Genomic DNA, 143,315 nt, shown 5'->3' with positions numbered 1-143,315 from the left:
TCTCTTCAAGCGTGTATCAAAACCACTTTGGTTTTAGTTATGACTGTTCCATGATGTTACTCTTCAGGAAGTGATGTGATATTTGTTGGACTGTACCTATCAGCTACAGTGTGCCCTCCAGCTTGCTGCTGGTGGAAGCACCTCACTTTCATGATGTGCCTCTCTGTCCCCTTATCCTTGTGCTGTGTTCATATTAGTGTGTGGGTCATCACCTCCAAACCCTAAACTTCTGTTCTGGAGGAAGAACTAAGAATCCTCATATTTCTTTACTGGTGCATTCTTCCCTGTATTTAAATTTTCAATAAAAATATTAAGACCAAGGTGTTTAACAGAGAATGATCCCAGGTGTTACACATTGGTTAAGAACAGCTGAAAAATCTTCTATATTTCCTATTATGCAACAAGATTCAAATGTAGACATTGTTTAGTAATTCCCAATGGGTTTCAGAATTACCTCTTCTGCACTTCCCTATAAGTAATTTATTTTGGGGATGAAGAAAGTTGCATGGGAGTCATAGAAAATGCATCTATCCACTAGACTTGCTTCGGTATATCAGTTTTTCTTGGTGTGGGGAATTGAAGGCACTACTTCAGAGGGGACCTCAAATGCCTAATAGAGGGAAAGAATCACTTCCCAGCTTGGGAAGTGATAGCAGGGGATAGCAGGGGGCTAGCAAGCAACGAGGGTCATGCTTATGCTCCCACATTCCAGGATGTACCTGGCTTTCCTTGCTTCAAGGGCACATTTGGCTCATGCTTAACTGGCTGTCAACCAGGACCTCTTCTGTGACATTGCTTCCCAGCCAGCTGCCCCCAGCCTGTTCTCTTGCATGGGACTGGCCTATTCCAGATGCAGGACCTTGCATTAGCTTTTGACATTTATCTCTTTTTGCATCAGCCTTGCTCTGCTCCCTATCCACTGCTACCTGCAATGTGGTAGTTGTGAACATGCTTAGGTTGTGCTACATCCCATTGTCCAGACCCTTCATAAAGATGTCTAAATATTTAGATCTAGATCTGGTGCCAAAATTAGCCTGTGAGGGATAACACTGGGGCTGGCTGCTAGTAGGAATTCATGCCACAGTCTGCAGCCCTTGGAGTCTGGCAAGCCAGTGATTTTTCCATCCACCTATCAAGAATATTTCAGCAATTTGGTTGTAAGGTTACTGTGTGAAACTAAAAAAATCTTCATAGGGTCAAGGTGAGAAAACAGCTACTGCTGTCCTCTAGTAACCAGAACCTATCCCTGCCTCACAGAAGGTCATCAGGTTGGTCAGATCAAACTTGTCTTTAGTTAAGGAAATTAGGATGTTCCAAATCACTTTCTTTTTCTTCTTGTATTTGTATATGACCTCCAGGAAGATTTCCTCCATAACTCTCCTGGTGACCAGAACCCCTCTGTAACTCCCTGCATCCTTACAAAAGGATAGAGTTCTTTTTCAGCTCATAAGGAATAAAGGAAACTTCAGCAGTTATTCACCCATTACACCAGCAACAAATGCATAGGGAATGGGGCTCTGAGCAGCCTGGTCTAGTAAAGGTTGCTCCCCATGGCAGGGCCATTGGAACTAGATGATCTTTAAGGTCCTGTGCTGCTAGAGAGCCTTCATTAGTTGCTCTAAATATGTGGGTGAATGCTTAATTTTTTCCCCTTGCTGCTGCCTTTTTCTCATTTTTTTCTTTAGCTGCTTTGTGATCAAACACCACGCCTTTCCCATCTGAAACTGCCCCCTTACACACACAGCAGGTCTCCCTGCCAGAGCCAGGGGGCCACATTCAGATGCATCAGAAGTGGTACCAAGTCCAACTTAAACCAGTCACCATCAGCTTCTGACCCTGAAGAACTTAAATTTGACCTTTCTTTTAAAATGTTGATTAATGAAGTAAATTACGGCTTGTCATAGTCACAGGGTGTAAAGTCATCTCTCACCAGATAATCCTCATCTTTTGGTAATAGTTTAGGGACCTGAAACTGTTAGACTTTTGAAACCAGGCTCATCCTTCTGCTCATGACATTGCATAAGTCTCGGATGCCTTCTATCCTCCTCATTGCAGTTCAGTGCAATTCAAGAGGGTAGGAGAAATAGGCATTCAAGAGAATTTGGAGAGGGAAATAGGGACTTTCAGTCATTTTTCAAAAAAAAAAAAAAAATGAAGATGTATTCAGCTCCAGACAGCTGAAGTTACAGGGGAAGGATTTGAAATTATTCTGAACACATTTTCCTTTTTCTTTCAGAAACAAGATCAAGAGAGATTATTGATTAAATCATTCTTTACTCATCCTTGAAGTAGTCTCAGGTCATCATGACAGAAACTCAACTGAGTTCAGAGAACAGAGAAAGAGGAGGAAAAACAAAAAGAGAGGAGAAAAACTTCTTAGGATTTCACCATGGTAATTTCTGCTGCTTTACAATTCATCTATTGTCCTCAAAATCACTTCCACGTATTCTGCAGTTCACACAGCAAGCAAGGCAAAAACTTATTAATCACAATTGAATGAATTGCTGGCTCCTAGATTAAAAGAAACAGAAACGACAGACTCTGAAAGACACTCAGGAAGGAGCTGATCTTCAGGAATAGAAGAGATGGTATTAAAGTAATATATTACATTTAATCAAGTAAGATCCAAATGTTCCAACCAAACTCAAGTCTTTTTTGTGTTAAGTGCTGAGCAAATGCAGACAAAGAGACAGGGCATAGTCTCAGTGGAGCACACAGAGACAGCTCTCGTTGTGGCTTTGATGCACCAGAGACTGTGTAAGAGCTAAGTAATGTACATGGAATTAGGAGCCTCAACAGTAAGCAAGAGAGCGTAAGTGCAGCAGGCAGTGTCATTGGAAGGAATCCATCCATGTTCTTGTGCTCTCTCTGATGGCATTTCTGGTCACACGAAACCTCATGCCATACCAGTGATCTCCAAAATCGGATGCTGCTGCCTACAGAGATTTACAGATATCATATTTTGCAGTTGCCACCTGGCATCAGGTTCTGACAATTTATATCTTCAGTTTAAGCTTCAATGACAGTATAATACACTTCTTTTCTTTCAAAAAGAAGATCTAATGCTTTTATTGTGTTACGGTTTGACTTTATGGAGTCTAAGATAATGCCAAATACAAGATTTCTGATGGAATGGAGAATTAGCAACACAAATATGAAACTAAAAAAGCTTTTCTTTATACCTCAGTTTATGTATCAGCAGGCACAGACAATATTTGCTCAAATATTTTTCTGATTGCTCAGGGCTGCAATTAAACCCATTTTAACTATCATTGGCTTAATAATGACTTTCTGCTCTCCAGCCCAAAACAGAACAGACATTAGTATCTCCCTAGAGTGGAGTAGAAGATGCATAGTATTGCAAGGCTTTTTATATGGCCTTAAATAAGGCATTTAAATACGTGTGCTTTGTCTTTTATTATTTTAGTTTTATTTAGATTTTGTTTTTAAGCAAATTCTGAATAGGTGCTAAAAATATTCGGGTACAAACTGTATGTTAGCACTGAAGAAATGCTAATGAATATTTACTCCTTAAGTAGTAAAATAAAGAAAGTCAGCTAGAAAAAAACTGTCTGTATGGAGACAAAACAACTGTTATATATCCATAAGATACTGTGGGACTACTGCCATCTTCTGGAACATGAAACAAAGCCAAGGGAAGACTAAATGAAATGTTTCTGTGAGCCAACAAGGTTTAGGGCTTGAGATACTGAGTAAACAAAAATTCTTCAGGGATGACTCACTTGCCTATTTTCTTTTTTACATATCATCTTCCAGTTCTTCAACATTTATATATTTGACTTCTAAAAAGAAGGTCAATGTCATTTTATAAGCAAAGGAATTTTATACTCCTTTAATTTAAGTGGTGAGGAAGAGAGATATAACTATTTGTTTTATTCCACTGTTGACAAGTTTCACAGAATAATCACAGGGGAACAGTGCAACTTTTTTAATTTATATCATACTGATTGACATGTCTTGTCATGGTTTATTATTAGGGCTTGCTGAAGTGCTGTGTTTTATACTAACCTATGCTAACAATTCAGAAGATCTATGATTGTGTGATGCATTTTGTGATAATCTTATTGCATGTTTCAGGCTTTTTCTTCTTTTTTGAAGGACAGGAAATGCTGAGAGAGTTGGATTCATCACATAGCATAAGACTTTCCAGAGACAGGTTTGACATTCGAATCACGAAAGATGAACAATTAATGGTAAATAAACAATAAATTAAAGTATAAATAAATAAATAAATAAATAAATAATACTTTATTCTCCTTGACTGGTATAACACTTCCTTTCCAGAAAACAGCAACTCCCACTCAACCTTAAAATCTTGAATAGCCACCTACTAGATGAAACTGTTGAATGCGTACACCTGATTTGAAGGAGTGCAACACTTCTCTCTAACCTCTGAATTATTAGACTGTAGTATAACTAATCTTAGGATGTTTTCATTTGTTTTGCCTGTTTCTCCTAATCTCTATCTTATTTTGTGTTGGATGTCTTCCAGCCCAGAATTACAATTGACCTCTGGCTGGTTTTCCACAGAAAAACACAAGCAAACAGACACAGAATATGTTATGTGTTTGGGACCTCTGCCCACTGGGAATGTTTGGCAGGAGCAAAACTGTCGGCCCATGGTCCAGCAGGACATAAAAGATCTCAGGTGGTCTTTGGGGCTGCAAAACTCCATCGTGTGAGTTCTGCAACCCTTGGCACCCTGCCTTGGGTTTATCTTGGCTCTTAGTATCAGCCATCAATGTTCTTCCTCCCAGGACTGGCTGCTCCAGAAAGAAACTCCTTTACCTCTGCCCACTCATTGCCTCTCTCACATAAAACACAATTTTATGCTCTTGGCATAACATTTCTGTTGGCTGTTGGCTCACCAGAAATAAGCTCATGCCAGGAAAAATGTCCTTCAGGCTCAGGTGAGACGGCGGAGGAAAGATGCTGCAGAGTCTTCAGGTAATCTGAATGTGAGGTCATGTTAAATGGCAAGTGAAATATGCCACTCTTAAATAACAATTAAAATAAAAATCTTGGACAAGACCTGTGCAACAAGACCTGTGCAACATTCAGCTGTTACTAAGATTCCATTCACAGATTTCATTCTGTGAAAATCCTGATAGGTTTCTTCATTTTATCATGCTAATCAAAATGAGATGCAACCAGGAAATTCCGAGTGAGCAAGTTTATTAGTTACCTAGTACTGTTTTTATAATTTGAAACTCATTTTTTTTATGTCCCGGGGTCACACTATTCTTGATGAGAAGAATGTAAACATTTGTTTACTTTGAAAATTCAGAAGAAAACTGCTCTGTCTTTTGGCACCTGATTGAGTATAAATTTGTATAATATTATAATACTGAATTTATATTACTTGCTCCATTTTTAACTGTGTTGAGTTGGAGTGTTTTAACATGAGAACCTTGGCAAAAGAGGAAAGAAATATTTTCATTCGTTTTTATCCTGAGTACTGATTTTGCTTGTAGTGAACAGTATTTTGCAGAGCATAGGTCGCATAAAGCTATGGAGACAATCTGTCATCTGCCAGTAAGTGTTATCAAAGTTATGTTGTGTCTCTAGAAAACACAAAATAAGAATTACTTAAATAAGCATGGCAGTATAAATTAGTTATTGACTTTTTACCCTTGGATCTTATGCAAAACTGTTCTCTACATTCTAGTATGAATGTTTTGAACAGCTACTACGATGTTGGCACCAATGCTACTTGCAAGGAGGTGGGGGATTTATTGCTTCAGGCTTCTCTTGCATTTGCAAAGCAAAGTTGTTTCTCACTGCGCCTCTGTTTTCAAATGAAATGTGTGCAGTCTATCAGATCATGTAGACACAACCTTTGAGCTGTTTGTAGGTGTAAAGTGCTCAGCATATGCATGCATAAAAATGTCAGGTCCTAGAAAGCCTTCTGTGTTCCAAAAAATGCTGAGATGCACATTTAGTGCACAAGTAGAGAAATGTGTGTGGTATTCCTTTTATTCACTTTTGTATAACTGGGAAAAATGTTGGAACTGGCAGGACAATTAAGTAAATCAATAAATTACTGAATAACTAGCAGTAGCCCAGAAGCAGCAAACCCTCGGTGTGCCACCCTTTGGTTGTCTGCTGCCCTACAAAAGCAGCTTCATGCAACAAGGATGATCCACGTGATGGAGCCTGGACTGCTCCTCCAGGACTGTTTCCCAGCAGAGACCCTCATTGTCACTACTGTTCGTCCAAGATGGGTCATGCTCAGGGAACACTTCAAAGCCTTCACCCAGAAATACTGAAGGCAGTGTTCTGTAAACAGCTCCTACACTTGCTCTACTTGGTTTAAAACCAAAACCAAAACCTTAACCAAAATCAAAACTAAACCCAAGAAAAGTGCCGTGGGGTGGGGAATGGATATAATGGTGTTTTTTCAGACTTGCGTATCTGTTAAGCTTCAACACGAGGTATTTATTTAGCAAATGCGGAATATTTTAGCTAAATATTTCCTAAACAGGTTTTTTTTAAATTTTGACAAATTCAAAACAAGCCTTAATTTAACTTCAATGTAGTACATTTTTAAGTGAAGGAAATTTTGACAACATCTAATTTGGTTCTTCTGGGGGAAAAACTTTAATGAGAGATCATATTCATAAGCCACTCTAAAAATTATCAAAATAAAAATGCACTGCCTATTAGATAAGGTGGTAAAAGCTCCAGTGCATATCCACAAAGGACCATGGAGAAACTATGACAGCAAGAGAAGATGTAATAACTTGCCCTTGCTGGTCCCAGGCCCATTGCAGAGGCCCTCTTGAAAACATTTTACATGATTTTTTTAGAGCACGGATTGATTACAAGACTGGTTGAACAAATTAAATTCAGTTTTGTGGCTTCCAAAAACTTGGAAGCCATGCTGCTCTTTCTTCAGCAGAGTTCTTGAGGGAGTACCAGGAAACCTCTCACCCCAAGAACACATTCTTTATTTTTAGCAGATCCTGGTTGCACTCCTGTTGAATCCTGTTAATTTCAGTGAAGTTACTGGTGACTGACTCAAGCAGGATTTACTGGGACACCTCCCATTCTTGACCGGTGCAACTGCATTCATTGTGTGACTTGCTTGATGACTTCCAGCATCCCTCCAGTTTTGTAGAGAAGAAATCCTTGTCTTTTACTTGCCAGCAGAGACCATAATAGAAAATGACATTCAATTTCTGTAGCTGCCAAAGTCTTACCTTTACTAAATGTGTAAATATGACTTACACATTTTGGAAAGTTTAAGTATAATCTGTTATCACTACAGTAGGGAAATGCAAATTGAGTCTTGTGACAGAAAAGTTTTTGACTTGCAGGGAAACTTATCCTGAGCATGAACTCATAATGTCCCTTCTGACATCTGCTGGGTTGAAAGAGCTCTATGGAATGTTTGGGGTATTAGATCCTGGGGGATTCTAGTGCTTGCCACTGTAAAACCAGAACATCTGACTAGCAAAAGCCTAGCCTAGAGGCTGAGGATACATTGACACTTGCCCAGGGTTGCAAATTTCCCATTTTAATATTGTCATAACTGTATGAAATAGTAATTATGGAGTGATCATCAAGAGAAATCTGACCACTGTTTATTGATGTTACATTTATTCATGTGTGACATAAAACAATAAATGACACCTATAGCTGCCTTCAAAATCGAGCTGAGTCACACTGAATTTAATACAATGCAACTAAAAGAGTAAGTCATGTTACTACTAAAGGATCAGACTCTTCCTGGTCTGATGCAGAAAAGTACTAAAATCTAATTCTAACTGAAAGTGGCCGCCTTGTTCTATTGCATACTCATAGATTGTAGTAAAAAGAAGTAAATGAGGCTTAAAAATTATCTTGGAATGAAGTCACTCAGCTGTATTTATGCTTTTGAATATGCAGCCACTTTTGCAAATAATAGAAAATTGCTCTGAAGACACGGAAGTTGTGTTACATCAATCTGCTAAATTTAAAATACCTTATTTAGGAGAATTATGCAGTATCTGATGCAAGAAAATCCTCCTGTGGCAATATGCAGAATTTTTCAATTTAAAATATGCAAATTCATACTAACCTTTATATCTGCATGCACCAGATCGTTGTTTTCATTTACGAAGTTTGACAATTTATGACAGGACAGAAAAGGAATTCATTATATTTAGCAACAGAAAACTCATTTCTCATTTTTTCTAGCATCAAGCAGCTGCTACAAAATTATTTAAACCACTATATCACAATTCTTCACCATTGAGATCCTTTAGGTCACCCTCAAGTGTCTTCATTTTTATTACGTTCAGAGTAGGCACCTGGTAATTTTCAGAAACAGGAAATAGAAGGAAGCAATATATTTTTATATATTTTTCTTCTGAGAATTATTTTTCTTTATTTAATAAGACAATCTATCAGTCATGTTGAAAATATTATAAACCAGAATCTTGACTAATAGCCACAGCAAGGTCAATGATGACTTTGTTTATCAAACTTTGGAATGAAAATGTTCTGCATGATAAAGAAACCTTGCCCAACCCTAAGAGACATTGTCCATGTAAAGGGAAATTTGAATTGTTTGTTCAATAGCCAAAGGAGTTGAAGAAAAAATTATGATGAGACACTCAGGATTATTGTTGCTTAAAATGTTCTTGCTGATGCCAACTTCCATGGGCTATGTTGGCTAAAATGAAAAAAAAAAAAATAGTTAATTGTCTCTCTATATAAAATGGTTATATGACTTGTACACCAGTATTAGTGCTATCATCTATCCTCTGCTGTTACCTTCCCAGAAAAATCAGATATTCAGAGGAATATTTGTACTAGGAAGGTGAGAGGATGCCACCTACAAGCATCATACAGCATAACAAGTGTAAGACTATGTAGGGCAGGACTGATCTCTCTCAAATTCAAAGCAGATTTAAAATTTTCATATTGTAATGGATTTACAAGTATAAACTATTCTTTAAAAAATTGATTCTGTGTTTAGATTTTGTTCTGGTACAAATGGGTGTGTTTCAGTCCTGAATCAGGAACGTGATTTCCTAAGATGATTTGAAGAGACTTTCTTAACCCTTCTGGGTATTCCCTGTGACTGTGAGAATCACTCATGTTGGTGTTTGCCTGCAACATACACACACACAGAGCTTAAACTCCACCAGTCACTAGTCTGTACAAAAGCAGCATAAAAAGCTGAATGTTATTAGCAGGGTTTTTTCAAAGTTGAAATCTGGAAGAAGAAATCCAATCTGCCAGGGGTTAATAGCATGAACTACAGAGATATTCTCCCACTGTAGTTACAATGCTGAATAACTGATTTTCATCTCTCTGAGATGAACAAACCATGTTTTCAGAAGAATTTCTAAATTAAATCTTTACAAAAGAGCTGGCAGTGTATTTCAGAGATGCTGCTATGCTGACCACTTGCGTAGTCCAATGGGAAAGCAAATATGTCAGACTCTTAATGGCCATTCTGCTAGAAATGTGTAAGTGGTCATTAATGTCAACAAAACACAGGCTGGGAGATGGCAAGGCTACAGATGAGAGGGGCAGCCATAATCACTACTTCCATGCAACATTTAATTTCAGGAGCCTTGATTTGAAAATTAAGCAGTTAAAAGGCTGCTGTTGTTTGGGGTGTCATCTCAGCAAAACCCCAAGATTTAGAGCAAAGCATACCTGCCCCCTTCTTCACTATTCTTCCGAAAATCCTGTTAGCTGGCTGACTCAGCAGCGCAAGGACACTGCTCATGCAAATACGTATCAGATCACTAGATGTCCTCCTCCCACAAAATTTCTTGTCATCCTCAGCTAGGGAACATTTTCCCTTGTAAAGGACCTACAGCCTACAAAGGCCTAAGACTGGAATCACCTGTATGCTAGCTATGTAAGTAATGAGATTTTTTTTTTTTTTACCGGAAAATGAGGAGCAGATCATAAACTTTAATGCAGAAAGTGAGGCTGTCACTTACTACACTTAACTACAGTCAGTCACCAAAAGCTTAATGTAAGTATCAAGATGCATCATTATACCAAGATTTAAAGTTTGCAAAGTCAAAATGTGGTGTAGCAGAGTCTGGTTTCTTTTCTATCCGGAGAAATTATGCAAAGTATTAAGCAGAGAGGAGGGTGTGTTTTGACATAACTGACTATATATTTCACTTTATTGACTTGCTAGAAGAAAAGCTATTTTGCTTACAGGTCTCCTTCTATGACTATCTATTTCAATGGTTTATTGCATCTATATCAAATATTGGCTCCCTACCTTGCCTAAAAATCTGAGCTTATGATTAACTTTTTTCTCCCTAGAAAGCATGCTTTCCTTATTTATACAACAGATCTTGACATACGTGAACAACAATATTTGAATAAATTTTTACTGCAGTCTTGCAAAGGCTTTTGATTCTTTGAAGAATCCAAAAATTTTTGCAAGGATATGGATTTTTCAGTGCAGGGGTTTTTTTTCAGATTTTTAGGCTTACAGAAATGCAAGATGTCAGATTTCTTTCACCCATGGCTGTCACCATTCCATTCTAAACATTAGCCAACAGCTAACACTTTGGCTTGAGGCCACTGGGAAGATCCTGTTTTGCAGTTTCTGCTATCACAAACCGCAATATCATTAATTTCCAAAGACTATCTGTTGGTCAAGGCCAGACAAGAGAAATGACTGGGAAGAAGGTAACTCCCATGGAGCAGTCAGAAAAATCAGGCTGAAGAAAGGAACTGAAAAACCCTATAAACTGTAATGATCATGTTTAATTAAACAGTCATTAAACATGACTGTTTGATATATTAATTATTATATATTATTATAATATATATTATTTGTAAAAATTATAAATTTGTGTATATGTATTATATTTATATAATTATAAAAATACTAAAATAATATTAACATATTATAATTATTATAATTGTATATGTATTATAATTATTAATTAATAGGAAGTAGACTTTCTATTAATGATTGTCATTTGGTAAAAATGCAATCCTGTCTTGTCTCCTTTTACTTGCAGGTATCTTACAGAGCAGGGCTGCTTTGATCAAATAGCTCCTTTTGCATCTGAACTTGCACAAGCAGGAGTCATTTCGCAGATAAACTGCATAATGTCTGCCTCATTTTCATTTCAGAATAGAGCAGTTCAGGATGTAATTGTCACCTCGTATAGTTTTCTCCCACATAAAAAGTGCCATTTGAGACAACAGGGCAGGAACTCAATGACACCAAGTCCATGTTTGCCTCCTTAGTGCACTTTTGTGAATATTGGTGTCCTGCTAGTAAATCTGACCTTGTGAGAAAAAATAGTGTTAGAAAAAGACAAAAATAATGTTACCATGTAGCATCTTTCCAAAACAGATTAAAGGAGTTAACCTGCGAGAGATAAAATAGCCTTGATTGGGTCATCTGCACAAATAGATTTTGAATGTTGTTGTCATTTTACACCTTTTGCACTAAACAAAGTTTAATGGAAACATTGCCCTTACAGCTTGCTACTTCTACACTCTTTTTTTTTTTTCCCCTAGTAGCTTCCCCTTCTAATTATAGTAGTTCATGTGCAAATCACAATTCAGCAATACTGTTTTTAAAGTAGTAATTCTGGGGACATTAATGCTTCAGACAAAAGCAATCGGCTCATGAAGCACCTCACAGGTTCGAGGTTTTTTTCTTATCCTAGGCACTAGGGGGCAAAAAGAAGTAGCAAGAGGGGGCTTTTTGTTCATTTCTAGATAACTCTGTGATAAAAATTCTTAGGTCCTGCTTTCTGGTCAGATAAAAACTGATATGGGCTGACGCTCCTGCTGCACTGCAGGTGAAGTAAAAGCCTTTTTTGGAGCTTGCAGCATCAGCAGTTTCAGGATGAGACATTTCCTGTTTCTGTTAAATGAAAGCCTGTGGTGCAAAAATAGACAGTGCTATATATTGAAACTTAAGCCTACTGAAGTTTTACAGATTTAGAAATTTTGCTAATCATTATCAATTAAAAAGACTGCTTCATTCTGCATAAATTAATCATAACGATGCACTTAACTGCAGGGCTTGCTGAAAAGACTTATTTGGAAAGAGTGGTACCAAATTTAATCCAGAAGTGGTGCTTATAGTAGCAGTCAAGGCTTTTAAACTGCTCCAATTACAGGGGTTTTTTTCTAAGTAGCTTATAACCCAGCAAAACAGTGCTACCAGTGTCTTTGCATCTGGTAAATATCAAGCAGGTTCTGAAAGGTAAGAACAGAAAAAAAGTACTTACTTTGAGAGTCTGGAGGACTAGAAGTATACAGTGCTCCCATTAGACTTTTTTACATTCAAGATTATGACTGAGAACAGAAGTATTTATTCCACATTACTGCAGGAGAGAGTAACACAGTTCTTACCCAGTATCCTGTTCCTGCAAATGCTTGGATATTAGAAGGACACCCTGGGTTAAATTCCTTCTAGGTCTATGCAATCTAGCAAGCCTTCTCTGTTATCAGCTTTATACATATTGTGGTCCTAACACCCAAAATATGTTCAGGAGGAGAAGCTTCATGCTTTAGCTCTGAACCAGCAACAGTGGTTTCACACAGAGCCCTAGAGAGGTGTGTGCAACACTCTCTTTAAACCTGCAGTGTCTGACTTTGTGGGCTCCCATAAATCATTACAGCAAAAGCTTCTTAAAGAGTGCTGGAGGCAGGAGGGTCGGTGTGCTCATCACAGTACACCATGCTAAAGCAGAGACAGTGCACAAAGACCAACAAGCTGGTCCAGAAAGTCAGAACTCATTAACTTTCACTGGATTTATGGCAAGCATCATTCGCTGAAAAAACAGCAACCAGCTGACAAATGGTCGAGAATGAGTACCCAGGCAACACAACATGAACAGATGGAATTGTTTTATTCAGTGCGAAATAATACAAACAAACTAAAATAGCTGAGATACTGTGAATACAGCATGGACTTACTGCTATGACAAAACTGATATTTTCATTTCATGAAAAGCATCTTTCCTAGTGATTGTGATGATGAAGCACATGTGGCAGATGTTAATCTCTAGCTCACTGTTAAAATAACCATTGTTAAAACACCATCTTTACTCATAAACATTTATTAAGTCATAAGTATGTTGTTCTCGGTATTCAAATTAGCTGGATAGAATTTCAAGTGAAAACATCTCAAATCTCTAAGGTCTTCAGCTTTTCATAACTCCAAGGTATTCCAAGGAGCAGACAATACTGATGACCTTCAACACATGGCAGTGACTAGACAGAATCTTATTTTAAAAATTCAATCCTGTTTCAATGCAGTTTTCTTGTAGGCAGTACAATAAAAAAATGTATTGAATACTTTCAGTTTATATATTTACACTGTGTCTAATATAAATATGTTGGTAAATAATGTAAAATTTCTTTTTCTCTCAAACTGGCTTTTCTCCAGATTCTCTCTAATGAACATAAAGGTTCTACCAAATCAAGCCCAGTCAAATTAAGAACTTCTTTTATGCCTTGACCTTAGCAAAATACACATGGAAGAAAAAACCACCTGCTTACTGACTGTGAGTCTGGAGCTAGGAAACTTCTGCCTCTATCAGAATGAGGATTTCTCTCTATCAGTCCCACAACATGTGCCATCACTTGCTTATGGTTTTTATAAAATCCAAAGGCAGATCCTACTATCCTTGCATTAGAAGCATTTCTTTGGTTTTCAGTTTAAGGTTTTGCTTGAAGATATATGTGACGAAATATCACGTTTCAATGTTTTTATATTCTGTCAAATGTTTTTATATTCTGTGGAGCTCATGGGTAGCTGATTTAACTGCTAAAATAGCTTTTCTTTTCAGTGAGGCTCAGAGAAAGAATATTATTCTCCCATATTTTTGAACTGTCTTCCTTGAAATCCACAGAATACACTGCATTTAATTTTTTGTCATCAACACCCTAAACCAACTAGCCTTAGCAATTGTGCCAAACTAGTAGTGAAGCTAAATATTTTATAACTTTCATCTGAACAGTATAGCACTCAAGCACTTGCATGGGATTTGAAAGTACTATTCCACACAGAAATGATATTGTGTTCTGCCCTCTTGAACTGTATGTTGTATTTTACCAAGAGGAACAAATCAGTACAGGAGAAGATAAGACCACAGCAATTCATTCTAGAGTTAGAACGACTTGTGCTTCTCTCAGAAAGAAATAGGGGTTACTGATTCCATGGTGTTTCATATCTGCAATGAGATTAATAATTACTGACAGCTGTACCCAACTGGAAGTTTGTTCAAAGCTAGTGGATTCTTTCACTTGAAATACTCCAGCCAGGGAGTTATGTCCTTTGATGGAGCCTAGATTAGAGCATCTCTGCATATTTGGGGACTCTTTCCCAATGATCCCACCACAGAACTGCTTTTCATTTCCAAATGGCCAGTCTGAGCTGAAGGGCTCCAGGTTTGTTAATGTACTGGGTCTGGCTGAGCTGGAGCTCATTTCTCCACAGCAGCCCTCCCAGAGCTCTGCTCTGCCCTGGAAGGTGTTGATAACTCACCTGTGCTTTGGGTCCTGCTGAGCAGAGCTGGCACAGCAGCAGCATTGCCTCTCAACATTCCCCACTCACCAGTGGGCTGGGGATGGGCAGGAGGACAGAGGGAGGGGACAGAGCCAGGAGATCTGACCCAAACTGGCCGAAAGGATATTCCATACCATATTAATATGGTTTGCAAATAAAACAAAGGGTGAGGGTAGGGAGAAGAGAGGGGCGTTTGTTATAACAACATTTGTTTTTCAGAGCAATCACTATGACTGGGTCCAAAGCCCTACTCCCTGGGAAGGAGGTAGAAATTACTTGCTGATGGGAAGTAGAGAATAAATCTCTTGTCTTCCTCTGCTTCTGTATGACCTTTACTTTATTAAATTGCCTTTATCATATCCCACAAGCTTCCTTCCCTCTTACTTTCTCCCCCCATCCCTTGTCCTGCTGAGAGCAGGAGTGATAGAGCAGTATGGTGGGTGCATGGCATCCAGCCAAAGTTACCCATCGCTATCAAAAATTGTATTCCTCAAACAGTCACTGGAAACCATCTGAAAAGTCTACCCAGCTACTCTGTGGAAATCCTTCTTCAGGGCACGCTGGTGTCTCAATCTTCTCTTACTCTCAATTCCAGAGACTTCAACTTTGAATCAACCCAGCTCAGCACACTGTGGATGCACAGTATCCACTAATGAACTAATAGTTATCTTTTAACATTATAAATATAAAATATGTCATTCTGAATATTATTTTTAAATCCAAATATTAAAAACACATAATTAATTTTATTCAGGTAAATAGAATTAATTAAACCAACTGACACTGAATTTATAAAAAATACATTGATTTTTAGGTTTTATGACTCTCTGGAAATTCACTAAAAGCATTGTACAATCTCTTGTATAACTGATTCATGCAGTCTTTCATTCAATACAATATATTAGGTAAATATTATTGACAGCTTCCAGCATAAAATAGTGCATAATGGTGTTTTCATTCAATATTGCAGACTACACACCCACTAAGTGCAAAAAGGGATGGTTTCTTCAGAGCAAAGTAAGTCAGAAACTGATTCACAGAAATAGTATAGAGTAGCAAATATTTATACTCTAGTATATTTATTTGAAAAGCTTATTTGTAAAATTGATAACAAGAAAGACACTCATTCAAAAAAAGACACTGGATCTGAAATACTGTGGGCTCATAACAGATAATTCATGTAATGAATATAAGAATCAAAGCTGGTGTTACCTTGTTTCTTTACCTTAATGCAGAAAATATTTTAGCACAATTATTTAGGGCAAGACTACTAAATTCTCCAACCACTAGTAAGATATTTATGAAAGCTTTTTACCACATTAACTGTGCCTTAGAACGATACTCACCTGTACCATAGCTGTGCCCTGAACATGTTTGGGGCAGCTCTTGAGTAGTCTCAAAGCTCACCATCCAATTCTTCCTTCTTTTACCATCCACTCTTTCAGAAGTTAATTAAAGCATCACTCATTACTATTAAAGAAGAAGGCTGTGCCTTTATTTCTGCAGTCTAATGATAAAGTAGCAAGCTAGCTTTAATTATAAGCCATATAGCAAATTATGACAAATACCAATAACCTGAAGTATTTATCACCAAATAACATCCCACAGAGGAATAAGACATTATCTAATTGCATTTGGCAGAACTCTCACCCCAAATAACTTGCAATCTCTCTGCTCCTTGGATCCACTGTCCCACTTCCTCTTTGCTTTTATTCAGCAGCCTGTTTCAAGTTCTTACATTTAATCTCTTTAGGACTATTAAAAAAACAAAACAAAACAAACAAACAAAAAAAGCCCCGACAACTTTAAAAAAAAAAAAAAAGTTTGGAGCTTATACCTAGTTTAATAGCAATAAGCATGAAATTTCTCTTTCTCTGTAACAACTTTTCTGAAGAATGCATTGTGGTTAAATAAACAAATAATTTTTGTTCACTAAAAGTGAAATATTAAAAGGGCCATTGATACCTGTGGATTCTCAACATTTTCATTTCTGATATAGTTTTTGATTGCCATATGTTTTCAATTTGAACTTATTTAAAACCTTGCCTCTACAGCAGAATGAGATTTGGCTTTGCCAATTGTCTCAATGTTATCAGTGCTGCCCAGATTTTTCTTTCCAAAACCCACACACTGCTCATGTTTTTTATTTGTCCTGTGCTCATACAAATAAACAAAATTAAACTAACAGGATCAGACTAACATTATTCCATGTTTTTTTGAAGTTGAATGGTATATTTATTGAAAATGACTCATTTGCTGGCAAGGCACAATACTGCTGAAGAGACAGGAACAACTTTACTGAATCCTCAAGGGGCTTAGAAGTCTTTAAAATATTGTCAAAATTAATTGGAGAAAAGATAAACATGCTTTTTCAAAAAATCTGTTTGTGGAAAAGTATTCTGGTAATTAGAAAAGGTAGACTGTGTGTCTTCTCATGATGATACATTTCTTATCTGATAAAAGAGAACCTGGTAATAGCCTTACTGAAAAGGGCTGGCTATGCAAAATGGCCTCATCTAACATTTTTACAGTCATCTCATACAGGTTCTCAAGGGCAATATCAGTCCCATTGTTACCATAAAGCTGATTGAACAATTCTTTAGGGATTAAAGATTTTTTTTTTCCCTAGAAAATTTTGGTGGGAGAGAACATAATGTAAAATACAACCTTTCATTCTTTTTTCCCTTGTCTGAGAAGAATGAATAAGAAAAATTCCCCAAATGTGACTTTCAGACATTTTGTGATGTATGTCTGCCCTTCAGAGATAGGCACTAAACCAGAGATATATGTGCATTCTCTGGTTTATTGACAGAAACCAAATATGTTTTCTCATTTCTGCCATTTTTTTATAATATATTAATGTTTACGCTCTGGACATCACTGCTGAGATTTGGACATCTTTTCTGCCTTCCAGTTACTCCTCCAGCTGCCATAAAAATGTACCTTTAATCTGAAGACAGCATCATTGTAATTTCAAGGCATATAGTCTGCATAACTGGTTTTGTAGTAGCTCATGGATAGATTCCTGAGTAAGTGTGAAAATGTTGTGATCGTTTTTATGATTGGGTTAGGAGATTTTATAATGTAATTCATGTCATCATTGCATGAAGAAGTGATTTTTTTCTCTCTCTTTAGGATATACAAGCAGTAACATTTTAAAAATCTGCACTGGGCTCTGGAAAATTTCTTTTCCAAGAAACATGCGCCAAGCAAGCCAAAATTGCTGCCTTGTCTATACAGATCCTCACCTCACACACACTAAGGTGAAGTAACATGAATCAGAGAAAATTGAAAAGAAGTAAAATATCTCCACTCTGCAGGTTGAAGGCGGAGAAAAATATAAGACCTTTATATCTTACATCTGTTTTGCCATACACATGGCTGTCATCTGGGAAGCTAATAGCTTGTAGAGACTTTCCTTTCACTGCCATCAGTGGCCTTTGGTAAAGTAAACTCAGAAACAAAATTTGGAAGTGCACTGTGCCCAGAGCCCATGTGGGATCAGGATTTCAAAGCACCTCTAGCTGACTAACACATAAATTTGTCGATGGTCTTGTGCAATGAAGATGACCTGATAAAGATCATATTATGACAGATTTTCTTTTGCATTGGCTGCTGAACAGATAGGAACTGTTTACTGTGGCAAACTCTTTTCTGCCAGCAATGCAAATAACAGCAGTTCCACAGGCAAATCAAAGCTACATTTTGTCTTTATTTCCATCTGAAATATGAGTTGGTCTGTTGTACACTAGTAGTCATTTACTACTCGTTTTCCTTTATTGATGTGTAAGAGTGGAAGCATAAAGTATAAAAGTGATATAGTACAAAGTGATCCTCAAACACAGTTAAAATGAGGCAACAGCTGCCATTGTGACCACAACTACAGCAGCACCACAAACACATAAATCAAGGTTTCATTCATCTTTGAGCCAGCATACAGTAGAAAATATCCTTAAAATGGAACTCTTGTTGTAGTTAAAGAAATGCATTGATTTGTCTGCATAGGACTAATGGGGACAAGAGCTGTCCTTAAGAGCAACAGAACAGTAAAGTCTTTCTTACTATTTTGCATTCAAGGGCTTTTCCCCACACCACGTCTTGGAAATAATTTGCAAAATGGTCCTTCCTGCATGCTTTTTAATATTTTTCTCACTAAATTATTACTAGCAAAATGAACATAACAAAGTGCTGTCATACACAGCAAGAGGAAAGCCAAGGCACTCGATTTATTTGTAAAATGGTAAAGGACAAATGATAGAGTGGATGAGTATTTTTTACATGCATTTATTAATTCATAAACTACAGTATATATCTTCTCAGCTTTCAACAACAGCTGATGTCTCCATTTTCCTCTGGAAACCCCTGCAGGTTCCATTATAAGAAACATAAATAATATGTTTTAATGAGATATGGATTGATTATGTTGGGAAAGTTGACACTTTCATCCATCATTCTAAATGTTGTTTAATGATGGATTACCAGCCTGCAACTCCCATCATGTGAGATTAAATAAAGCAGCAGGCTGTTTCAGCAGACTCGTCCAAGGAGATGACCATAAATCTGCTCAATTATCATATCAACAATCTGGTTTTCACTAATAATGATATTATTATTTCATTTAGACTTGTTCAGGCATCATAGATTATTTTATTTCAGTCAGTCAGTGGGAGCAAGTGCAGTATTTTATTCTCAGAGTTGCAAAGAACCAGTCTTTGAGACAGTACAGCACATGCAGCTCAGCAAGCTTCAAGCAGACAGAAGAAAGCAACCAACCCCCTTTCAAACCAAAAATACATTGTGAAAGAACATTTTGTTTTCAACCTAGTTAACTAATCTGAAAAGCCTCAACCAAAGGATACTGTCTGAGAAGCTGATCCACTGAAAATAGACTTACTGGATCCTCTGTAAATTGTGCTTCACCTGTGTTGTTCTGTTGTATATTTATAATTAAGATCATTCAGACTATCTTTTGGCCTGAAAAATTAGACTGCAAATAACTGCAACAAAAAGAATCCCTCTTTTTTCCTTGCTTCATGCTCATAAAGCAGAAAGCATGAAAAGTTTATTAACAGAAGCCTAACAGAGAGCTTTCTTTGTCAGCCACTCCTAAAAAACTCCCCCTCCTCGCAATCTAATAAAAAACATTACATTTCACTCAGTGTCCTTGATCTCCTCAGAATGTTTTGGAATGGCACATTAATACTCCAATATGGAACATGTCCAGTGCCCAGCAAAGCCACACAAGTATGGGGGAACTTTTAATAGCTGAGTACATTTCAATCTTCCGTCCCAGACTGCAGGCCATTGGAGCAGGTGGTCCGTGGAAAACACATCACACGTACACGAATGATCCCTGTTGTTTTACCAGTTACTTTTCTGCAAAATAGGGAAATATTTAAAAAAAGGTTCCTCCACTCTCTAAACACCAAGAAGGTGACAGCCTTGCAGTGGTTTGCTATAATCTGTTCCTTGCAGAAGGGAATCTTTCCAACTCTGCTCCGAAACCTACTTCCCAGGTTTTCATGGACCTGCTTATGGGCATCCCCAGATGTCAATAAAATAGGATTTTCCTCAAAAGCAAAAACGCAAGATCACTTATACTCCAGTTGTGAAAATTCTATACTGAAGTTGCAGGATTTAGATGAAGAGGTGTGTGGAGCATAGAATTTATTTCTTCCTTGGTATTACCACTAGGATCCAGTGAAGAAGTGGAAGCTGCTGAGATTAAATGGAAATTTACTCCAGTAAAAATTTTTCTCCCTGGTTCTTTCCTGGCTCCTGGCTCATCAGATAAGCTTTGATATGATAGAGCAAAACAAGTACAGTCCTTAATGGTGTCATCATGAAAGAATAATCACAAGCTTCTCTGCAGGGCTGGACTGATTTAGCTTTTTAAGGCAATATGAGGGTGATTCTCATCACTAGTCAAAAAGGCAAAGAGAAATGTCATCTCTTCAGTATACAACTGTTTTGCCTTGTCTTTTTACTTTCCCTCTGATTCCCATCTTACCATTTTTTTAACAGTAGGCTGTATGACTTTTCCTGAAGATAGTCAAATCTCCCTTGGTGCAAGCTCTGTAAAGAGAGAAAATTAATCTCTGAACTGTAACTCTGAAATTGTCTTTTGCAAATTGTAATTTTAATTTAAAATATCCTTCATGCTCTGTTGTTATGTCAATTTAAATTCCTCAGTTTCTGTGATTTCCATGTTTAGGCCACAGTTAGGGAGGCTGAACTCCGCTTATTTGATGTTAAAATAATTCTTCTAATAATAACACAGAAAAAGATCAATGAGAACGTTGTATATTCTTTGATGTTGACGGAGACTGGTTGGTTTTGAAAAGGAAGTGAATGTAGAGAGAGGAAGCCTGGCTATCTGCCCTTAGCAAGCCAGCCCCATTTCTCATGGCTTGCAGCCTTCCTGTCGGCACCCAGGGTTGATTTACAGAGCCAGTGGGGGAAGATGATTGTCCTCCAATGCTTTGCCTGCTTGTGAGTTCCTAATTTTACTGACTGGAAAAGCACCAGATATAGCTTCAGATTCTTCTGCAGGAAAAAATACTCACTTGGATACTCAAAGCTAGAGCTTTTTGAACCATCTGTGCAAGGATGAAAAGGGCTCCTTGGTGCAGTGCAGGCTGAGGGAGATAAGCCCAAGGAGGTACCTCCCACCATCCTAGTGGAAGTAGAGGAAAGGGTGAAAGCAGCAAATGCCCCACTGATTTCTCTACACAGCAGTAGCTGGTCCGGTGCCCTTGGCTTAGTCACAAGCAGACTTTGCTTCTCCGTTGAACAGACAGGATGCAGACAGCCCCAGGCAAACACAAAGGCATCAGAGCAAACAGCTCCCAACTGAGAACCCCAGCAGCTGCTCCTGCTGCCCATTCACTCACTGCCTGTGAACTCCAGAAATGCTACAAAAATGAGGAGCACACCAAGAAAGCAGATTACTGCTGAGGGCAGAGGCTAAGACAGCATTTTCCTGCTGAGCCAATTCTTGTCTTTCATAACACTGATGAGCTAATAGGTTTAACACTGATGAACTAATAGGCTGAGTGTGATGTAAGCTATCTTACCATGGAAGCTTTAAAACATGGGCCACTAGATCAGATCAATGGTGATTCTCCTCCAGCTCCTTTCCACAGTAGCTGCACTGGGGCAGACAAAAGCCCTGTGAAGCTGCCATCAACCAGGACAGGTAACTCACTGCCAGACATCCAGGGCTAGTTAGGAGACCTGGCAAGCCCCATCAACATCCAGTGGCCCTTCTACCACCCAGGCTTAGCATTACTGGGAGGTTTCTCCCATTGCAGGGGGCTGGTGCAGCCCTCTGGGCACCCTGAACCCTGCTCTCCCCTGCTTATGTGCCTTACTCACAAGCCAGCCATCTGCTCGGAAGTGTGGAACATGCACAGGTTTCGTTACCAAACCTTGGTGAGATAGTGTTCTGCTTTTTCAGAAACACCCTTTTCCCCCACCTTGCATCCTAAATGGAAAAAATTCTGACCTGTTTCAGTCCAAGGAAGTGTCTGCCAGCACTGAAAAGGATGATTACATTCACCTTCAGGGCATCTGAGACAGATTTCTTCCTGATTTTTCAATAATTGGGAGAATATTTGAAAGCCCCAAGAAAGTGAGCTCCCTTTCTTGGACATATTTGTCTAGCCTTGACAGCTGTACTTGCATGCAGTATATACTTCCAAGTTCAGATAAAGCTTCTGTCTTAACAAATAATCTCTGGATAGGTTTTCGTTAGCTCCTCTGTCTCACCAGTGACAGTATCAGGAAACATTATAGTGCAAAATGTTATAATGGCATGTTGCAATTCTTCCTTTTTATCTTTCATGTAAGTGTTATCACTGCAGAAACAGTACAACTTTCATTTCCATTGTTGTAATTAAGCAGTGTTTCAGCCCACTGTGCTTCCTGTTTGAGCCTCCTACTTTCTCAAATGTCAGTGCTGCACATAAGACTTCTCAGTCACTGGGAGTCTCTTAGCTGTTATTACACATCAAGCTTTGCCTCCAAGAAATAAAAAGATTAAATCTATGCATCTTCATTAATAAATATTCATTACACTCTTAGTGAACAAAACCCTGGGAAATTTACCTGCTATTTCCCCTCCTTTTTTTCTTCTTTTTAAATCTATCTAATTATTATTTAACTGCCTGTATGTTTAACAGTTCTTTATTTAATTCTAGGTATATCTCTTCTCTCTTAGTAGGTTCAAATTCTCGATGTAGGAATGTTATCTGATGAGCCAGATTCTCAGAAGAAATTGCTTCTCTTGATAACTTGACCAAAGAATTGATAAAATGCCTCCAATTGAACATGATTTCCACAAGTAGAAGGTTAATGCTGATTATTAATTTTTTAATCTCACATTTGCATTTGTATAAATCCTTTGGGCTGTATAGATCCCATAATATTATGCCATTTAATCAAGAAAATAAATCTAATTACAAATTGCAGGCCAAGAAATGTTTTGTTTGGTTTGACTTTGCTGTTTCCTAGCCCTTTAAGTTTTAGTTGTTGTATTCAGCAGATATTTTACCTTTTACATCACTGATTAAATTAAGAGTAAAATTAATCTAAAGGCTCTGAGTGCTCTTGATTGTCAGCAATTTGGATGCTTATTAAATGGTTTAAAGTACATTTAATTAAAGATGTATTGCTTCACATCCAGTCATCAGTGAAACATTTAGTGTTTATGTCTTCTTATAAAGTATTACCACTTCTGTAGTTCAAGAATGCTTTCAAAGGATGTATGCATAATTTCCTCACTCTAAAAGAATGACTAACCACTAATTGCACTGAGTCTTCCTCTTACCTACCATTTAGAATTATAAAAATTAATTGGCCCATACAAATGTTATGTCTTTGCTTGCCCTTACATCCCACCTCACTATCTATTTAAAAGATTAAGAAAGGCTGCTGATCAAAGGAGGAATCAGTCAATGCTAGAAATGGATCTGGAGTTTAGGCATCAAGATACATCACACACTACTCCAAATGCTTTTCTTTTCCTGCTTTTTCCCCCCCGATTTAAAAACCTATTCCAGAACAACAGGAGTCTTCCAAAATACTGGCTGTGGTGCAGCCACATAAACAAAAGCAGCCATAACAGAGAAGGTCACATAATCTGGTGTTTCTTGGTGATGAAACAAGAGTTTACTGTACTTTTCCCTTCTCAAACACTGTTAGAAAAGTTAAACTGCCTTCACCTTGGCCACAAATCCTTTGGCTGCAACTACCGGGGAGGGGGAGGAGGTGTAAACCCTGACAAGAAACCCCATGACATTTCCTTAAAGGCTTTTGGTAAGGAAAAAGATTGTCAGGGAGCAAGTCATAATGTGTGACCTGTGCCAGCCCCATTTTCAGCCCAGAAGGAAAATCCTGGCAGTTTTACCTATTTTTCACTTTCTTGTAGAACTATTTATTTGGGAATAGAAAGAAGAGGTTATGTGCTCAACGTGATCTTTTCCCCCTCTTTGTTTTTGCAGCTGAGTCAATGTAAAATATTGGGATACGTTGAAGGCAAAGATTGGACATCCTTCCCAGAACAGGCTGTTCTCTTTCACCTTTAATAAAAGGAATTTGCTGTTTAAAGAAGTGAAAGCAGAACACTATGCTTCTGCAGCTGCTAGCTGTAGAGAAGAATTAACATCCTGAGGTTTATTTGCTTATTCAGTAGGGTCACCTGGGCCTCCTGCTGAATGAAAGGAAAACCACACCTACCTCAGGCCTCCCTGTTCTTGCAACAAGAGGAAGAGCTGGTTACCTTACCCAGGAGAGGTTTAGACCTGACATCAAGATGGATATCTTTACCCAGAGTGGTCAAACACTTTGACTGGCTGTAAATTACTGTCTCAGAGGGTGATAATGGGTAAGGGAGAAGTGAATACCAGCAGTCATTTAGCCCAACCTCCTGGCTCAAGCACAGTCAGTCCACCACAGCACGTTAGTAAAGACTGTGTCCAGACAGCTTTTTAATATCCCCAGTGAAGGAAACTCCACCCTCTCTCCAGGGAGCCTGATCCAGAGCTCAGCCACCTGCACAGTAAAGTTCTTCTTCACGTTCCAGTTGAACTTCCTGGAAATTCCTTCCCTGCACGTGTTTCCAAAACAAACTAAGTTCCCCAAACCAAGTTTGTTTTGCCCATGAGAGTAATCGGGAAGTGCCTTTATCTCAACCCATGAGTTTTCTTGTTTCTTTTTTTTCTTTTCTGATTTCCTCCTCCCACCTCCTTGGCAAAGGGGACTGAGACAGTGGCTGGGTGTTAGACTGGCTACCAGGTGGAACCAAGCCACCACAGTAGTGCAGCAAAGTACAAGCTGTTTGTAAATTTAGGGTTCAAAGACAAACAACAACAACAAAAAGAAGAAAAAAAATTACGATGTCAACTCCATCCACTTCACATCACTGACAGGTTATCTGTCCTTCTTCTCCATGCCTGTGTACTGAACTTCACATCAGAAAGTTAGGAGGCTTTCCCTTTTAAATCAGCATTGCACATCTATAAATCAACAGCTTCCATGAGACTGATTACACAGTTCTTAGAGTAGGAAAGCCTGGTTGATCTTCTGTGAAGTCAGCAAGGTCTTAAGCTGCTCAGGCTTTGCCCAGCAGTTTATAAGAGCTTCTAGGAGCTCACTGAAACACAACACATCTTAATCTGCACCTCATATCCAGGCTAATGAACACAAAGTAAGGCGTACGCCATCCCAAGTGAACAACTTCCATGCATCTGCCTATATCCTTTTCTTGACAAATAGAAGGCATAGTGTTCCTAAATCTGTTCATTAGTAGTTCCGTTTCTGTTTAAGAAATCCTTATTTTGTGAGAATCTAGTAATTCTTTCCCCAGCTCCCTTACTGTCTTGCCAGAAGGGGTGTGGACATTCAACACAAACTTCAGAAGCTAACAGAAAACACAAAACACAAGGTTGAAAAGGATGATTGGAATGGTTATAAAATAAACAATGAAGGCACAGTAAAAGTAGTCTTAAAATACAAAAAAGCAGCCTTTATTATGAGATCATAGTACATGCCAAAATAAAAGTCTTTCACACTGAGTATGTTTATGAATTGTAATTACAGGCTTTTCCTGCCATTTTAAAACTAGAATTTGTTTTGTTATGTTTTGTGGATATTTTTTAAAACAAATATTATAAAACATGATTCAAGAAAACAGGAATACAAAAGGAAAAGGAAAACCTGGCTTGAAATTAAGCCATTCCTGCAGAAGCCAACAAAGAATGAATTAGCGCTGAAAACTTAACTAAGCCCTATCTTAAACTGAGGGTAAAATTTTGTAAAAACAAGAATAAATAACCTAAAAACTAATGATGCAAGTCCTTTTTTTTATAATACAACATCAAAATTACACAGAATGCCCCAGTGATCACTAGGAAATCTGCCACATTCTAGTTTTTCCAAACCAATTAAGTCCATGCTTCGTGGAATGAAATGCCCCCCTTCCAATGCAGGCCGAAAGTAAACACGGTCAAACCTCATCTTGCACTTGTAGGCTGCATTCAGGTTGGTGTTGGACTGGGTGTCCCAAGTGTAGCGGCAGTGCTGAGGTTTACCCAAAAACTCCCAGACATCCTTAATGCTGTCAGGTAGATTACCAAGTTTAGTAACCTGAAGGCAGAAGGAGGAAAAAAAATCCAAAAGATGGTGAATTCATAAATGCTACCTTCAAAAAACAGAACGGAGTTGTCAGAGCATTGTATTTTTTCCTGCAAAACATAAGTTGTTAAAAATCAAAGATCTTGGAGATGTTTCTGAACTATGGTATTTCTCCAGATACTCTAAAGCATCACCATTTCCTGTAGCACTTTGTAAATCCAAAGCATGTTCCAAAATAAATGTTCAGCTCTGAAATGTTGAGGTACATGGGCCAACACCATGTTTCCTAAATCAATGTTGTTCTAGTTCACTGCAATGGAATTTCATGATAGGGAGAGGCAAAACTCTGAGCTTCTAGTAATAATGCAAAAATTTCCCTTTTATTATCAGAAGCCAAAAACTACTTCTAATTTTGAATGTCTTGATTACTGGGGATTAATATCTATTTCTCCAGAGCACCCTCTTCCTTCATGAATTCTACAAAGTCTGAGAATTGGAGTGTTGAACAAGTAAAGACCAGGTTCTCAAACTGAGAAGATGTTTTCAAGTAAAAACTTCCATCAAATCTGCCTGCTTCTCCTCAGTTAAATAAAATACTGTTTTATATATATATATACATTTAGTTATTGGGAAGGGGTCTCCATATAAATCAACTCAGCCATAACAATGCTTACTTCTACTTAGTCAGTCTCACACTTTAAGAATAAGTGCTGAATATCTCTGTTCTGCCTAAGCAGGTTATGTCTCATAAAGACAACAGAAAAGCCTGAAAAAGTTTTGTCAAAATACCTTCTCTAAATAACAAAGTTGCTTATTTCTATTTACCTCGCTGTCTCTGAGGTTTGTATCCCCTCCAAATATAACAGTGGTTGTCTCAGACTCCTTCTGCATTTCGTTTAACACTATCTGCAGCTGCTTTATACGTTCCTTGGAGTGATTTTTAGTGCTCTCCAGATGAGAGGTCATAAGGCAAAGTTCAATACCAGTTATGCTCACCTACGTGTGAAACAAAGAGGCAGTGTTACTATCCACATCATGATGATAAGCTCAAAGACAACATTTCATCACAAAGCAAATGACTGAATAACAGAGCTCTGGTTAATATTAGTGTTACATTGAAGAAAAGGGGCTTACAGAAAGGTAACATTGTTTTCAGAGGTTATGAGGCCTGAAAACAAAGGATGGCAAGTAACATGCATAGAAGATTTGCCAGCTTCAAAATGCAATTGGGTTTATACGCTTGGAGGAGAAGTTTTTCTGCCCTTTGAGACTGTCATAGGGAAAAAGCCAGTTCAGCCTTTCCTGGGATTTTGTTGTTTGGAAGGCAGAAGTACAGCTGCTTAGTACACACTGACTCACTCACATGCACAACCAAAAGGTTCCTCTTCATGGCAGTTGTTGGAAAAGGTATTACCTCATGTTTCAGTAGCTTCACTCTTGATTTCTTTAACATTACAGCAGTGAAATATTCATCTGTGTTACCTAGACAGGATCAAGCAAAGAAATGTTTGAGGACATCTTCTGCTGTGCCACATCAGAACTACCATAAACAGTTAAGGTTCTGAAAGAGGCCTTTAATCACCACAACCTGTGAGAATATGTTGATTTTTAAGTAGTGAAAAGTTGCATTATAATGGTCTGAATTTTTCAACTTTTTAAATGCAAATACTTAAAAAATTACTTATCTGTGGTACTTTTTGACTACTCTTGCTACCAATTTTTCAAAATGCAGAAAAAAATTACAAAGGAAAAACACAAGGAAAGCAAGATTTTCACATGCTTAACTTGCATCAAGATATACGCTGATACCAAAACACAGAAACATTGAGTGCTTCCTTCTTTACTTTACTCTTTATATTCTTTAAAATGGTTGGAGGTCTTGGCAAGAGAGACAGAATAAATCCAAACTTTATTTTCTGGTTTTTGTCTTTAGCACCTGACCGTTTTTTCTTACCTGGAATAATAGTGTAATTGCCTGCTTTCATCTGGAGAAGAGGGAGATATGGTGGGATGACTTCCTGTAAAAACACAACATCTGGACTGTATCTGAAATCAGCAAGGCAAGAAAAGTTTCAATTAGTTACTGAGAAGTAGTACTGCAACTCTGAGGCCAAATGGAAGTCAGGGATTTAATGAGCACCTTGCCCTCATTTTCCTAGGTTTTGTAAGAATCAGTTCTTTAAAAAAGAAAAAGCTATCTGCATTGTATTAAGCAGCACGTAGACACCACCATTATTTAAAGGGAGGAAACAACCGTTATTATGAACATAAAATAATAAAATGCATTACTTCCTTATGCCATGACCTTGCAGGTTCTATATACTACATACATGAGGAATTCAACTCAAGAAGCTGCAAAGTAGCTTTGGGACATGTTCTCCAGAAGATTCTCATGTACAGGATGCAATTATGAACTACGCTCATGATGCACAATTTCAACTTGAACAACATTGCTCACTGTCAGACTTTTAAAGTAGCCTTCTCAAAATATTTAATCTCTGGGATGCTACATAGGCTCACACCTCTTACTCGTCAGTATAACCACTCTCAGCTACTTAGGAATTATAAGGTGATTCATCTGTTGCATCTAACATTAAGGTAACTGGGACATGAAGATTGGTATATACTTAAATCAAGAAGCACTTTTTTTTCTGTTGAATCCAGGTACATGACAATACAAAGAAGAGGCTGTACTTACAATGTCAGGTATGTACAGACTCCTCTAGCTCGATCTTTCAGATTTCCTAGGTCCAGCCCATCAATGTTCCAGGTGATCAGCGAGAAGTTGCTGTCATCTTCTTTTTGTGGCGAGTTTTCACTATTGACACCAGCATTACTTGTAGTTGCATCTGCAGTGAGGTCAATGCTGAAGAGAGAGTGTATTTGTTTGTTACCATGCACAATACTAATCTATCTATGACTGCCTCACTTATCTTCTAAAGCATGTATTGATCTCAACATCGTTTAGAAGGCTGTAATTAAAACATACAGGCCCCAGTCATACTGAGCTGTGGTGCACAGGTGAACACGTAAGTGGTTTTTCCTCCTCCTTATAGAGGCAAGGTAACATTTACCATTCTGATGTAAGTTAATCAGACGGTAGCCAATGTAATCCAAAGCACTTGAGCAGTTCAACTCTTCCCTCATGATCTCATTCTTTCCCTGTGTACTTCAGGAACAGGCTGCTTCCAAGTGGATTCCACATGGGGTCACAAGTCCTGCCAGCAAACCTGTTCCAACACGGGCTTCTCTGTCTATGTGCCCATAGGTCCTGCCAGGAGCCTGCTCCAGCATGGGCTTCCCATGGAATCAGCCTTCTTCAGGCACGGATCTGCTGCAGTGTAGAGTCCTCCCTGGGCTGCAGGTGGATCTTTGTTCCATTGTGGTCCTCCACAGGCTTGCAGGGGCACAGCTGCCCCTCCAAGGTCTGTACATGGGCTGCAGGGGAATCTCTGCTCCAGCATCTAGAGCATCTCCTGCCCCTCCTTCTTCACTGACCCTTGTTGCCTTCAGAGCTGTTTTCAGCTCTCTCTTCTGCTGCAGATGCTCTTGTGCAGCAACTTTTTAACCTTAAGTACATTATCCCAGAGGCACTACCCATCGCTGATGGGCACAGCACTGCTCCACAGTGCATCTACCTTGAAGCCAGCTGACCTTGGCTCTGCTGGACACAGAGGAAGCTTCTGACAGCTTCTCACAGGAGCCAGGCCTGTAGCCCTTCAGTACCAAAATCTTGCCAAGCAAAACCTGGTCAGAATAATGTTGATAACACACTGATGTTTTTGTTGCTGCTAGCTAGTGCTTACCTCAAGACAAGGACTTTTCAGCTTCCCGTGCTCTGCCAGGTGCATAAGAAGCTGGGAAGAAACATGAGCAGGCGAGCTGACCTGAACTGGCAAAAGGGATATTCCATACCATAGATCATCGTGTTCAGTGAATGAACTTGGAGGGAACTGGCTAGGAGGAGCCAACTGCTGCTTAGAGATGGGTTGGGCATCAGTCAGTGAGTGGTGAGCAATTGTACTGTGCATCATTTATCTTTCTTTGCTTCCACTGCTCTCTTTTTGTTATCTCCATTTTCATTACAACTAATTTCATATTATTATTGTTCATTTTATTTCCACTGTAAAACTGCTTTTACCTCAACTCAGAGGTTTTATCTTTTTTTTCCAATTCTCTTTCCCACCCCACTGAGAGGGTGACAGCATGTGAGGGTGCTCTCACATGACTGAATGGGTGCATGCTACTTAGTTGGTACCTGGGGTTAAACCACAGCAGGCAGGGGTCTGGAAAAGTTCAATTCCACATCCAGATCAATATACTCAGTACATTCTCCAGGTGTGCTGTGAAATGGTGTATGTAAGACACAGATCTTACATCTTAACTTTCACAGGTACATTCAACAAGGTGTGCGTGTGTGTGTACATGCCAATGTTATTTGTAGAAATAAAAATACGCATGCATATGGTATAATACAAATATACATAACTTACACATACACAAATGTATGTACGGTAAAATCTGCATACGTATTTGCTGTACAACATGAGGCAATGAGAGGAAAACGCGCCTGTGCCTTCTCCAAAAGGCTCACCATCTCCCAGTCCAGAGGATCCACAGAGGCAAAATGCAGCCCAAAAGCCTGACGGCCTCTCCAAGGAAGAGAACCAGCGGGAAAGGGTGCAGAGAAGGAAGAGGATCCACCTGCCTCGCCACACGCACATCAGCCGAGGTGCGATGCCCGGCGGGAGGGGAGCGCTGCTCCTCAAGTCACCCCTCGGCCCGGCCATGGCTCTCCCCGGGGGCCGGGGCCCCAGCGCCTTCCCGCCGAGGGGAACCCGCCCTCAGCCCGGGGAGGCTCCACTGCCCGGCCCCCGTCCCCCTCCTCCTGCCACGTCCCCCCGGCCCCGTCACCTACCAGCCGCCGCTGTCCGCGCAGGCCGGGGCCGCCCCGCCCGCCGCTGCCTCCGAGTCCCGCGGCGGGTCGAAATAGGCGTTCAGCGCCCTCTGAAACACAGGGGCGGCTGGCAGGGAGGGGCCGCCGCCGGGCAGCCCCGCGGTCCCGCCGGCCCCGGCCGTACCTCCATGTGCCAGTCGCTGCTGGCCAAGAAGCGGCGCGCCACGGCCGCGTCGCTGTTGGTGATGGCGGCGAACTCGGAGCACAGCGCCTTCCTCCGCTTGGCGACGTGTAGCGCCTCCTCATCCTCCTGCTCCCGCCTGCGCTGCGCCGGCCGCGGGCTCGGCGCCGCCTCGGCCGCCTCCTCCATGGCCGCGGCGGAAGGAAGCGGGAGGCACCGCCCGCCCGGGTTGCCTTTCCGGGGCGCGGCGGTCAGCGGTCAGCGGGGCGGCAGCATGGGGCTCACGGTGGAGAGCCTGAAGGAGGCCATGAAGTACATGCTGGAGTCGCAGGGCTTCGACCGGGTGCTCCGCAAGGTACGGGCACTTGGAGGGCAGGGCTCCGGGAGCGCGGCCCCGCCGGTCTGCAGGGCCTTGTGTGCCCTCCTGGAATCACGGGCTGTACCGGGACCGGGGGTCAGCCCGCGGGGGCTGCGGGCACGGCCCGAGCCCGGCGGTGAAGCTGTTTCCCCGCGTTCCGGGCCTCGGCACCGTGGCTTGTGGCCGTGCTGCTAACACGGGCTAGAAAACACGATTCTTATAATTAGAATAATAACTGAACTTGAGTAACTCTCGTTAAATACTCCAGCAGCTCCCGGAAGGTGCCTGTACTGAATAACCTTCAGGAGTCATTCAGCGGGTCGCATTCTTTCCTTCGCACTACGTGCGAAGCCACTAACTTCCAGGACCGTGAAATAAACTCTTCCCTGTTTAAAATTAGACAGATACTTCGTTATGACATCTCACACCTGAGCCTGAAGTCAGACTGAAAGCACAACGCACACCCCAGTGCTCTCTGAATTTCTACTCAAGGCCTTGCGCTGTGCCTCCCCTGCACCTTCTGGTGTAAAGAAATTTAATTGACTGCTACTGCTGCAGTGCCATGCTACATTTTGCTCAAAAAAAGTTGAAGCCACTGTTCATTCACGCTTTAAATTGTGTAGTATATGGTAGCATAGCTGCTGTGTAGGAAGGTTCTTGTAAAGCAGTTTCAGTATTCTCATCAAGTTTTCCCTTTAATTTTTGTTTGATTGTGTAACTGTGACGTGGAATGATGGAGTAAATATATCTAAGAAAATTAACCATGTATAAACTCATGTGTGTTGTGGAGAAGCAATGTTATAATGAAAGCTTATGTTGACAGCTCCATGATCTGATACATTTAATAGAAATCAACTGTTCACAAAATAATTCTTACAGTCATGTTTTTCCAAGACGTGTTGGTGAGTATAAAGTTTTTTTAAAAATGTATAAAGCTTTAAGAAGATAGTTTATATATTTATAGAGTCCATTTAGTTCTTAGTCACCACTTCATTGTGCTAACTGTACACTCCTTTTAAATCCTGACAAGCGGTGAGCAAATACTAGCATTTCAGCTTGTAAAGGTAGCTGGCTGGAAGTGAGCCTGTGGAGACAGGCTTCCAGTCTTGCTCTGGAATACTTTCAGATTTTTTCCTTCAACCTTCTAGAATTAGGATGCTAGGAATCTGATTACAACAATAAAAGTACAGTTGTGTTTGAATTAAAAGTAACTGCTGCTTTCTAGGAGATACCTGAAATCTGTCTTACCCTAACTAGATGACTCCAGGTTTTTCTTATTCAGAGAAGATATATTTTAGTCTGAAACCTTTCACCTCCAGCATCAGATGTCATTTCTGGTTTAACTGCATTGTGGTATCTACCCAGGGTTTAATGACTGTGCGTTTGAAGCCTAGGAGCTGAAGCAGTGTGCTGTTCTCTGAGGCAGACATGTGGGAGGACAAGCACAGCAGGGTTGGGAGAAGCACAGACCAGCAGCTCTAGCTGAGTAGATCCTGGAAGTGTTCAAGTACTGAACTATTTTCATCAAGGGGAGCAGGCATGTAATGCCACATCAGAGCAATGACAAATGGGACCACATGCTTTCCTCACTGTGCTGGTGGGTTGGAGCACCAGTCCCTGACAGGAGTGAAAGCCATCTGCTCCCAGTGTTGAGCATCAGTAAAGGCCTCCTTGGAAATTCTGACAGAAGCTTAGGCCTCCAGTGCAGTGCAGCATGCCTGATTTAGGACTTGGGGGTTTCATTGATACAGATGCCATTTCTATATTAGGATGTTACCTCAGTAATTTCCTCTCTGTTTAATACCTTTTTTTTCCATTAGAAGACTGTACTACATCATCATTGACCTTAGTATCATTTGTGTGCAAAACTTGGATAAACTTTGGTTTATCAAAAAGGGTGAAAATCAGGTCTTACACTGCATTATAAATAAGGAACAAGGAAACTGGAAATATTTCAGCCTTAATACCTTTTAAGATAAAAAAAAAAAAAAGAATTAAATCAACTCAGCTGGTAACAGAATGGAAACATTCAAGTTCAGAAAAGCCTTTGTAAAGAACCTGAAATTTAGTGGGAATAAATATAATAAATATGTCCACATTTCACTTTTAATAGTCTAAAGGCACTTCAAAGTCCTGGTTATACATGTAAATATATGCGGAACTTACCCCAGTTTTGCATCTGCTTTCAGATTTTTGAATATAGTGCTACTAGCTGAAGAAATTTAAATAGAGATTTAAAAATACTGAATTGCAGTAACTTCTTGGTCTCAAAATTCCAGTTTCTTGTGTTGGTTATAGGGGGAAGCATGGTATCATAGGTGAGCTGTAATTCTGGATTTACCACCTGTGGGGTGGAATAAAACTGTATATGCAAATAATGATGCTGTAACAGTGTGATACAGCCTTGGACACTTCTACTCATGAATATGAATTTATAATCAGGGAGGCCAATCTGATAAGTATTTCCAATGCTCATTTCAAAATACTGTTTTTTTTGTTGAGGTTGCTCTAATATAATGATTAATGAATTACTGGTGGTGTCATTTCCATTTTGTGAGCTAAATATGCCTTCACAACTATGGTACACACAGATACTTAAAGCAGTTTTGTGCTCCCTGTAATCTGGTCTTTCACTCACAGATTAAAGCAAAAGGAAAACTGAAGAGTTTCCTCCTAAGGAATTCCTGACAGCATAGCACTTACTGAAGTTCTGTTAAGCTGTCAGTTTAAATATTTGTCTGCATTAGAAGGACAGATTTTTCTTAGGCAACAGTCTTCTGCTCAAAATTTATGGAGATATCTAATGGGACAGTTGAATTACTGTGTTTTCCATCTTTTAATTTGTCTCATGAGTCCAGAGTCAGAAAAAATTTACTTTCAATGTGATTGAGGGCAATATTAACTGTCGGTACTACTGTCACTTAGGTTTTTATTCATTTTTTGTTTATACAGATGAAACTTCAATCTGCAGCTCCTGGAAAAGTTGTTTGTGAAATGAAAGTAGAGGAGGAGCATACAAACAGAGGTGGCACATTACACGGAGGTTTGACAGCCACCCTTGTGGATGTGGTGTCAACAGCAGCATTGCTGTACACAGAAAGAGCAATGCCTGGGGTCAGTGTGGACATGAACATCACGTAGGTATCATCCACTGTGGTTACCAGAATGTAACTTTTCTTCCCCTTTTGACTCCATTGTACATCTTTTCTGTGCTGTGGCACTCACTAAGAATGGGTGATTTCTTTGGTTTCAGAGGTCCTGTTTTGATAAATTAAAGGTGTTGCGTGTGTGTTTTTGGAGGCTGCCATTTGGTTTCATATTTTGAGTTGGACCTTCTTAGGATTTTCTTACATGTGTTTACAAGACAGTGCCCGTTCCTTCATAGAATATAAAGGGATGTTGATACATGGTTAATTTTACGCTTAAGAAATTGGTTTGGTTTCAGTTTTTGCTTGTGTGGGTATGTTACTGTCTCCTCAAAACCCAAGCTCTAGGGTAAGCAGCTTTCCATACGCCCTTTTTTAGTATTAGTCTATAAACCAGAGAAAAACATTAAAGCAGAAAAGAGTTTGCCTCTGTTGTGTGCTCATAGAGAGGGTGAATTACAAATTGAATCAGAATTTCTCAGTGGAAGAAGAATCCTTCGCTCTAGGTCATTTAAGGTATTTTTACACTGAGAATAGTTCTTCCTGTAATGAAAATTCAAAGCAAGGTGTCATAAAAAACTAGTTGTTCTGAAACTTTTTCTGATCATGCTATTGTAGCTTGTCAGCTTTGCTTCGTTACTTTTAATGAAGAGATTATGACCAATTGGAATTAAAATAATCCTATTTGGAATAACTAACACAGAGCATTAAAAATCTTAGAAAAGTAACCCCGAATCAAAACAGCCTTAAAAAAAACCAAAAACAAACAAACAAAAAACAAAAACAAAAACAAAACAAAACAAAAACATAAAAAAAAAGCTTTAAAAGTGTGTGGGGAGTGGTCTGTATCTTTACCTCTTTACCAGGTTCCCTCCTTTCTCTCCCAGCACCTTCTGATTTCTCCACTGGGCAGATGGGATTAAGGATCTATTTAAGCTTCATACTATGACTCTGATGACTAGGATCTTACTGGAAATTAAAACCTAAAATTCTCCTGTCATTATGGGCTTTTTCCTGAAGTAGTATAGCAAGAGGCCAACATCTGAATTATTGACACTATCAGTTATGTCCACCCAATTACATAAGGGCTGAACTCTGAAGAAAGTGCTGTCTCTGGAGGTGATCCAAAATTACCTTTAGCAATGCTACATGAAGCAATATTAATAGCTTTTTTTAACTTGGACTACTGCTTTCATTGAACAAGTGAGATTGGATGTCAAATACTGTTACAAGAACTTTCTTCCTTTTTGGGAAGTAGCTTTTTAAAGTTGTCATGAGGAAGCTATTTCAGTAATGGAAAGAACAGAGAGAAACAGAGAATTTTTTTGGTAACCACAAGAGGATCAGCAGCAGCTTCTGGAAATGAGACAAGGCTGAAATCCTGCCCTTGTCAAGCAATGGAGCTGGTGCTACATGAGCATTAGGCATGACTGACATTCTTGTGACATGGTGTCGTGTATAAAAATTGACTGGTTGATGAAATTTATCTCAACAAGATTAACATCCAGCAAATCTTCATTCTCCTCTGCAGCTCTAACATTTGAATAGTGTTCCCTTACCTCAGATCATTGCTGAATCATGTTTCTCCTAATTCTTTCCAGGGGAATTCTTTGTGCAGAAACTTCTTCCTATTCCCCAAAGAGCGTGTTTTAAAAGCACACCCTCCTGCTCATGTAAATAAAAACAAAGTTGTCTAATGAATGGAAGCAACATTTGAGGGCTGCCCAGATTTCCATTACTTTCCTCTAACCAGGGTATGGGAACAGTTAACCTATGCTCACAGTTCCATACAGAAATGACCTTCTGGAGCCTTTGTAGCAGTGACATTTTGCAGCTGAAGCAGCCAGACTGGTTTAGTAAGGCTGTAGGAAGCCAGCAGTGGTTGGAATAGAACTTGGAGCTGAACTTTTAACTGAAGGCTTGGATACCTCATGGTATCTGTTCCAAAATGGACTTTTCCTCAAAACCAAGCCAATGGGTTTCTTTCTAGCCTCCATTTTCTCAGAGAACTCTTACACTTACCACTACCAGTAGGTAGAGGAGCTCAAATCCATTAAGTGGGGGTTTGCTAGTAGCCAGACAGGCAGAGATGTGTCTTTATTACCCACTTCTGCTAATTCCTTCATAATAATATAAAATGCAAGAATATGCTTGGATTTATCCTCTGTACGGTCTCTTACCTGTTCCTTTTTTTCTTCCTTGAAGATACACTTCTGCTGCTAAGATTGGAGAAGAGATACTGATTACAGCTCAGATTTTGAAGCAAGGAAAAAATCTCGCATTTGCCACTGTGGATTTAACAAATAAGGCTACAGGAAGGTTAATTGCACAAGGTAGACATACAAAGTTCATAGGCAGTTAATATGGAAAAGTGCTTTAAATATTAATACTGGTCTTCAGAACCCTGTATAGAATTATTTTCTCACGCAGTATCATCTGCACAACGTTGTGATAGTCTCTATCACGTGAATTTTTCTCACTTCTATAATAAACAAACAGATTTCTCAGTTACCACTAGAATTGCTACAAGCCTGGGTTTGGGATGAACAACAAGAGTGAGACAATATAGGGAGGCACCTATCTTTTTTTGGTCAAGATAGAAGGGAAGTGCCTTTGGACCAGCCATATGGTTAACCAGCATGATAGCATTTTAAGAGATCTGCTTTCTGTACCTGTGGTGTCATGTGACAAAGCAATCCTGTCTTCAGGCCTGTCACAGTCACACTCAAACACCATTAGAAGTGCCAACAAACTGTACCTGTTCCCTGAGATGGCAGTACAGAGTTCCTGCAACATCAGCCACAAGTGCTTTGAAAGTGTAAAGCAGGCTAATGCAAAATGTAATTTACTGATACTGAAACAAATCAATAAGTATTCAATAAAGCTTTCTGAAACTACCTTTTTAAAGATTGTTTCATAATTTTGTAGCCTCTTTGCACTATGTAAAATCTTGTCAGCATGGAGTGGTTGAGAGAGGGTGTGGTGAAACCCTTGTACACAAATTCACCTGAGATTGTTGTCATCTCCCTTTAATCCCTGGATGTGAAAATACAGTTATATCATGTGGGCTTTTCATCTCTCCCTACCTGAGGTTGTGGTTATATTTGTTCTAAATCCATCAGATACATGTTACAGATATAAAAAAAAGTAATTTTGGTGAACTTTCATTCAGGCTAAGGCTGTAGACCATATCACCATGTGACCAGGATTGAAAGTGGTAGAGTTAAGTTGCTGTTCATCAGCTGAAGCCTGTTCTCCTGTTGCACTGTTGTGGACAGGCTGCTGTCTTCAAACTGTTGACAAACGATCCATGGCAAGGCTATAAAGCTGTAATAAGATCAGCAATGCTAGATATGCAGTGCGTGTTTTTCTACTCTAGCAAAAAGCTAATCTACACTAGTAAAGGGCATGTGTAAGTCCTTTTTGTTGTGGAAGCTGAGTCGTCTTCAGTCATTTGATTTTTTTGATGAGCAGTTAAGGTTTCCTTCTGTGCATTCCTAAACCTAAAGAAGTAATTTTCAATGAGTTAGGTGACCTGTTCATGCAGACTGGATTTTAATACTAAGTTGTACAAGTTTACTAATGTGTCGTTAATCTTTCCAAAATTACTTTTAAACAACTAATATTAGCAGATAACTAATCCTTCAGTGGAAGTTCTCTAAAAAAATATCTACAGTGGGCTCAGGCTACCAGCATGAATTTTTGCTGCAAGTTTAGAACAGTTTTTCATGGTATATATGTTCTCAGAAAAGCGTTTTCTCTGGGGCTGCCTCAGAAGCATACACGGCTTACATTGTGGCTAGCTGAACTATTAATAGTAGCGTGCTCTCTTTAGCAGTACACTCATGATTGGTTTTCCCCCAGTACTTGCACTCATACTCAGAAATCATCCCTGAATCCCATTTAAAGAAATACAAGGCTTTGCTGAAACAGTTCTGCAAAGGTGCTTACTACAGCAGTAACCTTTTTTGTTTTAAATCTTAGCTTGTCAAAGCTAGATGCTGCACTCTGAAATTCTCATGTTACAGCTCCCTCAGCCTGGAGCACTGTTAGAAGTCTTAAGCATCTCCAGTTCCTCTGCAATCGCTTGGATGAGCAGAGAGGATCCATCAAAGCAACTGGATGCACTTACTGACTTTGGCAATTACTGCTCTGGTTATCTTCCTGTGAACATGTTCTGGCCTCTCCAGTTATCTTTTTTATCATTCTTATGTTTACCGGTTTTCTTACATGGGTTACTCATTTAGCTGAGTACAAGAAAACAGTTAAAACTGCTCCTCTCCAATTGCTATAAACCCATTCCCCTCACTGGAACACAAGAGGGATTTTGACTATTACCTGAAATAAAAGGCAGAGGGTGAGAATGAAGGAGGTGCCAAATTCAGTATGTGCCAAAATATTGAGAACACTCTCAGCTCTATGTGCTGGGGCCGCTCTGTCCTTGTGTAACTGTCCCACTGCAACTTAACAAGACTTCCCTCAATCAGCTCTGGCTGCCTCAGGAACCTAGCAGTTAAGTGGTCTCATTCTATCACTTAGCATTCATCATATCTACATAATTACAACTGAAAAGTGTCCAGGCCAATTGAGAGTGGCAAACCTCAACATGGAAACAACAGTATCTTCCTGCTCCCATTCAAGCCTGGCAAGGACTGTTTCAGGCTGTGAGGGAAACAGAAATAAACCTTCCTGAATAACAAGTGAATTCTCCTCTCCTTTACAACAGACTATTCAACACAGTATTTTAGTACTGCCTAATTAATAAGAGGGACTTCATTAATATGCAGGCCAGTTATTTCAGAAGTAGTTAATTAAATTGATTATTTTAAGACAACCTTGTCTGTTACCCTTCACCAGCAGCAGTATGTTGACCTCATAATTTATTTCACAACTGAATTCAGGCAGAGATGATCTTAGAAGGAATTGACACCATTGAGTTTGCCTAGCTTTGAGAGTAAACTGTCAAGCATCACACTTAATACTTGGAAGTGTTCTTTACTGATTTACTCTAACCTACATGTTGAAAAATCTGTATCTCAAAAGTAATGGAAACAAAATACTATAGTAAGGACAAGTGGTACATGGCTCCCCCTGGCATCAGGACAAACTGACCTCCTGTGGGGTTGACCTGGTTCCATCCCTGCAGATTCAGGCATAATTCCCTTACAAGCCAACAAAGTGATTTCACGAGCTCATCTTGCGAGTCTTAGTAGTATACAAGAGTACAATATCCAGTAACTGCAACTTCCATACCTTAACAGCTAAAAATGAGACCAGCCCTCCCATATTGACGTTTGTTGTGTTCTGGGGTTTTTCTTTTAAATATTCCAAACACCCAAATTATACTTACATTCTAGATGTCTGTTCTTATGGAGGCCATGTAGTGGTATGAAATGTTGAGGAACAGTGTGTCTCTTTCAGTGAAAGCTTCCCACTTCATGCAGTACCCTGTCCAGCCAAGTGTTTCATGCTGGTTTCACAACACTGCTATTGCACAAACGCATTCAGACTGACACCCACGGGCTTGCAACATGTACAGCTGTGCTTTACAGATGCCTTGAGAAAATAAGGAATCAGAACAGACTTGTTCCCACTGGCATTTGAAACCAGGGGTCCAGATGCTAATCTGGGCAGATACAGATCACAGATTAAGATGCAGTGAGAAAGGGTTTAGTCATTAAGGATTCCAGCTCTTGGGAAGATGTCAGTGATAAACTAGGGAGAAGGTAAGGAAGGGCGTCACTGCTGAAACAAGTGTTGAACTATCAGAACTACTTTTAAGTCTTTTAGGTCGAGCTACTCATCACAGGCATCTTGTGGCTGAGCTGCTGGTTTAGTTCTCAAATTCACAAACCACAAACCTAACAGAGATGGGACAGGGAGGGCAGGGATGTGAGAGGAATTAGGCTGTTAAGTAACTTCTGAACAGCAGTTCAAATATCTTCAGCTTCAGTGACTGGCTCTGAGCCACTGCCACGGCATACGGAAGAATTTCCAACTGCATTATATCATTCACAATTTTAGAATTTCCATCTGCAAAAAGAAACATTTAGCCAGAACCCCCCAAGCCTCTTCCGTACCTCATGGTCCATGGTAAGGAAAAAAAGAACCACTTAGATGCTTATTTTGCTGGTTGAGTTCAGGGCCAACATGATGGCAGTTATCACCTTCTTGGGTCTGCAATGCATTCACTGAACCACTGCTACTACCAGACCAGGATCCCAAGCTGCCATGGTTGTGGGATGCAGCAGCATATACAGTTCTTGCTTAAAACAGAATAAATTACCTGCTAGCTTTTATCACATTTGCTGTCCTTCAGAAAAAAAAAAAAAACAAACCAAAGCAAAAATAACCAAACAGACCCCTATTTTTGTTTACTAAAGACAGTACCTGGGGCTTGTAACACTGTAGTAAAATTCTGGATCTTTGATTTCTTTTGTTTAAAAGCAGTAGCTGCTTGAATAGATTCCAGGAGTCCAGAGAGCAATTTATTTAGTGGGTGCTTTGGCATACAGTAATTGTGCTTAAATTAAGGGACCTTTCCATATGTAAATCCTTTCCAAGCAGAAGTAGGCCACAGATATCTTCAGCCCTAAAAAGCATTTGTCATCCAAGCAGAAGAGAAATTACACTTAGCTTCAGTTAACCGGTAGAGTTGACAGAACCCTCTCCCCACAGCATGTGCACTACCCAGTGAGCCTCCTGAGCTCCCTCCCAGCTGTGGTGCACTGCTGCAGACCTAAAGGGTTCTAATGATGTTTTCTCTCATGCTTCACTCCAGAAAGTGGTTCCAGAATCTGTAGGCTTACACAGTTTGTGAATTTACTGCTGCAATAAATGCAAAATGAAAAATCTGAGATGATTTTCCAGGCTAATAGCAAACAGCAAAAGTAAAAAGCAATTTTGCTAAAAGTAAATAGCAATTAAGTAAACTTACATGGCATGTCTATCTGCTTAGTGAATGTAAATGTAGTCTCATTCTGGACTTCAATATCACGCTCAATGGCAGTAATGTTAATGCAATATTAAATGAAACCTCTAACAGTCCATTAGACTAATCTCACTATTAAGAGGCAGAAAATCCTTCAGTGACTCTTCTCACTGTTCAACACCCCAAAACCTGATTCAACATAGGCTGGTGTTCAGTAACTGCAAGTAGCCTAAATGACTCAGCACACACGCACAAGAAAAAGCAGTGTTCTCCTGGCAGCAGAATGGGTGGGAAGGAAAGGATGCCTGCAGAACTCACAAGCTGCAAGTATGTACAAGGCCTGGGTGTTTATGGCATTTGTATGACGTTTTGGAGTAATTTCAACACTAATACATTGCACCTTATGTGTCAAGGAAAAGATGCAGTCATTCCTAAGGACCACAGCCACTTACTGTAGTGCAGGCTGATACTCAGGTTTGTATTTTCAAAGTACAATCAAGTATATCTTTTGGAAATGTAAATTTTTTAAAAGTCTAGGTCATTTGACAAGTTCCAATTTTCATCTTTCCACCTGCTGTTTTTCTAACAGAATTAACATTTTTGCAATGGAAAAAATGAAGTTGCAGCAAGACATCAGTACCTTTGATCTAAAATTTTTGATGCTTAAGGGATTAGTAACCAATTTTTTCCTTTTTTTTAAGAGAAGCACTGACTAATCGCAGTGTGTTTCTACTACCTGATATAACACTTAACATAAATTTCCATGTTTATAAAATAACACTAAAGCTATAAAATAGGTTTTGAGAGGAAACTTATACTTTGAGACAGACATGACAAAGGGTGTCAACTCCCACCTAACTACAGGCCTGTTGCATTTGGCAGTACTTGTACAGCAGTTGTGTCCATCTCACCATATTTTGGTAACTCCTGTACAGCAGAAGAACCTTGAGAAGTGAAGAGAAGCTTCACAGTCATGTACAGACTATAACATTTAAGAAGCTTATCATCCAGAAAGCACTTGATACAAGCTTCCCTTCATCAGACAATTCACTGAGATGCCTTTAACATTTAATGGCCTTCTGTCTGCTTAATTTATCCCTGCTCCCTTGGCACTTATCAAGGTCTCATGACAAATCCTTAAGCAACAGCCCAGTTAAACTCCCATATTCAGGTGCAATATTGAGTGCATTTCAATTCTTGGCATTAGTATGTCCAAGTGAGCCACAAAAGCAGTTTGACAGCAGGTAGTAACTAAAATTCTTATGAGAGAGCCTTTCTCTATTTACAAAGAGCTCCAGAAGTGAGGTGCACACTATCACAAACTGTGCTTTGGAAAATTAAGTTTTGTGAGATAAAACCTACATTTTGAAAAAAAGACTACCAAAAAAAACTTTAAGCTGACAGAAAGAGGGCCTGAAACCAAAAGCTATATATTATGAACTACTTCCATTCATTTCCAGAGGGCATTTTGCTAAAGTGATTTAATGGAAGAATATTTTGAGGTTAAACTGCAAGTTCCACTGAGAAAGAATGGAACAAGAACTGAATCTCTCCCCTCAAAAGCCATCCTGTTTAAGGGGAGAGAAACTCTTCAAAGATGCCAAATGATACAAGAACAAACACACATATTCCCCAAAATTCTCATGCTCTGAAACCTGTTGGTCCCATTTATCTTTTTTCCCCCCACTACTTAAGACAATGCAGATGGTTCTCAACTCACAAAGCAAAGCAAAAGCATAAGGTTTGCTAGCTGGGGAGTATAGACCACATCTAACAAAATCAGATTTCCAATTTTTTGTTTCCTCTAATCCTGCATTCTCCCGAGGAAGCATGGTATGTTTTGTCAAGAGGAACATATGAGCAGCTTGTCTTACGCACCCTGTACAAAACTAAAAAGGGATTTAAACTGAACAAGTTGTTACAAAGAATTAAAGTTTAAATCCATATGATTACTGACACTTGGAAAGCACTGTATACAGCCACTCAGGCCAGTAGGTTCTTTTAAGAGGGTTCTTTTAAGAGAAACCAGATTGAAGAAAATCAAAATTCCTAATGCAAGAACTATCACTTGTTTGCTAATCAAAGTAACTATGGCCCTCTTCTCACTGTGGTGACATGATGTCCAAAATGACAAATTAAGAACAAAGGATGGCACTTAGGAAGCAAATTCTAAACTCCTGAAACTTGAATGTTCCAGACTTTTGGAAACTTAGCTCAAGCTTCATGTGGACATTTTGTATTATGTCTTACAGATCATTCAAAGAAGAAACACTTAAAAGTTGAGAAATTTTCAGTACTGTTAGTAGGTATGGTGGTTACTAAATATTTTAGAAAATTTTAGCACTCTGAAGAGCAGCATTTTCAAGATATTTCTTTGTAACTTAATGCCACTATGAAAGAGAAGTTGGAGCTTTCAGGTGGTGTTTTTCTAGGGTGTTTCATATTAACCTGTAGGAACTTAAAACCAAGGAAGTAAAAATACTTCAGTACCAATACAGTAAGACACTAGTAATGCCATTACTTCTGACCAGTACTTTTCAAAACATGGCCCACGTTTGCAAGAACACCTTCACCACTTATCTTTGCTGATCTTACCATTTTACAGTCTGTACATTTTCAGTGTTTGTAGTGGGTGACCCTCTTAAGATGCAAAATGCTACTAAGATTCAATTAATAGGATCTCCATAAATAAAACCAGCCATCTTTCACCTAATTTATTTAATTTCCAATTTTTTCCAATTCCAAACAAAAGCTAAATACAAGTTTTAAACAGGTAAGCACTAGGTTTATCCAAAGGGAGTAGGCTTATGCAGTTTTACTCCAGTAAAGTACTCAACCCTTAAGCAGAGCCTTCTTTGTCAACAAAACTATACAGTAGTCTTCCTTTTATCATTGCACAATCTTAAAATGTTCTGTCAGAACCAACTTTTGACACTCCAAACACTATTTTACATTGGTTTATGTCTATTCCAAAAGAAAAAAAAAACAAACCTCGATGGGTTTTCCATAAGAAATGTTTTAGAAACCAGTATTTCCTGCACAGTTCACCTGCAAGTTTACAAGTCTCAACTCTCAAGAAAAAATAATCCTCTACCAACATTGTTTCTGCAGCTATTATTTTACCTTATTTTGAGCTGCTTTAGCAACTTCAGACTCCAGGTCTGCCTCAACTGTATAAATGCATCCAACTCAAAAGAATATCTTCATACAGTTATACAGCAACTTGGGGAAAGAGATCCAAAACAGAAGTGCCAGTAAACTTAAGACATGGCCCAGCAAAATAAAAAAAGGCAAAAAAATGCCTATACTTTAAATGAGATGCCTTTTTTTAAAAGAAAGATTTCTTTCCCACACTTCCTAGTGTAATAGCCACTTCTTCGTTCATTAGAATGAATGATAGTGCTCTTCAATACAATCATTAACAGCAAAGCTATAAGGCTTTTTTTATACCCATTACATTCACTTCTCACCCTCAAAATACTGATGGTTAACATTAGAGATGTTAGGGGGCATGACCAGCACAAATGGGAACACCACCACAAACAATCACCTTGTGCTTTCGGATACATTTGTTTCAATGTACAGTCCCTTCATTTCACATTTTAGTAAGATGCTGATGCAGTGCAGAAGTGTGCAGAGCATCCTCTCTTTCACAAGGTCCATGCAGAAAACAGCTTAAAAAAAAAAAAACAAACTGCAAAGTTCTGAGATACAAATGATTAAAAAAATCCAGGATGATCAAGTTTCACAATGTATAGTGTTCTGAACATGAGTCCATTTTCTTCTAAATTCTGAAAGAATAAAGTGGTGAGGAAAGTGAAAATCCACTGCTGCATTCTGTGATCTTCCCCATTTTGCTGGCCAGTACCTTACTCTGGCATGTAAGGACAGAGGTGATCCTCTATGGTACCAACTGTCCAGTGAGTGAGCTGCTCCTGTGGCAGGTACAGGCAGATGCTGCATAACTTGAAGATTGTAGCTTTGTTTTTTGGAGTCTAGAGGCAAAGGAAACACAAATAAAAGGTATTAAGCCTAGAAGCTAACTCAGTGCTAACAGACAGACCCCCCCACATATTTAAACTTCACTATTTCATACATATAAACAGCCTGATCTTAAAATTAGTCTGCAAACTCTAATGCACTAAATGTTTTCACTATTTTGTTCATTCTTCACTTGAATTATTTCCGTATTGTCACCCAAACCAAACCAATACTTTATTTTTTCTTAAATGCTGTTAGGCCTATTTTAGAACTTATTTAATTTTTAATACAAGAACATTAATTCTATGCAAACATGTATGTGGCCCATAGTTAAGTTTTTGCATGTATGAGTCTTATTTATAGCATTTCCCCTGAAACTGCCAAAATGCAATCATGAATGCATGATCAGTTTTTCTACTTGAGCAACTCGCAGAAAAATCACTGATGTTTCCGACAAGAAAAACCTTTTTGTGATTAAATTACACCTGTTAAGATAAGGACAAAAGAAACTTACCTGCAAGTGCTGTCTGTCAATGAAGAGAAACACTGACTGGTTAGGGTTGTTGACAACAATTCCAGTCTTGTCCTTTCGGCTCAGAACATGCAGAAACTGTTTTTCATAGTCACCATGATGAAATTCAAACTTGGCCTGCATGGTGTGAGGGACGGAAATAAAATCTTTTCCAAGATAAAGCTTACGTGTAACCCATTAATTTCCTTCAGTCTGGAGCTTTACAACCACTTTTGTTTTTTTCCTTTTCTGATCTACTCTGAAAAACAGAAACTGGGGACCATGGCAGTGTCTTGACACAATTTAAAGAATCCCCACACTTTATTCTGCCAACACTGACATCATCCATTGCAATGACATATTAACGACTCAGAGATACAACTTTACCTACATAAAACCCAATTTACCTTCCTGTGGCAAAAGATCCCTGTGCAACAATTTCTAGGCAAAATTATAATTATAATAAACATAATAAATGTAATAATAATAATAATAGCAATATAAAATAATTATAATCCATCTCACTCTTCCTTCCAATCAAACACCACAATTTGGAATACTGATAGAACCTTAACAACACCATCACATTTGACAAAGATTTAACTGTACTAAGAGATACATCTAATCCACTCTTACATGTACAAACACACTGTATGCACTTACACATACATGTCATTTGCAAAGGCCCTTTGGAAACATACATTTTGGAAGGGCTAATACAACCGTGCATAAAGATAGGAGGCAGAATTTGGCATTCAGAACATTGACTGCTTTATAAATAAAACCAGACAGCATTTCTTTTTAACATCCATAGAACTGGCACATCTCATCAACTTAATGGTTAAAGAGAACACTCCCTCCAGGAATAAGTTAGTTGCTGAAGTCAAAACCCAAAACCAAATACCTGAACAGGCCTAAAGGGTTCATCAGATCCCTTCCACCGAGAGAACAGGAGACAGACTATCTTCTCAATATCATTACGAGGCCACAGAATGAAGTCCATCTCCTGGGTACAGCCGATCACATCCTGTGAGCAGTAAAGTTCTGTACTTACATTCCCTCCAGTGGTCAAAGACACAGATAAGCAACTCATCTATACAGGCACACACTTCAGAGGTGACACTCAACATTTGTTTGATTTTCCATTTGTATTACTTGTACCACAACTGAAGTCTTCCTTGCTTTCCACTGAATTTTAGTATCAGTACTGACTTAATAAACTACAACTTTAAGAAAACATTAGCAAAGACTGTCTGTCTTCCAATATTCATAAAGCAAAAATCACTTAGTTGTACAGCAGTTGTTGGTGCAAAAATTATTAACACAAGCCTCCTAAAGGACAAAGATGGGAAGAAGATACAATTCCTAAGGTACATCTCTGAGTGAGACAAGTGTAAAGTAAATCTTAGGAACTACATATTTAAACAGTTTTAGAACTGTTATTACTCCATTGCTACCCTTCAAACTAGACCCCACGAACACAGGCCCGCAGAGCCCTCAGGCAACAAATGAGAAAACGAAGAGGCAGGATTAGCCTTAAGATTCACGAGGAAAATCATAAATGTTGAAAAAGTATAATTCAGCAAGTACAAGAAGGAGCCTTACCCTGCGCATGGACTGGTAGCGGGGTGCATGGAGCTGTACTACATCCTTCTGCAGAAGCTCTAAGGAACTTTCCAAAGAATAGCTGGAATCCCGCACACCTTTCAGGATATTTTCTTCATAGTTATTGGTCATGACTGGTATCACTTCAGACACTTCAAAAAGCGCTGACTTTTTCTTCTAAAAAAAAAAAAGCACAGATTACATTAATATTGTAATCCTTTCTTGGAAAATATATCTAACAGTTTATTTTGGGATTTGTGATTTTCTATATAAATATATCAAGTACACACCACACAGGGTAGGACTTCGAGACAAACCATGCTACAATTTACATGCAAAAGTTTATAAATTAAACAGAATCAGACTGACTTTTATAAAAGTTGAACAGGTTTTCATAGTCTCTAAAAATGCAGATTTACACACCAATCTTGCAAACACTAAAATTCCATCTAAACATTAACAGAACTGCTCTTTACTCAAGTAGAGTACTCTGGGATGACCAAGAAACCCTGCAAGCTTCTCTCTGCAAATATCTATCACGTAACACCTTTTTTCTCCTTTTCAATTTTTTACAGTTGGCCTTTTATGGAAAGTGAAATGTTTCAATGCCACATTTGGTGACAGCAGGTGACTGAGATCCCATCTGGTTAGCTATAATCTTCTCAAAGGAGGACTATTTTCATTTGCTAAAAAAATTTTATATTCACTACAAATATTTCAGCATCTCTCAAGCAAGGCCAAAATATTATGAGAATGTAAAATCACTAAAGTCATATGTCTAACAGATAACAGCTCATTAGAAGTCTTGATCTATTTCAGAGACAAAATACATTTTACCAAATAATTCTCCCTGTCCCCCCCCCCATCAGAACACTGACAACAGGCAACTATTTGCTGACCAAGCTAACTTGAGCTAAACTCCTACTTCAGGCAAATTGTATGGGATGGACATCTTCAGTTCACTATGATATAAGCAAATATAACAGGATTTTAAACAGGCATTTGCAATGAATTTCTACAAAGCAACCAAAAAGTAGTAACCATGTCCAACTAAGAGAGTTAAAGTTGTGTCATCTAAGAAAATCTAACTTTTGCCACTGCTTAAACATTCATTTCTCTATTACTATGACACAGTACTCAGAAATTATACCCAAATATATCCATCTCTGCTTGCACAAGAACTGACACCCAAAAGCAAACTGAACTCAGGAAGTTTAAAGAAGCTTTTAAAGGAAAAATCTTCATTCAAAACACCTAATTATTAGAGCAAATGCAAAATCTATACATGTGAGGAGATTAAACGATTTCAGAGCTCATCTACATACATTTTGTGCATTATGCACTCTGTTGCCATTTGCTTCTATCTTCACTTCCTCATCATTTTTTCAGCACATTCACCTCCTCTAAGTACCTGCTTTCCTTAACATTCTGTGGATAAAAACTCTCCCAAAACTGCGGGTCTATAGCTGGCTTTAGAAAGCCCCAGCTCCCCACCCAGGTGTGCAGCATCCAGCAGCAAAGGAGGCAGCCAAGCAAATGAAGGTTTCCTCTTTGCCCTCCCCACTCCCTTTCAAAATGACAGCATGAGTTCCACATGTGCCTGCGCACTTGGGCCATTTCCACATCGCATCTTGCGACTCCTCCCTTCAACTGCCAGGTCCTCTCTTCTGCTTTCACCAGATAAACACACTCGGCAATCGCCCCAGCCAGATTCCCTTCGGAGCCAACTGTTCACAGCCAACAATTGCGCAGGTCAGACCCCAATTAGGCTTAACGAGTTACAGTGTTAACTTTGAGAAATATCCACCCAATGCAGAAGTTACCAAGTAACCATTTAATGAGGCACTGGAACCCTCTGCGTTACAAAACCTCAAAATACAAAGAGCCAAATACAAATGACAAACACGAACTAAGTGAGGATTATAGCAATTAGTAATTAAAAAAAATTAAAAGTCAATGCAATCTGTTAAGGACAAAACAAACCTTTGATGCAATTAAGCACAAGACTTTGCACAGAACATCTGAAATGCAACAAACACAGAGACACACTTTAAAACCAAGTTACCTTGTCTTTGAACACAAAGGCAATGTACATCTTGAAGTCAAACTGGTCAGCTAAAGATTCTTTTTTCTTTCTAAGCTGAGCACGAAGTCTGTTAAGAGCTTGTTTCTTCCGGGAGTTTGGGTCCCCCATTTTGTAACACAGGTGGTACTAAAGCCTTTGGAAACTGTCGCTAAACTATGGGCACCTTTTCGTAAGACTTAAGTACAACGGAAACAAGTCGTTTGATTCCTGCTAATACAACTGAATAGATCAAACGCTAATATAACCCAAACCCGCACCTCAGGCAATATTTTACGAGAATGTCGGATTGGAGGGGTCAAGAAACAAAGAAAGTAGATGTCCAGCCATGGCTGCACAAGAGGTTTTACAATAAATCAAGAAAAAAAGCCCCAAAGAATTTCGAAGAGAAAAATTTGAACAATTTAGTCGCAGGAATAAGTGGGTAAGAATGAAGGGATAAAAAAACAAACAAACAAACCAAAAAAAAAAAAAACCCCAAGCAAACCTTATCACAATTTATGTGTACAATAAAAAGCAACTGGCACAAGCCCAATCCATGGGGGGGTACTTTTGCTCTGCTTACAAAAAAAAAAAAAAAAAACCCGAAGCTGAAATTACAAATTGCGTTTTACCCCAGCCAGATTCATAACTCTACTGATTATTATTCTCAGCCTTCCACTATTGCTATGTTGCCCGTCTTTTTCTTTAGAATTATTACACTTGGTGGAGAGCAGAGAAAAGGGTGCAAAGGAGGAGTGCACAACCCGGGAAGTATGACATTTCTCTGCCGCCAACAACAACAAAATCAGCTACAGACAACACAGCGCTGGTTTGCAGGGGAGCAAAGAGAAAAGACAGCGGAGTCGTTTCTAACTTCATCCTGCTCATCCTTGACCTGAGGCTACTGCTGCCGAAGAGGAGAGGGATCATGATGGCCATTGACAAGGGGCGGATAGGGGTTCTAAGGACAGTATTATCTCACCGAGAGAATGAAACCTGAACCAGCGCCCCAAACCCGGGCTCCCTACCACTGGGAGAGCGCTACATCCCCCGACACCTCATGCACTCCCTGGGCTGCTGATCCCCCGGGGATCCTTCCCTCTCTCCCTGCTGCTGCGACCACGGTCAGCCGAGGCTGTGCATGGCCGGCGCTCTTGGCTTTCCCTTCGTCTTCTCTCTGCACGCAGGGCGGCCGCGCCCGGGGCAGCGGGACACCCACAGCAGCACCGCCTCTCTCCCCTCTCACTTCATGGCCACGACTCGGAAAACATGGAGTGCGTTTTGCTCCTGCTTTTCGGTGACAGAATTTTTTGCGAGGTTTTTTGGATTTTTTTTTTTTTATTGCAATCTAGGTTGCAATTTTAAACCTCTAAGTCACCCTCTCCCGAAAAAAAAAAAAAATCCCCAATTATCAGGTTATTTTCTTCCTCTCTCCAGACATTTTTTCCCCTCCCCAGGTGTTTGATTAGTCGGGGTTAAAAAGTTTTTAGGTTAGCAAATTCGTCGGACCAGGTTAAGAAGAGGAGGGGGGGAAAGTATTTCTCCCCCTTCTCTTTCTGGAGAGAAAGAAACAAAAAAACAAAGGAAAACAAAACAAAAAAAAAGTAACCCCTCCCAAAGCTTCCCCCCCAGTTAAGCAAGAGACTGAGAGGCTCCGACGAGAGCCCGGGACCGTGGCCCGCTCGCTACCCGCAGCCGGCGGGCGCAGGAGGAGCAGTGGAGGAGGAGGCGGCGGCGGTGCTGGCAGCACAGAGAGGAGCCATGTCAAGATAAAGCCACGAAGCCGCGGAGCCCCCCCATCCCTGCCGCAGGGGACACGGTGACCGGGCCGCCCGCTCTGCCGCTGCTCGGCCCCGACCTGGTCCCCATAGTCTAGCTCAGCGCCCCGGGGCCGGGGAGTGGGGAAATGGTGGCGGAGAGAGAAGGAGGAGGAAGAGGCGACGGCAGCGGCGGAAGGAGAAGGAGGAGGACGCTGTCCCTGCGCTAGCGGCTCCTACGGAGGAAGGCGACGGGCATAGAGAGATCCCGGAGCGGCGTCAAAGGAGGACCGGGACGGCCGGGAAGAATGATGAAAGGGCTGAGGAGAGCCTCTTTTCGCCCAGGCGGTCCCGGGACGTCTTCGAGGATGGCGGCAGGAGGGAGCCGGAGCGCCTGTGCCTCGGCACGGAGCAAGCGCGGAGTGAAGCTGCGCAGCCACCACAGACCCCTCAAAATGGCAGCCCCTGAGTCACACAGGCGCCGCCCTACCGCACCGCCGGCCCGTACCAAGCGCTCGTGCCTCCAGGGGGGTGAGGCACTGCTGCGGTCGAGCCAGTAAAACTGAACCTCGATAACCACCGTGGACACGCCTTGTCGGGAATGGCAGGAAGCAAAGTACAACAACGACTGGAGCGTCTCCGAGTTCTCATAGCGCCAAGAATCCGCACTGCCCTGCGCTTTCTTCCCCTCCACCCCCCGCGGTCATGCCTCGTGTAACCGCCCGTTCACCCCGCGTGGTGCCCCCGGGACAAGGACCCGGATGGGGCTGCTCAACGCCGTTTCGGGGGGGGGGCGGACGGGGGCGACGGGCAGGTGCGAGGCAAAGGGGAGGGAACATCGCCCCCGCCCCCCCCAACGCCCGAGGTGGTATCTGCCCGGGGCAGCTCGTCTCCCTCCCACCCGACGAAAGCCTAATCTCCAAGTTCCGTCACCTTAACGGGAATAATTCTTCCAGCCTTGAGCGTGGTCACTTTATAGGTAAACAAGTCTTGTAGTGGCATATTTTGTGTAATTTGGTCCATCGGGTTTTGTGTTCAGCCCGTCCCACGTATGCGAAGTACAACCGTAATTAAACAACAATTGAAGTCCAACGTGTTCGAAGCTGACATGGTGAGGGGCTTGTCTGTAGCACTGATCTGGCCACAGCAGCCAGTGTAACACTCCGTGTTCCTCCGTGGAGGTCGCAGCGCTTCCTGAGGAGGCTGGCTAAGTTTTATAAATAAGTGGTTGCTGTTCCAGAGACACAAACCTAATCCTTGGAGAGAAGTAAGCGGTTTTACTTCTGCACTACCCGCACAGCCTAATGCTCGCTCACCTTCCCTTCTCTGGAGGGAAGGAGGAATGGCAATGGAAGCAAAGAGAGGACGCAGCCTACTGCTGAGCGTTTTCCCTGTGGGAAGGCCCAGGGCGAGTAGGAGGAATCGCCATCGCAGCACAGGGCTCGTTTGCTGGGCCTGAAGTCTCCCTGTGCTGCCGGGGAAACCTCGCTGTCCAACATGCTGGGACTGGGGGTGCTCCCGAAGCGCCCGGCAGCGCAGGATCGTGCTGTGGAGACAAGGGCTGGTGGCCGGCTGGCTTGTGCCACAGCAGGGCTGCCAGGGTGGGTGAACGCATCTCTCCCACCTTTCCCTGGGAGCTCCAGCTTGTGACTCACCGAAACGCCAGCGATATTACACGGCAATGGCACTCTCCAAAAACTCCACATTTGTTCACTCATTCTCTTACTTGTCCCTTGTTCTCTCCTGACCCTCAAATTGGTTATTTTCCTTTCCCCTACATACTTTCCCTCGGACATCTCTCTCCTGCCTGTCCTGTAGGCAGGAGCAGTGTTCAGCTCCAGGACATCATCATCTTCTCCGGGTGTTAGTCGGACCCTCCGATGGGAGCAGTCCTCTGGCCTTCCCTGGCACGGGCATCGCCCAGAACATTCCTCTGCTGTTTGAACAAGAGCGGAGCAGAAACAGGTATTTTTTACCTACTTAGAGATTGCTGTTCAGTCCTAATGGGCAATGCAGATCGAAAATACCCCTTTATTTGGTGGTAAAAAAGCAGGGCTGGTAAATAGGAGGATAACATTAGCTCTGCACTTCTATGGCTATTTCAGACTGACAGAGTTTTTAAACTATAACATCAGACTGTCCTTAAGGAGACGGTCTCTCTTCCAGCCAGTCGGGTCCAGTTTTGTTTTCCAGGCTGCCCTGTGCGGTATTTTGTGCCGCAGTCCTGCTCCCGGTGCTATTTTAAGCCGTGACTCAGGCCTGGCCTGTGACCCCCTTTGTGCCGGCACAGCGAGAGCTCGGCCCCGCCTGGCCTGGGGATCGCCCCGGCTCTGAAGGCCCGCGGGGGGACTGGCGCCTTGCCCACTGCGGAGGGGAAAGGAAGGAGCTTCCCTCCAGCCTCCAGGGACTCCAGCTGCTCTCTCGAGTGTAGGGATGCAGTCACAACGGATCGGGCAGCTGCCCTGCCCCAGGCTGAGGAATGCATCCAAAAAAATTTTGTCAAATGTAGTGCTGGTGTAAGAGCACTTTTTCTTCTGGAGGGCTTTACAGTAGAGCTATGAGGAGAGGAATACATATACTTAGATGAAATATACACATAACACTTATAGGTATGTGTGTGTGTGTCTGTGCGTAAAGGAAAAGGGAGATCAAGTACAAAGTATTTATTATATGTTAAGCAGCCACCACCTGTCTTCTGCAAACGCAGGCTGCTCAAATCCTTTCAGAAAGGGATGGGGAGCTGGAATCACTCCAGGTTCCTTCTGTAAAGACTCCTGCTCCTCCTTATATAGATAACTTCCTTTCTTTAGCAAGCTCAGAGAGGATTTTTTTTTCCCTTTTGGCTCATTATCTAATAAAGGTACCCAGACAACATTTAGACAAATGAGTGAATTAATCAACCCAAGTATGTTTATTATACCTTTACATGCAGAAATATTTGCACTATTAAATTAATGAGTAATGGCTGAGTCTTGTCCTAATTTTATATAGTTGTGCTTCTTTTTCTCCATCATGCACGATGATGAAGTTCGTAGGGAAGAAAAATATCACCGTCTTAGTTGAAACATATTTTTTTAAAGCAGCATCACTTAATGAAGGGGGAGTTAAGACTTAGCAAAATAAATATTTGTATACTATTGATCCATAATTGGTTATTATTGTTATGCTTCATACTGGTTATGCAATGTTGCATCATTTATAAGAGAAGCTTGTGGCCCTGGAAGCTGGGTGTGTACTTTGCAATTATAACACTCAATCCAATGACAGACTGCTTCTCTTCAAATCTAATTTAAAATAAGGGAAGGTTTATCACTGAGAAGAGAGGAACGTGCATGTTATACAAAACAAACCTGACCAGTAGGTTGTGGCATTATATGCAGTAAGAGTTCTCTTTTTTTAGGCTTAAATCCCATTAACACAGCAAAAATAGTGTTTCTTGTGCACGTTAAATCCTGGCTGAGCAAAATAGCCAACAGAGTGGGTCAGCTGCTGCTTGGTTAGCACAGCACAGACAAATCAGCTGGAGTCCTTGAGGCTTTCCCCCAGAGTGAGGAGGACTGTGTAAAACACCACGTTGCTCCTCCTGTACCCTTGGAGGAGTCAGGTGCTCACAGACCCCTCTGAGGACTGGGCTTGCAGCACCAGGGCTGCCATCCTGCAGAAATACAGAATCTGGCAGCGTGGGCAATGGCCTGTGTAAAGGTAATATATATTATACCATCCTTGGGAGGGAAAGTGAGCCATGACATTTTGAGAAGCACTGAAAGTTTAGAATATCTGGTTGATGACTATTTTTCTCTGACGAACTGGTATTTTCAAGTCACCATGTTATATCCACACTGTTTTCAGTGAAATCAAAGACTTGTTTGCATAATAACTTGTGCTTTTTCTGTAAATTAAAAACAATTGATAACTTTATAGATATACCTTGTGGTTTCAGGTTTCTTTTTTTCTTAAAATTTCTGTAATTTCAGAGTCTAATTCCTGTTTTCAGAATTGCGTGTTTACTCATAAGCATGTGGGCAAGATTGTACTCTAATGCCTCTGCTCTTAATTTCCAGCTTAATGATTAGTTACTTAAAAATTAATAATTTCATGTTAATAATTAGGTTTTAGTAGATTGTTGCAAATTGTAAGTATGCTATACACATATTTAGGAAGAGATTAGATGGATTCTGTTATCTTTCTTCTATATGTTCCACAGTACATACAGTACATACTGTACTGTACTTTTTTAGAAGTAGAATCAGCCCTGAAGCTACTTGCTTCAAAAACAGAACTATGATTAATTCAGTGCCAAATATTTATGCATCAGACAAAAATAAATTTGTATTCTTTGTAAATTCAAACAAGACAAATTAGGTGGTAATTAAAACTCTTTCATATACTTCAGAACACACTGATTCACTCTTTTCTGCCTTCAGAGAAAACATTTGTTTCTAAGGTATAACAGGAATGCTTTTGTGCAAAAAAATGTCGGCGTACAACATTCCTTATATCATGTTCTGGTTCCAGTTAGAATCACAGAATCATAGAAAGGCTTGGGTTGCCCACCACTGTCCACCTCGTGTTGTGATGGACAGCAGCGGACAGAAGAAAATTAACTCTACCCCTGTCAAAACCAGCACGCTACTGCACAGTTGTTGCTACAATATTAAGCTTCATTTGGCACTTCCTTATGTCCCACCTTATAGTTTCAGGGGGCTGTGGTCATTATATGGGACATAAGTTCTTGTGCATGTGAGGTATTGGTCTTAAATAATGTAGGGTTTGTGTTTGATCCACAGATGCTTGCAAGAATAAGGGTAAAATTAAAAAACACCCTTGTTTTATTTGTTCAGTCTGTAAGTAATATTCGAAATACTTGCATTCAAGAGTAGCTTTAGCTTATTATTAATTTTTTTGTTGCCTATATAGAGCATGTTTAATTTTTAAATCTTAAAGCACTTTCATAGACGATTTTTGAAGCTGTGGGTTAGGATCTGACAGTGCCTTAAGGGATGTCTTAGTGGCTCACACAGTACTTAACTAGGAAAAAAATAACCAGGTGAGGTACAGATTTTTTCTTTTTAACTTTTCACTCAGGATCATGGTTCACAGGACAATCTTTTGTTCTAATACATGAAATTTATGTACTTTCTGGAGAGATCTAATTATTAACAGTGACCATTATCGAAACCCAGTTGGCCTTATGAATTATACCTGGATTGTGCCGTGTACATAATCCACGAGTTTCATTAGCATGCAGCCTTCCATGTCGATTAACCCAGGGAAAAGAAAACAAACCGTGAATTTCTTGTCGGTGACACAGGACGCACGATGGAAAAACAAGAGGCAGAGAGAGGGAGGGGAAGCGTGATGCCACGCTGCCACCTACTGTCACCCGGCGGACTGCGGGAGCCCTTTCATCCCTGAAAGAAATATTGGACAGGAGGGCCAAGAGAACATCAGCGAGGGACCGGGAGAGCCATAGGTTTTAACTGATTCAGGGATTCCAAACAACCTCTCCCAGGGTGTTCCTCTGCATCCCAAACACTTACAGTTATTGCTTACAGTAAATACTAACAAACAGGAGCTAATTTATGAGATTTATGTAGTAACATAATACACAAAATTAAAAAAAAATCACAATATGGTTTACCTGTACTTAATGGGGCAGGTAGAAATTAAGAGTCCTTAAGCAGCCCAGAGCTAGATCATTATCTGCAGAGTACAAAAAGGGCCTTGACAAAAGGCACAGTGTGACTGTCGAGAGCAAATAGGTATTTGCCAGCACTGGATTCAGATAGCCAAGTCCAGACTCCCTCTCTGCAGTGCTTGGGAAGTTTCCACACACTGGCATGTAAGCAATACAGGACCCCCAAGTTGCTGGAGACCCACCTATTCCCACGTTCCCAGGCACATGAAGTCTTCCAAGGAGCTTTCTTTTCAGTTGTCATTTGCTGTAAAAACTGATAATGTTTATCAACAGCAATGGAGTACAAAAGCTCTAAAAAGTACACATTCTCTGCTGCCATGAATGATCTTAAAAATTGGCTGAGCTCTGTGGGAAACCTCAGCATGTTTGCTTAGGCTCACTTGAAGTGCAAATAGTCATAAGTATTAATGACAGAGGGTTTTATTTTTTATGAAACAAACAAGCTGAAATGCATTATATTGCACTCAGTCTGAAGAAAAATGTATTCTTCTAGCATTGGGTTGACAGATTTTTTGCGTGTAAAAATGCCCTAATCCCTATTTAAATTAAAACTTTGGCTACAAAAAGGGGAAATATTACAGTAAAGTAACCTGGATACTATTTTTATATAGTTTTTTTTATATCCATATACTGGTTTTCCATAATTAAGGCTATGAATAAGCTTCTAATAATAAACTCTCAGTGTTCTTTCTGAGATGGGGTTCTTTAGAAACCTTTTAAACTGAAGAGACTGAACTCTGGGACACAGGTTCGTAAGAGGACACGTTCTTCAGCTGGATAAATTGAAGGAATGGCAGCTTTGTAATAAACCTCCAGAATGTATGCCTCCAGCAAGGAACAAATTAAAAGGAAAAACAAACAGGACTGTCACATCAGACCCATTCCTCATCACCCATTACCTCAGACCTTTCCAATTACCAACATCTCCAAAAGCAATTATTCTGCTTCTGAACTGTGAATCCACCTGAAAACTTTTTATGAATTAAACCTACATTTTTAAAAGGTGATGTCTGTGAAAGTTTTACTTGAAAACATAGTCTTTACAAGACGTACAGTTTATGTATTGCAGCCAAAAAATGCACACAGTGTCTCTTATGTATGGTTTATCACAGAAATCGATGCATGCCACTAATTTAAATGCTTAGTATAGTTTTTATTGGATTTTTTAATTTCTGTATAGGAAAACATTAAATAAACTAGGAATGTTTTTATATTATGCTTATATAGGCACTACCTGTATTGAGATTTTTCTGAAAGGACATTCAATGCTGGTGTATATATAGCCAGTTAAGCATATCTGCTGGTGTTTTGAAACTTGGAAATGTCAAATGTTCTTCCAGAATCAACAAGAATCAAACTAACCAAAGAGCATTGACTTTTTTTTTTTAATTTTTAGTACTGTAACAGAACAATGTTAATTTAGATGACATTTCTGCATCTGTTGTTTTCATTTTCTGTATAGAAGACAAAGCTTCCTGAGGCAACAGCTTGCTTGTGACACTATATTATTCAAGATAATAAGAAGAGACCTGACTGAAAAACTGCAGAAGGACATGATGGAATTGAGTGATGGACAAATACAGTAATGAAATTCAATGCAGATAAACATCAAAGAATATGCATATGAAAAAAAAATAAGCTTAATTTCACACATTGAATGACAAACTTTGAACTGAGCGTCATTCAAGAATAAGATCTCGGAGTTATGCTGGATTTTTCCACAGAAATGCCAGCCCAGTGTTCAGCAGTGGGCTGACATTTCTGTGGAAAATCAAATGCCATACAGTTTAGAAAAGGGCAGGAAGATGGGACAGCTTTCGTGTCAGGGATAGTTAAATAGGCCTGGGAGAGAGAACTGGAGAGCAGTCTGTGTAACACTGGCCAAGGACTGGGGACATCGAGTGGCAATATCAGAATCAGGTTCAGAGGGAAAAATACCAAAACAAACAAACAAGCAAAAAAAGGATGGTGTTTTTCAAAACAAAGGTTATTTGAGCTCCAGAGGTACTTGCCAAAGGATATTGTGGACAATGAAAATTTAAATGGGTCAATGAGAGACTGAACAAGTTTATGCAAGAGAGATCAGCTTTATTTCCCTATCCTTGTTTAAAGATTTCCTAATGCATCTTTTCTTTATGTTCTGCCTTTCTTGCTTTCATCGGACCATGTCATTCTGCTTGAAACATTGTCGTAAGTGCCATAGGATTTATTTTCAAACAGGAGACCGATAGAATGGCAGGCTAAATAAATACTTATCTCTGCAATTTCCTAATTTGTAATAGCTCCATTATATTTCCCGGGAGAAATGTTGATAGCTATTCTGGGAGACCTTGATTGCAAGGAATGTGTCCTTAACTCGGCAAAATGTTCATTCAAAAGTCGGCAGAAGATTCTGTTAGTATAAATAAAATACAAATGTGCAAATATTTGCAAGAATAAAATTGGCAAGCGGCTCCTAACAAATTTAACAGCATGCCTTAGGCATAATCAATAAGACCAGTACTCTGTATCACTCGTAAAAGTAGTGTTGTGTAGCAGTTATTGTGGCTTAACACTGCTAATTTCCTTCCCTGCTTTTGCGGGTTATACCGTGTTTAGATTGGAGCGATGAGAATAAGCGGAGACGTGATTAAACCTGATTTGGCGAGACTCCTTTATAAGGAAAACAAACAAAAAACCAAAAACCCACAACCCGGAATCAACCAAACCCCAAACGACACCGCCCAGCAGCGCGCGCCCCCTCAGCACCGGCCTCGGCGAGCGGGGCGGGGGGAGCGCGGCCAGCGATTGGCTGGGAGGGTGGCCCTCGGGTCACGTGACCGACTGCTCGCTCCTTATAGCCGCGCGCTGGGCGCGAGAGGGTGGCTTGGTTTTAGCGCGCGCCTTGGGGTCCGTGCGGAAGTGGCCGGCGGTGAGCGGGGCCAGGGAAGGAGGGAGGGAACGAACGAACGAGAGGAGGCCGCTCGCCATCCCGGGGTCGGGCCGCAGGGCTCCACGGCCGAGTTTGGGTGTTCGCGGGCTCCTGCCTCGCTATTCCCCATTGGCTGCGGCGGCGCGCGGGGAGGGAGGGGCCCGCGAGCTCGGCTGGCGGGAGCGGGCCCGGGGGGGACGGTGTGGGTGAGTGTCCGCCTCCCCTACAGCCATTTTGGGTGTCCATCCCCGCGGGGAGGCCGGCGCGGGACGCCCCCATCCCTCTGCTCCGTGTCTTGGGTGCAGCCTCTGGAGGAGCCCGCTGGCCGCGCCGTGCGTGGCTGGGGGCTTAGGGCTGCTGTGGAGGCTGATAATCCGGAATTGTAATGTTCTCTGGCTGGCGCTTCGCCAGTTTAAGGAGTAGACGGATGCCGTATTGATGCTACTGTTTCTCTGTTGCAGTTGATCTTATGAATTCCAAAATGAAACAGAAGCTGACCGCAGGGAAGTCCGCAGGATCTTTGCAGGTATAGACTTTAAAGCCTTGAGGCTAGTACCTCTGCCTTCCGCAAGCTTCTCTGTCCACTGAAGGAATATAAAGGGATCTGTTGCAATGTGCTTCCACCTGGCTTATGTCCATTTGGCTTGAGTAACCTCCTGGCAGACAGTGTGGCTTGGGAACATGCTGTCCTGCTTGGGCATATGTTCTTATGACTGCTTCTTTTTTTTTTTTTTTTTTTTGCCGTTTTTTCCCCCTATTGCTCAGCAGGTCCTTTTTACTTTCACACTGAGCTTACTGTCTCTCCGTTTAATTTTTCAGGGTTGGTTTGGTTTGTTTGTCCTGATTATGTGCCTTTGCTCACTGAATCTGTCTGGCTTATGCTTAGGGGTTGTAGAATAGGCTTTGTAGGCTGTCTTTATGGCTGGGAACTTTATGAAGAGTTAGATCTCTTTAGTGTTGAACGTGTTTTAACTGAAGTATTTAAGAAGGCACTTCACTTTCTAACGTCACCCTTATTAATCATAGTTGCCTTGGGATTGGTGGAATGCTTAAACAGTTTAGGTTTTTAAGAGTTAAGTGATTAGGTACAAGCCTTAGTAACTTCTCTAAGGCAAGCCCTTAATGTAGGCCCTGATCACAACGGTACAGATCTGCATATAACAGAGGCTAGTAGCTCTTGTATGATGAGGCATAGTGACTGGAGTGGAAACTTCAGGTATTAATGAAATCTGCCAGTTGATAAGTCACAAGATTTATGGCAGCCTTGTCCCATAGTGTGTCTAGGGTATAAATTGCGCGGAGTGGCTTTTTGCACTTCCACGGGTTGACTTGAACATTGGCTGATAATTTCTTGGCAGAGTATACTTAACTCTAATCCTAAGTAGCAGCAACCAGTGTCTGTCACACGGTGTGATTCTTGTTCCCACAGCAGTTAACGTTTGTCCTTTGGTGGAACAGTAGGATAATTGGTGGCAGAAACTACCGTGGGAAAGGCGAGCTCTTGTCCCATAAAGCACGGTGTGAATCGGTAACTTTCTCACGCTGGTGTGGCATTGTATCCTGGCTGTTCTTGCTTGGTTGTCTGCCATTGTTTGCTGTCCCGTGGTGGCAGAGTAACCAGCCCAATCAGAAAGCTTTGATGCAGGAAAGAGGTATTTATGCGTGATGGGAAGGGTGGCAAACATACTGGTTAGACAAAAGAATAACCAGTCTGGATCGAAGCAAAGAAGCTTTTGATCCATTTTAATGGGTAATCAAAACAACACCTCTGTTTAAATGGGCGCTGCTTGATGATGTGTTCACAGGTTACAAAAGCAGCTACTGCCTGAAGTGATGTGTCTTTACCACCTAACCTTGCAACTGCAATCACTTTTGTCCCTGTCTCCAAGAGTCTGAGGCTGCTGCTCTCAAACTCAAGTTTGAGAGTTCCAGCTAAAGTCACTGGCCTTGAAATCTAATCAGTGTTTCTGCTCAAGTTCCTTTATGAAGGGTAAATCTTTCCTAAGAGGCAGGGATTGGTCACAGCTTCATGTGATAAAGATCTATCTCTACTACAAATAATTAATCTGCTTCCTTACAAAAGCCTTAATATAGGCTACAGTGTCGGATTTTTTGTCTTGAAAAGATGAATTGTGTTACCCTAATGGAACCATGAGGGATTCCTAATTTGCAGTTTATGTGAAGAAGAGTGGCTACTGTCTGAACTGATTTGTCTTTTCAGAAGTACCTCACAGATACCACATGCAGCGCTGCCCCAAGACAGACTCTGAAAATGATTCAGCCTTCAGCAGCAGGTAGCCTGGTTGGCAGATATAATGAGGTATGAACTAAAAGATAATCTGTAGATATGGAATTACTTCTGGTCACAGTGAAATGCTTTTCAGCTCTTAACTGGTAGCTAATATATTTTTTAAAATATCATGTGCTAACTAGTGTGACACAAGCTTACTGTTCTAGTGGTAAACAATATTAAAACCTAGCTATTTCTGAGTTCTTTGGGTATTATGGAAGATTTCTTTTTAAACTAGAGCTGTAATGTGAAGAAAGCAGGACTTGGAAACTGACTTGCAGTCATGAGTGTGCAGGCTGAGAAGTTTGTATTTTTGTGAAGGCTGAGATGTTGCTCTAAACTTAAGCCTGCCCATGTTTTATGCAGAAGAAGTCTTCAGTCAGAAGGAAACTCTGGAATAACAAGTTTGCCTCAAAGGCTTGTAAAGCTGAGGTGTCTGTGGACAAGGAGCAGGAGAATGAGAATGATGTCATTCAAGCTGAAGATCTCATGATGAAAGGTATGTGGTAATTCCTGAAATGTTTTCTTGCACTTTAAATGCTATGCTGATGTTGGAGTACTACTTGAAACATATTTCCTTTGTTACTTAGATAAAGGCTTTGTGGGTTTTTTGTAATGTCTAGCAGGAGCTGATGATACTTATCCTTTATATTAAGTAAAGTATAGATGTCAAGTACTTAAGAATGAGTTCACAATAACCAGAAGCTGAGAAGCATTGTGCACAGCAGTGTTAAGGAGTCTTGTAGCTTATTTGGCTGGGCTGTAAGTTTTCCAGTGACTAATTAAGTTGAAATAAAATCCTGTTCTGAATACTTGTATAGAAGTTAGATATCTTATGGTGCTCTGAAGAAGTTGGACTTACCACAGACTTACCGTAGTCTCTAACTTCAGGAAGTCCTCCATCTCAGTATTGGAAAGAAGTGGCTGAAGAAAGGAGGAAAGCTTTGTATGAAGTGCTTCAAGAAAATGAAAAGGTAGCTACTCAAAGATACCTAACTGTCTCATCACTGGCTATTGTCTTCTAACATTTTGTTATTTGAACTCAGTTGCACAAAGAAATCGAACAGAAGGATGGTGAAATTGCCCGCCTAAAAGAAGAAAATGAAGAGCTCATGTCCCTTGCTGAGCACGTGCATTATATGACCAGTGTGATTGAGGTACTTAAAGCAATTTTCAGTTAATGTTGTAGAACAAAAAAGTGAGAACCAGCCAAGGTATTTATAATGAATCACGACTTGTTATATGTGCTCACATGACTTGTCATTTTAAATTGCTCTGACCTGTTTCCTGCAGAATTGCTCTAATTCTAGAGTCATAAAGCTGCTTTTAGGGGCTGAATTTTTCCCATCTTAGAACCTCTAGGAGTAATGAGAGTACTAAGATGGATGTTTTCTGAAGGCAGGATTCAACTTACACTCTTAATAGAACAGGATCTGCATGTTGGAGGTTTTAATAAGGGAAGGAAGAGCTGGTTTTTCACTTTTTTGGATGACTTAAATTTATGTGCTTAATAGGTTGGTACTGGCTGTGTCGTTTGAGAAACTAAACTTGAAACAGTCACAAAGAGTGGGGAGAGGAAGCACTATGCTCTTTAAAGTCAAGGTTTTCTTGTCAAGGCACTGCCAGTTTCACAGCCCAAAACGGGCTCTTCACAAAGTCTCTAGGGTTCCTAAACCTGTAAATTTCTTAACAGCTCCCTCTGAGAATTCCTTGGGGCAAGTGGTTGTGTCACTAATTCTGTGGCTGCTTTAGCAGGAGTGGATTGTTTGCAAGAGCCTCTGAAGCTGTAATAAGTATACAGATAGATCAAGATTCCACAGCTGGCTTTCAGGTTGTTTTTGCAGGTATTAAGCTAGGATATGAATCTAAGTGCCTTGAAAATACTTTGATTCTGTGATGACTGGACTGGGAGGTGGAAACAAAATGAAATATTATTGCAAGTAACTTGTTTAATCAAGAATTAAACTTTATGAAGTTAACTTTCAGTTAGTGCCATTTAGATCAGCCTTGAAAGACTACTGTTTTGCTATGCTTGATTTTTTTTGGTATTCAGGGAGTAATCATTGTTAGTGATAAACCTGTGGACAGTAGTTATATTACTTGAGAATTTGAGCTAATGTAGTTGGAAACTTCTCTACAGTTTCTCAACAGTTACAGTCACTTAGTTGTAAGCTGCTCTCTTCTGAGGCTTAAATGAGCCTTAAGGGATACATTAAATAATCAGAAGCTTCAAAATCAGCCTCTTTACAGTCCTGCTTATCTTCCTTAGATCAGGTTAGGTGAGGAACTTCTAGGTTGATCAAGTGCTGGCGACTGTTGTGTCTTAAAGTTAATCTAGACTTAATGTAGCTTTATTATCTCTGAGAAGGGAGTAAATTGGTTGTACAGTAATTTTTCTAAAATTAAACCTACATAGTTCTGTAGTAAATGGCTAACTTGGGAAGCAATTTCCCATATTTTAGGTTGCCTGAGATAAAGCTTGTCCTACTGAGGAACCTAAGAAAAACTTAACTTGCAAACCACAAGTTTGTTGACTGTTAAGAGGTAGTAATTGGAGTTGAACTTGTGTCTTAAGATTTTTGTAACTGAGGAATGTTTTAATTATATCAACAATCTCCAAATGAAGGTAATTAGCTTGCTTAATTTAATATGCAGGGTCTTACTTCACTATTTCATAGTTAAGTACAAAAGAATTAAATTCAGTCTTCTGTTTCTTTGTAGAGGGTAACTGGACAAGCACCTGACAATCTTGAGCCACTGGCGAGTCTGGCTCTAGAGGAATCCAGACTGGAAAATGAAGAGCATAATGGTGGAGATGAGGCAGACAACCCTTCCGAAGAAGAGCCATCACAAGCATTGTCTAGCTTAAGGGAGAATAGGTCAGATGTTCCTTTAGAGGAAACAAGCAGTTTGCAACTGGAATGACAACCTTTAAGTAGGCTTATGTACATGGCTTTTAATTGCAGGATTCTTCTTGAAAGGATATATTAAACCTCAGGTATAGAAACTCTTATGGGAACATTACAGATGTTGGTGTTTTTAACTGGGATAATGTATTGGAATACTGCATGGAAAATTTACTACAGGCTGCATGTAGTTGCTTGTATGAAACACAAATACTGTGTATTTCAGTTGTTTTGTAAATATCTTCCTTATCAGTTGTCTGACATGATACATGAAAATGGATAAATAAATCTCTGCATTACCAAAACAGCCTCTATATTGACAGGGGAATGGCTAACCTTAGGTTTAAATCAGTTATGATTACTGGAGGATTGAAGCTTTCAAGTTTCTGGGGGGAATGCCTGGGCAATTTTTAACTCTTTTTAGATTTGCAGAATTCTGGAGATCAAAGTTGTGCTTTTTTTGGTGGATAGAGGTGGGGGGAAAAGCAAAAATTGATTTGCTGTGTGAGGTTTCAGAAAGTCAGAATCTGGTAATAAGAATCAAAATCTAAAGGTCAGTTAGATTTATGATTTTCAGGTATTTTGAAATTAATTTCTTTTGCCTTCTAAGAAAACGTTTTGCAAGCTATATAATGAGAGCTGAAGTAGGGAATATCAGACACTTCTTTTAGTAATACTTTCATTGGCTTATGAAGAGAATGTGGTGTGTTCTTGGTCCCAGTAGCAGCTGTGCTGAAAACTAGATGGAGACAAAGCAGTTTATACTCGGAGCTATTCTGAAAGCAAACTCAGTGTTTTCAAGGTACAGCTGTGGTGTTTATCAGGAGCTGAGATGCCCTTTTACCAAGATACTTAGGGTCTGAGAGGTTCACAGGACAAGAAAGTGGTCTTTAAAGCCTTGAGCACTTTATCTGGCATCTGCATGGGGTGTGATGGAGCAGGAGACTTAAGTGCTATACAGATTTTTCCAGTGAATTCAGGGCAGTTCTTCTGTAACAAGGTCTTTTAAGGAGAGGCTTTAACAACGGTGGCTGTTGCCATATCTTGGGAGGAGCTTAAAGTTGAGACTTTCAGGAGGCGGAAGTGATTAGAAGGATCCTGGTTTGTGCATCTATCTGGCCTTGCCAAAGATGGTTGCTTCAGGATATGTGTGAATGACTCCGGGGCTATCAGATTGGCACCTTTATATTCCTTCTGTTTTATTTCCTGTGGCTGATAAGTTCAGATGTTTAACAACTGATTTCAGTTGTGACATCCGGGAAATGTCAGAAGCCATTGTAGGAGGTAATACTCCTGGCTGCCATTTTACCTCAAGTATGTTAAGTAGAAAATAAGGCATTACAGTTTCTTGGGTACCTTGTAAACAAGATTATCTTCCAGAGGGTGCTTAGACTTGCTCTTTTCCATTACAGTACTAAAAAGGTGATAAAGTTGTGTCCTTTATCTTGCAGGATGCTGTCTTGAAGAAAAAACAAAATGGGGTGCTGGGCAAATGCTTTGTAGAGGAACCTTGGTTTTCTGTTAGGAAGTGGATAATGCTTGTCAAGTGACTTAGACCTCTTCTATCTCAGACTCTAAGCAACTTTCTTGACAGAGTTCAACATTAGTAAATAAGGAAACAAGTTTTATTTTGATTGTTTTTGCAGTTCAATTTAGTTTAAGTTATTAATGAATAACTATTTTTTTAGAGGTGGCTTTATTTTTAAACATCAGGCATATTGCATTTGCAGAGGCTGTAGAAGGGAAGAGGGGCCTGTAGCATCACTAGCACACCAAAATGAGACTGAAGTATGCAGCTTTTCCACTATTTTACTTCCTGCTCTGTAAATTGCTGTAGTTCAGGTGCTGTTGTTGGAACGGAACTGCCAGCAAGAGAAGAGTCCAGAATTTGTGTTCAGTATCTGTGCCTGTTTCTTCAGGTTGATCAAGAAGAGTGCTTCTTAGGTTTAAATAATGCTTTTTCTGCATTGATTTTATTTAAATAAAAGATGTGAGAGTCCCTTTATGCTGGATCCTTCTGTTGAAATAGACTATGTACAAATAAATCATGGAAGTTCTGTGAGTAGGTTGCTAATGGGTGTATTGCAGCATTTGGCGCACCTGTAATAAAATAAATTTTTACATCAAAAAGGCATTTGCAACTCAGTAATACACACTAATGTTTTAAACCAAGACTACTATGGTTTTACGAAGTGCAGTTTGTTAGCAGAGAGGATAGTTTGTTGTGTAAACTGAAAGAAATGCGTGTGATCTAGGAGAAGGCTGGGTGTGAGAGCCAAACTGTGCCACAGTAATAAAATCTATATACATGCTTTGTCACAGATGCATTGAACCTGGATCAAACACTGACTCTGCCTGCTGTATCAGACATTAATGTATGGAAATGTTCTCAGCAGTTTTAGGATGTTGCAATAATTGCTGTTTAAAAATGCTCTAAAAGGATTGAGTTTATTCTGAAAATTCCTGAGTTTTTTTTTTTTGAACATGCATGAAGTAGTACTGTGCTACATATTAAGTCTAGGAACTTTGTATTTTTGTGCTAACAGCTTGCCGAGGGTGTAGAAATTATACAGCGATTTGTTTGTGATTAGCTTTCTTACAACCGTTTGGCATTAAGTATACAGGGAAACTCATTTATCACTGAAACATAGCTATGTCGCAGCTGAAACTCAACATCACTAAAGACAGCCTTTATATCCAGCTAAATTAGAGAGATCATTCTATCCAGCACAATAAAATTGTTAGTTCTGGAACTTCACTGCAGAATGTGATTCAAGGAGTCAAATGTATTTGTGCTGCCAGCACGTTGACACCTTTTCACTGCAGGAGGTAGAGACACGATCTTGTGGAGCAGGCTCAGGCTGTGTGGAAGTGGGATGTATACAGTGTCGTAGCACTTCTCCCATAAAATGTGTGTGTCCGAGCAGGGCTGAATTTCAGCCATGCAAGAGTCAAGTGGGGGGAGGTGAATGAGACTGAGCAGCTGTGTGGGGACAAGCAAACCTTGGGGTGGCTGGCTTGTTTGCATGAGGAAGAACTCAGAACTGGTTTCCACTCAGAATTTTTATTTTTGCTAAATACTCATTGAACTTAAGACAATGTGAGGAAAAATTAATTAGATCATAATAGCTACTTGCTAGGGCAGCTGCAACTCACCTGGCTTTTGGCATTGGATTGCTTACAAGACCTGCAGCATTGTCCTGTGTTGCAGCTTATGGTGTAGCCTCTGCATAAGTAATGAAGCTAGTCATAGTTTGTTTTTTAATTGATTTTTTTTTTAAAGAATTTGTGATGCATATTCATTTACTTCTCAAGGGCTATCTCAGCTTGTTTTCAGAACTGGATTTGAGAATTTAATAAGATGTGCAAACTTTGCCAAGGCTGTGCTTTTTCTGCATTCCAATGTTCTTAAGACTGAATTGCATTGTCATCAATGTTTTTTGTGTTGCTCATTTATCTTTCCATTCTTGTAATAACACAAAGCCGTTCAGCAACTGATAATGGCATTATGAGGAGCCTTAATTTGCTGCTGTTTGTTGAACTGCTGGCAGCTGCCTGTAATGAAATGTGATTCAGTTGTGAGAACACATCTATCCTACCCTTGGGGCAGGAGACACTGCAGCCATTTGAAGCTGGGTGCTGTGGATCCTCTCCTCAGGACAATCCCACAGCAAAGCAGGAGATTACTTAAGGTATACTTAAGACAGAGTGCCTGGCAGTTGTATTGACTCCGAATTTTGAAGTCCACATCAATCTGTGTATCACAGGCTGCAGAATAGGGTGAAGCTAGAGGAAAACCTTTCTGAAGGTCTGATGGATACAGCAGCCTTGCCAGAAGCAGTGTGAAGCTGGGCAGCCAAACATGCTGCTGCTGTAGCTCCAGTAGTATAGGGGTGTTACAGGTTTCTGTTTATGGGGCCTAAGGCTGAGACAGTGACAGCCTGGCAGGGGTAGTAAAAACCATCACAGCATAAGGTAAGGATATCTTTACCACCAGATAAACCCCCTTCCCAAGTGCACTTCTAGTGAGCTGCCCATCTCCCATCTGCACTGCTGCTGAGCTGCTTTGGTATGGGAACTTTTTCTGAACATGCTTTCCTGGGGTGGCCTGACCTTTAAATTTGTCCAAGTAAGCCTGCTGCAGCCCTAAGAGCTTCTGTAATTGCTGCCTGCTGCTTCCTTCTTTACTAGCTGGGAAGCATGAGCCTTGTGATGCTCATCTCTGTGCACCTGGTTTTTGCTACTCCACAAAGGAGTATTCAACATGGCAGGAAAAGGCAGCCTTGTCAGCTCTGCAAGCATAAAAATGTACAAGCAATGAGACAAACAAATGGTTTGGTCATTATTTCCCTTCAGGTTTTGGAAGCTTTAAGGTCTGTTCACTTTGTCACGGCTATCATGAATCCTGTTAGAAGACGGTTATGTGTGCATTTTGTTTTCTAAAACCTATTAATGCTCCAGGTGAAACTTAGCCTCTATACATCTGTATCCCAGGTTCAAGCCTGTCAGTCTCAGATGCCACAGCAGGAACTAAGTTTGATCTAACTCTTCATATTAAAATTCCTGTGTATTTCCTCAATGACTATTCAGAGCACAATTTTTTCCTTCCTATCTGGTTCTTTTGAACTGAATACATGATTTTTAATGGTTGTAATGGTGCAACAGATCAGCTTTAGGCTAATAAACTTTTCAAAGGGTGGCTTTAAACTACACTGAGATACACCCTTCATTTGATTCAGTACCTCTATCTGAGCTGCCCCCTGTTCTCTGCAGCTTTGACTCCCTGATCCATAGGCAGGTCTACATTCCCCAAGGTATGTGCTATAAGCCTGAATGTTTGAAAAGGGAAAATTAATGGAAGGAATGTCTTCTGTCTGCAGATTGTCTGCCTTTACAGAAGGGAGGAGTAATCAGTGGAAGTTTGGTAACCATCCTGGAGCCTCTCCAGCAAGCACATTTTCTGGTAGTCCCTCTGGAGCCTTTCTTGGTAAATATCTTGAATGATACACAAAACTGGCTTGCTCTGAACATAAACTATGAGCCTGATGACGAAGAGGTTGCTGATGGAAAGAGTGACTATACATACGGAGTGATGTGCTTAGTAATTAAAAATAATCTTTATTATAACTTAAATGTGATAGGAAATATGGTGAGTACAAATGCCACAAAACTAAAAGAAGTAGATACAAAAGGACACCTTGAAAGAATTCAACTAATGGGACAGGTGTAGTATAAAATCCATAACATGGCTATTTCACCTGCAAAAAGAGTTTATATCCCTCAGTAAACAAGAAACATTTTGCACTGTACAAAATGTACTTCTTTAATTAAAGGGAGACTATATATATTTATAAATATACAGATATGTACATTCTTGTAACATTCACAGTAAAAAAAGAAAACAAAACAAATGACCACTGCCTGCCAAAGTGTTTGGCTCACAAGCTTTCCTTTTGATGTGAACTGTTTGCAGTATTTTCTATGTCATCTATGCAAATTTGGATACTTCAGTTGACATCTAAATAGCATTTCATGCATAATGAACACAGTACAGGAACACGCTTCTGTTAAATTCTATTCACCTCCTCTGTTAAGGCTTGTAATCAACAGTTTGAAGCACGCGCTGTCTTTCAACCTTGCAGTGCAGGGAGGGGAGGTGCACATTCACTTCTCCCTCTGTTTGTTACTGCCTCCGAGGTCCACTTAAGTTTGTTCTGTTCTTTATGTTGAAATCGCTCTATAGAAACTATGCTCCTCTAATTAGAATGTATGAAATCCAATCCTGCCTGCAACTTCCAGGACAAAATGGTTTTGGGGATTCACGCAATGAGCGGTATTCACTCTTTCTTCTCAGAATAAATAAACGCACTTTACCTTCTCATTTAGTTTTCAGAAACCTACATGATTGTTTGATCCCCCTCACAAATGGCTGGATTAATGATGGTTTGTTCCTGGAGGGCAAGAGAAGGGAATAAAAGACCAGTGGAGGCATTTAGAATGAGTCACCAAAGTGATGCCTCCTAGGGTTTACATCATGCTGTTTTTCTTGCTGTTTCTCAAGGCAAAACTTGTAGAACTTTCCCTGTATTTCATTACCAAGACACAGCTGAGAAAGCTGAGCAGCATTTCCTGCCACTGGAGTGTTGCTGGGGATACTGCATGGCAGCAGACACTTCATTTGGGATTCAAGGGAAAACTTCTTGGTGTACCAGCTCAGGTGGCCTCCTGATTATCCTTGTTAGATACGGTATCACACGTCTCAAGCTTTCACAACAAATTCAAGGAAGTAAATATAATAGGAAAATATATGGAGATGCCAAATTCTAAAAACCTCACAGAAGTCTGTTGAGGCTGAATAACTGCAATTACATTGTTTGTTTAGAACCAGTCAAGAAAGTACTGTTTCTCAGCATCCAACTGTTCCATCATGAGCTGCAATGAGGAGCCAATAGGAACCATTAAGCTGGATTTTAGATTTTGCTTTTCTTTGAGAAGTCTGTAAATTACCAGATTTTGGAGCATTCCCATAGAATTCTTTAAAGTCTTTATTCTGTTTCCCACACTGAAGTGCTTCTTTAATGCCTGTTAAATATTAGCAGGTTCTTTTCTGTCTAAAAAGCTGTGGCAGCTTCAGTTCCACGGCGGCCTCCAACTTTAAAAAATTCCCGGGGAAATTTGTCCAGCTGTTCATATGCCAGTCTCCCATCTTCACCTGAATGCAAAATTATAAAGCATAATAATGTATTATGTCATGGCCATAGAACATTTAATATACTGGATCCTCTGCTGTTAGAAAGTACTGATTGGCCAGTAACTTCTACCCTTCTTAAAATTTATCATGTTAGAAGCAATTTCAGAAATTATTTGGTAAAGTAAAACATGCTCTGAATGTTCAATTTTTTTTTTCAAATTATTTTCCCATGTAACTTGCTTGGTTATCTAAAGCCAAACAGAAGCAGATGTGGCTTGTATGAGTAGGTGACAGTATCTGCACACTTGTCTTACTGAATGACCTATTTGTGCTTGTCAAGGTCTCAGCTGCTGCTGCTGTGATGTACTTGAGGTAAATTATATTTATCTACATCAACCTTGGAAAATACAAAGTTTATCCAGCTCCCACTTCCTGGCACTTTGAAGAAGTGAATCTATCCACGTCGTTACTTCTATACTGCTGAAAAAGAGGAAGCAGTATGTTTGCTAAATATAATTGTGTCTTTCAAACCCTTTTTCCTTAGCTACTGCCATCTATATGCACTTTCCCAAAGACAGCATTGAGCCTAATGTGTTAAACTGGCCATTAGGAACCAAAAATGGTCTCTGTATATTGTCTACAAGAATGGCAGAACAATCAGAGTTTTCAAGTGTCCTTAGGCTAGTTGTTTTATAAACTGAGTAATAACATGTCCAACATCAGACTGAATTCCTGCTGAAGTGGTGAGTGGAAGAGCATATTTGAAGGGTTTGCGTAATTAAAGTCACACAAAGACACCTCCCCTATGGAGCAGAAATTTATGCCTAGCTGAAAGGCCAGAAAAACACAGTTTTTCTGTGTCACTGAAGTACTGGTGCCCAGAAACTGTGCAGATTAATTATAAATTATTTTTGTTTCTCAACTTCTCCTTTGCTATCCTTCCTTTTAGTACTTTTTCCTCCACACTCACACAATTCAATTTCTCTCTTTTTGGCTCATTTTCTAAATGCGTCATTTTTAATAATTTGTATTTTCTGAATTAAGTCACTCTGTAAAGTTTTGCTTCAATTTACAGTCTCACATTTACATAACTCATGTGTCTTACATGCTGCTCTGCTAAAAATTAAATACTGCTCTAAACCAGGCAACTCACCAAGGGAGAGCAGGGTTTCAGACGCCACTTTTCTGATCTCTTCATTGTCAGATTGGCAGAGAGTGACCAGCATTTTAATGCTCTCAGTAGCCTGGGAAGTGCAAAAAGAACTGCATTAGTACCACACAAGTACACTCTGGGGTTTTTCCACAACCTTGCATGGAAATAGTAACCATCCTCTGCACTGCCCTTCCCACTCCAAGCAGAGGGCTTTGGTGGAGACAGGAGGAATGGGGTTTCCCTGAGGGGAAGCACTTGGAGGAGGTGTATTTTCTGCTGCTGGTGTGGACCCTTTTTAATTTTCCTACCCTATGCACATAAATCTGGCAGACCAGCTATGTCTGCCACTTCTGACTGGATAGGTGATGGGCTGTGGACCAAGGCCATAAAATGTTAAGGTAAGGGTTCAGCAGGGAAGTGAACAGGAGACAGGGGTCCAGCAAATGGATTTCCTACAAAGCATGTCAATCCTGGGCTCACCAATATTTGCAGACTTCTGCCCTGGCTCTGCTATTTTTGGGAAGAAAGCAAGGAATAATCCTGTTCTATGACACAAAAATGTCAGGTCTTTGAGGGAAGCAGCTGTCATTGTATCTCTGGCTGGCTAATTAATACTATGAGATGGGTGATAGGAAGGGCAGGAACTGCCCCAGTGTGATCCCAGAAGAGGCACTGAGCCACAGTCAGTATTTGTGTGAGCCCTGTTGATCCAAGGGGCACAAGGTCTGGTCTACATGCTCAGAATGAGGGCTTTGCTGCCAGAGCCATTAAATCTCACCACCTTGTCTTCAGTGTGGTCACCTGTGTGTGACTCAGGGTAAGACTGCACTGGGTGCATTCTGGTGACTACAGCTTGAATGCTTGTGAGTGATGGGGCCACAGCAACACAGAATTCGCTGCAATCTGAAAAGCCCCTTAGAGATTCAGTGGGACCTTGTACAAGTGATGTGGATTAAACTGCTCTTGGGTTACACCATCCACAGCCACCTATCCATTTGTAGCATTTCTATCTCTGGAAGTAATAACTTCCAGTTTCAGCTTTTTCTTTGAAGGCCCCAAATGATGATACTTTCCCTCAGTGGCATTTTCCCCCAGCCATTCTCACTATTCAAGACTCACTGGAGCCACACTACTCAAGTTAAACTTGTCTAGCTCTAGTTCCCACCACTGGTTCCTAGTCTGAGTTTTCCTGAGCAAACAAAAACCCCACTGCACCCTGCATGCAGCAGAGATTTAATGTCCATCACCATTGCCTCCCAGGGATGCCTGCTAGCTTCTCATTAAAGAGAACAGTTTTTTTCATATTTAAACAATACTGTATTATGTATTGGATGGCATCAGTTGTGACTGGGATGAAGTTACAGTTTAGAGCTGCCTTCCAGGGGACAGATTAGAGGGAGAAATAGTCAGAAGTGCATCTGTCTCATGGAACACAGTTTTGCTCCAGTGTCCTGCACCAGCCAGGCTTTGGTGGCTGCCCTCTCCCATGAATCCATACAACCAAAACAAAAGTGCATTTTCCCATCTTGTCATAGGCTAGAATGCAAAGATGGTACCACATGCTAGCTGAAGCTGTAGAGCCCAGCTGTACTGGTTATTTGTCACAAAACAAGCTGTGATCTCTCTTTTCTGCTACTGCAGCCTACATGCATTAGAGCTAATTTTGTCCTGGGAAAGCATTTTTTTATCCTTCTCAGTCAGTACTTTACAGAAAAAAACCATTTTTTTTCTCTGTGAGTCTCCTGAAGCAAATATGAGAGGGAGGAAAAGATATGCAAAAGATAAAACTTTGTCAAGGTCACAGAGCCCAGGTGTTTGTGGTTTGGAAGGTTCTAAGCCTTTATCTGGAAAAGGATGGAGCACAGCACACAAAACAAAAACACTACTGCTGCTGTTATTGCAATTTCTATTGTCTTGTTTGTACCTATGAGATGTCCTTTCTACAAAGCAAAGCCAAGCACCACAGTGTATTCCTTGTTTCTTACCTTGAGGTATCGTAGAGCCAAGCAAGCTGCTTTCTGCAGCTGGAGGTTGGGCTGTGTTAGTGCTTCACAGTAATAAATCAAGGCCTGAAAACAGATAAAGAATAGCAATAAAAATGTCTGTGCCTCCATGGAGAAGGGTGGAGCATGGAGGTATTGCTACCTACTGTTAAATGGAGAGCAATTGCAGCCTACCTCCCTCACAGTGAGCATGTGGGAAGGTACAGGGTAGGATAATTCCCTGCAGCAGATCCAGGCTAGACCACTAGTCATAAATCAGCAGTCTCAGGCCAGCTTTTGGTGAGGAGAAGTTCATGTTAAAGTGAGATACAGAATCTGGCACCTTAGAAGGCCTTTCACCATACATCACCAAAGAGCTTTGAATGTCTCAAGAGGTGGCCCTTGAGATGGTCTCTTTAATGTAGGGTCAATAATGCACTAGTTGCTATAGACCCCAGGGAGACTTAAAAGTAACGATTACAATGTCAGCATGAACTGCTAGACCAGTTTACTGCTTGACCCTAGAAATTAGTAGCTACTACTGAGCAGCAAATCTCAGCAGCACAGTGAACTCATCTGAAGCATGAGGCTGCATAATACCCTTACAGAAGCCTCTCTGTGGTCCTTCCTGCAGGCAGTGGACCAGTATCAGCTATGCATGCCTGTTCCAGGAGAAGGTTATATTTTCCCTGAGATGCTGCCTCCAGGAAGCTGGGGATGGAAGAGAATGGTATGGAATACCAAGAGGCTGCAAAAATGGAAGATGAAGGGGGAGGGCAAGCAAATAAGGGATTGAATTGATAGACAAGAGAAGCAAAGACTGAGCTCCTTTTTCTCTTCCCTTTGCCTTCTTTCTGCCACTCTTCCTCTTCCAGCTGCCTTTTCTTTTGCTTTTTCCTGACAGAGAACAAGGAGGATAGTAGAGAAAGGTCTGCCATGAAAGGATAGGAGCCAACCCCTCATTTCTTCTTACTCTTCCTTCTCCACTCTATTTAATTTCTGTGTTTAACATGGCCCTGCTTGTTGCATTTGGTATCAGAGATAGACTCAAATCTTAGTTCTAACAGCTGAGCTGCATTTGCCCAAGGTAGCCCATCCCCTCCAGAAATGGTGAAAAGTCCCACAAACGGCAGACTCCTTTGGAAAAAAAAGAAAAAATCTGAGACCTACTTCTTTGAGCGTTGGTGATACTGTTACCTTGAAGCCTTGGACTGAAGCCAAGTCTGAGACAGGGCAGCAAAAATGCTGAAGTATGGAAAATAGCAGGACAGCACAGCACACAATAAGTATTTGCAGTTTTGGCTAGTACCTATTTAGAATAATAACAGGTAGAAGCAGACTGGCATAAAGACAGAAACAGACCTGCACAAGTGCAGAAAAATTAGACAGGATATCCCTCTGTACCAGTTTAAATAAAGCTTGGACCAGTTATTTTATATGCACAAACATTTGAGACATACAGGTAGAAAAAAGTCATGACGACACAGGTCTCTCATGTGACAGGTGATTTTTCTGCCACTTACCTTCTCCCTGAAGTTCCTGTTTTCTGCAGTTGCTGTCAGAAGTGATGCCACAGTCTCACTGACTTCATTTTTATTTTCATTGAGAAGTAAAGCTAAAGCTCTCAAAACTTCCTGCTGTGGTAGAAGGTTATTGGAGTTTATTTTGGACACATTTTGCTGCAGTTTTCCATCTTTCACTGACTGCAGCACCTGAACCACAGACGCTAGAAGTGCAAGAAAAAGGTCTGTGTTACTTATTTTATCCTCTCAGTATTTTGGATTGATCCTTTCTTCTCTAGCAATCCTTGATTTATACTACACACACTGAGGATATGAAAATATCCCCACCTCAGCAACTGCAGCATGGCAGCAGTGTGTCTGCATGGGGAATTGTCTGGCCTTTAAGCTGGGCCAGTTTCTCAGACCTTTTTTGAGTGAGGAGTTGAGTAAATGGGCTGTGGGATAGTGCAGCACTTAGGCCTACCCAGAGCTAAAGGCCTACCTGCCAAATCTCTGCTTTCTGCTGGAAGATGTAAAATCTCCCTCTAACAATTGAAACCAAATATCCTTGTCAATGTATTGACTTCTGGAGCAGCTTTGTGAGAACTTTTCCAGGATAGACTGATGTCTGTCAACAACAGCTAGGGCTAATATGTTTCAGAGGTGAGTTGAAATGCCATTTTGCTTCCAGGCTTTTGAGCAAAAGTTCCCTAGTGTGCTCAAATAAAAAGGAAATCTAGGCAAGGTTCTTCAAACTCCCTCTCAAATAGAGAAGAAGACTTGGCTTGCCATGGACTGTGGTCCAGCACACTTTGTGCAGCATCTGCTTCTCTCTTTAGTTCTTGCTGGCAGAGCCTGCAAAACTCTGAGGTGCTGTGATCCCTTGGTTCCTGTGAATTGCTCAGCACTTCAGAAGGTGTCTCTGTAACAGATGGTGAAAGACTAAGACATCATCCAAGCTATGGGCACAGAAAACTTCCCAGACCTTGGGCTTAGCCCAACAACATCAGCCATTTCCTGAAAAACAATGCTTTCAGAACTCTTTTTCTCCCATTTGAATATGGAAATAGAAATGACTGAGAGTCTATCTGCATCAGCTCCTTTCCCTTGACATGTACAACAGTTCAGGTGCATTCACTTAATAGCCAGGACACTTCTTTGTCTCTTTTCTCTCCTCCTTTTGTAAAACCAGCCTCAGGGCTGAACTGCTTTTTGTTGAGCTCAGAAGGACAAGGATGTACTCCCTAACTAGCCAGCAGAATTTATATACCCTACCTTCTTTGGCGAGCTGTAGCAAATAGCTTCCAAGGTCACTGACACTGTGGCTAGCAAAGTAGTTGTAGTACTGAAAGACAGTAATGGTCTCGGAGGACATACTGGAGTAGAGGACAGGCTCTGTCCGGTCCAGGATCTGAGACACCAGGATCCTGAAGACTACAGGCAGCCATGGACAAAGAGACAGGTTAGTGAGAGCAAAAGCTGCTGGCAACATTATGCAGACCACTTCAAAACCAAACAGAAAGAACCACATCTGCAAGGCCAGATATTTCCCAATGTTTCTAAACTCAGCTGTGGTTAGGTAAGAAACCGGACAGGCTTCTCCCTGTCTGGGTCTCATTACCAGAGAATATCTTTGTAAGGATGAACCTCTGCCTGAGCTTACAGATGACTAGTGCAGCTTCCTGTGCAATCAATGCAGCATTGTTTCTACCCAAACAATATCCCGAATTGTAAACCCCTCTCACATGCACTGCCTGTTACATCCCCACAGTGCCACTGAAGCAGGGGAGAAATGCACAGAGGCAGGATTTGGCTTTGCTATTTTTTATGTTCCTGCACTAGTGTGGCATGCAGAAAGCTAGTCTGTCTGTGAGAGGTGCAGCATGGAGCAAGAAGGAGAACAATGTGCAGGCATCCACACTTCAGGTGGCCACACCTGGGCAAATCAGCCTCCTTCCCCATTCCCTCCAAGGGAGAGCTAGTCAGTATAGCTAGAGTTTAAGGTGTGGTACATTCCACACAAGATAAGAACCTGTGCTCAGACAAACTCCCTTGAATGTGGATTAATTTCATCCTGGTGCACTGTAATGGGGTGTGGGCACTATAGAGATACACAAAATTAAGTGCAAGGATTCCTGATTCACTGAATCACTTACAAATCTGTATTTGGGAATAGACTTTCTTCCTGGTTAGCTCATAAACCTTAAAACAGTATTTTCTTTTCTGTTAACCTCACCCATTTTTTCAAATTATTATTATTATCTGAGGCCAAAACTGTTTCAAGAGTTGTAGCATTAGTTTTCAAATAAGATCTTGGAACTGTGGCCAAACAGATCTCCAAGGGGTTGGAAAACAAAGCTCAGTACAAAACTGTTCTCCATTCTGATGGCTGACACATTTTTTTGCAGCAGTTTGTACCTGTTTCTGCAAGTCCTGGACACTCCTCATTCACAGTGGTGGCAAAATTGATATCCAACTGCTTCATCATCTTATCTGCAGAGGTGTGATACACTCCTGAAGGGCCAGTACACTTCATCCAGAAAGCCAGCAGTGAGAGCTTCTTGTGGAACTCTGGAATTGCTGAGGAAGACAAAATGAATGATTAAACAAAGCCATGCTGGAAGCGTTGACTTTGACAACAGAAGGTAAGAATGGAAGAAATCTCACCTTATCCCACTGATAAACAATTACTGTTTGCTGGGTCTCCCTGAGCCATTACCTTCACAAAGCATAACCATGTACTCACCCCAAGTTTGTAACATGTTTTTTCTGTTTCCCACGGTAATGTGAGAAAATTTGCCTCTGATACAGTTCTTGGCATTGATGTCTCTTCCTTTTAAATAGAACAAAATACTAGGGGAAAACCACAAATGGTCTGTACGAGTTTGGTCCCTGTCCTAGCACTACTCTATGGCTTCAAATAAGTCGCTCAATTTTTGCCTCAATTTTCTGATACAGTAAATACACTTTGTAGTATTTACCTATCCTGCCAGAGTGTATATGAGGGTAACTATGTGTTTGTCAAATTATTCCAAGTATTAAAATAGATGCAAAAAGAAAAATAACCAAGAAGTTCTCCATAGAGATGACTAAACATGAAAATGTTCAAGAAGCTGTATTATGCCTCTTTCCTCAGGAAAGAAAGGTGGAAGAAGAATTTTGGTCTTCAGAGGTGGAAGTATCCCCGCCCCATAACACCAATTACATCTGTCCATCTTCTGCACATCACGCTGGATAAGAAATCCTTTCTCTTCTCCCTTGCATATTTCTGGATATCAGCACTGAAGACAGATGTAGGTGACATCTGCCTGGCTGTGGTGACTGCTGCACCTCCTGGTGACCCTGAGCCAGCCCTTACTACAGTGGCATCTCCTGCACTGCTGGTGAGCACTGCACAGTGATTATTTCAGCAGACACACACACCAAGGCAAATCCTTGTCAGAAGGAAAGCCTCTAAGCTGTTTCTTACCATCAGTAAGAGAGGTGATGTTTCCCAAGTTCTCAGTGCTGATCTCTGCAATATTCTCCATTACAAGGATCTGCCTGGACAGCTTATCCAAGAGGTCTCTTGTCACAAATGGTGTTTTACTGGAGAACACAATTTGCTGGTGAAACAAATGGGAAGAGACAAAAAGGAGTCATTGATTCAAAAAGAAACCTGGCCTCAGAAAAAGCAAAAAAACTCTGAAACACTTGAAGTGCAATGACAAATTCATTGCCTGAAACCACAGGATCCCTTTAACTTAAAAATTTTTTCACCTTTGGGATATTTTTTGGTCCTAGTTGATATGCATCATTGCTTGTACCTTCAATATCTACATCCAGATCCAGACACCTGAGTATCCAGGTAGCCATTTGCATAAGTAATTTCTGATTTACACACTCCACAAAGCTAAAGAAACCCATCAACACATGACTTAAAGCCAGGCAAGAATATTAGTTTAACTTTCATACCACAAGACTTAAAGCTTGGCAAGAATACTAGTCTGACTTTCATAACACATAGGCTGCAAACTTTCAGGACAACCTGCATGGAGGAAGACCACAGGTTGCTCTCTTTTTCCACTCCATTTCAGCTTTGATCAAGTACTTAGGTGACTCTATTAATTTTAATAATGAATCCTTGCTAATACTCCCTACTGCTGATATCTGCATCTTCTTCAGCAGTCTCCATAGTGTTCAGATCAAATCTGCTCCATATGTGGACGTGGTTCAAGCTCACCTCGCTTAGCTGCATATTTACTGTGAATTTTTATATTGAAACAAAAAAAAAAACAACCCTTTTTCTCATAGTTGTGAGTCAGCAGTTTCCAGCTCAGCACTAAGGGTGCTGGAATCAGGCTCATGCTCTGTTGTTACAATGAGCCTTTGGGGAAATAAAACTAATTATATCTAAGATGGAAGAGTAAAATAATTGTGAAGAGGAAGTTGCAGCATGTTTTGATTTGTCAGGAAAACCCTGATGACCTCACTTACTGGATGTTTAAATTTGCATTTGCTGTGCATAGGCTCTGAAAAAGAAACTACAGAAAAAAAACCCTCTAGTTGTGAGCGTGAACTGACAATTTTGATGTCCCAGGGAGGCTGCCTCATGCTGCCTTCACTGTGCCTGTTCCAGACAGAACCTCTCTGCCTCATGGGCAAAAATTCATCTCTGCTCTTGAATGCTGTAGGCTCACCTGAAGCTCGGGTAAACAGTGGAGACAGAGTTCCTGTTTTACCTCTGAAGACATGAGCTGCTTTAACTGGAACCGACTCCACTGAGGACCTCCCAGCAAAGCCAGCAGGAGTTTGTAACCCAGAGCAGGGGATGCCTCTGTCCCCTACTGCCCTGCTCCTCAGCCCTCCTGGGCAGCTCGTGCCAAGTGCCCCACAGTTCACATGTCAGGTCAGGCCAGGATGGATACGATGGAGGCACTTCTGGCTGGGGTGAGGGTGTCACCATCCTACCCCAGCAGTGTCTGTCCCAGCCCTGTGCTCCCACTGCCTCACAGGAGCAGCGCTGACCTGCCAGCCTGCTTGTGCCCGTGCTGCAGGTAGGAAAGACTTGAAAATAAATGCCCCAAGCAAGGCGGGCCTGGTACCTGAATGAGCTGGGTGCAATACTGCAAGTGCTTAACTACAGTTATATCGAGGCTGTCGTTGCCTGTGGTCAGGGGCAGAGGGCTGCCAGCCACGCTGGTGCCCACACCCGTGTCCTCGGTGAGAGCTTCACTCAGGTGGCCTCTGGCTTCTGGGTGCTCCGTCCTGTAACTGGGGAGGAGGGAGGGAGGAGGAGGTCAGTGCAAGGCCGGCAGCTGCCTCAGCAGACACACACCCACTCACACACAAGGTGACAGCAAAGAACACGGCAGAAGAGCTGAAAGCACACAGAAACCTGGTGATGAGCACATCATATCACAAAGGAGCAGGGCTGCCGTGGCTTGGGTACAGGAGGGACATACCCATCTAGGGGACAGACCTGTCCCCTGACTGGCTTGCCTTGAGTGATGTGATGCTCTCAACAGCAAGCTTTGTTAACCCGAGGTTACTGTCCCTTGGTGGTGACAGCCTTCTCCCATCTGTGATGAATCACCTGCCCAGTCGCTCTGGATTAAGCACCACGACAATTTGTACCTTCCCGTGCACTGAGCTGCTAAGAACAGCTCTGTGCTTTCAGAGACCTCCTGCTGCCAAATTTAAGGCTCATTGCAGAAGGAAAGGAAAACCACGGCTGAAGTAAGATACATGATGTTTTCATACGCAGTTTTAGACACAATGTGTACAGCTTACTTTGCCAATTGTTTCTGCAAGAGTGTACAGCAAGTCTTACTGTGTTTTAAATTATTATTTCCAACATTGTCTTGCTGTACAAATGATTCTCCCTGTGTTTAAATGCAAAGCCTGAGGTCAGTCCCCAGATGGCAAGTGTGTTTGGCTGCAAGTTCAGAAGTTTCAACACTTGCAATCTTTACACTGAGTCACACACATCTAAAAATGGAAGTGGGAATCTGCACTGTCTGGGGATGAGCCAGAGGGGAAAAAAAGAAATTTTAATTTCTATTTTAACTGGTTGAAGCTAGATCCTTAAATCAGCACGGACTGGACTGAGGTCAGAGTGCCAGTTTAGCAAGCAACATAATTTCCCAATTTTTTTTTTCTCACAAAGTCTTATTCTGGAATATGGTGGGAACTGCATGGTGGTTGCTTGTTGCACTCAAATTGCTTTAAGCAAGCTATGAGTAATACAGCTCCCTGGCTGGAAAGTACAGGCAGGGAGGGAACCGTGTTCCTTTCTTTTTTTCCAGCTCTAGTGCCGCTTACATGCCTGCTGGGCATCGTGTCAGCTCAAAGGATGCAAACATGCTTTTAAGATCTAATGATTGAAGCACAGCATCTTAAAGTCACACAACAACGGCAGGCCACGCACAACACCACAGCTTTTTTTTTTTCTTTCTTTTTTTTTTTTCCCCTCAGAAAGATCAAAAGTGATGAAAGAAGGGCAGGTAACACGCAGGGCCATGAATAGAGTACCAATCATCACTCTTACATTCCAAAGGCAACCTACATCATGCTGCTTAAATCTGGCCCTGTGTTATTGTTACTGACAAGCTTAATCCACTGCAAAGACTCATTCGGCTAGAGAGAAAAGACAAAGGGAGGGGGGAAAAACCACAGAGGAATTAGTAATTACATCCAAGGAAAGCCAGGTCCAAACCTATGTCAAGGAAGAGGCTCTGCCAGTATTGATGTCAGCTTAATTTAATTTACCCTTCTCCTTTGGAGGACAGATTGCATATATTTGAACAGGGGAAAAAAGGGTCCTGAAAACTAAAGATTTTGTATACAGCAACCACGGGGAGCCCTCTGACCCTATAACTCATCGAGGATTAGTCAGTCTTCCTTGAATAAATTGTGCACCAGGATCCCCTGTTAGCAACAAAGAGCCAGGGTGTCAGTTTGGCATAAGCATAGCTGGCAGGTACTACAAACTTACCTATTCTTCTCAATGTCAGTGTCTGAAAATACTGAGTCTGCACCTCCTCCACCATTACAAACCTCCACACCACCACCATCCTCATCATCAAAGTCAGAGGTGTTCAGGAAATCAAAGCTTTCTAAAGCACTTTCAACTGTTAGACTTAAACTGGAGGACCTGCTTCGGCTTACTGCTGGCTTGCACTGCAAAGGCAGAACGAACCAATGAAAACCCCAGATATTAGCTACTACAAGAAAGATAAGAAAAAAAATGATAAAGCTTAAAACTTCAAATTCTTCATTTTATTTTTAAAACTTCATTTTATTGGGTGTTTCATTTCAAGCCTTCATATTCATAGCATATACAATCAAAGCCTGAGAACTGGGAAAAGCCTTTCATTCCTCCTCCCCTCCTCATGCTACCCACTCTCTTCCCCAAAGGAAAACCCTCAAAGGCAAAATTCAGGGTGTTTTATAGAAATGAGAAGTACTTCTTGAATCCAAGTTTCACAGCTCTCGGCATTTTCCAAAAGGAATGACAGGAATTAATGCAATGGAAATTGAAAGGGGAAGGCAGATTCCTTAATTGCTGTTCTAGCTACAGAAGCCAATTTATACATATCCAATGGCACTACCTGATTTATTCCAGACATAACTTTAACAGACCTTAGCCAGGAATGAGTTTGGTCCCATAGCTGCACATTTATTAACAGAATGAGAGGAATTTTATGACTTTTGAAGCCAAATGGATTATCAAGGAAAAGCCAATAAGGTGTCAGATTCCTAGGTGATAGAGAAAGGCAGTATTGTAACTCAGAAATTAACAGTACTAGAGAGAGGGGGGAAACCATCCCACCTCACTGCAGGGGAGAAATGCAAAGGAAAACTTGCTGTTGCTGTAGGAAATATGAAAGAACCTGGCCCCATGTGGCGATTTATTCACATGTGCCCACAGAATTGCTTCCAGGGTCATCCTGAAGAATCAGATGTGACTTGAGGGATCATCTCCATTGTTTGGTGCAACAACTTCAACATCTTTCACACTATGTGTTTACTTGATCAGAAACAGACATGAGCCACTGGTGCCATTACATAAGCCACATCCTCCAGTCCCAAGCAGGAGCCATGACTTTGTCTCACCTCACAGAAAAATGCATTGGCCTCAGAGGAGTTCAGATTCAGCACCAGCTGCTCTAGAGCTGAAGGGTGTTGGAGTTCCATTTGCAATTCGTTTGCACACAATACTAATGGTCATACATTAGCACTTAGGATGTTTGAGTCCTTAAACTGACTGTGCAGTCATTAGCTGATCAAACACTCTTCCTGTGACAGAGTGCTGTATCCTGCTTCTTGTGCAGCAACTGTTTCAGCTTCCATTTCCTCAGGGCTTGGTAGTGCACCTTCTTCAAGCAAACACAAACAGCAACGTGTGGGCCATTTTCTCTGCTCATCTAATATGACCAAGAGAGGTTCCTTCAGCCACAGGTGGATTCCATCTCAACCCTTCTGCAAGAGGAGCCCGTGCAGCCCCTTTCTGCATGGTTGCTGGTGATGCTGAGTGTCAGTCTGCAAGGTGATCAACAGGCGACACCCAGACTTCACAGATTTGGAAGAGGCATCCACCTCGAGTGTGCAGGAATCCTGTCTGCACACGTCCATCCTCTCTGCCCTCATCCCATGTTTGTAACTTCTGATCAAAGCAGCCTAAATAAACTGTCTTCATTGTCTCTCTGCCCTTTGGATAGTTGACCTCTTAGTACCAAATTAGAAAATAATAGTAATGGTACCTTTGCCTGCTCAAGCCTTTCCAGGAATAAATAATGCAAGGAACAGGGGCTGCAGGCTGTCAAAAAAAGCACTTGGGAAAGTACCATGCAGCTGTAAACACCAATGGAAATAAGGAGGTTAACAAAGTTTTTTTGTAAAAAGATAATGCAGAAGAATGAATGACTCCCTGTTTCCTCCTTAGCTCCGTTTTTGAATGATGAGGTTTAAATGACTAGCAGACCAACTTGCATATGAATATGAAGCATTTGAAATGATTACTTCCCATATAATACTGTTTGCAGAGTAATGTGTCATGAGTTGTTATTCATGGGGGAGATATGAGTAACAGTGATCTGCAGTAAACATATTAACACTCATGCAAACCCCTTTTCTTCCAATTTTTAACATTATTCTCTGCATCTTGATGTAATGACAGGATGTCTCTCACTATGTAAGTGGATGAGGGAAAAAGGAAAAGGCCATGCCTAGGTGACATGGGGACAGCAACCTTCAATGATACTTGTGCTTCTAAATCCCTTTGGCAATTTAGAAAATTCAGCTTCTGTGGCTACAGAGCCTTATCCTCAGCTAGTGTAGTTTTGTACAGCTCCACAAAGTTCAGGGCTAGTATGCTAAAGTACACCCACTGAGGATGTGACTCATAGATTTCAAAGGTAGAAGTTTGGCTATATTTGATCTCCAGTATGGCACAAGCAATGGGTTCACAAGTGGTGATTCACAACGGTTCACAAAGCGGTCAGAGAAGGGTATAATTTAATTACCCTTCTGTCATAGCACCTTTTTCTCTTTCCCCCAGGTTTTGATAAAAGGTCTGTTGCTTGAGGACACGAGGCTATGATAAGCGCATTGCTTACGAAAGTTTAAAACCACATTGTGAAAGGATGCTCCAAGCAGAAGCAAATCTACTGCTACCAGGGAATTCCATTATTCTCCAGAAAGCCTACTTAGATGTTTGTGAAGCAGGATAGGAGATTCTACCTGCTCAAATTTTCTTTAGGGTAGTATTTTCTGAAAATGTACTCACTTTTAGGATGTCATCTAGATGCATCACTTCTTGATCCAGGTCCTGAAACTCTTTATATTGCTCTTTATGTGGCTCAAGAGCTAAAAGAAGCCCTTGCAAGGCTTCCTCAATGCTTCCATCGAGATAAGACTTATATCCTTCCGATTCCCCACTAATGGATCCCTCACATGGCAGCCTCTCTGGTGTCAGGGGTGTCTCTGCTGATGTAAGCCTTTTGACCAGTTGCTTTGTGATGTTGCCCTCATAGGTATCCAGCTCCACAGGCTTGAGTTCCGAACCTTCATCTGTGTCCTGCAGGAGAGACACCGGGACACTCGTTTCTACAAAGACACGATCGTTCCCAGCATCAGAGATTTTTTGGCAAACTTCAGGAGCTGCCCTTGGGATATTCTTGTTCTCAGCCACCGCTCCCTCTCCATGGGATGGCAGGTCCTTTGGCTCAGCAACAGAGTCTCTGTGGGAGTTGCTGCTGCTACAGTCCAGGCTTGAGCTCTGGGAGGACTCAAGGGCTCGGTGCTGGGCAGGGGTCACACTGATGTCAGGGCTGGAGCTGACATGAGCAGATGAGGACTCTGCTGAGTTGGCAGGGGGCACGGTGTCTTCGTAAGGCAGGTCACCAAAAGTGAAGGAGAGAGGCCGCTTCTCAGTGGCTGCCGTCCCATTCTCAAAGACATCATCTGGCAAATTTGACTGAAAAGATAATTGGGAGAAAATGTCTTTCATGCAGCACTGGAAAGAGGAAATAAAATAAATAAAGTATGTGCCCAGGTAAGAAAACGACAAGGAAAAAGATTAAAGAAGCATTCAAGACTTGAGAGATGGAAAAAATATTTCAAATCAAACTTCCACTTTCATCTGGCACAGCTCTTCAATTTCAGCATGAAAACTGCTGGAAAACCTGGGTTCAGTATATCTCTGCTAAATAGAGAGCTCTAGGAAATGATCTCCAGAAGAGAGACATGAATTCTGCTCACCCTACTATATTCTCTCAAACAGCATTTCCATTGCACTGCTCTAGTTCCTGTACCATGGCTTTTTTAAATGGGATTGTACATAAGCCAGCTTGTCTGCATTTTCCTACTCATTACAGATTTCTGTTCTATTTATTTTCTGACTTCTAAAGTAGCAATCCGTAAAATGTAACACAGTTTGCTCCAAAAGTTTCTCTAGTGCAATGGTGGTTAAATGATGATAGAACTGTGCTATTGCTTTTTATCTAATGTCCTGAGTGTGGCATGGATGTCTGTAGCAACTGTTGAACAAGAGTCATACAGGAGTCCAGTCCAACATGAGTTTCTGCTGAAATGAGTCAGCAAAACTGGTGGTGTATTTATTGTGCAGGACACTGATCATTTAAGAAGCAAAACCAGCCTATGCAGACTCTCGACTTATCATGGCAGATATGTATGTATGTTCATCTCTGACTGATGTATGGGGAAAAAGTCACTACAGGAGTCACAACCTGCCTATCTGACCTACAACCTTGCTCTGTCACATGGCCAGCTCAAGGAAATACATGGCACAGGCGGAAGGCAACTACTATTTTGCTGACATTTTGCTGGAAAGAACTGTAGGCATTCACAAATTGTTAAGCTTAAGGTTTAAGCATCTAGAACTTTTTTTTTTCCTGGTATTATTAGCAGCCTTTTTTGCCTTAACATAATCATAGTCAAAGGTATATTTCTTCTTGCCCTTGACATGGGTATGCATTTAGCTTCTGAAAGTCATGTTACTAGGGAAACATAGAGCGTCAATCAGTGTAGCAGGTGATTTTTAAGAACACTGTTGGCTCGTATTCCTGCCCTGCTCTCTGCCCACAGATAGCTGACTTCTGATCATTATCTCTGTAGAAACCAAGAGGAATTTTGATTTAATGCGAGCCGCATGGGCTCACAGTTATGTCCTGCCCTCTAATCAGTCAGCAAAATGAGTGAGTTGCAGCAGAGAGCAACATATGAAGCATGCGTGGGAATGGAAATGCCACACAGGAACTGAAAGAAATCCTTCAGCAAACAAAAACCAGGACTCACATAAAGCTCTAGCTCTGCTTTGGGGCTTAGCCTGAGCGATGGCAGGTCACTAAAAGAGCGACTGCGACGAAGCTTGTCAAAGAAAGTGTCTTGAAGAGCATCTAAGATTGTCAACTTTGGCCTGTCTTGCAGGGGATGCAGCCATTTCTTCAACAGTTAAAGCAAAAGGTGTGAGGAAGGGCAAGTTAAATGAATGCTTTGTAGCAGAGTACTAAATTACAGGCACGGGATGCAGCACTTGTAAAGTTAATCTCTGTAGAGATGGCCCGATTAAGCATTCGGAATTCGATTCATGCAAAATGTAGGAACACCCTGTGAATATCTTCAGTATAGGGGCAAATTTTATCCCAGGATACTTAAAAATATTTGTGCTATAATGGTTGTTTAACTACTGTTGCAAAATGAAAACACATTTTTTAAAGATTATTCAAGTATCACAGCAGTAAGGCAGGAAGGATAGCTTTGCATTAATTGGTCACACAGTTTCAAAGATGCCAGGGTCATAGTCACCTTCTTTTAGGATTAGCAGCTAGGAATGCACTTGCTTTATAAGTATTTGTAAGGGTAACCTGCTGTAACTAGGGGAAAAAGGCTTAGACATGTGAAGCAGTGAAATGTTTGCAGTGTTTGAACTGCTCTAAGGTTTCTCATTTCATAAACATGAAGCCAAACAGAGCTTACAAAGAATGAGTGGTCCTTGAAGGTTGGTGTTTCAGGAGTGCCTTGACTGTACATGGACATTCTCCTCTGGAGAGCAGATGCCTTGCTCACATTTCCTGTGGATGGGGTCATGTCTTCAACATCAAAGGGACTATGGATACACAAGCAAGAGGGGAGAAAATAAAAGGTTGTTCGGCTGAGCAAGAGGTACTTTCAGGTCCATAGAAAGCATTTTTGAAAGGGTGGTTTATTAGCACATCAAAACCCAGAGGTAGCAAGTTTTTAAACTGAAGTGTTTAAAGAAAATGCTGTTAATTAGATAGCAGTCTCAGAAGTGTGGTTTTTGGTTCTGATAAAAGCATTCCCTCAGAAATCATTTATGTAGTGTAGTCTGATGTTATTCTTCTCACATGAAAATTATACTGGGATTCAAATTGCCAAGTGTCACACATACTAATGAGAAAAGTGCTCAGCTGTTAATAGAGCTATTGCATTATAAAAGAAACCAGAAGCTGTTATTGCTGGCTTCATGTTTATTGCATTACAAGAAACAGCACACATGACTGTAAAAAAGTTAAATGCATCAATGCTTCTTCAGAAATTACACTTACTTATTTCATAAAAATGCAGTGGGAATTTGGTTTGTATCCTAAGGCTACCAGTTCACCTATGCTGACCAATGTGAATAGAGATTTCCCATCACTCTTGTGGTATATGAAGCCCTTAAAAGCCAGGTTTTCAAGATGGGCCATCAACTCTTGAACTTTGCTATGCTAGTGTAAATCCATAAATCCAGCACTGATTTTTAAATAGATTTTAAAAAATATTACATATATATATAGACACACACATATATGTATGAGCACTCAGTTATATTCCATTTTTAAGTTTTGAAATAAGCTTTAGGTAATTCTGAGATCTACCATCACCAAGCAGTTCCCATACCTTGTAATGTCAGTGAAATTACCAAACCTAATTTAACAGCTGAAACTAGGCACAACACTTTTTACCACAGGAATAGCAGGCAAACTGTGGCTACCATGAACTACTTCTTATATACCAAACACAGGCCACAGTACCTTCACAATCTTCCTTGGCAGGGAAAAATATGAAGAGAACAACCCACATAGCTGAGCCATTTTTCTTTGGTTGAAGTTTTACAGCTGACTGATTAATCAGTTGATTGATTGACCAAGCAGTTCTACTTACTACCAGGTGATCTCAAGGTTCAGCTTTACTGTGCCAAGGTCATTGATGTCTACTGCAACCACCTGAGGCCGAGCTGCAAACAGGTCTTTTGTCTCACAGGTTACACTTCCCACAAGGATATGAGTAGCAAGCCCTTTAACTTCTGTGACCTGTAAGAGACAAGAAGAGGGTATTCAAGACCACACAAGGCATTGCAATCCTTAATCCCAAAATAACAGTTTTGATTATCTGGCCTGGCCCCCTTGCTAAAAAGCTTCTAAAATATGATTTTTTTTTTCAATTACTTAAGGAAAAAATCTATGGTTTGGTGGTGGTTTTGGTTTTTTTCATATATGCATACATTTTCATAAATGCATTTTTTTCATAAATGCATAATCATCTGCATATGATCACGATTCCATGTTATCTTCATGTTTTTTATAGGAGTCAGAAGAGAACAACCATACTGGCTCAGAGCAAGGGGTTGTCTAGTCTTGTATTTGATCTTTTGCACTAATGATAACCAGAGCCCAAGGGAAGAGTGAGAACAGGGAGGGCATAGAATGTTTCAGCAGTTGGCAGATTCCTGACAGGGAATCTCCTGATGTAACTTACCTAATTAATAATTCCCAAGGGAGCGCTCTTCCAGGTACTTCTCTCTTGTAACTCTGAAGCCATATAATTGTTTCTACCAAGGATGCATCACTGCCTTTGGTGAGGACTTCCACAGATCTACTGCTGAGGAACCACCTCTGTATATGTTGTTACAGTAAGAGTAGAGCACTATTCATATTTAGAGATATATTTGGCTGGAAATTCAGAGTGACAGTTCTATATGCAGTTCCTACACAAACCAGCTTATGGCTGTTTGCTTGAAAGTCAGTTCTTGAGCCTTTTATGTGAAAGTGTTTGGACAGAGTCCAGAAAGGGAAGAGAATATACACTTTAACCTTAATAATACTGGGATTCTTGTGTACTATAAAAAGGGGGCTCTCTCCTAACTTTCCACCTTAAAGCTGTGTGTTAGATTGAGGAGAGTGACTCACCATGTGTCACAACTTGCCTTTCATTTAAAACCTACTGTCTCAGGCATTTGGGATTATTTTGGTTGTGGGTTTTGTAATCACCTATTTTTTTTCATAAAGTCTTTGCAGTGTCTAAGTGGGCCGTTTCCCCTCAGACTTTCAAAATGTTCTTCTGTTTAAGCTACCTAACCAAGGACATCTGGAATGGTTTTTAGCAGCAGTTTCTAGATAGGAGTCAGAAAATGGGTGTCTCTAGGTTGGAGGCTTGTTGGAAAGAAAGCACATAGACTTCCAGCCAGGAGAAAACTGTGTTGGGAGGCTGGGGGCAATGAAGAGATGGAACAGTGATGGAAAGGCTCCAGTCTTGGAAGAAAATCTCTCCCACAGCTCTCACAAACTGATTAGTCTTGTGGTATCTAAACTAGACAAAACTAAAGCACTTTAGTATGTGTGTCAGAAATACTAATTATAACTCATTTCTAAAGAGTTTAATGATCTGCTTCTGTGTTTTTGCTGATGGTGCATGAGGAGGCAGGTTCTTGACTCCTGCCTTGCTTGCAGGCAAAGGAGTCAGCATGCATACCTTAATGGAGATCAGTCCAACAATGAGAGGGAGGAAAACCATCTCTTCTCCATCCCAGCTTTGCTTGCCATTCACTTCTATTTTGCCTTTCAGTTTCCATCGCTGGCGACCATAACGCATGAAAATCTAAAAAAGAAAAATCCTCTTATTTTCTTGAGAAATATGTTCTCATGATGCACAAGCATCAGAAACAGAACTGGGGAAAGGGTCTGAGAAAGTCTGGAAGAGTTAGTGGCACAGGTGCTGCCCTTCCACCTCCCAGTGAGTCAGAAGGGAAAATCTACTGGAGGATCTCTAACTCTCAGCTCTCCTAATTGTTTGTTTTAGTAGTGTACCCCTCACCCAAGTTTTTAACTTCATGTAACCTGATGACTCATAACAAAAATGCAAGGCTTTTAATTCCATTTACAGGGAAAGTGGCAGGGCAAAGGAAATTTGGGAGGGCAGGATGAAACATCCTAACATCTACACCTTGCTGGATCTTCTGCCTTCCCAGACAGTTGAGCTTTCAGCTCACTCCCCATCAGAGACCTCCCCAGCTATGAGGTTTTGGCAGTCTGAGGATGGAAATGAATGACATCCATACTGCAGTAACCCAATTTGAAGCATCGAGAACAGGAAGACAACTTTGGGCCAGCTGGGAGACACCTACACCAACTAACTGACTCCACAGAGGAAGCAGGAGTGAGAGCAGCAGGAGTCACTTGTCACAGAGAATGAGAACAGGAACAAATGAATCTATGACTGAGGCAGCCAGGAAGTACTGTCTGGGGGAATCCACTACCAATCCACTGCAAATTTCTTGCAAGGTTAGTTCTGTTCTGGTAGAGCTGGAGGCTTTTATTTAATCCACCTCTAATTAACACACTCTGATGATCTCTACTGGAACACTGCAATGACCAGAGATCCTGATGCAGCTTCACAGCAGGTAATATCTGGGTCTCCAGAAATGGTTATTCAGTGTCTTTCTGCTACTTAGCTCTATGATGAAGTTGAGCCTAGGCATTCACTAAAGGATGCTTGCAAGGATGTGTTCCATTTGTCCTATGTGTATGGGATAGGGCATATGCTTTTTTTCCAGGGGAATTAGAAACATTTGTCACAAATAAGACTTTTAAAAGCTAAAAAAATTTGCTCATAGTTCTTTGAATAGCCATCATTTAGTTCTCTAAATGTAAAATCCACATCTTCGGACAGATACCCTGACAGAAGCAGACATAAAGAAAACTGCAAGGTTTTTCAGAGCACATATGGGAAAAATAATAGCTGTTTATCGAGGTGCTTATGTGAAAAGATTTTATTCATCATGATGTAAAAGGCAGCAGAGGTATGCCTCCCTTTTGATTCTTTTGCTATTTAATAAACAATAAACTCATGCAGACATACCTCATATTGATCTCCTGGGCAGAGCCGAGCGAAGCCAGCCAGACCTGAGAAAGAAAGATGCAGAGGGGCTGTGGGAGGGCCTGGGCTGCCAAGCATGGCTGACCCCAGAAGTGGAGTGCCCAGGGCCACCACTGCCACACTTGGACAGAAGAAAGCAACACTTTCCTGCAGCCCCTCAGCTGCTGTTTATATCTCCCTCTTATTGCTGCCTGTGCACCCTCCAAACCAAGACAGCCCACCATCTTAACTTTCTATTTTCTTCTTTATTTTGTATAAAATTCATTTGGCCATGGTTTCTTGCACATAAAAGATTTATACCTTCCAGCTTTTTTCCCTATGAGATCCTAAAGTTTCCTTTTATATAATAACTACAGGGAAAGGAGAAACAGCTTCCTGACCTCATCTGGCTTCAGACACTCTGAGAACCCTTCCCATGGTGAGGTGTAGGTGAGCTGCTGATCCTGTGTAGTGCTGCTCAACTCTAACCCAACCTAGATCCACACTTTAACACAGATTCTTTTTTAGTACATCTTCAGAGAGACACAGCAAGCAACAGGGACTCCTTCTGCTTGGTGTTGCCATAACATTATCATTCCCATAATAGCTGAAAGTCTTTCAATACTAAGTGCATCACAAAATATGACTGACATCTGTAATACCAGATTAATCCCATTTTTCCCCAGAGTGGGAGAAGTAGCACAGCAAAACACTTGTGATCTATGTTTGGTTTTGGGGTTTTTTAAGGTAGGACATAACAATGCTATTTTTATATCAGCACTGTGCATATGAAATGATAGTTGCCTGAGGGACCATGCTGAATTCCAAGGGGAATTACCATCCCTCTCTTGGCCTGCTGACCTGCTTTTCTACAGGATTCAGCTGGTCGTTTTTCCCACAGAGGGAGCTGCTCCTTTCTCACAGATCCCCTCAGTATGCAACCATTGCACTAGTTTTGGTATAAAAACTCACCCAGCTTTGCCTCTGTGAATCTAAATCTATGCCTCTAGTGTTGCAGTGCCCAAGGAAACTCTCTTGAGGCCACATAAAAAGCCTGTGGCAAAGAAAGGGATGCTGCATGGAAGGGTGTGTCGAAATCAAGGCAAGTATGAGGAACCCTAGCACTGTCTATATTTGCAGAGATGAATTAGTCCTGCTAGCTGTACTGTAGGAGCAACTCAATCCCTGTATACAGTCATGGACTGTCCCTGTGATCTGCTTATCTGCCTCTTCCATTTCTTTGGCCAGGAAATAGTTTTCTTTGCTCATCTTAGTGTTTAGCATAACAGACAGCCCCTTGCACAGAGCTCATATTACCACCTCCTTTCTAATTTATTTAATGTTTATAAATAATTTAAGATTACTAGCACTCCACCATTGCTTCTCTCTCCCCAGGCATACTTTTATAAGTGAATTTGATCTCTCCTGGGACACATCACCAAAAGTATGTGAGGAAAATAAAAGGTCCTTTTTTGCCCGGTGGATGGGTGAGGAAACTCCAGCTTAAAACTCCATATGGATGTCAAGGTCTGTGAGCTGTGACCAGCCCAACTAGGCTGGTCAAGTCTTTTCAGCCCAATGAAAAAGAGGCTAAGTGCTGACTTGACAATAGGGCATAAGTACTTTCACAGGGAACAAGTTTTTGGTGGCTGAATGGCTTTTGGGGACTTGAACCAATAGGCAGGAACTACAACTATCATACAATTTCAAACATCACGCCTTTGAAAAGCCTGGGCCTTTAACACAGACAGGACAGGAGATTGCTTCTGGGGATTCAGCATAAGCAATCAGGGCACAGGGTCATCATGTGGCTGTGGCAAGGAGGCAGGGCCACCTGAAGGTTGTGCAGCTTTGCTGGCATGCAGGATGCTGGACTCCTGGACCATGGCTGCTGATGGTGGGCTCTGTGTCACAGAGCCACTGGTGTGCCAGGCCAGCATATTGTTCTCCCGTGTGAGAATCACCTGGGCTTCTCACCTCCTGCTGTCCTGGCTCTACAAACAGCTATATGAGCACTTTCCTGCTATAAGAGCAGGACATCCAGATTCCATACAGGAATTTCCACATTGGGTTTCCCTGGTAAATTTCAACAACTGATTAATCCTGACCAGTTAGCTAAGCCTGCTGGCACATTTATTATCTTGATTTTGAAAAATGATTAGGCTTTTTTTTTCTATAAATATCAGTCATAAAAGCTCTGTGCAGCTCCCCTGCTTCCTGACAGCATTGTGTATGTTGGCTTGCTTTCAGTGTAAGTGACAGAGGGCACAAAATAAAAATAACTTTCACTGGAATGGCTAAGAACAGATAAGCTTTGGGGAGAGGAATGCTTTGATTTTAAATTAGATCCTAAAGTTAGCTGGATATGCTGCAGTATAACTTAAGGGGGGAACTTGCTGTGTGATCTGCAGGCTTTTGTGCCAGAGCTGTTGCAAACCTTAGCAATAGCGATGGCTGTACTGTCCTACAGGATTCCTGTTCCTAAGGAAAACTATCTAGATAGAAATCTCAGATGCCCTAATTAGAGAATACTTAATACGGCATTTCTCTTTGCTGTTTTCTAATTTGGGCTTCTTTACATGATGCAAACTGTGTTCAGAAGCAGAAGCAGCTGCTGCTTGTGCTTTGTGCACTACTCCGAAACATGAGTGCAGTACCTGCCTTCTCCAGAGCCCCTGAGTTGTGCAAGAGGATTTGGCATCCAAAAGAGAAGGGGCCAGACCTCTTCAGCCAAGACATTTGTGACACTGCGACACCTTCTGCAATGTATCCACTGTCAGAAACTGTGCACTGCATTTACAGCAAGTAAAGAAATGCTCCAAGGGAGTGGCAAAGTCCCTTTATACACTCGGTGACATTGTTTCATTCAGCATGTCTATACTGTGGTTCTGCTGTGGATACAGAAATATCTGGTTCAGCCTCAATGTGTTCATCTAAAACCTGAGGGATGAAGCTAGGAGAACTCTGACATCTGCTGCAATTGCTTTCTCTAATATGAGAGCGCAGAGTATCTATTTTAATGTAATCTAAGATTAATCTTAATCTTATGCAATGCAATCATAGGAAACAACTGTGACAAGGCAGGCAGAATCAAAACATTATATGAGATTTGTGAGCTCTCAAAATTCCACCAGCAATACTGTGGATGCTTTAAATGGCAAGATATCAAGTGAAGAATTAAGAGTTCATGAATATAGATGCTGACTATGTTTCATAGAACTATTCTCAGACCAGTGATTGAAGATCCAAAGAAGATATCCCCTCCCAATCTCTTCTTTAAGACATTAAGTCTTAAAGGGATAACAGAGTTAGCAATACCTGATGATCCATTGAGGCTTCAAGTAAAACTGATTCCATTGTACTCAAACCCACAAACTCCCCTGTCATAAAGACAAGGAATAAAATGGAAAGGTGAATGCCATCACAGAGTTATCTAGGAAAACTATCCCCAGCTTTTTGCTTTTTTTCCACATTTGGTCAAAAATAATATTGGTCACAATTGGCAAAAGTAAAGGAGCTAGAAATAGCTGATGTCAAATTAAGAAAGTATTTTAAATTTCAAGTCAGCTCCATGGAAATTCAGATAATTTCCTAGTCACCTTCTCAAAGAATTACAGAAATAGAGGTAAATTACAGCAGCCTTTGAAATTGAATTGCTTTGCCTGTTTGGGCGGAGTCTTTGTGGGAAGTAATTAGTCTATAAAACAAAAAACAGAATCTCAGAAAGTCTGAAAGCATTGGTGTTCCTGTTTCTGTAATCCTTTCCAGTGGGCAGAGGTGTAAATTGGGGGTTTGAAGGCTCAGCACTGGGGGGGGTGGGAAACACCACCAGCCATAAATGTGTGTCACACAGCATGTCTCAATTCCCTCACCAATGTGTGCAGCAACTGCTACTGTTTCTGAGGAAGAAGGTGAAAGGTGAAAGGGCACTTACCTTTCATCTTGATGCAAAACTCTCCCAATAGGTTTTCCAGTTCTGCTTCTATGGTACACATATTCTGTGTTGGAAAAGAGAAAAGTGAGGTCAGACAAAACTTCTTTGGGAAAATATTTTTTAAGGTCTGTTTATAAGGATAGATTCAAGATATTTTAAAATAAAATCCAGCTCAGAGCTATCCTTCTTGTTTAGCTAGGTCTGGCCCTAAAAAATGCTAACTACACCTGCTTTTTTAGACACTGCAGCCCTGTGGTTCTCTGCTGCTGCATGCTAATCCTCCTGATGGCAAAAGGGAAGCTTTGGCCCTTGAAGCATAACCTGCTCACTGTTCTGGTCCTCTCCAGCCACGACTTGTGCCAACAGCAGCAGCTCTATGCCAAAGGAGCTCCCAGCATGATTTTATCTCTAAAGAATCATGGACTACATTAAGAAAGAAGACTGTGAGAGACTGGATATCAGACCCTCTTCAGTTCTTCCTTCAGATTTTGGAAGGTTGTCACAGCTTGTGTGCTGGGATGTTTGCACCACTATTAGACTGTTGTTCATCAGCTACTGCCTGTTTAATAAAATAGGTTTTGATCACAGCAAGTACAACACGTAGGATGCAGCATATGGTTTCCAGTCAACCTGCCATCCCTAAATCTACATGTGGGAAGGAGTTTAAGTAGGTTTGGGGCAGATTTATGCTTTTGCTTTTGTGCTGCAGTTCTTAGGTACAACCCTGCTCTCATAGAGTCTAAACTGTTATTTCAAGGAACCCTTTGGGCCTATGTAACCATGTCTTTGTCAGGCATCAGGCATTCACCTGAAGAAAAACAAATACTAATTCTTCTTTGATGAGTTTGCTTTTATTTCTTCTGTCTGCATGAAACTCTCCCTGAAATTAGTGGCAAAATTCTCATGGCTTTCAAACAGTGTGAGAGTGAAAAGAATGAACTGATGACGATGTACCTCTGTGTACTCCTTGTAGCTCCTGTTGATTTCAGTCAAACTCTCTCGAGCAGCTTTGCTGGCAGGAGACATTGCAAAAGCTTGCTTCATTTTGCTGGCACCATCACAGAGACGTCTTTGGATACAATAGGCTTCATAAAGCTCATCCACCTAGTGGGAACAAGGAAAGCGTACTGAAAAAAAAACCCAGAAAACCCAGCAAAATAAAACCAACAAAAATGAAGCCATTTGCCTTAAAAGAAAACTCAGCCAAACTATTATATCCAATGGACGGGCTGAGGAAATGAAACTGTGATAGTGTTACAGTCTGTGAAAAAGAAACACAAGATAAAAGTAGCTTCCACTGTAAAAATCTCAAAAGAGATACTGTAGATGCCAGCAACCCACCTGCTTACCCTGCATGCCTCTAATCATTGCTACTCATATTCTACCCATAGTAACAGTGAGGCAGGAATGCAGCCAGCTTCTCAAACATCTCTCTGTGGAAGAGCTCTTGAAAAGGCAACTGCAATGCCCACACTGCCAAATGTGACTGGAAGTGATAAATGGCACATTTAACAGGGTCAGCAGTGGCTTTGGTTCCTAATATCAGCCATGGATCAAGGCCATTGCAATATTTGACTAACAGGTAGTACTGGAAGCTGGGAGTGATATTTTGAACTCTTATTGTCCATCTTCCAGAAACTGGGAGTCATACAAGGAATCAGCACAAGTAAAGGGCTTACAAACAGCTGATGTCAAGTTTAAAAAGTATTTTGAACTTCAACCCCCACAGACATTTACATCTAGTCATTTTACGCTCCTTTAACATAACTTAGGGACCCAACATACTGTAAACACTCTGGAAGTTTTGCAAAACATAGTCACACACTGTTTGAAGTCTCACCTGGTTCTAGTTTCAGAGGGGCAATGGCTTTACATGCCTCGTGCCTTGGCTTCCTTTTTCTCTGTAATGCCTGTACTGAACGTATCCCTCTACTCCAACTGACTAATATATGTACATATGTACACCAGCTATATATAGTGGTTTATATTTTCATAAAATAAATCTGTCAGATACAGAAGATGTGGGCTTTCTAACCTGACTGTCAGGGTGAGGAAAAGGACAGGAATGGAAGAAGCTGTCTCTTCTTTCTGCTTCTAACGTCTCTCCTAAAACAGGATGATATTTCAGTTTTACCTAAAATAACTCTTTCCACTGCTATCTCTGAAATCAAGAGGTCACTCTGTGTCCCACAGTGCTCCTGCTCAGTAATGGATTTTCATGGCAGAATTTCTCTCAATGAAAGCTTCCAGCACCTTGGCTTCATCAGTCTGTGACTTTGTGTGATGCATTAGAGATGAGCCTGATGTGACAATCCAGGCATGTTTCAAATCCCATTTTCCAAGCCTGCTTAACCTCTAACAAAAAGCGCTGTCACTAATTTGTTTGGAACGGAACTTGTCCTCCTGATGGCTTCAAAGCCTTGGGTCAATTTTTGCAAGGCTATCTTGGATAACCAGTGGCTGAATCCACTGACCTGAGGGCACCCTACCCAAAACAGGGAAAGCTTTGCCAAGTGAAAGAGTTCAGCATAAGATAATGAAGACACAGGTAGCATTTTGCCATTTTGAAGTTACAAGAAAAGCTTTCTGCACTCATACTCACTCCCGTTTCTCTTGCAAGCCAGCAATCTAAAGACAGCCACTATAAATAGCTGTCACTTGGCATTTACTTCTGACATCAGAGTGGAGCCTAGGTCTGGGATTGATATCCTGCTCCTGCCCATGTAAGTGTGGCCAGGACATACTCATCTGCTCCCCAGGTATGTGGGATCTGCTGTTGTGCACCCCATTTTCCCTGCTTTGCTTCCTTTACAGAACAGTGGCAGATAAAAGACAGAGAGCATCTCTGTGTCCCTAATCAAATACTGCTGAAAACACCTTCTCTATCATTAGAAACAAAGTTGTTTCTCCACCTGCCCAAGCCTGTGGGCTTTAATGCCACACACTCAGCTTCTTTTGTCTCTGTTGCTGTGGGTTACAGAGAGTGAACTCACAGAGCTGGCAAGCCTGGGTAACACTGACCAGTGCTACCTCTTGCCTTTGGTGCTTTTCACTCTTATTATAAACCCAGAAATCATTAGCTCTGAGCAGGCTGAAGTGGGAAAGATTTGAATGGAAATGTTCTCCAAGTACCAGTTTTTGCCATTTGTGTTGCCAGCAAGAGAGTAGGTGGCTTGGGGAACAAAGCCTCAGTCTATCGCCTTATGATTTATATTTTTATTTTCAGCTCCAAGAGTAAGAGAAGACTGAAATAAAAGGTTTGGATAGGTTGTTGTAATTAGAGGACTTGAAGCTGTGCAAACGCCTTTCAAATGACTCTCAAAAGACAGTTCATATGTCAAAAATAATTCATTCCTTTGTCAGGCTCAAAAAAGCAACTAATCACTAGCAGGTATGTTTATAAGTAAGAGAATACAGGCCATGGATTTTGTCCAGCTCTAAACCATATTAGTGTAAATCACAAGTACCTCCACTGATATTCTTACCGATGCATTCAAGTGGATGTGGGCCCCAAACCACACAGCAAAAGCATTAGCAGTGAAATCCAGGAATAAATCCAAACTAGCTGCTGTGTGTGCTAGAGATAACCGCTGAATTAAATTGCTTTCAGACGCAACTCTCTTTCTACCTAAAGTCTGACAATAAGCATGCTGTGAGATAGTCTCCAACCCTATGTTCTCTCTGTACTTAAAAGCACATGGGAGTGTCTTGGGGCATGACTGGACCTTGGGGTCTATGTGGAAACCCTTTCTTTGGCTCCAACCACCATCCTATCATGGAAAAAACAGCAAATCTGGGAGAAGCCTCCCCAGCACAAAGGGGTAGCAGGAGGCCTAGGGTTTGTTTCCTTAATAACATAGGAACAGATGCCGAAGAAAGATTATAGGAGAGAGCTCATTACCTTGCTAATGTGGAACTCCAGCCTTCTCATGTATCTCTCAACTGCTTTGATTTGCTGAAACAAAGGAAAAGGCAGAGGGTGAGGCACCTTTAAATAAATCAGTAAGACACTGCCATGCTAGCTCTGCTAGTCCCCATGGATCTGGGATACTCCTTGAAACACACAGGATCTCCTTGACCACGAATCTGGAATCAGTTGTCCCACCCTACTACTTTTAAGTTACTGCTGACAATGGAGCTCCTTTGCATCTTTTCCTAATGTATATTTTTAAACAAAAAAAAAAAAAAAAGAGTTTTTGTTTGATGGGATTTCTCTAGGATTTTCTAATTATTACTAAAAAAAAAAAACAAAAAAAAAACAACCAAAGAAAGCAGAGCTTTTTTTTTAGGTTAAAAAAATAGTATTTTCAGTACTTTGAAATCCCGCTTTGAAAAAATAAAGATCAGGTTTTGCATTTCAAGATCCACTGTCTTCCTTAGCATGATGGTTTTGAGAATAAACTCAAGCTTGGCATTTGGACTGAAAAAAAAAAAAAAAAGACTTGTTCAGGGAACATTTTTGAAAGCTTTTTTTCCATCTCAATTTTCCTGCAGGGAAAATATATTTTCAATTTTTCTTTCTTCAGAACTGGCAGGAGCAGGAATGAACTGGGGCTTGACCTGGATCCTCCCCAGCTCCCTGGTGCACCCCTATCAGCCCCTATGTGACTAGAGCTGGCTGAGAGAATTTACACAAGGAATAGGATTTAATAGCTGTCAGCTAACAGAAAAAGGAAGTCTCTCCTCTGCTTTCTTCCTTGCTTGCCTGGCAGAGGTCTGTCTCTGTCTGTGCCCATCCCAGAGCCAGTTTGACCAGCCAGACCTCAGAAAAAGTGTTGGTGGGGTATGTTTAATGCCAGATTAGTGAGTACACTGTGATGCTGTATTACTGGGCAATACCAGAGCCCCTGGGAAGAGAAGGGGAGTGGGACTTCATCCTTTGAAAATGCAGGTGGCTAGCAGATCCCTCTGAGAAAGGTTTCCATGTACACTGTATGGATATCAAGGCTTCCTTACAAAATGAGTGTTAAAGGGAGCAACATACCTTATCTAAATCATACAGGACTCCCTGCAACAGAGAACACAAAACTGATTAATTTTGCAACGCAACAGCACCATGAGAAAGTAGTGTTTGACACTCAACAGAAATCACAAACACAACCATGGCTAGAAGGGAAGAAGAACATCAGTGCAAATTCCCTGTATCCCACACCCATCCCTTGGTTGCTCCAGCACCTCAAGAAGGCCATTGTGCACCTACACAATGAAAAAACACAGCACGTACCAGGCGTGAGTTTCTTTTCATGTCCTTTAACTGGGTAGTCAGCTTATCCAGCTCTGTCTGGTGAACTTCCAGATACTCACTGCAAACACAAACCAGAGAATGATGCATGAGCCCTGCAGCACATACCAAGCTGGCTGATGACCATCCTAAAAGAAAATCTGCCTGACAAATGGATTTCCTCACTGGATGTGTTTACAGACAAAAACTCATTTATGTTGATCTGTCCTAAAAGCAGCTCCCTGCTGCCTTTTTGGGAATAAATAGGAGCCCACTTATTTAACTCTGTGTAAGAGCTTGGTGTTCTCTTTACACTGAACAACCAGTTTCAAGTAAGCTAATCTGCTGCTTAGTTTATGGACTGGTGCCTTCCAGTCGCTGCGCCTGTATCTGGCTGATAAAAGCCCTGTTATCATGTGGGATGTTATCTGAAAGGCAATACAAGCCTTTGATAGGACTCTAGGAAACTCAGAGGGGAAAAAAAAAATCTGATGTCCCAGACTTTGGGAGCTTTCCTCAAAATGTGAATGGAAATGGAATTCTGCCTCCCATATTGCTGTTTCTTGTACAAATATTTTAGACACTAAGTGTCACAATCCAGACCTCAAGAGGTATATGATCATCTCTTATGAGGAAGGACCCCTGTTCTTTTTTCATTAGACTCTAAAATGTCACAGAAAGCTTCAATCAACAAGCAGGATAAAAGCTCTTACTCCAAGCCACTCTTCAGGGCTCGGTAGACCTCTTCCATCCTTTTAGGCTGGGGTTCTTTAGGTGTGCTGCTGTTCTTGTGGCCCAAATTATGCATTTTCTTCACCTTTGCTTGGGGCTTCTTGAGCGCAGAAGAATTTTCAATAAAGGAGTTACACCTGCAAAATGAACATCAAAGAGGAAGAAATCCCTATAAATCATCAAAATCTCAAAGGAGTGTAGCTTGAAGAAATCTTCTGATATTATCTCTGCTAGCAAAAATGAATCTGCTTCTGTGCCTGCCAGTTAAAGAACTGTGTTTCTTTACAGGTTAAGAATCTGAGCAGCCTGGGATATGTGCTTCCCCAGACATAAATGCTTGTCTGGAAATGCAAGGCCGAGTCTGAGGCTCATCAGACATTTCTCTGTCTTCTACTACGCCTGTCCTAACTCACATTAGAGAGACCATGAGAGAGCTGAGCTACATCCAGGTGCTAAAAAGAAAGAGGAGCCCAGATAATCTCAGGTGTAAAGCCTGCAGGTCATTTGACTGGGATTTGATTAAGAGAGTTTCTGGAGAACAGCATCACTGGTCTTGAGTATGGAGCGCATAGCAAAGTGAGGACAGTTGTGCTGCATACAGGTGCCCCTTTGGGGACTTCACTGGTGGGTAGGTCAGCATCTAACAACCACCATTGACTTGGGCTGACAATGGGAGGCAGCCCTTTGCCTGCTGTTACTCCTCAATTGCTAACTAGTGGTCTGGCACTGGGAGACTACACAAGTTAAAATCAGTTGTGAAGTAGCCTCTGGGAGCACCCGGGACCAGATGGCTTGGGCATGCCTGACTCAAAGCCCTAAGTTCTGTCTAGCTAAGGGGAGGTGCACAGAAAGGCTCCACAGCCAAGCTCAGGGAAACAGCTTTGTTTTGAATTTGTAGTGGTGCAACAATGAGAAAACAGTCTTTTAGGCAGCCATAGCCTTAAACAGGACAGGATGGCAAGTGTATCATGTGCAGCGTTCTTGCGCATTTCACAGGTTGAAAAGATCACTGTGAAAGTTAAAATGATTCTCTGAAATTCTCTCACAGCTCTGAGGCATGTGAGGAAGCTCTGCATTAATGGGGGAGAGGCAAACAGGCAGAGGGTAACAGCCTAGTTATACAAAAAAATATACAGAGACATTTTAGCCTAGGACACTTTATTTGGCAGAGAGAAAGAAAGAAGTCCTCTCTCACTTCCTTTCCCCCCTCATCTGCTAAAACCCAGGACTCCCATACAGCCTGATTTTGAAATTCCCCTTCAAGAGCAAGGGCACTTGCCTGGACCGTCTTTCCTGAAGCCCGCTGAAGCCAGCGAAGGACTGGCTTCTAATAATCCCATTAGGACCTCCTGGGGAGAATGAATGTGATCCTATTGACATGATGTCAGGGAGCCTTGGAGATATTCCTGAAAAACAACAGAACGCATGTCAGTGAGGATGGAGTTACAGTAAAAGGCAGGCAGTGAGGCTGGAGAGCCTGGTGTCCATCTGTGACATTCAGAGGTACCTGAACCCCATGAGGGACTGCAAGCCAGGGCACAAATCTGTTTGCATTTCCAAATCATCCCCATTCAAAACCAAAAGAGTTCTATTTTGATGTCAGACTTCCAGCCCAGGTCTACTGAAAATGTACCAGAGACACAAAGAGGGGCTGTGGATGCGAAACTAGAAGTTTCTGCCATATCTGGCATGCTTCACCCCCAGCCCAGTGTCCCCATCTGTCCTGGAAATTATTATGGGAGTGGGCAGAGCTCTTAGGAGGCACACTGCACTGCAAAGTGTGATTACATACAGTAATAATTCTTAAAAGGATTGATACATCATGAACACCCTACAGCTCCCCTTTGATCCTTGATGCCATGGCTGTTAAGCCCAGAGGCTCCTGAGAAGAAAGCCACAGTGGGTGAATGTGCAGCCATGACATGCTGTGATGAGAGGGATGCCCTCCACCATGAAGAGAGAGGAGTAAACAAGCTCCAGGCACTCTATGCTCTGCATTTCATGTGTCTGGGGGGGCCTCAGCAGGGAGGAAGCCCTTGCCCTGTGTGTGCTCATTTCCAATGCCCAGCTTAGCATCTGCACTGAACTAGGATGATTTCAATCCATCCACAAATAAATAGCAGAGAAGTGCTACAGTTCACACCAGCTCTGTTTGCTGCCACAAGGGAAAAGGGGGAAAAAGCCTTTATCTTCCTTTTCTCCTTAATCCACTGGGGTTTTTTTGTCTCTGCCCTTGGCAGACAATTAAATGGATTTTTCTGCTGGCTTGGTTTTGTGCTGCTCTAGCAAGAGGGATGCCCCACTGATCTGTGAGGGCACCATAGCCAACACAGGCCAGGCAGCAGGGCAGGGAGAAGGAAGAAAATGGAGATGCTGGAGAAGAGGGAGCTAGTCAGCAGGTACTGCCAGACATGGCTCCCTTATCCTGCAGGACCCATCCTCTCACCTCCATTCTTCCTAGGATGTCAGTTCAGCTGATGACACCAGTGTGCTGTGAAACGGACTGAGAAACTAGGCCAGCTTAAAAATAACCTGACAGAAAACGAAAAAGAGGAGTTTTAGCAGGTTTTTTTTTCTATCTATTTTAAAAGCTGGACCCAGCCTGTCCCATGCCTTCAGTTCATTTCACTCCAGTAGCTTGGCTGAGGGATGAGCTTGGTAATGAAGCAGGATGGTATGGCAGGGGCTGGAGCTGCCTGCGGGAAGCAGAGCTGATGTTCTGTGAAACTCTGACCTATAAGGCTGAAGGGGTGACAGCAAGACTAAACAGCTCTCTCATCTCACAGATCAGGAATGATTGCAAGTGCCCAAAAACCAGCCATTTGTGAAAGCCAGAGATCTACACTGTGAACCTTCGCAACTGAACATATCTATTAATGGTAAGCACCAGAGCTACGTGGTGCTGGCAGGGCAAACATTCACTGCAGAAAGCAAATACGTGGGGAAACATTGTGCACTGTTCAGTTACATTTAATTTGTAGCATTAAGCCTGATAAACACTCTTTGGAGTGGCAGCAGGTGCCATGGCGAGCTACTGTTTCTCTTTGGAGGAGACTGCATTGCCCAAGGAGCTGCTTTCTCAGGAGTATTTCTGCAAGACTTCTGCCAAAAACATTTCTTCCAGTCCCAGAATTGCCAGCACTACTGCTAATGAGACATTTTCTCTATTGCACAACCCAACCAGAGTACATTTTCCTGTTTTGGAAATGAGGGCTGCCGCCCTGACTGAACAGCCTCAGTGACTGCACCCCGTGTGGTGGCTAAGACAGCTTTCTCTTCCCCTGTGGTCAGCAGGTAATAGTACTTCACCATTCCTGTCCCTGGCCTAGCCCAGGAGCAGCACACCCAGCTCAGGGCTCAGAGAGCTTAACCACAGCAAGGATAAACCTCTGGGACAGAGAAGTTGCTCTCAGTCAGACCAGGACCATGAGCACCTGCCTTGGGCAGAAACCCACGATTAGGGGAGAGGGTGGAGGAGCAGAGAGGCTCTGCAGCAGCTGCTCCTCACAAACTCAGAAGACACCACAGTGAGGATGCACTTTGGCTAGCTCACACAGGGATAAACATGCTCCAGCCACAGCTGGAGGTATTTGAGTCTTTGGTCAGTGAGAGCCCAAATTTGGCTCTGTACTCACTCCTACATCCATAAGGCTCTCAGCACACCTATGCAGGGCTGAGCTGTGCTCAGGCTTGCTGGTATCTGGCACAGCACTTGCCAGAAGACATTTTGCAGCTTCCAGGGTCAAAACTCACAACCCTACAGATGGTACAGAGTTCCCCTGTGCCAGCTTATGCCTAACAGTTCAAACTCTGCAGAGAGCCACCTCCTGAGAGACAGAGCGGAAACCACCCGACCACAGTATTCTGGGGTCTGCACAGCAAGTTCCCTTTGGGTTTGCAAATAACCTTTAGACAATTAGGCTGCAATCTGCATGCTCCCTTACAAGGATTTGCATTAAAATTTGGGTCCAGAGTGCCAAGGAGCAGAAAATCCCTTGCAAGTGTTCAGCACTTGCATCACTTGGCAGTATGATTAGCAAGACATCCTGACAACATCTGGAGACCTAGGAGAAGCTAAACAACATTGACAGTCAGAGGAGATTTAGCTGCATAAACATCAACCATTCCTCAAAAAATGTTGGGTGCTAATCGCAACCACATTGGCTATGAAAAGACAAGGGCTACATTCAAAACTGTTGTGAAAATGCTAGCATCTTCTGCATGATGTGTCTTATCTATTAATATGAACAGAATATGAATGGCTTTCACTCTGAACAGAATCTTAGTGTCCAAATCTGACTGTGCAGAAACACTGGGACTGTTTTGGTTTTCTTTTCCTTTGGGCAAACTTAAAAAATAAATAATCTTGGAAAAGGAATGTACTTATTTATTTTCTTTATTTTGCTCAAGCACTTCGATGGCTTTGAAAGGCTATAGTAGCTAAGACTTTCCCCAAGATAACAGAAAAAATGTGCAAGAAGGGCAATTGAAATGCAAATTGAAGACCTGCCTGGAGCTACTTTTGCTTTGCTTTTGCATAAAATGGTCAGAACTCAGAGCCCAGATAGACTTGTGGCTTCTCCCTATATATTATATATAACCTTGGTGAATAATGTATGTTTAATTTCTGTACAGAAGAAAATCAAGATAAAAGGAGATAACAGAGTTGGAACTGGTGAAATCCCCCAGTTCTGTTCAGTTATTTTCCATTGGTCAGGTTAAAGGTTGACTCTACTGTACAAACACCATCTGTTCATAAGATTTAAAGTAATATTCATAATATGACACCTCAGACACATCCAACCTCAGAAAATTGCAGACTCTGCATTAGCCCCTTGGCCCAGATTTGCAGAGACAATGGCTGCATATGGGCACTGCATCGATGGATTATTAATGATATCCAACTTACAAATACACCTTGAGTGATGACTATCTGTCATATGTTGTTCTGATGTCCTTTGTTGAGAGGGGTTTATTTTCCTGCCTCATAAACCATTCACAGGTCTCTCTGCCATCAGCTACATAAACCAACCTCTGAATTTAATACTACAGGTGTATCCTGATCATATGCATGGATGCAGTTGCTAGTATAATTTCAGTAAGGCTCAGCCCATGAGGACTCACCCAGATCTCTTACTGGCCTGAAGGGTATCCCCACAACCAAACACTGCTAAGGGGATTCTGGTGCTATGCCAAGGCAGCGATCAAGTTTCCCAGTCCACATTTAGCAGTTATGTGATATAATGCTACTGTCTTCTACATGCAGTATAAGTTTTGCTCCCAATATAGTGCAAGTTGCACTTCTAAAAAGATATTAAATGCTTCTCTGATTTGAGAGATCCACTTCAGCAGCGGATATGACTATGTTTACACTTTTAAATGTATATAGTTAATGAACCAAGGATGTTTCATTTTAAAAAGACACCAGTCTCCTTACTGCTAATATAAGTACACCCTGTGTAGAAGTGTAAGAAGTATAATTAATATAATTAGTACTGCCCATGCTAAGTGCACAGCTGTTGAATGATGAGACCATCAGTGAGTCAAGGGATAAGGTGAAATCCTATCAGTACTCCTCTGCCCTATTCACTGACAGCTTGCAGCAGAGAATAGCAGATAATTGATGATGTCTCTGTCCCCAGGGAAATAAAAGTCCCCTCTCTCAGCTCTCCTTTCAGTCTGGAAATGGGAAAACAGCTGAGCCTGAGCTAATGAGTGGGGAAGGGACAATCACTTTCACAGGGCTGCCCTCTCTTCATCACCCTCAGCATAGATCTCTACCTCCCACAGTGCCAAAATATTTGATAAACAGTGTAGACTCTGATTCAAGCTAAGAGGTGAAATCCAGGCATAAACACATTTGCTAAATCTAGTCTGACTTTTGCATAGTCCTTTTTTCTTTGCTTCTTCCCCATGACCAGTTTGGAGATGGTATTTTTTGCTCACCACAAGACAAGGGGAAGTTGGTTTTGCGAGACATGTGTTAGCAGTAAAGCTGCAATATACAGTGGTGATGGTGCCCTTGATTCCTCTTGTTTTCACATTGTAGCAGCTACAGTGATGGCTCCAGGTCTAGAATTTGCTGTAAGGTGTTAGGGAGCTATCTGCAGCTGAGGCTTCGAGGACACTTCAGGATTATGTATAATCACTGATTAAATGGCAATGTGGGGTAGGACTGAGTGAATGAAAGCATCCTTGATAATAATTTTTTCCCGTATTATTTTCTTGTGTGACACACAGTCCTAGGTCCATTCTGGATCTAAGGAGAGGTAATCCCTACAGTGAGATGGTTTGTATGTTGATTCTTTTGTTGATCTATGATGGTTCACAGGCTGTCTAAGTGATAATTACTTGGGTTAAGGTGAGCTGAGGGGGTCCACCAACTCATATGAGTGGATGGCTACAGAAGTCAACTGATTTTGTTTGGCATCCTAGGAACATTTCCTACCTGCAAACCTCAGGTATGTCTGACAATGAGCTGATATCTTTGTGACTAATGAAAGATAAGAACATTTTCCTGTCCCATCTATGCCAAGGTCTGTGTTATGCTTATTTGGCTGGCTGGCCTACAAAAATAAAAACTTTTAAATGCTATGAGATGACATTTAAGACCATGCATGTCTCCAAAAGACAACCACAATAAGGGAAAACTGTTATGCCCTAGAAGTCATGTTCTCCTCCCAACCAGCCAGTTCTTTCTGCTTTGCACTCACAAGCCCAAAGAGCACAATGCAATTCTAAATTTACACACGCTCAGCTCAGTGCCAAGCTCATTCAGTACACCTTCAACTTATGCCGCTTGCTCTTGTAGCCTAAGTCTAGTAATTTTTAATATTTATTTTCAAACTTCTTCCTTCTGATTTGGCTGAATCACTTTGGCAATACAAAGCCAGAATGGCCACTAGCCCAAATAACCACCTGGACTTTATGACTTCCATGTTCCCTAGGCTCATAGAAGGTACAGAGGTATGCATCTTGGATGAGAAAGTAGATATACTGCTGGGTTTTTTAACACAAAAATTTGACAGTGATATATAGGTAAGAGTGCTCAGGACCATTATAAAAACTTTCACAAGAAATTTAAGTCTTGCACAAGAGTTCTTATACTTTCAGGACAAAAACTCCTAGGCACGAATGAGCAGGTTCATAATTTCTGTATGTGTCAGGAAGATTTCTGTGGGGTGGGGGTCTCCTGGAAGCACCCGTAGAAAGGTGTCTTCTGTTGGTCAATCAATTACACAAATGACAAACTTCATGGCACATTTTATGCTTCCAGTGATTGAGATGCTCCTCCCTTGTGCAGGGCATTTACTAGAGCTGTACAAACATGTGGGCTCCATCTGAAGAACTATTCTTGGCTGCCAGAATAAAATCATGTGCATTTGTTCCCCCGAAGTCCAAGGCTAAGAGATATTCCTAAATAGTAGCATATGGCTCCACTGACAAGCGCACTTCCCAAACCTACATCAGCTGGTGAAAGGCCAGCAGATCCATGAGCTTCAGACATTAATTTTAGTGTACAGAAAGAGCCACGTGGGCTCACCCACGAGGATGCAGAGAGCAGTGCTGCATAGAGAAGGAGATGCAGCTCCCTCTTCAAAAGAGACGTAGGAGAACATGGGACATGCTTGGGTGGGCACCAAAGCCATTGGTATCCACAGCACAGGAAGGAAGCTTCTGCTCCTCTTGCAGCAACAAGAACCTTAGCTTGGCCCACTGTAGCTCATCCTGCTCTTGCTGAGGTGGTCACTTCCCCACCATGGACAGCCTCAGCACTGATTATCCACTAGGATCTCTCTGAAGGCTTGAGAGCACTTCTCACTGATGACTTTATGTCCATCAGGGACACCTACAGTCATTCCATCATTAGCTGGATTTCAGTACCTTTAATTTGGGTGGATCCCATTTTTATAATGCACAAAGAAATGTTTATGTAACAGATGCATCTTTTATAGCTCTTAAGCCCACAACTGTGAGCTTCATTTTTTCATGCAGAAAACCCTGCAGTGAGCACAAGGTACCATTACCGGTTCCTAATAAATGAAAATGTAGTACTTCAGTGCCAAATTTCAGCTTTTGTTTCAAATAGTATCAAGCCTTAGGAAAAAAGATTAATAGCAAGGCTTGTACTTTATGGTCTCATTTCTGTGAGAACATTTTTAATGTTGCACATAAGGGCATTTTTCAATACGAATGCTACAGTATTTGCTAGCTCATCACTAGACACCCTGAACAGAAATACAAATTGTCTACCATCTGGAACAGCCCATGTTGTTTGTTCTGCTCCTCCTACCTGAACTGGATGATGTACATAAACCAAAAAGCAATAGTAACAGTAAGGAAAAAGCTCACAATCCAGGTCAAGAGCAAAATGGTAAAGTAGATACAGTGTAAATGCATAGAACCTGATAGCTGATGCTCCCACTACAATATAGCTCCATAAATTCAGTAGGTAACCTCTCACAACAGTCTAGATACCAAAGTCAGTGTGAGAACTTTTCCTTTCATTTTATTTTTATTGTAAAACATGCCTTTGGCTCAAATTCTCATCACCTCATTAGAACACAGAAATAAGGATTGGCAGTGGCTAAGGTGAAAACAGCACCCTTTTTGTCTCATATCACAGTTAGCTTTCTTCCTCCCCTTTTTGCAGCTACTCCATCACCAGAGCTCTCAGTACAATGCCCCCGTTTTTCTGTTTTTGTTGCCAGGGAGCCTCTGCTTAACCTCTCCTCAGAGAAAGACCTATACTGCACCTTCCTCTTGGTATAGCTGAAAACCTAAGGAGAGGGAAATGCAAATGAGTTATTTCAATGTAATAAACCCAAGGAAAATAAATTTGATCCTAAATGGCTCTACACACAACAGATGGGTTTGTGGCAGCTGACCTCTTTTTTTTTTTTTTTTTTTTTTCCAGTTCCGACTTTTATTTCACACTGGGAAATGTGGCTGGGATGAGCATGCGCAGGAGCCCACACGGAGCCCTCCCTAATCTTGCCCCCCAGAGTATTAGAGACAAAGGGCAATCATATTCAGCTAGCATTAGCATAAATAAGCAAAATTTGGTCTATAACTCTAGTTATGAGCGTGGCTGAGGGATCAGAATCTGACCATCTAATTACATTTGACATTCATTCATCTCAAACCCACCCCAGTATGCAGAATTATCTTTGATTAGAAGTCAACTCCAATTCTACTCATCACTGATAATTCTTTATGTCAATGTAAGATTTAATTAAAAACTAAGTCCCACTGCCATTCAAGAGCTGGCAAATAATCTAAAAAAAAAAAGCCCTTCTGAAACCCAGATGAGAACAATCCTCACATGTTTTAAATCCACCTTGCACAAAATCCCTAACAGGAGGTTCAATGTGAGTGGCCTGAGCACACATTTAACCAACACTGTCATTCTGGCAGCACTGCACAGTAATAAAGGTGCAAGACTTTGGGCAACTCTGTTATCTGTCCCTGCAACAAGAGGTAAACTACTAGGGGCAATCTTGTGAGCAGTAGTAAGACTAGCAGGATGCAAAACAGGTTGTGGGAACTCCTCCATGTAGGAGCAGCCTGGCTACTCTACCTCTTTTATCATATGCCTGGTTGACCACAGATGTTGGGCGGAATTTTAATTTCTTAGCTCAGACCACAAAAAATGACCATTTTGGCAAGCATTAGGGGAGGCCTAGGAACCCATGAGTGCTGTGGGTGGTCTCCCCTGACCCTTACTGACCAACAGTAACATCTGGGCAAGCCCAAGAGTAACATCTGAGCACAAGTGGGCTAAGGCAGCCCTGATGTCAATAAATGCACCTCCAGTGGGAGTCCTTTGGAAAAATCCACAATAAATCTGAGCAGTGACCTAAATTTGCACGTCAAGTGTAAGCAGCAGAGAGTGGCTTCACTTTCTCAGACAGTGCAAGGAATGAATAAAAAAATCTTCTCCATGACAGGAGAAAAAAAAGCAATGGCTAGCAAAGTTGTCCTTGAGAATGCTGATTTCCTCAACTACTTTGTACCAACACTTCTGCTTACAACTCTCATTCAATGCAGATGGTAGCAGCACGGGCAAGGACAGCAAGCTGAAGATAGCATTTCTTTGCATCTGTAGGAAAGTAAATGCATCAAGTAAACACATGCAGGATGGTTTGGGTAGCCAGTGGGCTGCTCTAGAGATTATTTGTTTTGCCTCAGCCAAGACAGACAAACTAGCTGTTCTCGGTATCCACTCCAGGTACACTCTAATATAAGCATGAGTGAGCTAAATTAAACAAGTAAGACAGGCTTTTCATCCCTGAAAGGAAAGTAAAACATCATTGTTGTCAAATCCTTTCAGCCACTAATGAGATACAAACGCTTTGCAGCTCCTCTTTAAATACAGGGGATTAGGGTGACTTAAAGCTCAGTGGATGTTTATATGATCGTTCTATTTCCAGGAGTGTCGTAATGGCACACTGCTCACTAAAATACTGCTGAAGATACACCGTTACATGTCCTAGGATGAAGATCTTTAAAGCTGGATGTTCTTCTCCCAGACATGAGCATTGCAAAAATGGATTTATTTAATCTTTTTGACACCTTACAAGTGTGGCCACTTAAAGAGCATAGAAGTCCTGTGTTACTTCATTTACATTTGGCCATAGCATCTGTCTGACGTTCTCTTCCAGTACATGAAGTAGCTGAACACTGTCCATGCACAACCAAGAATGGCTGCCTGCTCTATGCAACTTGCTTGTCTCTTGGCTTCCATTCATTTTCAAATTCAAAACTTCAGTTTTCTTACATATATGACTTTTAGAAATGTTATTTAAAGTTATGGCAGAGTTTATTATTCTTCTGGCTACAGTATTTTAAGCTTTAAAAACCTCTTGAAGGCACAGGATACAAGTTTACTGTCACAGACAAAGCCAATGCAAACCTGATGAAACATTTAAATCTACAGCAGGTAGATCTAGTCAGGGTTAATTGGTAAATTTAATTTGTAGTGGACATCAAAAAAACTCAGATCCTGAGTTTAAAATGCCTGTGCTCCAGCTACGCTATAGGATTAGTTACCATTTGAGTTTTCAAGGCACAGAGATAAACCAAGCATGAACTGAAAAGATCTGCCAGTGCTTTTTGTCACTGAGCTACAAGGTAATTATCCTGTGTAACTTTCTCATTTCACAAATTAAGGCAGCGCATCTTGGCACATTGCTGCTATTCCACAGTATGCCATGCAGAAGAAAGACCTACTGGGGCCATTGCAAGCTAATGACAAGATTTGAGGAATGACCCCGTAGCATGTCCTCTGCTGCCCTTCCTTTTTCCTTTCCTTCTCTGTTGATTCCTGCATTTTCCAATTCATGTCATATGAACAGACCATCATTAAGGATATAGGAAAAGGGGGATATCACTGCTTTTCATGAGGATGGAAAACTATTTTGCCCTTTTGCCAATAAAGGCAATTGTCTTCCTGAACTGGTGGCAGCACAATGCCCACAAGAAATACAGGGCCTGGAAGAACCCTGCGTACAGGGTTCAGTTTAAGATAGGAGCCGATACACTGGATCCATTGCTGCCACCTTCTCTACTAGGAAGGAAGATTATTTTCTTTTTAAGGGTAGAGCTAGGAGAGAATGGGGAAACAAGGAACCTTTTGCTGGATAACTGCATATGAAAAGGAACTTTAGGAACTTCTGTTTTCAGTGTAGGGCATGGAAATCAAATATATTGAAAGCTCTTCCAGTCCAGCACCTGCATGATGGAACAAGGCTTTGTGGTGCAGCTGGGGAGATGATGACAATGTCCCCCTCTGATTTCAAAGAAAGCAAAACCTTAGTTTATGCAGGCAGAACTTTAAGCTGATTACTCTCTGGCCTCAGATGAGTATTGCATTTTTAATATAGCTTTGGTTTGGTTTTGTGTAGCACAAATGACTTACTGCAGTGAGCAATTCCAGCTCCTGGCTTTATTAATCTGAACATCTAATAAACTAAACATTCTTCTCTGTTTATTTTAGCAAACATCTCTTCTTATATGCCAGATTTTGTGTATATCTAAGCAGATGTGGCCTGTAAGCGTCACACTGAATGCAAGAAAAAGCCTCATGGATCAAAGAGCACCTCAAAGCCAACTGCTTCCAAAGCCACCAGCACCTCTTTGTGAATGCCCAAGTCCTTCTCTGAACTAACAGAACACTGTTTTGTGGATGTACTGAATGAGGCAAGGAAAGGGCAGTCAGTCATGCAGGGCAACACATTATGCACTTAATTGAGCATTGGCAACAGCATCGTCACCCACTGATGTGCCTGTATGTTTGGGAAAGCGCACAGGGATAGCTGCTGCTGCTATGATCCAGCAATGCTTGCAGGGGTGACCAGAGAAAAAGCTGTGTCCATACCCAAGGAGACTCACTGGCCAAGGACTACTTGCAGGGATATTATTACACAAAGCCATAACATATACCACTACTGCTATACCACAGTTAAAAAGTTTTAAAACCAAACGTTTTAAAATTAAATACTAACAGAGGATGTTAAGCTGCTTAATTACCAAAAAGGCATTTTCCTTCATGTTATACAAAAAAAAGCCTATCAGACTTCGAATACAGGGCCACACTGTCTGCCCTACCTGCCTACAGCAGTATCACAGACCAGTGCCACCATCTGAACCCCAAGCACAAGCCCTGATCCTCAAGGCTTCTAAGGCATCCTCAAGGAGTGCATTTGCTACAAGCAAAAATGTTTTTTCTCTGATCAGATTCAGTCTTCTAGTAGATGAAAGACAAATCTGAAGAAAGATACCTCACTAAGGCACAAATCAAGCAGCTTTGGCTGTTCAGACAGCAAGATGTTAATTTGGGGAAAGAGAAGGGAAGCTCTGGTGTTCAACCTTGCATGGTCTGTTGAAACACAAGAATCTGTAAATAGTGGCAGAAGGTTTATTTGCCTATCTCCTACAGATTTCACTGAAAAGGAGTTTCTGCCTTAGGTCAACTCAAATGGAAATGTCTAAATAGTAAAAGATAGGGTTGGTCTAGACTGGTGTTTTTCAGATGTAAAGGCACAAGCTAAAACCAGAACCTCAGTCATGACCAGATAGATTTTCTCTGTTCAACTGCTTTTTTGAGTTAATGGATGACTAGAAGTTTTCCTGTTGATGAGGCCTTTCAGGATAGAATCTTCTAAGACAAATCTCTGCGTGTTGCAGCTAGATGAGATTTTTGAATTTAAAAAAAAAGTTGATTTTAGAAGGGATTATTTGAACAGTTCTGGTATTACTGAAGAGTTACCAGCAGGCTGCACAACCTGGAAAGTAATAGCTGCTGCTGCAGCTAATCAGGCTGTTTGAGGGCCAGGAGAGAGGGCAGACTGTGAGCAGTGGGACAGCAGTAATGAGGTGGTTGGCTCTGCCAGCCAAGGTCAGCTTACTAGAGGCATCAGAGACCAGAGAGCATCTGATGCTCTAAAAAGGCTAGAAGATAAAATGCATTATTGTGACTACTTCATCTGTTACGCTGGTTCCAGGGAACTGTCAGCTTCAATTTGTTCCTCCCATTGAAAAGAAGAAAGATGCTCACATACTTCTGTGCTAATCCATCATTTCTTTTGTGCTGTTTGGGAAGTAAAAATTACAGGATATCCTTACAACACAAAAAGACATAAGAGAAAGATAACTTTAGGGAAAAAAAAAGGCCAGTTACTTCTTGTGTCATGCTTAGAGGACTTGCTTCTTGAAGCCACTAGGTGCAGTGCCTGTATGCAAAAAATAAGGCAACGTCTGTACTTGTGGCTACCAAAAAGAAATTCAAGTATACCAGGAACCTGCCCTTCTCCACATCTACCAAATCCCATGGGCCAGCATGTACCGGCATTGTTGTTTCTGATCATGGCTTGGTCCCTGGAGTCTTGCTGCAGCTCCCTAATTAACCTGGACAGGATCGAGGAGGGGGAATCTTCTTTCTTCCAAACAGCACCAGACACAGCAGCAAAAATACTTCAAAGCCAGAGCTGAAGAGCAAAAATTCAAGGGATTTAATCCAAATCCCCTGGATGCAGACTTGTAGTGATAAGAGAATGCGCAATGGTTTTAAATTATAAGAGGGCAGATTTAGGCTAGACAAGAATTTTTTTTTTTTTTTTTTTTTTTTTTTTTTTTTTTTGCAATGAGGGTGGTGAAACACTGGCACAGGTTGCCCAGAGAGGTGGTAGACGCCCCATCTTTGGAAACATTTAAGGTCAGGTTGGACATGGCTCTGAGGAACCCGATCTAGCTGAAGACGTCCCTGCTCATTGCAGGGTGCTTGGACTAGATAGCCTTTAAAGGTCCCTTCCAACATAAGTCAGTCCATAATTCTGTGAAGGTTGAGATAAAATTGGTGCCCACTTGCTGTAAAACAAGAGCTAAAGGTTGTCTGTCCCTAGGCTGCTAAATGGGGATATTACCTGGTACCCACTACTTCCTTTTCCCTTGAAATACCTGCCTGGAGGTATTTCAGGTGCCAGAGCAGCAGCTTTATGGGAAGGGACAGGATAGGATTAAGCCAGCCCAAGACCTGCCATACAGCACATGTGGGTGCAGATAAGTGAGGGCATGAGCCGTGCTGAGGAGCAGAAATAAAGCTGCAGAACAGCTGTGAACAAGAAAATTCAGTTTCTGCTTTGATTTGGGGTATGCAGGGAAGGACAGCTGTGGAGCTCAAACTGAGCTGACTGCCCAAGCTTAGCTAAGTCACTCCTGACATTAGACAGAGTGATATAATATGATCCAGTTTATTGCATCCAGGGTTGGCTTCCATCGTCGATCTCCTTCCAGCTCTCTCATGGGGAGTTGGCAAAGCCCATCCTGCCATTCCTCCTCCAGCCGCCTGGCTCCCCTGCTCACAGACTGCCCTTCTCATTGACTCTGTTATGGATTTAAAGTGCAGCCACCATGGTTTGTAAAATCTCCAGGGCAAAATTGCTTATGCTCTCAAAAGACTTCACATTTGACTTTAAATTCCAATTGGGCCCAGTTCTTTCTCTCTGCCTTCTAAAAGGGCAAATACATTTTGGAGTCAATGCAACAATAGATGCAAAACTAGCAGAGAAGAAAAAAAATTCAGCCTGTGCTCTTTCTGATTTTTAAAATCTCTTACTAAGAAACTTCTTTAGCAATCTCCCTTTCAGAAAAATCAGCAGGCACCATAAGCTGAGTGAACAAAACAATGACCTCCAAGCTCCAGCTAAGTGAGAAAATAACCATTTTCCCCCCCTCCCATTTTGTTAATAGAGTCATCCAGGAACCACACAGCATGAAAGAGATGTGACAGGCCCCTATCTGATACTAATTCACATCCCAGCCCTCTCTAACAAGCCTGTCCGTGCCAGGAGTGTGTGCTCAGGCACTGCTGTCCTCACTTCCTTCCCAACCTGCTTTCAGCTGATGTTCTGTGGAGGCTGAATGTCCACAGACACAAGCTGTCTATCTCCCTGCTGCTCGCAGCCTAGCTTGCCTGGTGAAAACTACCCCAGTTAAGTGGGTTGTCTGGGAGCAGCTTGTCACTGCCACATGTATAGCAACAGGGAAAAAAAAAAGTGTCAAACCAGCCATCCCTTTTTTGGAAAAAGCCAATGCTGCCTTTAGTTCTCACTCCCACTTCTCCCAGCAGGAAAGCAAGACAGCTTCCCTGGACCTTTTCCAGTAGTACACTTTGTGTGGAAGTTACCTTTCTACCTGTTCAGGTTTAAAAATATCACAGAGCAAAAGGCAACCCTGCATGGCATGTAAACATGCCACTTGGAGCTCTGAGGCCATGCTTTGTACCACCCTTAGCCCAAGTGTTTGCTCTGTGATACAGGTGAATAAAATGGTCATGTGCCTTGACAGCATAAGGGAAGAAAAGCACCTTTTTCACTTAGAGATAGATACTCCTTCACAAACCACACACTTCTCCACTCACACACTCCCAAGCATATAGGAAATATTAATTCTGCCACAGAAAAACCTCTAAGGTATAGCTGTACTGTCATTCTAGAGAGGAGTAACAACATGGCAAAGCTAAGTGCTCTGTTTCTTATGCAGGATCCTGGAAATAAATTAAACATGTTGCTTCTTAAAAACAAAACAAAGAAAACACCCAAGGCACACTTCGTCAGGGAAATACTGCTTGGATACCAAAAGTTAAACCAGCATCAGGTAATGGACACTGGGATTATTAAAGTTCACATTGCACAAGTGCTTATCTGTACTTGCAAGCAGCACAGACACCATCTTAAGTGACTGTCCTAATCTTCAGTTACTAGCTTAGAAAACGCTGGATTTATGAGAAAAAAATATAAACTTTGCTTTCTTTAGACTCCCACTGTGCAACATATATACCCACCCACACTAATTTAAATGTGGAACAATCTGCCGTATTCACCCATTATGGTTATTAAGCAGGGCTCCAAACCCATCCCAGCGGATACCTTCCTGAGTCTGGCCACAAAAACCAGATCACGTTGTGTCTCTTCCCAGCGTGTGGAAATCTCCAAGACAGCAGGGCAACCCGCACAGGAATCTCTCAGGAAATACACCTTCCTCCTGTCTCGTTCCTTAAGATCTCTGTTTGGGTGTGCTCCTGCTTTTGTTTATGCAGGAGAGAGATACTTGAGAAACCTAATTAACCATTGGAGATGATGATGTTTCTGTTTGGGAGTGTGTTCCCTGACCCGGGCTCCAGCTGCGTGACAGCAGCTCAAACACGGTAATTAAAACGAGCGTGGCTGAATGCATGGCCAGATTAATGAACGCTGAAATTGCTTTGGGAATACACTCAGCTCTTCCCAGAGAAATGGATGAAAGGGTGCAAAGGCAGCATGGCCACAAGCACACAGTTTCCAGAAACTTTGAATGAGAGACAGCAAAATGCTCGGCTAACATAGCAATGGAAAGACCAGTCACAGGATTAGGGTGACCTTTTGTAACCAGGGCATTCAAAGGTACACTGAAGAGCAACGCCAGTGTGTAATGTGTTCGCATCAGTCCTTGGGAAACAGCCAGAGGGCTAGAAAGGGAACTTAAGAGGGTCTAAGCTCCCCGCTAACCACTAATACCATAAAAGCCCGCTGGAAATAGAAAGACAAGACCTAAGGAAACGCCGAGACTCTTATGGAAACGGGGCTAAGCACTTCCACGCTCTGTGCGAAAATATTAAGCCAGTTTCATGCCCCTCAGCGAACACCCATGTTCAAGATTTTCTTCACAATCACAGCCTAAAAGCATGCCCTGGACGCCCCAAAACATCACCTTTGCCTCCCTCAAAACCTTGCCGCCGCCGGCAGATAAGCGGGGTTGGGACCCACTCCTGGGAGCTCGGCCAGGTCCCCGCTCGGCAGCGCCCCTTCCTTCCTTTCTTCCTTCCTTTCCCCACGGGCCCGGGCCCCCCGTCCGTCCGGGTGCCCTCCCGGGTACCTGTTGCTGCCGGCGGTGCCGCCGCGGCTCACAGCCCGCTCCGGGACGCCGCTCGCCCGCCGCCGCCCAGCGCTCCTCGGGCACCGCGGTGCCCCATCCCGGGCGGCAGCGCCCGCAGCTGGGAAACTAACAAACAGCGAATAATAAGCTTTTTCTTTAAATTATAAAATTAAAGTTTTGAAAATAAAAAGAAAAAAAGGCAAAACAAAACACGAGAAGAAGCAAGAGCAGCTGGTCTCCACTCACTGCCGCTCTGGCGGGGAGCGAAGCCGCTGCCGGTTTTTCCGTGCGGAGCAGCGGGAGGGAGGGAGGGAGGCGGGAGCGGGGGCGGTGCTGGTGCTGCTGCGCGGCCGCCGCCCGCCCCCACCCGCCCCCACCCGCGGGCACTGCGGGGCTGCGGAGCCCCTCGGGCTCGGCCCCGCGGGATGCGGCGGAGCCGGCGCTGCCGGGGCCTCCGTACCTTTCTGGGAGAGGCGGCCGAGCGGGTCTTCCGTTTTTTCATTCGGTGCGTCTGGCCCCTCAGGCCGTTTGTCCCAAAGACGGAACATCGGCAAAATCCCTCTGACCCTTCCTGCCTGGAACGGGGCAGGGAACGGGCTGCCGCCGCTTGCCTTCCCCGTGGCCAGTGGACCACTCGCTGCAGCCTCCCTTGCCTTCAGTAGCGTGTGTGTGAAAGCTCTAAATTTGGATATTGGGCGGGCTGAAGACAGCAGTTAAAGGCGAATATAAATGAAAGAACATTACAATGAATGGACCTTTAAGAATCTTTTTTCTTACTCCAAGGAAAAAAAGCCAAGGATACAGTATTTTCTTAAAATTTAGTCTTCCTTCCAAAATGCATAGTCCGATTTAATATCAATGTATACATCTAAAGAGATACAGATTTTGCATATATTTTTTGCTGCCCTTAATATTTCTTCATTTCTCTTCTGTGACTTTTTTTTTTAATACTGGACTTTACATCAGCCAACAGAAGTACCAAACACACGGTTTATTTTCTATACGATTTGCTGTTCCTCTGCCAGCATTTAAAGCTGTTGTAGGGTCCTTCAACAAGCTTTCCCTTGTGCCTCTTAAGCAGCTGCAAGGGGTTCTGTTTTGGGGGAGGGGGGAGAGGGAGCGAGAGGCAGAGGGAATCCCTGGCAAATCTATGGGGTTGGTAAATGGACAAAATTTGGAAGGAGGCTTGAGAAGTCAATGCTGATACCCTCCCCATATCCCTGTATCTTTCCCCATTTGGCTCAGGATAGATAAGACTCACCACTTTGAATGCAAATGTTTTTATTGAGTACACTAACCTCTCACTCAGAGGATGATACTGTATGAAGAAGTTAAGCAAATTACAAGAAAGACAGAGCTAGGTTTTTAAAGAGCACTGTGCATGTAAAACAACCCCCCAAACCGTCCCTGAATAAAAAATCTAAGCTGCCAATTCCAGATGACCTACCATTTTAAGTAATTTTCAGCAGAAATAATGAACAAGAGTTATTTATATTGTGTGCTGAAAATAAACCTTGTAGCCTTAGAAAGTAGAAATGGGAGAAAATTACTCTAGATTTAGTGAAAGCAGAGAAGGATGCTCTTCACACTGGTGTGCAGACCTCTGGGGCCTACAGGCTGTTTCCAAGGTTTCTGAGTTCAGATGGGCTTTACAGCAATCACGGTTGTGGTATTTCCAGAGGCACCCATTTCTCCACTGGAATATGTGTAGGGGCTGTTGCCAACACAGTGTCACTGCTGTAGCTCCAAGGCAAAATTTTAAGGGTGACCTTTCTACATCTCTGACTGAATCAACTATTGCCCATTTCATGTGTGTCACATAGGATGTGAACTCTGAGGCAAATGCGGAGGAGTTGCTTTCTGGAAAAAGCAGCTGTGCACTTTGGGCTACGGAATTCCAGGGAAAGAGGAGAGGAAATATTTGTGTCAACGCTGAAAGCTATAAATGTCTCACCATACACACTTAATACGTGTTTGAGTCCATTTTAGCCTTTTAGGGGGTGGCAGCTCTCACTGTGGAAGCCTGGATAATCTGTTAAAGGTTTTCAGTGCCACAGACTAATTGCAACATCTTACTTCAACCTGGAGCCTGCTACAGTTCTGGTCAATTGTTACCAATTCCCTCTGGCCTCTTTGATCTTATCTTGCAGATTTTTTGAACTTCGGGTTGCAGATGCAAATTACCTCATTCATATTGCAGCCTCCTCTTTCAAGGAAATATCCTCTATCTTATGCAAATACAAGTGATATGGATGTATGAGCCATTTCTCTTGGTTTCTCAATATAGTTTAGCATAGCAAATGAAGAAGGCTACTCTCCTTCTCCCCATCATGCCAAGCCCTACACACACTGCCACTTCTCTGCCCCCAGTGCTTGTTGAAACAGCTGGGAGACCGAGTAGGTTTATGGATGCTCTAGATAAAATCTTTGCCCCACTTAGTCCTTCTGGACATGTATTCATCCTGACACACATTCTTTTGAAAGGCTAGGACAGTCATTCCACGTGTGTCTTGTTTTGCTAATTCAGTGGAAATTGCCAGAGAGCTCTGTCTCCCTCCATCATCAGGCAGGAACTGAAGCTGCCATTGTATTGTGGCTGTGATCATGCTACTATGCCTATAAATTATTCACGGTATTGCAGCATAATCTTCTGCTATGTTAAAAATAGGTCATCGTGAGTGTCCCCAGTGAAATTCTAAGTCGCAACAGCTGATTTTAGCTTTGTCTCCAGAAAACAGCGACCTTACAATGCAGTAATTGACAATTATGGTGGAATTCTATCTCTGTAATAGCTCCAGTGCACCTTCACAAACATTAATTCTCAGCAATGGTAACCCCACATTATACTTGAGACAACTAAACCAGAGCTACTAGATTACCTGCTGAGTTTTGCTGAAGCACTTTGCTTTCTATTAGCCTTTGCTTTCCAGGCCAAAGAGTAAACCAGGATTATCAGAGAAGAGATTATAGTCTGAGAATACCTAAATGCTCTGCTCCTCCCAGGCACTCAGAAAGCTTTTTGAAAGGGCTGAGCAGGATTTTCTGGCTGATATGCATCAGTTACACATCGCTCTGGGAGGGGTGGATATATTGAGAAGTACCTTACATTTTCCCATTGACACACAGACTGCAGCCCACTGAATCCCCTGAATCAAAAAAAGAGCAGCAGGCTTTCAGGTCCATTGCAGACCTAGACAAACCTGGAAAGGGGAGCACAACCGAATAGTCTGGACAGAGGTCCAGGGGGAACTCTCTTCCCCCCACAAGATACTGTGCGGGAAGGCTCTGTGTGGACCTCCCTGAAAAAGTGGGATATTGTTGAAATTTCCCTGCTTGCTGTGGGGATGTATGTCTGTTATGCAGATACAAAGACTTAGCTCAGGCCTGGGTGACTTCATTCACCTGAAAGCAAGGACTGGTGGTGGGTGGCAATGCTCAGCAGACTGTGCAGAGAGCAAATTGCATGGAGGTCTCTTGTTAGCATGTTCAGAGCAGCAAGATGCCAAAGGAGGTGGGAGGATGGTTGGGCAAACCAGAACTTTGAGCTTTGGGTGTCTGAGGTAGATCAGGCCTGCCCTAGCCTTTAAGGAAGACAATTTTATACCTGGTTTTTCCTGATGCAACTTGTCTTTGCTGCGCTTCTGTGTAACTCCCATGCTTAAAAGGGATGCACAGCATCTTCATATTGTTGATAGACATCCAACAGGACATCTCCAGCAGGTATCACACACAGGGAAGTCTTCTGTGGCAACACAGGGTGCACACCTGATTGTTCTTACCTGGGGATCTTGGTCCAAAAATATAAGTGAATGATCATATTTAAGAGTGAGAAACATGGCAGGGTGCTTGGGAAAGTACTTCACTTGGGAAAGATTTTAGGGGAGAGGTAAAAGACAAGACAAGACCCTGACCCCTTCCATGAGCAATATGAGCAAGATGTGAGCTTTAACATTTTGACCATATGCAAGTTTGCCATTACTCTTTCCAACTATACATATTGAAGTGTTTCCACAATTCTCCTACTGCACCCTGCTCATCCTGCTCTTTGGATTGACTCCATTCCTTATTCCTTCTCTGTCCAGTTTGTTGGACATTCATTGTCATACTGTAACACTTCTTGCTCTCTTTCTATTGGAGTTGGATACCCACTTGTTTTTCTCTCCTCTAACCACCATGCAATCATTTCCCCCCTTTTACTTCCCATCACTGTGCTGCTGCTCCACCCTCAAGTTCCTCATTTCTCATGATGGTGCTTTTTCAAGTCTTTCCACTTGCTGCTCTGGGGGCACTTTGTGGGGAAAAGTTATTAGTGCTGATCTTCTGCAGTGATTCAGGAACAAATTCCATTTGGGACTTCTGGCCAGATGCTCAGCACAGCTGGGTCTTTGGGAATGACTGAGGCATAATGCAGTGGTTGTGTCCTGTGGCACGGTGGTCAGGACACCCCTGGTATGCCAAGGAACAGCTATGGATACAGAGGGAGAGGGCCAGGGACAAAAAGGGGAGTCACCTTTAGCTTTTGATGTACCACAGAGATAACACTTTCCCTAGGTAATCCTTCTTTTAGTTCTTCTTTGTCCTACCTGGCTGCATTTGTGGTGGTCTGAGATAGCTGCCTTTGGATCAAGAACACTTCCCACAATGGCCTGTGCCTCTGGCAGCATTTGATGTTAAGAATGTGCATACAGAAGCATACACCCTACCTATCCTCACATATGTAACTCAGGTGAGCAGGATGAAGGAGCCACCAACTGCACTTTTTTCCTCAGAACCTCTTTCAAAATCAGCACTGACGCCTCTTCTGGGCACATTTTGCATGGCAATGTTCATTCAGGGTTGGAGGGAGCAGCACATTCCAGTCTCTCAGACTGCTTAGCAACCAGGGCTGGCTCAGCTGATCTTCAGTGCACACCAAGAGTGGATGGCGTGTCTAGCACTGCAGGTTTATTTCTCCCGTCTCTTGTTTTTGAAAATCATTCCTTGTTTTCTAGTTAAGGCACCTGAAAAACTGCTTGGAAACTAATTTTTGCTTTCCTGGACAGCTGGAAGTCAGCTACACTATGAGATGATCAAAGCTAGTATAGGAATTTTGAAGAGAGAGGTATGGTGCTCCCAGCCTGCTTTTTGGGTGCATGACTGCAGGATGATGTCATCCACGCTACTCATAATGGGCTGGCTTGAAGTCCTGCTGCTGGACAGCCATGAAACCAACTTGCCCAGAGGAGTGCAGGGAATGGAACACAATGCTTTCCGTGGGTCTGCAGCATGGGAGATTCCTGCTCAGAGCTGCCTGTTTCAGTACAATCAACATGCATAAGATCAAGAAGACCCTGTTAGACCATCTCGAGGAACAGATTCAGCTTTGTAGACAGAAAGTCAGTATGTTCCCAACTTCCTCATTGGGATCCTCTGGAATCATTAGGTAATCTCTTGCCTCTTACTTGTTTCTTGGCTCTCAAATGCCCAGACCTGTCTCCCTGTCATAACCTTCACCATCCATTGTGACAGCAGGCTGAGATTCTGAATCTGTTTGGGGTTCTCTTAGGCACTAAGGCCATCTCTTCCCATGTTAACAAGCAGTAATGCCTGCTGCTGAAACTTGCTGCTGACATCAGGGCTAGAGTTAAAATGTGGCCCCAGCCCATGTCCACCTCCATACTCCCCTTGCACCCTCACCCACACTTGAGGGGCAAATTTTAGGCAAGCTCTAAAGCAGAGAGGAAGAAAAACTTTTCTTTATACATGCCCAAGCACACTCTGCTTCTTCTCCACCCCATGATATGAAGCAGACAACTAGCCTGGAAGGACCAAGGATCATGAAAGATTGTATTACATGGGGCAAGACACTATAGGACATGTTAGAAAACATCAAACGTATCCTAAGTCCATGACTGAAAGAGCAAGTCAGGAGCACCCAGGACTTAGGCCTGCCTTGCTACGACCCCCAGCAGCAGCATAGAGACAGGCCTTGCCTTCCTGCTGTTCTGTGAGCCCCACAGGTCATGGCAAAAAGGGGAGGAGCTGCAGGGGTGATGAGCATGGTCTGGGGAAAATGATGGTCAGGTAGAAGAAGGCTACAAAGGCTGGGGTGGAAGCAGGAAGCAAAGAGGAAAATAATGCCAGACATGTTTAAAAATCTAGTTCCATGTATGAATCCTGCAGTGCTGCATACCTGTCTTCCTGCATGTCCCTAACAGATCAGTTTCATAATAGAAACCCAGGAGTCCTCAGGTGCAAAAGCTCCAAGCAATTTCCATCCTTAGTTATGTTAGTGTAACACTAGAGTTGCCTTGTAATCAGTCCCAGATAAACTGCAGTATGGGTGACTTGGCGAGGTCCTTGGTGCAGAGACCATGCTCCTCTTTCCTTCCTGTGGGCCAAAATTCTGCACAGAGGACTGCAGCTTTGAGAAATAATTTTCATTCCCTCCCTGACTCCAAGATACCACCACTTCCCTCTTTTCCTCCCCAGTGCATATTTCTGTGGTTTAAATATAGAAAATACAAAACAAGTGCAGCACACACAAAATGCCATTCGGGGGAGCGCAATGAACATGCTGCATCTGTAATGTAATGAGCCCCAAGTGCATCTGCCAAATATTTGGACTGAGATTCCAAGGGAGAGGGGGTGGTCTGTAGCACAGAGAAGCTCCAACCAAACCTTCAGACCAGTACCCCCAGGCATCTCTTGGGGAGGATACATGTTCCTTGTTGGTCCAGCCTGCCTTCACCTGGAGGTGACTGACCACTCATAGCAGTTATTTCCTCTAGGAAAGGTGAAGAGCAGCTTTGTGTGAGTGGATTTAAAAATCACAAATAATACATAAAGCAAATAAGAAGTGATTCTTTAGGGGTGTGTTCTGGCTTTGTGGCTGAGGTTAAATGACACCAGTGAAACCATGCCAGTTTTTGAACATCTGACCCTGTGTACTATTTTCAGTGCAGTGATTTTTGAAGTGATTAATGACAACAACTTGGCACTACTCAGAGTCTGGTGTTGCTGATTAAGCTAACTCTTCCTTGGCTCACAACAGACATCAGGAATAGAGTGGGCAGGAAGCTCCCCAGAGTGACAGAAGAGGCAGAGCACATCAGGACCTCCTGAGCTGTCTGTGTTTCAATGGGGAAATTAGAAAAAAAAAGCTATCGACGTCCAACTCCAGAGCTGAGCTCAGCAGTGCTGGAGTGCTCTGCTCCTCCTGTGGCTTTCTTTTTCTTTGAGAGTATTTTGTCTGGATTCTTTTCAATATTCCCACCCCTCTCAATAAAAATCAATAAATTAATTAATTAATAAATAAATTAATTAATAAAAAGTCATTAAGTGTTTGCTGGGATTGCTAGTGTGGTACTCCTTGCATGTGTTTGTAGAAGGATCTCAGAGATACTATCTGGTTTCAAATCTATCTACATCTATAAAGTATCTCTCTTCTCCAAAACCCTCAAGAAAAGGAAATCTATTATTTCAGTGTGAAGGCAGTGAGCAGGACTCAAAAACCTACGGGAGCTCTCAGCTGGCAAACTGCACTTCAACACAGTCACAACCAACTGCTAAAAAGAACATGGTGCCTTGTAGACAATATCCACGTTCACAACAGAGCTCTTCCTCTGCTCTGAGCTACCATGAAATGAGAAGAACATGAACAAGACTCCATTTATGCCATGGAATGCTGGCGAACCTTGTTAGCTACTGGCATCTTAATCACAAATTTGAGAAAGCCATGGGGCTCATGTATGAAATTTTATAAGCTCGTCTCCCTGAGGTCGTGCAGGCATCCTTGAAAATTTAATGTCTGTGTTAATGACATATATTGAATATATTCACAGAGCTTTTACCCATCATGCCAAGTCCCTCAGAGGGGTTGTCCCTCTCTCTTCTGCCACAGGTGGCTGTGACACCCCTCCAGGGAACCTCCCGGATATCACTCAGCTGCAGCGTACCTGAACCATAGGTGCACTCCTCAGGGAGTGAGGAGGGTTGGAGGCTTTTCACTCTGGTGTTACACAGCATGAAGAGAGGATCAGTTGCACAAAAGCTCATCATTGCAGGTCACTTCCCCTCAGGCTGGGCACAGAGAGGCCAGGAAGGCAGGGCTGGCCTGGGGAGCAGTCTGATGTGATGAAAGGGGAGCTTTTGCAAGCTCTTGTGTGCACTTCTATAGGCACCTCAGAGAGCTCTGAGTTTTTGAGGCAGTTTTGGGGTTTGCTTCCCAGGATGGTCATTTTACCGGGGATTTTGGGTTCAAGCATTTATTTCCCTGGACTATTTTGAGCATATTTTCTTTTCTGTGGAATGGGTTGTGGTTAACTGTAGGCAGGCTCACGCAATGCCATGACTTGGGCAATAAATCCAGGGCAGGGCTCTGGTTAGGACAGGAACAGTCTGGGTGCTTAGCTCCCCCACCACAGTGCAGCACAGCAGCACCAAGCACAGGTAGTTTTCCCAGTGAGGCATAACTAAAAGCATCACTGTGCACTGGGGGAACCTAACCCTGGCCCGTGTGGGTGTTACCTTAGCTACTGGATCCTGTTTAGAAGCAAAGATCATGTAAATATCGCTTTAATGGTAAGGAGCTGCTGCAGGGCTTCCTCCTTGAACCTGCTATCACAAAGATGAGTCTCCTGCAGTGGATCTGCCTCCTGTTGCCCTGTGGGTGGGAATGCTGGGCTGTGGACCCTGACAAGCACCAGCCACACTTGTGCCCACTGCTGCCAGGCTAGCACCAGGGGACTGTATGGTCAGCAAAAGAGTCCAGGTCTTCCACCAGTGAAGGATCCCTATTTCCATGCCGTGAATTGGCACCTGGAGGGGCTTCTTATTTCTACTCTTGCCCTCCCTCCTTCTCACACACACTCACTATTGACTAAGAGGAACATAAGGTAACCAGTTTGAGGAGCTAGAACACTAAATCTCAGTGAAGGCTGGAACAGAGGTCATTGAAAGTGTCCCAATTTGGGTGCAGCCAGATGTGTTTATCCACCATCATCTGTTCAGGCAAGGGCTGGTCACAGTGGGCTTTTCCCAAAATACCAGTTTATTTTCTCACTCTCTAGGGCTTCCTATCTTTCTACTTCATTTCTTGTCTTCCAACCGTTTTATCAACTATTAGAACTCAAGCTCTGCATCTCTGAACTTTCCAGCTCCCGGACTACCTTGCAATTAAACCAGAGTAAGCCAATGCCAGCCCCCAAAAGTTATGCAGCCTGAAGCCCTTTATGCTCAGGATTTCCACAGCAGTTTTGCTTCACCTGTTTTCTGGTTGCCAAAGACACAGGAATATCAAGGACACTTTCATAGCACAAACCCTTGTTGCAAACCATTTCCTTGCTCCCGGATGCCAGATCAAGAGAATACTGCTTAAAATTCTGTGTGGCCTGACAACACCCCTCACCCCCACCAGCAATGCTGAGATACAGGAGAAATTCTGCTATCGGGAAATCTTCCCACCATCAACTTTTTAGTGCCTCTGTGACATTATCAAGTGCTTGACTACTCCCTCCCTCTCTCCCCACCCTCATCCATACACACAGACTGTTTTCACTCCTCGTCTTTTAACTCTGCACTTCCTGACCCGGTTGTTTTGTGCTTGTCACCCAGGGTACACCAACCACAAGGTTTTGGTTCAGCATCCAGGCAGGCGGAAGCTCATTTCACAGGCGGCTGAGCTGTGCCTCGAATATTAAAGGGGTTAAGTTGTTTACACCATCCACTCACATTAGCCCAGACAAATTTATTTTGTGAATTTTATGATGGGACTAAGTGACAAAAAGCTTGTGCTTCTTGGAACGCAGTAAAGATGCTATGTAAAAACAGGAGGTGGAAAATGTGTGAAAAGAAAGGCAATTTTGCTTCAGCCTTTGGTGTGACACTTGTTTTGCAAAACTGGAAGGTGCCCCAAGCACACCTGATCAGTGGTTTCTCTCTGGCTTGTACATACCTTCTGCTTTTCTCAGAGGGCTGTCTAAATGCCACTTGTTTATTCAACCTGGATTTTCCCCTCACTGTTGTTATTATTAGTGATCTAGAAATATCATCAACAGAACCAAAAAAGCTGCCTTCCAGAAGTGGAGAAGGAAACATCAAAAAAGATCAAAGGTCTTTAATTAAACAATAGGGAGAAAAGAAAGCAGAAAGTGTCTCTCATTACTTTTATTTTTTTTTTTTTTTTGGCCTCATGGGCTCAAACTTTTCTGCTTCATATATGGAGTATGATGCGCTGTTAAAAATAACCCTCCAGCTGCCCACGACAGCTGGAAATGCCAGAGCACTGTGGGTGGGTCAGTGTGGGGGCGCCTGGGGTGGGGATGGGCGTCTCACATTGACTCCTCTGACCACAAAAAGCTCTCTCCCCCGTCTGCATAACTCAGTGTCCACCCGTGGACCACAACCAAAATGAAACAGCTGCAAGAAGCAGGTGAGTAGAGCATTTAGTGTAAACAGGAATAATAAAAATGCTCAATACGACAGCACCCTCTTTTCCTTGCCATCCTTGTCCTGCATGTTAAATAGGTCTGATAATGCTCTTGCAGAAAGGTGCTTCAATCTGAGTTTATAGGACAAATATCTCACTTCAATCCATCTATCTGGATGAAACAGAAAGTGTTGCCTTGGTGATGGGACTTCTCATCCTCAGGGTTGCAGGGAGCATAGCACACAATTTCTCCAGGAATGCAAGATAAGCCAAAAGAACAAGTAGGTCTGGTAAGACCTGTAAACATTTTCAGGACTCTGATCTGCAGCCTCCCAGAAGTCAGGAAGGAGAAGCTCACATGCTTGATACATTGCAAGGCTGCTCATCCTTACAACAGCCTCCTGAACTACTGGGAACTGGTATGCTGGATAAAAAGTAGCCATGACAAATTCTTGGGGGTGAAAACCTAGGAAAAACAGTATCTCCATATATCTCTGAGGTAGGCATCTGCTGGAATACCGTACTAATATGAACATATCAGTATCCTTAAAAGACATAATTCTCTAAAAGTTGCACCACTTTGAAGCACTCTGTGGGAAGGGTTTATACCTGAGGGGTCTCACCAAAGCAGGGCTAGATACAGCATGGAAAGAAACCTGGTCCCATGGGTCACAGACAAGCTGCGACATGCATGTCCCCGTGTGACATTTTGACAAGCCACTGCAGTTTTATGTCCGAGAAAACCACAGTATCTAGTATTGCTTTAGGGAAAGACAGAAGTTGTTTAACCTGAATTGTTGCTGAATAGAGTCTCAACTCTAAGTCAAGATCCAAGGCTTTATCCTCAGTTTTCTCTAACATCTCTAACCTCATTATGTGCAGGCAGTGCACATAACCATGTACAGCAGCTACCTTTCGTTTCAACTAAGCCTCAAAGCTGGTCCCAAACCTCAGAACTAAAGCTCTTCTCTCTCTTACAAAAGACAGGCAGGCTTTACAAGGATGTAAAGGCATCTGGTGCAATTCTGAAGCACATCTTAAACATTTGATGAAGTTACTGTTCTCCTGGGAGCCTTGATGGGCAGCAGTGATGGAATGTATCTGCATGCCATAAGCAGCATGTCAGTCCTGGGCAAGGAAAGGGCCCTGGGACTCTCACACTGTGTAGTGCACCATCTAAAATGGGGCTCTGGTCTACTGAATTGGAGCACACACTTAATGAATATAATGAAAAAGACATAATAGAGGGCTTTTGCTCGCCCCCCCCCCCCCCCCCCCCCCCCCCCATTCTTTGGAAACACTCATGGGATTTTGTGTTGGCTTTGACCTGAGAGGGAGCTTATGGTTACCCCATGTACAGTCAGAGGGCATATACAGAAGGTGGGAAGTGGAGGTTTGAGGAGAGGTCAGTGTAGAGCAGCATGAAAATATCTGCAATAAATCACAGCTTTTCCTGTGCATTCTCAATTTTGATACTGTGGTCAGTGCTAACAAAATATTTGGACCTAATTCTCAAAGGAATACCAAGCAAACTTGGCAATAACACCAAATTGGAAGGATCTGTTGATTCCCTCAAGGGCAGAGAGGCCCTGAAGAGACCCTGACAAATCAGAGGACTGGGCAACCACCAACTGTAAAAAGTTCAACAAGGGCTGGATTCTGGACCTTGGATGGGGCAACCCTGGTTGTGTGTATAGTCTAGAGAATGAGAGGCTGGAGAGAAGTGCTGTGGAAAGAGACCTGCTTGATGGCAGGTTAAATCTGAGTCAGCAGTGCCCTGGCAGCCAGAAGGGCCAACCCTGTCCTGGGGGGCATCAGGCACAGCATCACAGCCAGGGAAGGGAAGGGATTGTCCTGATCTGCTCTCAGCTGGGGCAGCCTCACCTCCAGTGCTGGGGGCAGTTCTGGGTGACACAATATAAAAAAGGTATTAAGCTACCAGAATGCATCCAAAGGAGGGGAACAAAGATGGTGAAGGGCCTTGAGGGGAAGCCATATGATGAGTGGCTGAGGCCACTTGGTCTATTGAGCCTGGAGAGCAGGAGGCTGAGGAGAGATGTCACTGCAGTCACAACTTCCTTGTGAGGGGAAGAGGAGGGACAGGCACTGATCTCTTGTCTGTGGTGACCAGTAACAGGACCCAAGGAAACTGCATGAAGTTGTGTCATGAGAGGTTTAGGTTGGATATCAGGAAGAGGTTCTTCACCCAGAGGGTGCTTGGGTGCTAGAAGATGCTCCCCAGGGAAGTGGTCACAGCACCAGCCTGGCAGAGTTCAAAAAGCATTGGAACAACACTCTTGGGCACAAGGTATGACTCTTGAGGGTATCCTGTACAGGGCCAGGAGTTGGACTCAATGATCTTGATGGATCCCTTCCAACTCAGCGTATCCTATGATTCTGCGATATGCTGGCCATGTTTGCTGACTGCTTGCAAAGTCTGCTCATGGTTGTGTCTGCTTGATCTAGGAGCTCCTGCTGTCCTGAGCCTCTGGTCCCAGTCAAAGGCTGTGCTGGTGCAGTGACATCAAACCTCCATGTTAGCCCTCAGCTCTCCTCCCAGGGAAACCAGGGTCTGCCAAGAAAGCTGACTCATGCTCAAATCTCCCTCACTCTCTGGGCTTGGCTCCTCATCTTAGACAGTCAGGGAAAATCCACACCATCACTGCAGGCTGCACTGATGAGAGGAAGCCTAATGCTTGTGGAAGGGATTTGTTTTTAATGAAATATAACTGCAGAATCTCAGGCACTTAGTCACTAAAAATTAAACAGCATTTTCCCCAAAGTGTTTTGTCCTAACAAAATTGCAAGAGTAATTGAAGACACTTGCTTTGAGTTAACACAGTGTGTAGGACTTAAAAGAAATTAAACCTATCACTCCCTGCACTTTCAAAAGGCTAAAAGAATTTCTTTTTGAAACTTTTACACACTACAACTGTGCCCTGTTCAACACTGACGGCATTGCAGAGGAGAGGGAGTTGTGCTTCTCTGAACCTAAGCACAGTCACTTGCAAAATCTCTGCAAAACCTCTGAAGGAGAGAGCACCATGTCAGTGCAAGGCACTGTTGTTACAAAACATGACAAATAGCTAACAAAGTTTCTTTGAGGATGAACATTTCAAAGCTTTGAATATCTATTGCATTTTTGTGACCATAGTTCCAGCCTACTTTGTCACACCCAGCTCTGTGACTCCTGATTTCAATGTATAGTAAGGGAAAAAAATGCCTATTGAAGCACAAGTAAATGAAATTTGTGGAATTATGAATTATGCTGAAGAAAACACAGAAGTTTTCAACAAATGTTTTGGTTTACATTTGGGAAAATATCAGTTCCAATCTGACAGTCTACATCAATGGGAAAATATTTCCTTCTTGATCTTTCCCAGAAGAGATTTTAAAACTGTAATTTTGGGAAGAGTTATCATAGGAACTTCATGTTGATATTTCAGAAAACTTGAAACACCAGAGGAATTCCAGAGAGCTGTAATTTAATGTTGTGTCACTAATGATGCGATAGCCTGGCAGTGGTCTTTGCCTCATCAAGGAACAGCTGATGTAGAAGAGATACAAGCAAAATTAAAAGAGATGGAGTAAAATCAGTAGCAATCATTAGGATTTTAGAGAAAATAATTGTATTGATAGTGTACTCAGACTTCAGTAAGAAATAAAACTTGCTACTGCATGAGATCTTTACATATATAACCCAGCTGAAAAATCCTCAAGGATGCCAGTTTCTAGGGAGGACATACAAAGATTGGTTCTTCCCCATGGGACTGAACTATTTTTATGTCAGTGACCTGAAAGGGAACTTTAAACAGTGATTGACTGAATATGCAGAAGGCACAAAAATGGAGAAGTGGAAAACAGGCTACTTGAAGAAGTGAGATAGATTCATCTGCCTTTAGTATGGGCATAGCTGGGAGCAAGGGAGATAAGCCATCCTGACAGGATGGCATTGACTTTGTCCTGAGAAATTTGACTCTGAAAGACTTGAGGATTAAAGAGAAAAATCTGAGAAGAGCAGACACTCAAGTGATGTTGCAACCTGAAAGGACTTCAGCAGATCCTTGAACTGATCCTGATGTATTATATATGTACTTAAAAAGTATGAGTAAACATATCATATAACTTCTGGATCTGTCCCTAGTCTAACAATTTTAGAGCAGTGGGCTCCATGCTGTTGTCCACATCTCTCCAAGGGACTGGTCTCAAGAACCATGAAAACGCCTAACAGATTCAAATTCTATAAGGAAACAATCACCGATAACAGTCTGCTTGGCAAAGGATAAAAGTGGTCCGAATATTGCCTGTAGATAGTTATATAAGATTTTTATATGCACAAGCAATAGTGGGACATTAGCTATCCTGGACAGGAGGGAAACTAACTCCAAAACAGTAGACAGATCAGTGCTAAAAGAAGTAAAATGTAGCTGTCTTTAACTGTGATGGTAGCTAAGCCTTGGGATGAGTTAAAAAGGTGGACAGAGATTTGCCATCATCATTTTCCAAATCAAGATGGATGCGGAAAATAATAAAAAATAGCCCATGTCCTAAGAGCTGAGGTCTGCACTGAGCTGGGAATTCAGTGCTTGGCAAATCCATCTGGCCTGAAAATCTGCGACTAAGCTTTGGCTGTGACTACATTTTGGCTGGCTCCTAAGTCTGCAGCATGAGAGGGGCGGGGGCAGCCCTGTGACCGAAACTGGCCCGGCTCCTCCCTACTCGGATCCCACCCAGCCCGAGGGAGTGCACTGGGTCAACACCACTCCAGAAATAGCAGCCAAAAAGAGAATATTTCCTTGCTAACCCGTTCAAGAGAGAGGAGAGGGGGCTGAAGGGGAAGTCTAGCACTGTGCCTGTGTTGTTTGGGCTCTCCAGCTGGCAGGTTTGGAAGCCAGCAATCCCTCTGTCTGAGAGAGCAGCTGGGATACAACTGTTCCCAGTTATATGTAGGTGAATTGAAGAGGATGTCACCAAGCCATAGTCTTGTAGGATACCTCAGGTAGGGTGGGATCTCAGAAGATCATCTATTCTGGCCTCCTGCTCCAAGAAGGGTCATGCAGAGGTTTTTAAAATGTTCCTGCCTTTAAAAAGCAAAGCCTCCTCTAGCTGTTTCTGGATCATCCCTGCCAGAAACAACTTAGCTGAGAGGCTGGAACAGATTTTTGAAGTGGTGTATCATTGCCTTCAGATGACACAATATGTATGTCTACTAACCTGCCCACATTTCTCTCCTTCCCTTCTACATTTCTGATTAAGAACTTGGGCTAAAGGTTTCAGAAACAGCAAAGAAGCTTAAAAATCCACTGGCTCTTCAGAGCACTTGCAAATGCCCATATAAAGTCAGAGCATGTGGATGACTATCCTGGGAAGCAGCATCCACCTTGATTGAATGCAGGATGCGGCAAATGCAACTCTCAATGCCGGCTGATTTGCCCACTGGCATGAGGTGTTTCCTGGACTATCAGGATTTCTTCCACAATGCAAATGCACTGACCTCTCCTTTCTGCAAATTCACTGCCCTTCTGAGCCCAGACTGGGATACAGGGTGAGAAGTGGGGGCATAGAGACGTGAGAAATGTATTTGAGTACAGAGAGAACATCATTGAAAATGCCTTCTTTTCTGAGCTGGTGCCTTTCACTGGGGCTCAGATAACTAGATTTGGCACTATTCACTGCTAAGTTTTCCATACCAACCGCAGCTGAGCTTTGTTTAAAAGAGGCTTGCTGAAGCTGTGCTGAAAATGAGTTTAAAGGTTCACAGTCTTTGGAGTGTATCCAGGCAGCTCTTTGTGCCTTCAGCTCCCTTAGAAACTGTGGAGAGCTGGGAGCTGGGAGAAGATTTGCATGAGCAAGTTCTCCCCCCTGGCTCAAGTGCAAAGGGGAGCAGTGAGCAGTGGCAGAAATTGAGCAAAATGGGCCAGATTCTTCCTCCTCCTCTGGACCCTCTCATCTGCGTTTTTGCTATTTTGACTTGACAGCACTCAGTACATGTGCATATGATAGTACAGGATGCAAGCAACAAGGAATCAAGCACCAGGAGAAGCAGTTTTAGGGATAAGAAATTATGACACCAGCTTTGTATCCCAGGTTGTGGCAGCTGGAGAGGAGGACGCTAATTCTGCTCAGATAATTTAAGTATCAAGTGACCTTTAGCCCCTGTTAAGAGCTCCTACTACTTTAACAACAGCTGCACCTGTAGTGTTGAACACCCAATGTGCTACTTTGCACAGTGCAGCCACTGTAGAAAATACACTGGGTGTCCCACCAGCTTTCTTCTACAGTAACTTCCTTTAAGCTGCTGAACCAGTGTGAAAGTATTTTTATTGTATCTGTGGTCCCTTTGTTCTCCATTCTCTAAGGAGAAAAAGAGTCTGGTCACCCTGTGACCTTGAAGCCCACAGACAACTTCAGATTTACACAAGAAATACCACCCGGGCTAGTAACTGGTCTCTAGTCTGAGTAGGAGAAGGATTAGTTTAAGAAAAGATGACTTTACCTTCCCCAAAGGAATCATCTTCTTCTCCGGGTGCAGTCAAATCTTCTTGGGAGTGCTGCATCGCAGCAAGGACACAGCTCAGGGCACAGCCAGAGTCGAGTGCTTGAACCTGTTCCTACACTACAGCTCGACTGTTTCCTTTCACCAGTTTCCTAAATATTTTGGTGGTAACAACTTCCGCATCTGCACGTATGAAAACAATCTCATTCATGGAAATGACGCCTCTTGTTTTTACAGTCAGCCTTTGAGATGAGCTTTGAGGTGGGGTGTCCTTACTGCTGAGAGAGAAGTTGATTTTGAGAGCAGGGGAGGCAGGACAGGCTCGAAATGCACCCTGCCCGGTTGCTGAGTATGGCTGAGTGCCATAACTGCACTCAGCGGCAGCCCTGTCAGCCCGGGGTGTTAAAAGTTTTGCATATGAATGGGAATGCTTTCTGGTGGCAGAGATAGAGCCGGGGAACAACTCACCCTGCCCAGACTGCAGAGCAACATCTTCCTTTTACCCCAGGGACAGTGTGACACGAGGAAACCCCCAGTCTCTCTCACTGTCAGTTCATGCAACTAATTTTTCTCTTAGCATGGCAGCAGTGGCATCCCTTTCTCATCCACGCTGGGGTGGCCCAAAGCAATGGACATGTAAACAAAGCTGGAAAACCAGAGGTGATGGCAGTTGTCCCATGGGCAGATGCCCAGGCAGGGACATAACTCTCACAGTTACACTCATTTGAGTCACAGTCTGTGGTACGCTACCAAACTTAAAGACCTTCCTGATCAACTGTACAACAGAAGAACACCAAATTAAAACTTGCTGTATGCCAACAACAGGCGTATTTGAGTATCTCTGTCACTACTAATTCAGCATCACACTGGTCTGTTCTGTCACTGTGTTTCTTGAACTTTATAAAGCAAGTTGACTCCTTTGTGTCAGGTCCCTCAGTTTATGAGAGGAGCTTACCTACAAACTAACTTACTCTAAACTTGTACAAAAATATGTTTGGCCTTTAGGTAGTGTCTGAGCCTTGCAAAGCCCTGCTGTCTTAACTCAGGGATACTTCATATATATGTCTGTCCACTGCGGGCCTAGCACAGGCAGTCCCATACAGCTCTGCTATCAGAAGTTAGAATGCAATGACAGTAAACCTGAACTGAGCAGCGATTACTCAGTCTAGTAATTGCATGTATCACCACACCCTTAGAAGTGAGACTCCCAGCACAGCAGCCGTGTTCACTGCTGCTTCCGGCAGATGAATCACAGATATAATGAGCTCTTCTCTAGTTATTATGTTGGGATTTTTTAAAGCTCTCCCAGTGGGCTGTCTGCAAGGCACTGCACAACTTGAACTAAAGTGGGGACAAGTCCATTTGAAGCACCTGATCTCACCCCAGCCCAGGCCATGTTCATTAGCAAATCCTATGGCAGCACTTTGGTCATCACAGGAAGGTGAAAAGACCCTTCCCAGTTCAGGCATAGCCTTCCTCCGGGTGCAGGGTCCCTGGAAAGTGGTGCTGCATCCCACCTGCTCATGCTTCCCCCTCACTGTCATATCAGGTGTCTTGGTTGCACAAGCTGTGAGCTGTTGCCTTGCCAGGGTTGGGAAGCTGTGTTTTCCTAAGTGGAGGTGGTTGAAGCCAAGGCCATACTGGGACTGGTTTTTAGAGGGGCATTGTGGTTTGCCCGCTGGGTTGTTCCTCTGCCACAGCAGCAAGACTCCTTAACTAACTCAATTTCCAGGAGACCCCCCTCATACTTGGCTTTGCTTTAAAATTATACTTGTTAAATACCCTGCAGACATGAGAGCTTGGTCCAACAGGTGAGAGAAGAGGAATTGTTTCTGGTCCTGCTGGACAGCCTTTGGGATGTCACTTGTCCTTTTCTAGACGTACTCTCTCACCCTTTTTCTTGCTCTGCTTATTTGAAATTATTTTTTCAGGCAAGGACCATCTCTGATTAGATAGTAGCTGCTCCCTATGGTGCTCAACGAAAGCATACCTCTGCCTCACTACAGCTCTCCTGCCGTGGTGCTGAGTAGATAAAGAAAGTCATAAAAAGAGAGAAAGACCATTATCCAGTGATGAGGAGAAGCAGAGAAGAGGAGAGGATCAGCAAGAGAGAGAGGTATGAAAAGAGGAATAGTAAGAGAAAATGAAATGTAAAATGAAAGCTGCAAAGGAGAAGCACCAGTCTGGAGGGAAGGAATTCTGGCACAGAAGGTTGGGACTTCTCGAGGCGCTGCCTCCCAGGGTCAGGGCTGGGAACCCTTCAGCTTGCAGAGGCTGGTGGGACCAGCATGTGAAATGATTTCTGGGGCTGAAGGAAAGGAGAAGTGCTGAAGGAAGGACACCCACAGGGTGTATCTTGTCTTGAAGTTTCCTGGCAAGACCTACTGCTGGCAATGGGCAGCTGCTGCCCATGGATTCCTTGAAACAGCAGGAAGTGGCTGGCAGAAATCTTGAGCCCTCGGAAAGCCAATGGCTAAACTGCCACAGGGTGCTGTGGAGCCTGTCAGCCTCTGAGGAGAGGGGTGGGCCAGAAGAGGCTTCTGCTCTGTTGAGGAAACTTTTTGGGCTTGATTAGAATAAGTTTCAAGTTGAATCATGATACAAGTACAGATGTAAATGCTGAAATCAGACAGACAGCCCAGCAGGAAGAATCACAGAGAAAATACAGCAGTGCTAAGTTTCCTGCTTTGTCCTGCAATTGGAACTCATTTGTAACTTGGGCATGGGAAGTTTTAGCCATTTACCCCTTCCTTCAGAAACGTGAAGGAGCAGCCACACTGTGCTGGTTATTGCGGCAGCTCCCTTTTATGCTGCATTTCCCTGGGACTTAAAGCTATTTCCTTACCCACTGTTTTCAGTCAGCCTCTCCGGATGCCTGTTACCTTGACAGCCCTTTTTTCTTTTATTTTCAGGAATTAAAAGGCATCAAAAGCTGTCCTCTGTCCCGAAAACAACTGTCACCAGAATTAACACACCAGTCGAGCTGGTGATGAATGGTAATGACTCAGCCTCCACTGCAGATGCACAAAGAGGAGTTGCTTTGACTCGTTCCTGTTTGCCACATGGTCCCTTGACAGCAGCCTCACCTACACGGCTTGCACCATGTGATGCTCCTCCAGAGACCTGTCCCCCAGGGGAGCACAGTGCTCCTTCCCTCGAGACAGGATAAATTAACATGGACAAAAACAGTCCACCTCACATAGATGCCCAGGTTCCCCTTCTTCCTGCTCCATCTTTGCCTTTGGGGCAGCAGGATTTTGCCCAGGCAGTTTGCCTTTGCTACTTACTGATCTCAACCATCACCCTAACAAAGCTACCTCCTTCCTGCTTTGTTTTGTAGCACATCTGGGGTTTTCCCCTTTTGTACCCACAAGAAGTATTTTTTTCTCATTCCTGTTGTTCTGTTCTGAAACACAGTACGTTCTTCTCACCTGTTAGCTTATATAGCACTTCACACCAGAAATAAAAGACCCCAATCAATTTTGCATCCACTGCAAAACTCTCACATGCATATTTTTCATGTAACCACATCTGATGCTGCTCTCAGAAAAAGCCACCACCCACTTTCTAAGAACCTGTCAAAAACAAGGGTGGATTAAGCAAAAGGAGACAGCTTCTACAGCAGCTTCTTTAAATTACTCCAACCTTACCTTTCTACCCTGCAACTTCGTGTACTAGAATTTCTGATCCAGGAAAAAGTCAAGTGTTCTGATGTTTTATTTCCAGATACAGGACTAAAGCCATTCCTAATGAAAAAGAAGTGTAAAAAACTGTGCCATTTAGAAGTTTTGGAGTTGTTTCCAATTCAGCCCTACCTTAAATTACCAACACCTCCACAAGCAGTGGAAGGGATGAATTGGCCATTTTCTATGTCTGAAAAAAACTCTGCCCTATTCACATCTCCTCCTGTTGCAGCACTAGAAAGATTCTCAGGATACAGAAAGTTGAGGGTCAGAGGGGTAGCTAGTGCCCTGCTTTGTTCTGAGGCTATTCTGGGAGTCAAGATTACATTTGGTGGGATAATCTACATGGAAAACAAGGAGGGGAAAAAGTGATAAAGGAAGGGCAGATGACTCTGAGGTGGAGACAGTATGAAAGAGAATGTAGAAAAAGGTGGCTGACACTGGTCAGTTTGTGAAAGTGAGTGTTCACATGCATTTGGAGTACTTGTAAAAATTTTGCTCTGGATATTGCTGCCGTGTCAGTCCTCCAGCCAAACATGCTCCTCAGAAACCTGATAAATAGAGTTAAAATACTTGTCTAGTTTATTAATTCATTTGCAAGTTACAGGGACTCCAGAGACTTAGATTATGTTTAGACAGTCTGTGTCAATGTCTGAGTGAGCTTAGTATAATTTTTTCTTTCCAACTCTTGAAACTTTTTGCACTTTTTTTTTTGCCAAAAAATCTAAGCACTTTTAAGTAGGGATATTCAGTTCCAGAGAAAACCTGGGAGAATTTCTCCCTTTTACTGTCCAGAAGGAGAGTCAGCAGGCCAGGCCAGTAGAAGACATGACTCACTGCACACAAGCTCACAGACGTTAAGAGCCCTGTACACAAATCTTCACAAGGCTGTGAAATATACACCGTACATTTCGGAGAGCTGAAAAAAGGGCTGGCTCCAGGAACCATCCACACAGCAGACAGGACATAGTTCCTTAGGACCCCTGTAGTACCTAAGAAACCATGGCACACATGTTGTTCGTGTTGTTGGTGCCCTACTGGTGTCTATTCATGTTCCCCACCCCGCTGCGAGTGGAGAACCCATTGCATGCCCCTTTTTTTCATTCCAGTATCACTTGGCCTATTATCTTCTCATAGCAAAATATTATTTCAGTTCAAAGGGAGGAAGCAAAGCGTGCTGGATGAAACCCCTACAGAATGAATATAATCTTGAAAATTGTACTCAGTTAAGTAGTTCCCAAGTGGCTCATTATCCAAAGATAAGAAAATGGTCAAGCATGATTTTGTGGGGCCCAGCCTTGGATCTGGTATTATTCAATATATACTTTAATATCCTAGATGATATTTAATATCCCAGAATAGATATGATCACACTCATTACAATTGCAGATGCCAGGCTTCCCAGCATATGTACAATGGAGGACAGAATTAAAATTCAAGCTTATAGTGACAAACTGGAGAAGCAGTCTGGAAACAACTACATGCAAGAGAATGATCTGTGAAGTTCTATGCTCCAGCAGGAATAATCCTTATAAATGCAGGCTGAGGGATGGCTACGTTAGTAGCATGCTCTCAGAAAGAAGGGAGGAGGCAGCAAAAGGGGATTCAGCAACAGAACCCAAAACCAGCAGACAGCTTGCCATCACGTGTGAACAAAGGCAGAGACACAACATAATTCAGGCAGTGTTTGAGGTTAATAAGGCCTCTGCCAAGGCAGGGCACCGCTTTCTGACATCTCAGTTCAAGGAGGATAGAGACTGTTTGGTGATTGGCTGTTCCTGAGGGGAACAACCAGACTGTTCTGATGGGTAGGAAATTGGAATTTAAGGAAAAGGTTGGAGGAACTGTAGCTACTTCATTTGAGGGAGAGAGGACAAATACAGGAGATAAGAGCAGTACTTAAGCACTGTTCTTCACCTTTGTTGCGAACAAGGTGTCAGGAAGTGAGACTGCAGAATGGAGGAAGCAAATGAGGAAGCAGATTAGGTAGCAAACAAGCAGAAAATTAGAAGAAGTAAGTTAGGAAATACCACTTTCCAACAGCCAAGACAGTGAAGCAGCA

At 42.1% G+C, this 143,315-nt stretch overlaps 5 protein-coding genes across 7 annotated transcripts; 2 read left to right on the top strand and 3 right to left on the bottom strand.

The window, feature by feature from the left end:
* Window positions 1-25,530: 25,530 nt before the first annotated feature.
* TDP2 (tyrosyl-DNA phosphodiesterase 2) lies at window positions 25,531-31,431 on the bottom strand. The gene is made up of 7 exons (XM_062487432.1): window positions 31,246-31,431; window positions 31,083-31,171; window positions 28,863-29,030; window positions 28,119-28,210; window positions 27,528-27,646; window positions 26,990-27,160; window positions 25,531-26,176 (listed from the first exon to the last, which is right to left on the bottom strand). Exons 1-7 carry the CDS (start codon window positions 31,429-31,431, stop codon window positions 25,895-25,897), a joined length of 1,107 nt encoding a protein of 368 aa, XP_062343416.1. The 3' UTR covers window positions 25,531-25,894.
* Window positions 31,432-31,492: 61 nt separating this feature from the next.
* ACOT13 (acyl-CoA thioesterase 13) lies at window positions 31,493-37,643 on the top strand. Its single transcript, XM_062500647.1, has 3 exons — window positions 31,493-31,597; window positions 34,553-34,737; window positions 36,952-37,643. The coding sequence occupies exons 1-3, from the start codon at window positions 31,517-31,519 to the stop codon at window positions 37,106-37,108; spliced, it is 423 nt and encodes a 140-aa protein (XP_062356631.1). The 5' UTR covers window positions 31,493-31,516; the 3' UTR covers window positions 37,109-37,643.
* A 6,733-nt stretch (window positions 37,644-44,376) lies between these two features.
* Window positions 44,377-52,054, bottom strand: C1H6orf62 (chromosome 1 C6orf62 homolog). Its single transcript, XM_062487444.1, has 5 exons — window positions 49,840-52,054; window positions 47,775-47,951; window positions 47,074-47,196; window positions 46,173-46,307; window positions 44,377-45,672 (listed from the first exon to the last, which is right to left on the bottom strand). The coding sequence occupies exons 1-5, from the start codon at window positions 49,966-49,968 to the stop codon at window positions 45,547-45,549; spliced, it is 690 nt and encodes a 229-aa protein (XP_062343428.1). The 5' UTR covers window positions 49,969-52,054; the 3' UTR covers window positions 44,377-45,546.
* An 858-nt stretch (window positions 52,055-52,912) lies between these two features.
* Window positions 52,913-65,721, top strand: GMNN (geminin DNA replication inhibitor). 2 transcript variants are annotated; one of them, XM_062500624.1, is made up of 7 exons: window positions 52,913-53,561; window positions 60,667-60,731; window positions 62,427-62,525; window positions 62,862-62,994; window positions 63,387-63,469; window positions 63,542-63,652; window positions 65,217-65,721. In XM_062500624.1, the coding sequence occupies exons 1-7, from the start codon at window positions 53,477-53,479 to the stop codon at window positions 65,418-65,420; spliced, it is 780 nt and encodes a 259-aa protein (XP_062356608.1). In that variant the 5' UTR covers window positions 52,913-53,476; the 3' UTR covers window positions 65,421-65,721. The 2 variants fall into 2 exon arrangements, with proteins under 2 accessions (XP_062356608.1, XP_062356618.1); XM_062500634.1 differs by lacking the exon at window positions 52,913-53,561 and adding an exon at window positions 60,148-60,205.
* A 4,782-nt stretch (window positions 65,722-70,503) lies between these two features.
* RIPOR2 (RHO family interacting cell polarization regulator 2) lies at window positions 70,504-137,699 on the bottom strand. 2 transcript variants are annotated; one of them, XM_062487410.1, is made up of 23 exons: window positions 137,571-137,699; window positions 104,534-104,660; window positions 103,236-103,391; window positions 102,526-102,604; window positions 102,286-102,309; window positions 101,203-101,256; window positions 98,256-98,405; window positions 97,302-97,365; window positions 93,371-93,414; window positions 91,985-92,110; window positions 90,398-90,546; window positions 89,210-89,339; window positions 88,529-88,675; window positions 86,499-87,188; window positions 83,706-83,890; window positions 81,814-81,982; window positions 80,199-80,334; window positions 79,148-79,309; window positions 78,005-78,163; window positions 76,751-76,953; window positions 75,231-75,314; window positions 73,246-73,336; window positions 70,504-72,113 (listed from the first exon to the last, which is right to left on the bottom strand). In XM_062487410.1, exons 1-23 carry the CDS (start codon window positions 137,629-137,631, stop codon window positions 72,013-72,015), a joined length of 3,291 nt encoding a protein of 1,096 aa, XP_062343394.1. In that variant the 5' UTR covers window positions 137,632-137,699; the 3' UTR covers window positions 70,504-72,012. The 2 variants fall into 2 exon arrangements, with proteins under 2 accessions (XP_062343394.1, XP_062343402.1); XM_062487418.1 differs by lacking the exon at window positions 88,529-88,675.
* Between the last annotated feature and the right edge of the window lie 5,616 nt (window positions 137,700-143,315).

This window comes from Cinclus cinclus, chromosome 1 (assembly GCF_963662255.1).
Source record: "Cinclus cinclus chromosome 1, bCinCin1.1, whole genome shotgun sequence".
Lineage (NCBI taxonomy): Eukaryota > Metazoa > Chordata > Aves > Passeriformes > Cinclidae > Cinclus > Cinclus cinclus.
Note: the sequence above shows the minus strand (reverse complement) of the source record. Positions and strands in the feature narration are given on the sequence as shown.

Bases quoted from the DNA above. Each gene is read 5' to 3' on its own strand.
- TDP2 (XM_062487432.1), bottom strand. From the start codon at position 31,431: ATGGAGGAGGCGGCCGAGGCGGCGCCGAGCCCGCGGCCGGCGCAGCGC. The intron at 31,172-31,245 runs GTACGGCCGGGG...CCTGTGTTTCAG, and splicing joins GCAGCGACTGGCACATGGAG to AGGGCGCTGAACGCCTATTT. The intron at 28,211-28,862 runs GTAAGTACAGCC...TGCTGATTTCAG, and splicing joins GTCTGTACATACCTGACATT to ATACAGTCCAGATGTTGTGT.
- ACOT13 (XM_062500647.1), top strand. From the start codon at position 31,517: ATGGGGCTCACGGTGGAGAGCCTGAAGGAGGCCATGAAGTACATGCTG. The intron at 31,598-34,552 runs GTACGGGCACTT...TTGTTTATACAG, and splicing joins TCGACCGGGTGCTCCGCAAG to ATGAAACTTCAATCTGCAGC. The intron at 34,738-36,951 runs GTAGGTATCATC...TCTTCCTTGAAG, and splicing joins AGTGTGGACATGAACATCAC to ATACACTTCTGCTGCTAAGA.
- C1H6orf62 (XM_062487444.1), bottom strand. From the start codon at position 49,968: ATGGGGGACCCAAACTCCCGGAAGAAACAAGCTCTTAACAGACTTCGT. The intron at 47,952-49,839 runs GTAACTTGGTTT...TTTTTTTTTTAG, and splicing joins CCTTTGTGTTCAAAGACAAG to AAGAAAAAGTCAGCGCTTTT. The intron at 46,308-47,073 runs GTATTTGGTTTT...CACACCATGCAG, and splicing joins AACCCTTTAGGCCTGTTCAG to GCCAAGTTTGAATTTCATCA.
- GMNN (XM_062500624.1), top strand. From the start codon at position 53,477: ATGGGAGCAGTCCTCTGGCCTTCCCTGGCACGGGCATCGCCCAGAACA. The intron at 62,526-62,861 runs GTATGAACTAAA...TGTTTTATGCAG, and splicing joins TGGTTGGCAGATATAATGAG to AAGAAGTCTTCAGTCAGAAG. The intron at 63,653-65,216 runs GTACTTAAAGCA...GTTTCTTTGTAG, and splicing joins ATATGACCAGTGTGATTGAG to AGGGTAACTGGACAAGCACC.
- RIPOR2 (XM_062487410.1), bottom strand. From the start codon at position 137,631: ATGCAGCACTCCCAAGAAGATTTGACTGCACCCGGAGAAGAAGATGAT. The intron at 93,415-97,301 runs GTAAGTGCCCTT...TTTCTTTCTCAG, and splicing joins GTTTTGCATCAAGATGAAAG to GTCTGGCTGGCTTCGCTCGG. The intron at 79,310-80,198 runs GTAAGAAACAGC...TGTCTTCCTCAG, and splicing joins CATCACCTCTCTTACTGATG to CAATTCCAGAGTTCCACAAG.